The 117616-nt window shown below is 36.3% G+C and overlaps 11 protein-coding genes across 21 annotated transcripts in view; 5 read left to right on the forward strand and 6 right to left on the reverse strand.

The window, feature by feature from the left end:
• Positions 1 to 2898, forward strand: part of LOC18783108 — a 7346-nt gene extending 4448 nt beyond the window's left edge. The window contains exons 9-12 of the mRNA XM_020559046.1: positions 868 to 945; positions 1551 to 1638; positions 2156 to 2257; positions 2356 to 2898. Of these exons, the coding sequence (XP_020414635.1) occupies positions 868 to 945; positions 1551 to 1638; positions 2156 to 2257; positions 2356 to 2610 (523 nt within the window). The 3' untranslated portion in view covers positions 2611 to 2898. The remainder of the gene's footprint in view (positions 1 to 867; positions 946 to 1550; positions 1639 to 2155; positions 2258 to 2355) is intronic.
• On the reverse strand, positions 24590 to 28080 carry LOC18783235 (disease resistance RPP13-like protein 4). Its single transcript, XM_020560046.1, has 4 exons — positions 27975 to 28080; positions 27251 to 27842; positions 27001 to 27159; positions 24590 to 25283 (listed from the first exon to the last, which is right to left on the reverse strand). Exons 1-4 carry the CDS (start codon positions 28078 to 28080, stop codon positions 24590 to 24592), a joined length of 1551 nt encoding a protein of 516 aa, XP_020415635.1.
• Positions 29617 to 37431, forward strand: LOC18783014. Its single transcript, XM_007216091.2, has 12 exons — positions 29617 to 30887; positions 30993 to 31143; positions 31298 to 31441; positions 31572 to 31679; positions 32569 to 32645; positions 33015 to 33138; positions 33312 to 33360; positions 33716 to 33737; positions 35344 to 35421; positions 36119 to 36209; positions 36731 to 36832; positions 36929 to 37431. The coding sequence occupies exons 1-12, from the start codon at positions 29617 to 29619 to the stop codon at positions 37190 to 37192; spliced, it is 2481 nt and encodes an 826-aa protein (XP_007216153.2). The 3' UTR covers positions 37193 to 37431.
• LOC18782965 (disease resistance RPP13-like protein 4) lies at positions 46894 to 64286 on the reverse strand. The gene is made up of 3 exons (XM_007215180.2): positions 62369 to 64286; positions 47043 to 47133; positions 46894 to 46948 (listed from the first exon to the last, which is right to left on the reverse strand). Exons 1-3 carry the CDS (start codon positions 64284 to 64286, stop codon positions 46894 to 46896), a joined length of 2064 nt encoding a protein of 687 aa, XP_007215242.2.
• LOC18781952 (disease resistance RPP8-like protein 3) lies at positions 65438 to 75837 on the forward strand. Of its 9 annotated transcripts, none has more exons than XM_020559724.1 (13): positions 65450 to 67431; positions 67615 to 67759; positions 67881 to 68024; positions 68127 to 68288; positions 68841 to 68917; positions 69066 to 69128; positions 69729 to 69852; positions 69999 to 70047; positions 70717 to 70765; positions 73565 to 73642; positions 74514 to 74601; positions 75111 to 75212; positions 75306 to 75837. In XM_020559724.1, the coding sequence occupies exons 1-13, from the start codon at positions 66170 to 66172 to the stop codon at positions 75522 to 75524; spliced, it is 2562 nt and encodes an 853-aa protein (XP_020415313.1). In that variant the 5' UTR covers positions 65450 to 66169; the 3' UTR covers positions 75525 to 75837. The 9 variants fall into 9 exon arrangements, 7 of the variants coding, with proteins under 7 accessions (XP_020415316.1, XP_020415315.1, XP_020415313.1 ...); XM_020559721.1 differs by having other exon boundaries at positions 65452 to 67431; positions 67537 to 67759; XM_020559722.1 differs by lacking the exon at positions 70717 to 70765 and adding an exon at positions 70412 to 70430 and having other exon boundaries at positions 65454 to 67431; positions 67537 to 67759.
• On the reverse strand, positions 76179 to 78745 carry LOC18781585 (GDSL esterase/lipase At4g10955). Its single transcript, XM_007216811.2, has 2 exons — positions 78328 to 78745; positions 76179 to 77381 (listed from the first exon to the last, which is right to left on the reverse strand). The coding sequence occupies exons 1-2, from the start codon at positions 78543 to 78545 to the stop codon at positions 76361 to 76363; spliced, it is 1239 nt and encodes a 412-aa protein (XP_007216873.1). The 5' UTR covers positions 78546 to 78745; the 3' UTR covers positions 76179 to 76360.
• LOC18783517 lies at positions 81932 to 83164 on the forward strand. Its single transcript, XM_007217211.2, has 3 exons — positions 81932 to 82221; positions 82630 to 82704; positions 82803 to 83164. Exons 1-3 carry the CDS (start codon positions 82023 to 82025, stop codon positions 83096 to 83098), a joined length of 570 nt encoding a protein of 189 aa, XP_007217273.1. The 5' UTR covers positions 81932 to 82022; the 3' UTR covers positions 83099 to 83164.
• LOC18783906 (cytochrome b561 domain-containing protein At2g30890) lies at positions 83674 to 86468 on the reverse strand. 2 transcript variants are annotated; one of them, XM_007216653.2, is made up of 4 exons: positions 85531 to 86468; positions 85291 to 85455; positions 84610 to 84758; positions 83674 to 84325 (listed from the first exon to the last, which is right to left on the reverse strand). In XM_007216653.2, the coding sequence occupies exons 1-4, from the start codon at positions 85663 to 85665 to the stop codon at positions 84013 to 84015; spliced, it is 762 nt and encodes a 253-aa protein (XP_007216715.1). In that variant the 5' UTR covers positions 85666 to 86468; the 3' UTR covers positions 83674 to 84012. The 2 variants fall into 2 exon arrangements, with proteins under 2 accessions (XP_007216715.1, XP_020416662.1); XM_020561073.1 differs by having other exon boundaries at positions 85291 to 85452; positions 85531 to 86261.
• LOC18783359 (protein VACUOLELESS1) lies at positions 88825 to 95314 on the forward strand. Its single transcript, XM_007214871.2, has 15 exons — positions 88825 to 89725; positions 89981 to 90271; positions 90489 to 90628; positions 91381 to 91486; positions 91577 to 91669; positions 91981 to 92070; positions 92172 to 92285; positions 92479 to 92586; positions 92692 to 92765; positions 92898 to 92952; positions 93543 to 93724; positions 94046 to 94175; positions 94389 to 94491; positions 94666 to 94763; positions 94859 to 95314. The coding sequence occupies exons 1-15, from the start codon at positions 88940 to 88942 to the stop codon at positions 95021 to 95023; spliced, it is 2535 nt and encodes an 844-aa protein (XP_007214933.1). The 5' UTR covers positions 88825 to 88939; the 3' UTR covers positions 95024 to 95314.
• LOC18781659 (3-hydroxyisobutyryl-CoA hydrolase-like protein 5) lies at positions 95541 to 100134 on the reverse strand. Of its 2 annotated transcripts, XM_007215652.2 has the most exons (16): positions 98917 to 100134; positions 98636 to 98704; positions 98446 to 98529; positions 98288 to 98356; positions 98079 to 98142; positions 97925 to 97998; positions 97713 to 97796; positions 97508 to 97592; positions 97345 to 97430; positions 97016 to 97137; positions 96847 to 96907; positions 96633 to 96731; positions 96313 to 96414; positions 96153 to 96194; positions 95906 to 96012; positions 95541 to 95816 (listed from the first exon to the last, which is right to left on the reverse strand). In XM_007215652.2, the coding sequence occupies exons 2-16, from the start codon at positions 98663 to 98665 to the stop codon at positions 95762 to 95764; spliced, it is 1164 nt and encodes a 387-aa protein (XP_007215714.2). In that variant the 5' UTR covers positions 98666 to 98704; positions 98917 to 100134; the 3' UTR covers positions 95541 to 95761. The 2 variants fall into 2 exon arrangements, with proteins under 2 accessions (XP_007215714.2, XP_020414650.1); XM_020559061.1 differs by lacking the exon at positions 97713 to 97796.
• On the reverse strand, positions 104680 to 108105 carry LOC18782386 (3-hydroxyisobutyryl-CoA hydrolase-like protein 5). The gene is made up of 15 exons (XM_007215656.2): positions 107731 to 108105; positions 107557 to 107640; positions 107389 to 107457; positions 107190 to 107253; positions 107036 to 107109; positions 106824 to 106907; positions 106637 to 106721; positions 106474 to 106559; positions 106146 to 106267; positions 105977 to 106037; positions 105763 to 105861; positions 105476 to 105577; positions 105316 to 105357; positions 105059 to 105165; positions 104680 to 104969 (listed from the first exon to the last, which is right to left on the reverse strand). Exons 1-15 carry the CDS (start codon positions 107758 to 107760, stop codon positions 104915 to 104917), a joined length of 1164 nt encoding a protein of 387 aa, XP_007215718.2. The 5' UTR covers positions 107761 to 108105; the 3' UTR covers positions 104680 to 104914.

A 117616-nucleotide genomic window follows, 5' to 3' on the forward strand; every position in this document is an offset into this window, starting at 1 on the left:
ATAATTAAAGGGTATTTTAGAAATAATGGTGGGTGGAAAGATAGGATTGTGTTTTTTTTTAAAAGAATAATGCTACTGTTACCACATTTGTATACCACATTCCCATACCACTTATGTGACAGATGAGGTGGAGAACCACATCAATTAAAATTAATTTAGCATTTTCTTTTCTTTTACGATTTATTGACACTTTTTAATTGATGTGGCTGTCCACTTCATGTGCAACACAAGGTGGTATGAGAATGTGGTATACAAACCATAAAATTATTAAATTCTGAAACAGAGGATCAAGAACCATAGAAAGCAAAAACACATTCTTTCCCTTTGAACAAATTAATTTCAAACCATAAAATTATTAAATTCTGAAATTTTGATGTAAATAGAAGGAATTATCTTACCATTATCAATTCGAAATTTAAAACAATAATTGATCAAGTACTCAAATTGGAAAACATTCCAACAAGTACTAACAAGTATATCTCAAAACATGTCATTAAGTTTTAATTTTTTTTTTAAAGGAAAAAAAAAAGGCAGACTCATAAATGATTAAAAAATTTAAAAACTGACCAAAAAAAATCCCAAATCTATGTTTTATTGAATTTTTATTTTTTAAATATTTTCAAAATATTTTTTATTTAGATCCACATGGCATGCTATTATTGGACACATGGCTCCACATACATGCCATATAATCAATTTAACAGAATTTTTATGGAATCTCACAATAGGGACCAATTTTATATACGCGGGGTAATTTCGTTAAATATCAAATGGGATAATTTCGTAAACCTCAGAGAACATTTGTGAATATATAAGGCAACTACATATTCTTCTTCTAGTACTTTATACTTTTGTTTTCCCTAACAGACTCGACCTAACCTCAGTTGCAATAGTAAAGGTGTTGAATCATCTTGGTGAGTGGGAAATGCTTCACATTCCTGAAAGGTACATAATGATCGTAGAATTTACACTCAACTTCTTTTATTGCTCCCTTATAGATGATATCATTTTTCTGTTGTGTGTTTTTATTTCTTTATAATTTTTCATAAAAACTTGATTCTGTCAGTGTCAAATGCACCAAAAGGGTAATCCTCTCTGTACATCGGGAATTTATGTTGTTATCAAGTCATCACTTCTTATAATTAATTTTTTTTATATAAGCATTTGAACATGAGACCTCTACTAGTATGCAAGTTAAACATCTTTTTTTTTTTTTTTTCTTTAGTACAAGTGACATTCATGTTTTTCATATTTCTAGCAGAAAAAAGAAGAAGAGATAATGATCATCACTTTTGATTTTAGGTTTGATTATTATTTTTAGTACAACCTATTACACGTATTCATTGGGTGCTTGAGAATTTTGAACTTCTACCCGTATGAGTAGAAATGAAACGGCAAAACCACCTGAGTTATACACTTCACTGGCTATTTTTTTTTATTACTTTACATTTAAGCATATATATATATATATATACACCATTCACACACACATGCACGCGCGCAGACTTACACGTACTCTAATTTTATGTCTCCTTGGTATACATGTACAGAATAAATTCAATTTGTTGTCTTAACTTGCCTATCTTTGGTCCAAGAGAAGATCGTTGGGTGGCAAAAAATACGATGGAAGATGGAAAAGTGAGGTTCCTTTTTCTTTGTTTACACATGTTTTTGTTTTCGTGAGATATGCATGCATTGGTTAATGTTTTTACGATTGGCATTTGCAATCAGGTTTAATATTATTTGTACCATATTTATTCACTAGATCACCTCTTTAATAGGGATTCGGACCCTTTATATTAATTTTCTCTATTAGGATTAGCTTTGATTTTTCTTTACAAATGTTTTTCAAATCAGTGGATGCTGATTCCTATAATAGAGGTGACCCCACCAATGCATGTGCGACCTATTATATTAGAGAGGTTGTCAGTAATGTGATCAATAAATGTGGTCCAAATAACAAGACCCTGCATTTGTAAGACCACATTAATGATCATCTCTTTAAAAGAGGATCCCACATACCCCACCACCGTATGTGGGATCCATCCATATTAAAGAGGTGGTGAGTAATAATGTTGTCCAAATAGCAACACCCGATACATGTATACCCATTAATTACTTCAAATTTTCTATGTTAAAATTGAGTTAATTACAGACACCCACGAACCTATCTTTCATAGACAATGGACGCCTCGAAGTTATCGGTTCCGGACTTGGATTTTGGGACAAGAGCAGTAACTGGCCTCTCCTTGATCAGGTCATACATCATCTTGAATTGATATTTGTTCAGATTGCAGCATCCATTTCAAAGAGAGGATTACTAAACTTATATCTACTTTAAAAAAAAAAATTAAGGTACGAGGAATTTGCTTCGAGTTTACAAAGGGTGCAAGAGTGCTTGTGGGCATAAGTTTTGATGATGGAGCAAAAGAGTTTGAAATCCCTACTGATGAATTGGTTGAGATTGAAATCTCTTACCACGGTCAAGTCAACATTCTTGCCGGTCTAAATTGCGAAGCAAAGAGTATCCATCACTCCAAATTGCCGGTCCAAATTGAGATGGAAAAATTGCACAGCGTTCAGATACCTGAGGCCAATCTAGAGCACTGAACAAATGAAACAAATGTAACAGTGAAACTTTATTGATATTTTGTCAACAACTGGTGTATGTTTTATTTTTTATTTTTGTTTTTGTGTGTGTAACAGTGAAACCTAACCTCAGTTGCAATAGTAAAGGTCTGAATTTCAACAAGCTTGAAAACTGATTAATATATTAAAACAGCTGTAAAACTGATTAATTAACAACAGATTTAACTAAACTGATAACAGAACCAATATAAGTTTGACAACTCAATCTTATACCAAAAGACAATAATGCCCTTCGAATCCTATCGTTACTCCCTCCTATAGGCTATCCTATAGAAGATGAGCCTTGTCCTCAAGGATATATACGGTGTATCGCACCGAAGTCCATTCGTTGTCTTAGCATGCCAACCTTTGTTTTACCTTCATTTTTATCCTTGTAAAATGCATGGATCATGTTTCTGTTCCGTGATTGTAATATATGCAATATTATACACCCTTCGATTAAAGTTTTCTTGGTTGAAATCGACTTAACCTGGCCCCATCTTTCATAGATGACGGACGCCGTGAAATTATTGGTTTCAAGCATGTTTTTCTCAAGAGTGAACGTTGCAGTCGCCTTGATCAGGTCATATCTCTTCGACATATGTTTAAACTGCCCTTTTGCTTCTTCAGACTCATTACATGAATGTTGTTAATGTAAGAACTCTATTTCAGTTCACATCTATTTAGGAATCCAATTTGATCAGGGATACAAGGGAGAGATAAGCTGGGTATACACGGATAAGTTTGATAGAGTTGAAGCTCTATCTCACTTGTGGAATATCTATTATATTAGGCTATGGATTCATGAGGTGATAAGGATAAGCTTTAAGGATTCCTTTATGGGCTAGGAACCTCAAGGCTCTCACCTATAAAACTAAGGCTTTAGTCCCCACTCTCATGCACAGAAAACACTCATATTCCTACCCATATAGGAGAGATTTAGAGTGCATAGAGAGAGGAAGACCAAGGCCAGTTCGTGTGTTTTTGCTGCTGTTGCTGTGCTTGCTCTAATGGCTTCTCAAGGTTAGTGCTTATAGATTACATGTGAAATAGAACTTACAGTTAAGTGCCCTCCAAATGTGCTACCAAGGAATAAGTTTTACATCTTCTCTTACATTTGTATCAAAAGATGATTAATTTTGCTTTTTCCCCTTGAATTTAGGTAAGATGAATTCGCTTCGAGTTTATAGAGGGTGCAGCTGAAGTTGTGAACATCCGAGCACCATGGAAAAAAAAACCCACTTGATGGTTTGGTTGAGATTGAAATCTCATACTGTCAAGTCAACTTTCTTGCCCTTCCAAACTGCCCGGCAAAAAGTATCGGTGACTCGTCCCGATCTAGAGCTTCTGAAATTGGTGTTGATAACAATGCTAAGGATTACTCTCAACACTAGTAAAAAAAACCCCTTGCGCGACGAAAAACTATTCGTCGCTCAAAGTCACTTTGCGCGACGAAACTCGAAACTTCGTCGCTCAAAGTCTTGCGGGACCAAATTTTGAGCGACGAAAAATAATTCGTCGCGCAAAGTCACTTCGCGCGACAAACTTTTGTGCGACGACAATACATCGTCGCTCAAAGTCTTGCGTGACCAAATTTTGCATGACGAAAAATAATTTGTCGCTCAAAGTGACTTTGCGTGACGAAATAGTAAACTTCGTCGCGCAAAGTCCTTATAAAAATAAATAAAATAAAATAATTATTTTTTAAAATCTTTGCATGACGTAATCCAAACATTTCGTCTCCTAAACCAATTTATTTTTGTTTTTTTATTTTGTATGCATAACACTTAAGAAATTAAACGGTATATATATTTACTAAGTAACTTTAAATTTATTTTAGATCGGATCGGATTTTTGTTAGAAAAATATATTATTGTTGTTCGGACCAGGTTTTTGTTAGAAAATATATATTTTAAATTGACGATCGAATTAGTTCATTGTATTCATATAGGGTCAAGGAGTGTAGCTGTAAAAAATCATCAAAATCGAAGTTAAATTAACCGTTAAATCGTGATTTTTCATTATAACCATCGAAAATTTTTGTTCCATTACTTGATCTCTGAATGTTTATTTTTTTTCGATTTTTGGCGTATATGATCTCGAAGTATAAAAAAATAAGTTTGACGGTTGGATCATTGAAACTAGTTTTGTTGAATGCATATGCCATCAAAATAATATATTCACTAACAATTAAGAGTTTATTTATACTTTCGTTAAATATAACATAATATTTTGTGGTATCCACTAGTGTAAATATTTTAAATTGAAGATCAAATTCAGTCATTGTATTCATATAGGGTCAAGGAGTGTAGCTGTAAAAAATCATCAAAATCGGAGTTAAAATAACCATTAAATCATGATTTTTCATTTATAACCGTCGAAAAGTTTTGTCCCGTTACTTGATCTCTGAATATTTATTTTTTTCAATTTTTGGCGTATATGATCTCGAAGTATAAACAAACAAGTTTGACGGTTGGATCGTTGAAACTAGTTTCGTAGAGTGTGTATGCCATCAAAACAATATATTCACTAACAATTAAGAGTTTATTTATACTTTTGTTAAATATAACATAAGATTTTGTGGTATCCACTAGTGTAAATATTTTAAATTGAAGATTAATCTAGTCATTGTATTCATATAGGGTCAAGGAGTGTAGCTGTAAAAAATCATCAAAATCGGAGTTAAAATAACCGTTAAATCATGATTTTTCATTTATAACCGTCGAAAAGTTTTGTCCCGTTACTTGATCTATGAATGTTTCTTTTTTCCGATTTTTGGCCTATATGATCTCGAAGTATAAACAAACAAGTTTGACGGTTGGTGGATCGTTGAAACTAGTTTCGTAGAATGCGTATGCCACCAAAACAATATATTCACTAACAATTAAGAGTTTATTTATACTTTCGTTAAATATAACATAAGATTTTGTGGTATCCACTAGTGTAAATATTTTAAATTGAAGATCAAATTCAGTCATTGTATTCATATAGGGTCAAGGAGTGTAGCTGTAAAAAATCATCAAAATCAGAGTTAAAATAACCATTAAATCATGATTTTTCATTTATAACCATCGAAAAGTTTTGTCCCGTTACTTGATCTATGAATGTTTCTTTTTTTCGATTTTTGGCGTATATGATCTCGAAGTATAAACAAACAAGTTTGACGGTTGGATCGTTGAAACGAGTTTCGTAGAATGCATATGCCATCAAAACAATATATTCACTAACAATTAAGAGTTTATTTATACTTTCGTTAAATATAACATAAGATTTTGTGGTATCCACTAGTGTAAATATTTTAAATTGAAGATCAAATTCAGTCATTGTATTCATATAGGGTCAAGGAGTGTAGTTATAAAAAAATCATCAAAATCGGAGTTAAAATAACCGTTAAATCGTGATTTTTCATTTATAAGCATCGAAAAGTTTTGTCCCGTTACTAGATCTCTGAATATTTGTTTTTTACGATTTTTGGGGTATAGGATCTTGAAGTATATACAAACAAGTCTTACGGTTGGATCGTTGAATGGTGTGTGTGTGTATATATATATATTAAGTAGCTTTAAATTTATTTATTTTGTACGTATAACACTTAAGAAATTGAATAGTATATATATTTATTAAGTAGCTTTCACCTTAATTATATTTTAAATCATAAAATAAATTTTTTAAATTTTTTTATTGTTCATAACAATTATTTTTATAAATTTGTGCTACAAACCAATTTTTCGTCTCCCAAAAGTTTGCGCGACCAACAGTTCGTCGTGCAAAACTCAAAAAATTTGGGCGAGTACCAAAAATGGGATGCGGGTTTTTAAAATTAAAAAAAAAACTTTAGACTTTGCGCGACCAATATTTTTCGTCGCGCAAAAATTTGGGCGGGTACCAAAAATGGGACGCGGGAATTTTTTTATATAATTTTTTTAAACTTTGTGCGACCAATATGTATTTTTCGTCGCGCAAAAAATGGATGCGGGAATTTTTTTTTTTAAAATTTTTTTTAGACTTTGCGTGACCAATATTCCTATATTTGTCGCGCAAAACTTTGCACGATCAATATGTTTCGTCACGCAAAAGTTTGCGCGACCAATATTCCAATATTTTTTGTCGTGCAAAACTTTGTGCGACCAACAATATTTTTCGTCGCACAAAGTGATACGATTTTTAAAACCGAAATAACTCCTCCACCATTTTCTCAATGTCTTTCTCTACTCTTACCTCTCCTCTCTCTTTCCCTCTCCCCAAATTCCACCCTTTCTCTCACACTCACTCCTCTCACTTAATCTCTCATCTCCCTCTTCACTATCTCTCACTCTCACTCACTCTCTCATCTATCTTTTCACTATCTCTCACTCTCTCATCTCTCTATCACTATCTTATCTAATTCTCTCACACTCACTTCTCCCTCTCATTCTCACTCACTCTCAATCTTGCCAAAAGGTATATTCTCTCCAAATTTTAAAATTTTTCATTAATATGTGTTTTTGGAGTTAGTTTTGAGTTTGTGTGGGGTTTGGTGTTGAGTAAAGGGGAGAGATTGGAGTTTGGGTTGGATTTGTGGTATAACAATTTTAGGGGAGATTATGCCTTTTTTTTTTTTTTTGGTTGTTATTTGACCATATTTATTTTTTTGTAGGTAATCATCGAGACTTTGATGGCTAAAGTTGAGGATTAGGAAGCTATCAAAACATATCATCCGCCACTACCACCACAATACGCTTGTATTAGGATTTTATTATTATACTTTGTTAATTTATGTGTACATTTTGAATATTATATACATATTTATTGGATAATTTGATCACTATTTTTCATATGTAATTTTATTTTGGATATGTCAATTTAAATTAAAGTAAGTTAAAAAAATCTTACAATTAAATTAAATTTAAAAAGTAAAAATTCAAAAAAATTAATATAATTAAATTAATATCAATTTAAATTAAAGTGATTTAAAAAAATCATAAAATTAAATTAAATTTAAAAAGTTAAAATTTGAAAAAATTAATATTAAAGAAATAATAAAACAAAAAGTCAAAAACCTTGTGCGACAAAATATTTCGTAGCGCAAACTATTAAATTAGTTTATTTTAATTAAAAAAATTTTAAACACAAAAATATTTCGTTGCGCAAAACTCTAAAAATTTGGGTGGGTACCAAAAATGGGACGCGGGAATTTTTTATTTTTTATAAATTTTTTTAAGACTTTGAGCGACCAATGTTTTTTGTCGCGCAAAACTTTGCGCGACCAATGTGTTTCGTTACGCAAAACTTTGCGCGACAAATATTTTTCGTTGCGCAAACCTTTGTGCGACCAATGTTTTTCGTCGCGCAAAACTTTGCGCGACCAATATTTTTTCGTCATGCAAAGTAACTTTGCACGACCAATGAAAAAACTTGGTCGCGCAAAGTCTTTCTTCACGATCTTTGCGCGATGGATTCTGCGCGACAAAGTTTCTGTCGCGCTGAAATTTGTGCGACTACAATGTATTTTGCGCGACGAAATTCTCTTCATCGCGCAAAGTGTAAAATGTAGTAGTGCAAGGACATAATAATAATAATAAGAAGTTCGATGCAGCAAGCACGTTCAAAGTCCCCCATGATGTTAACACTTCTAAAGGAGATAATGAGTCTGAAGAAGCAAGTACTTCTGAAGATTACTCTGAAGCAGATTATGAGTCTCAAGAAGCAAGCACTTCCATAATCCCCTATGATGATGGTAACACTTCTGAAGATGACTCAGAGTCTGAAGGAGATAACACTAGTAAAAAAAAACCCTGGTGCGACCAAATTTTGCGCGACGAAAAACTATTCGTCGCACAAAGTCACTTTGCGCGATGAAACTCAAAACTTCGTCGCTCAAAGTCTTGCGTGACCAAATTTTGCACGACGAAAAACAATTCGTCGCGCAAGGTCACTTCGGGCGACAAACTTTTGTGCGACGACAATAAATCGTCGCTCAAAGTCTTGCGCGATGAAAAATAATTCGTCACTTTGCGGGACAAACTTTTGTGCGACGACAATACATCGTCGCTCAAAGTGACTTTGCGCGATGAGACAATAAACTTCGTCGCGCAAAGTCCTTATAAGAATAAATAAAATAAATAAAATTATTTTTAAAAATCTTTTCCATGACGTAATCCAAACATTTCGTTGCCTAAACCAATTTATTTTTGTTTTTTATTTTGTATGCATAACACTTAAGAAATTAAACGGTATATATATTTATTAAGTAGCTTTAAATTTATTATTTTAGATCGGATCGGATTTTTGTTAGAAAAATATATTATTGTTGTTCGGATTGGGTTTTTGTTAGAAAATATAGATTTTAAATTGACGATCAAATTAGTTCATTGTATTCATATAGGGTCAAGGAGTGTAGCTGTAAAAAATCATCAAATCGGAGTTAAAATAACCATTAAATCGTGATTTTTCATTATAACCATCGAAAAGTTTTGTCCCATTACTTGAACTCTGAATGTTTATTTTTTCCAATTTTTGGCGTATATGATCTCAAAGTATAAACAAACAAGTTTGACGGTTGGATCATTGAAACTAGTTTTGTTGAATGCATATGCCATCAAAACAATATATTCACTAACAATTAAGAGTTTATTTATACTTTCGTTAAATATAACATAAGATTTTGTGGTATCCACTAGTGTAAATATTTTAAATTGAAGATCAAATTCAGTCATTGTATTCATATAGGGTCAAGGAGTGTAGCTGTAAAAAATCATCAAAATCGGAGTTAAAATAACCATTAAATCATGATTTTTCATTTATAACTGTCGAAAAGTTTTGTCTTGTTACTTGATCTCTGAATGTTTATTTTTTCCGATTTTTGGCATATATGATCTCGAAGTATAAACAAAAAAGTTTACCGGTTGGATCGTTGAAACTAGTTTCGTAGAATGCGTATGCCATCAAAACAATATATTCACTAACAATTAAGAGTTTATTTATACTTTCGTTAAATATAACATAAGATTTTGTGGTATCCACTAGTGTAAATATTTTAAATTGAAGATCAAATTCAGTCATTGTATTCATATAGGGTCAAGGAGTGTAGCTGTAAAAAAATAATCAAAATCGGAGTTAAAATAACCATTAAATCAAGATTTTTCATTTGTAACCGTCGAAAAATTTTGTCCCGTTACTTGATCTCTGAATGTTTATTTTTTCCGATTTTTGGCGTATATGATCTCGAAGTATAAACAAACAAGTTTGATGGTTGGATCGTTGAAACTAGTTTCGTAGAATGCGTATGCCATCAAAACAATATATTCACTAACAATTAAGAGTTTATTTATATTTTCGTTAAATATAACATAAGATTTTGTGGTATCCACTAGTGTAAATATTTTAAATTGAAGATCAAATTCAGTCATTGTATTCAGATAGGGTCAAGGAGTGTAGTTGTAAAAAAAATCATCAAAATCGGAGTTAAAATAACTGTTAAATCGTGATTTTTCATTTATAACCATCGAAAAGTTTTCCCCCGTTACTAGATCTCTGAAGGTTTATTTTTTGCGATTTTTGGGTTATACGATGTTGAAGTATATACAAACAAGTCTGACGGTTGGATCGTTGAATGGTGTGTGTATATATATATATTTATTTATTAAATAGCTTTAAATTTATTTATTTTGTATGTATAACACTTAAGAAATTGAATAGTATATATATTTATTAAGTAGCTTTAACCTTATTTATATTTTAAATCGTAAAATAAAATTATTTTATTTTTTATTATTCATAACAATTATTTTTATAAATATTGTGCTACGAACCAATTTTTCGTCTTTCAAAAGTTTACGCGACCAACAGTTCGTCGCGCAAACCTCTAAAAATTTGGGTGGATACCAAAAATGGGACGCGGGATTTGAAAAAAAAAATATTTTTTAGACTTTGAGAGACCAATATTTTTTGTTGCTCAAAACTTTGCGTGATCAATATATATTTTTCGTCGCGCAAAAATTTGGGCAGGTACCAAAAATGGGATGCGAGAATTTTTCTAGACTTTGCGCGACCAATATGTTTCATCGCGCAAAAGTTTGCGTGACCGATATTCCAGTATTTTTCGTCGCGCAAAGTGATACAGTTTTTAAAACCGAAATAACTCCTCCACCATTTTCTCAATGTCTTTCTCTACTCTTACCTCTCCTCTCTCTCTTTCCCTCTCCCCAAATCCCACCATTTCTCTCACACTCACTCCTCTCACTTAATCTCTCATCTTTCTCTCCACTATCTCTCACTCTCACTCACTCTCTCATCTCTCTTTTCACTATCTCTCACTCTCACTCACTCTCTCATCTCTCTATCACTATCTTCTCTAGTTCTCTCACACTCACTTCTCCCTCTCATTCTCACTCACTCTCAATCTTGCCAAAAGGTATATTCTCTCCAAATTTTAAAAAAATTTCATTAATAAGTGTTTTTGGAGTTAGTTTTGAGTTTGTGTGGGGTTTGGGGTTGAGTAAAGGGGAGGGATTGGAGTTTGGGTTGGATTTGTGGTATAACAATTTTAGGGGAGATTATGCCTTCTTTATTTATTCATTTATTTTGTTATTTGACCATATTTGTTATTTTTTTTTTGTAGGGAATCATCGAGACTTTGATGGCTAAAGTTGAGGATTAGAAAGCTATCAAAACATATCATCCGCCACTACCACCACAATATGCTTGTATTAGGATTTTATTATTGTACTTTGTTAATTTATGTGTACATTTTGAATATTATATTTATATTTATTGAATAATTTGATCACTATTTTTCATATGTAATTTTATTTTCAATATGTCAATTTAAATTAAATTAATTAAAAAAAATCATACAATTAAATTAAATTTAAAAAGTAAAAATTCGGAAAAAATTAATATCAATTTAAATTAAAGTAATAAAAAAAATCATACAATTAAATTAAACTTAAAAAGTAAAAATTTGAAAAAATTAATATAATTAAATTAATATTAAAGAAATAATAAAACAAAAAGTCAAAAACCTTGCGCGACAAAATATTTTGTCGCGCAAACTATTAAATCAGTTTATTTTAATTAAAAAATTTAAAACACAAAAAATATTTCGTCGTGCAAAACTCTAAAAATTTGGGCGGGTACCAAAAATGGGACGCGGGAAATTTTATTTTATTTTATAATTTTTTTAAGACTTTGCGCAACCAATGTTTTTTGTCTCAAATCCTGCTTTCTCTCCGATATTTCTGAAGCTCATTGCTAGCGAAACAGAAGGCGGATTGAACAAATGAGTTTCCCAAACCCATACCAGGATTCCCAAACCCATACGAGAGCACAGAATGGACTCTCCTTGATCAGGTCATACATCATCTTGAATTGATATTTGTTCAGATTGCAGCATCCATTTCAACAACTGGTGTATTTTTTATTTTTTGTTTTTGTTTTTTGTGTGTGTGGTCTGAATTTCAACAATTGGTTTACAAGCTTGAAAACTGATTAATTAACAACAGATTTAACTAAACTGATAACAGAACCAATATAAGTTTGACAGCTCAATCTTATACAAAAAGACAATAATGCCCGTCGAATCCTATCGTTACTCCCTCCTATAGGCTATCCTATAGAAGATGAGCCTTGTCCTCAAGGATATATACGGTGTTTCTCGCCAAAGTCCATTCGTTGTCGTAGCTTGCCAACCTTTGTTTTACCTTCATTTTTATCCTTGTAAAATGCATGGATCATGTTTCTGTTCTGTGATTGTAATATATGCAATATTATACACCGCTCGATTAAAGTTTTCTTGGTTGAAATCGACTTACAGACAACCCGGCCCCATCTTTCATAGATGATGGACGCCATGAAATTATTGGCTTCAAACATGTTTTTCTTCAGAGTGAACGTTGCAGTCGCCTTGATCAGGTCATATCTCTTCAACATATGTTTAAACTGCTCTTTGCTTCTTCAGACTCATTATATGAATGTTGTCAAGTGCCCTCCAAATGGGCCAGAGCTAGCCTGGTTTTAGGAATTAAACTTGGAGGCACGATTGCAAACAAGAAAAATCAAAGCATCTTCAAAATACAGAATCAAGGAAAGTGATACCATTTAAAAAAAGAAGAAAAAGAAGAGAAAAGAATAAGCTTAATTCGTCATAGAATCAAGCAAAGTGACATGAATTTCTTACAAAATAAGGTCCCGCGAGGCGTAGTTAGAATATTGCTTTTATTGCAATGCCAAATCTTAGCAGCTTGAGACTACTAAAGAACAGAGATAGTTCTTTCTTACTTTTTCCAATTTACACTTGTTTATTATAAAGATAAAGGTGCATTTGTTTAAAACAAACATATAATGCATACTTGGCATACGTCGGTTAGACTAATTGGAAAAGGTAGTAAGCTCACTTACTTGTACCTAAGTTCAAATCATCTTCTTCATACATTAGATTGATTTAATGTAGATTAGCGTCTGCATAAAAAACAATTTTTTTTTTTAGCAGCCTCCTCCTAAGTCATTCACCCATATTTTCATTTTCTTCTTTAATATACCTTAAATTTAGTGAGTTATCAAATCCAATCCAATGCTAGTCACCAAATATGACCTTAAGCATGTTCAAAAGTGTACTAAATATAATATAACACATGGCTCAAGCCTTTTGAAAAAGTATAACACTTCATTTTGTTTATTAATTATCAGATTTTGAAAAGGCATCCATGTTTACATCCCCCAGAGCATACTTGGATCGGAGGTTTCAAATCTCGCCAACAATTAGAATCTGATACCGTATTAATAAAAAAGCTTCAATTTGTAACAGAATCAAGCAAAGTGACATGTTACAAAATAAGGTCCCGCAAGGCACAATTGGATTGCTTTCATTGTGATGCCAAACCATTGCACTTTGAGACGCTTGAAGAATATAATAAATAAAGCTTGAGAAGGACCCTACGTGCGGTATGAATTGTCTAACAATTATAAAATAGTATAGTAATATGATAATGTGATATATCTTGTACATGTGTTATAATGTGAGTGAACAATATGGTTTATTTTCCCCGATTTTAGGGAATATTATTAATATATATATATCCATTTATATTATAATACATGTACAAAATATATCACATGATTGTACTACCGTACTCTTCTATAATCATTTCTACTTTTGTATACATGAAGATAATGAAAAGCATATATAAAATGATGAGCACCGCTTTAACTTGATGAGAGGGAGAATATTTTGAAAATGGGTCATACTGAGGGAGACTACATATATAAATCATATTGTGTATTCTTTCTAATAGAGGTGAAGCCTACTAATACAATATCTCCTTAACATTTTCCTTACAAAATAAAGTTGTGCATATATGCATGATACTACCACTAGCTGCATGCGAATAATTGCACCTCCTTCATTAATTCATTATGCACATATAAAAATAAAAAAATAAAAACAATTTCACTTACAAACATTTTTTATTTAGCCCAAAGGAGTATGGTTGTCGGTGATTGTTAGTCTTAGGTTTTAACTTGTTTTCAGAAAACTCATTTACTTTAAAATCTTTTAAAAAAATAAATTTTTTTTTAAAAAAGTAGGATCTCCGCATAAGTCAAAGAAGGATCAATTGACGAGCAGGAAATGCACAAGTCACAAGAAGCTAAAGTTAATATTTAATGGTTTAAGCAAATAAGGTCTAGTCAAATAGGAAATGTCATTGATCTGTAGACCAGATGTTTCAGATTTAAAACTCTATGACATTTTGGTTATGTGTGTGTGATTAACCATTTTCCTATAATTTAGATTATCGCTTGTACTAAAAAAATAGTAATGGTTTAAAGCGTTGTTGGCCAAATCCAGAAATTATAATGTGCACTGGATCAACCAATAAAGCAGCCCCAGATTTCTAATCGAAAAGTCTCAAACTCAAATTTTATTGTTTGAAATACAATTTTATTAGGTTTTTACAAATAAACTCATTTTAGCATGACATATTATACAAAAACCCATATAGAGCCTATTTGGAGAGAAAAATCCAAAACTAGCTACTTGTCATTTTGTAATTGGTTTTTAGAAAATTTTAACATGCTAAGAAGCAATTAGAAATGACATTTGGCTAATTTTGGATTTTTCTATCAAAATATAGCATCTATAAGAGTTTTTGTATAATATGTGATGGATGTTAGAATGGGCCTATTTGTGAAAAGCCCTCTATTTATTTACTCACATCTTGAGACTGGAGCTATATATATAATGTGAACTCTCCAAAAATTAGAGCATCTCCAAGAGTCTCTTCAACAACTTTGAAATGATAAAATAGGTGAGCCACAACATCAAAACCCTCTCCAACAGACTTTTCAAACTTAGTCATCAAAACTGCAACCTCTTTCTCTCTCTTCAAGACTGGTAAGTTGGCCTTGGCTCGTCAAGATATTTAATTGTACTTTGAAAAAAATAAAATATACCTTGAAAATGTTAAAAACATGCTTTTTTTTCTTTTCAAATAATGTATACATAGACATTTTTCATGACAGGACCTACCCCGGAATTTCCCGAAAACCGAAGCGAATCTCGTCTTTGTTACCGACATCATCCCGATGTCGGGCCCACTTACTAAAAACCGACTCTCTACCAAAAATTTTGGCAAAATATCCCCTGTAAATTGAACAAACCCAACAAAAATTTAACCTGCATAGAATACATAATATAATCTCAACCAGCAGCATGCTTTCAACATACAACAGTTCACAGTAAATGGCCTCCGGCCTCAAGTAAAAACCTAACATGGGCAATAGCAGAGCGTCTAACAGATTTAGTTTACAACAACAGTTGAGTAGAAGGAAATTACTCGAAGCCTAATCTACTAATGTAAACGATTCGGCCTTCAAACACCGCTTGCAACCTTCCTGGAGCGACTACTGGCTAGGAGGCGCAAAACAGAAAATATGTGAGTGGACAAAAACAATGTTTGCATTTAAAACAACATAATAACCCCACCGTGTAAAAATAATGCCCAAAGCATGCAGATTCATATTTCATAATCAAATACTCAAAAACATTAATCTCAGAAACCCATTGAACCCAAAAATCTCAAACCACAAACTCCATTCCCAAACTTATACTGCTCTTGCCAGCCCACTACATATATTTTAATGGATTTACACTCACACCTATGTATATATATAAATATATAAATATAGATATATCATATACTTCTCTCATTACTTATGTACCGGGGAAACAATCCAACCGGGGGACTGTTTGGCTAGCCCGCAGAATTTTCAAGTGCTATCCTGCGACTAGGGATGAGCGGTCTAACCAGGGGACAAAACTCCATAACTCATATGCCGGAACTACCAACGCCACGTGTAGCTCACATACTCAAAACCAAGTCCTACACGCGCAGACTACATCATCACACACCAGAACTACCGACGCCATGTGTGATGATTACAAGCAATATAGATACTCTTCCCATACGCCAGAACTACCAACGCCACGTATGGGAAGTGTCTCACACGCCGGAACTACCAACACCACGTGTGGGAAGTCTAGTAACAAGGGGATGGTACTTACATAGTGCAATCATATATCTCTCAACAACCCCTCATACTCAATCTTTTCACAATCTCGCATCAACAACCCCTCATACTCAAATATATCCAAACCCAAAATATATTGCCAATGCTTATAAGAACATCAAATTCATCAACCAAATATATATTATATCACATATACCATTTAAAACATATGCATAAATCTTTCATCAATAAAACCATGCGTATGCTTGAAAACAAAGTCCACTCACAGATAGTCCCAAGCTGCACCCCGAGAGGGTCCTGCCTGCTGAGTACGTGCGGTCGGAGCACCTATTTCGAGATACGAACCCTTAATTAATATAAAACACTTCGAAACGGAAATCACAAAATTAAATATTTAAATCCCCAAGTTCCCAATGCGTGTACGTTGAATGAGGTATTCTAAGGTCCATCTACACGTTAGGAAATGTCTTGAAAGTTTGATCTGGAAAAGACGGTTATCGGAAATCACAACTCTGAATTGTTGAATCGGAATATGCGGGGCTCCCATTCACGATCCACGAACTCCTACACGTTTCTAAGAGTGCCTAGATTAACATATTTTAATTGGGAAACGATCCAACGGTTAGAACCTATCGAACCCGGATAACGCACAATATGCGAAATTCGTTCGATAGTCAAACGACGTCCGAATTGAGATCTGCAAAATCCTACGCACTTGTGACAACCTGAGGATCTCATCAGGATAAAATGTAGCTTCACTACCCTTGCCCACGCGCCGCCACACTTGCCGGCAGCGCGTGGGTGTATAGAGTAAATTCCAGTGACGGAAAAACTCCACACCACCGCTCACCCTTCCTATCCTAGATACTACTCGAAGCAAGGATCATTTCATTCAACTATGGGAAGGTCTAATTCAGACGGTAACTGGCAGGAATTTCACTTTGAAATTCGGCCAAAACCTAGGTTTCGAAATCGGTTTCCCAAACTAAAAATTGATTCAATCCTAACCCATAGACAGCTAGAACAGATAAAAAGAGAGAGAAACCCCACCTTTTTCACCTGAAATGGATGGCGGAGACGGCGGCACAACAACGGGAAAAGTACGGGTTGAACCAGTCGATACTGCCGATGATTCTCGAGTTTTCCGGCGGGGAAACTGGGTGGTTTGGGTTCGGGACTTCGAGCTGGAGCTAATGGGACCGGTGCCGTCGATCGAGGTGGCCGGAAATGGTGGCGGGGTGGTGGTTTTTGGTTCGGTGAACAGTAGCCCGGGGGGGGGGGGGGGGGGTGTTTTTCGCGGGCAGAGGGAGAATCGGGAGAGAGAGAGTGTGTGGGGTAGAAAGTGAAAAAAATCAGATTTTTACTCTAACTCTTTTCAAAATAATTACAGTTTTGCCACTGAATTACTTTTGATCACCAAATCTTCGTTACAACTCCGATTCAAGCATACCGCATGTCTACGGATTCATCTCAGTACGACCAACCCAAAAATACCAGTCACTGCTCCAAACTCTTTTTGGAAAATAAAATGACCAAATTACCCCTAACCCAAGGGTAATTTCATAAGTTCACTTAAATAAATTAAATAAGTAATTAAATTTGGAGTCGGGGTGTTACATTTCACATGTTTTCATATTTTTCATTCTTTTTCATAACACTGCATTAATTGAATTGAAGAGTCTCTTGGGGCAGAAATTATTAAGTATAGCAAACAAAGCTTTTAAATTGCCACGTAGGTCAACAAACTTCAATTTGAAGAGTTTGGTTTGATACTACTGTTGGAGGAGTCCAGACCTGCTGTCCCCAAAATTGGTGTCCCCTTTGGTGTTTCTTTAATATTTATTTGACACGTGTCCATCCACTAACAAAAAACTAACAGCGTTAAGTTTTATGTTTTTTCACTAAAAACTTAGCAAATACCTACCAAGCAACGTTTATGCAAATTGCAAAAGCCAGGCATTCTCCTCCATCTTACTAAATTCAACACAAAATTCATAAAACCCATAAATCATAAAATCCAATCAAGGGACTAACGAAATTTTGAGAAGAAAAAAAACCAGAAGCAAAGAAAATCTAAGAGAAAACAGCGATGACAACGTCAGTTTCACTTCGTCTTGTCTTTCTTCTCTATTGCACTTTGTAGGGAGGCTAGGTTTTGCAAGATGCACTGCCCAATATTTTGTGGTTTATATTTACTTATTTATATGGTAAAAAAAAATTGAAATTAACAAAGTTAAGTTTATGTTATGTGAGTGGACACGTGTCAGACAAATATGAGATGCTCTTGAAAAACAAAGTTTAACGGTGTTAAGTTTCCTGTGATTCAATTAGGGCTATTTTTTTCTTTTAAAATTAGGAGGAAATTGTTTTATGATTTAAAGATGATGTGTCAATTTAAAGTCCGTTAGATTAAATTTTAATGAGATGACATATTCAAAAAAGAAATCAAGCAGATTATGACAGAGAAAATTCAAACAGAGGATCCGGATTCTAGTTATTAAACATGGAGGCACGATTGCAAACAAGAAAAATGAATGAAAGCATGTTCAACTTTCAAGAATAGATAGTGTCTACAGAACATAAAATATAGCACAAGGCTCAAGATTTTCCATGAAATCAGTACTGTATCTACTGCAATGATGTTGCTCATCGCTTGGCTAAAGTTTCTCTTTCTGTTGATGGTATGGTTGACTGGAATGAGTGGCCCCATGCATCATCAGGATGCCCTCTTAAATGATTGTAATTTGCTCTAGTTTCTTTAATGAATTTCGTTCTTTAAAAAAAAAAGAAAAAAAAGAAAAACCTTCACTTTATGAAAAAAGACCATGACAATTCGGTAACACAACACAAAACCAACTATTATTCAATAAAAGACAAGTCCCCAGAGCACACGAGAATCGGAGGTTTTCAACTTGAAATCTCTGGAAATGACAACTTGATCAGATACTATATTAAGGAGAATATTAGCAACTTTCTCTCAAAAAAGAATGGTGCTTAAAGAATTATTATTTTAATAACTCTATCGCATTACCACGACACTAATTGTCGTTACAGAATTAATTCTTCACTATTAAACAATAACCGAACAAACGAATACAATTAACGTATTTGAAGCCAACTGAATGTGTGTTTCTTGGTCCCCGGCAAAGCACAGTTGGATTGCTTTTATTGTGATGCCAAATCATTGCACCTTGACTAAGCACAGTTGGATTGCTACATTTATCAGCGGCTGTAAAAAAGAGGGGGATTAGTAAAACTTTTATTTGCTTAAATTTCACAATAAAAATAAAATCCGCATATAAATTTAATTATTTAAGAAAAGGAGTGGGGTTGGAAAACTCCTCTGTTCTTACTGCAGAGGGATTACAACATGCTGCAGACATGAACTAGATACAGAGGACTAACTTTATCGTGGCGTTAACTTGCTTAATTTCTGACCTTAAGATTGCTAACATTATAGAAATTAGAGCGAAGAACAGAAGAATACTTGAGAGAAAAATCAGAGGAGTAAACTCAGAAATGTTACTAAGAAGAATTACAGAGTTGTAGCCACTCAGGCTTTTTATACATATACTCTGTAACTAACTCACATGAATATTACAGCTGTTACAGCTGTGAGCTATACGTGATAGACCCACTTGACTTAGCTAATAACAGATAGCTAACCAATCCTAGAAGCTAAGCTAACTAATTCTTATTTTGGTAAACATCCCCCCTCAATCTCAGCTGGGATACCCAGTCCGAGATTGATACAATGTTTAACAAACACAGGGCCATGTAAACCCTTGGTAAAAACGTCTGCAATTTGCTCTTCAGTGGGAATGTACTGCACCATGATATCCCTGCGTTGAAATCGTTCTCTAACAAAATGAAAGTCTATATCCAAATGTTTTATCCGAGAATGTTGCACAGGATTTGAACTGAGAGCTAAGTCAGAAAGGTTGTCACAGAACAATAATGGAGGCTCAGGAAGATACTCATGTAAATCAGCCAGGACTTGTCAAACCCAAGCAATATCGGCAGCTGTATTGGCAAGAGCCCTATACTCGGCTTCTGTAGAGCTCCGGGAAACCGACCCTTCATTCTTAGATTGCCAAGACATTGGATTTGAACCAATGAAAACTACAAAGCCAGTTGTAGATCTGCGTGTAGATGAATCTCCTGCCCAGTCTGCATCACTGTAAGCATGAAGGTGCATATCACCAGGAGAGAAGGTAATACCATACTCCATAGTACTTTGTATATACCTCAGGATGCGTTTAACCAACAAGAAATGAGTCTCAGAAGGATTTTTCATTTACTGGCAAACGGTATTCACAGAATATGCTAAGTCTGGCCTTGTAAAAGTCAGATACTGAAGAGCGCCAACAATGCTATGATATAAAGATGGATCTTTCAATGATTCACCTTCAGTCTAAAGAACTTGCGTATAAGGCTTACAAGGTGTGGAACAAGCTTTACAAGTTGTCATACCAGCCTTTGCTAGTAGTTCCTTTGCATACTTTTGCTGGCTAACAAAAATTGAACCTGTACTCAGATAAGAGATTTGTAAGCCCAAGAAATATGTTAACTGCCCCATGTCTTTCATTTCAAATACAGAACTTAACTCCTCAATTGTAGTTTGAACAAGGCTTGTACTGGAACCCGTAAGATAATATCATCCACGTATAACAAAAGAATAACTATTTCAGAACCTTCTTTCTTAACAAACAGGCTGGGATCAGACTGAGAAGCTTTGAAACTAATGGCAGGTAGGTATCCTGTGAATTTGGCATTCCATGCCCTAGGGGCTTGCTTTAAGCCATAACGAGATTTGCGTAACTTGCAAACATATTGAGGATGAGTGGAATCCTCGAATCCTTGAGGCTGCTTCATATAGACTTCTTCCTCAAGATCTCCATGTAAAAATGCGTTATGTACATCCAATTGTCTTAACTGCCAACCATGCATAGCAGCTAAACTAAGAATAAGCCGTACAGTCGTGTGTCTAACAACAGGGCTAAAGGTTTATGAATAATCGAATCCCTGTGTTTGACTAAAGCCTTGAGCCACTAGCCGAGCTTTGTACCCAGACACACTTCCATCTGAATTTCTTTTTACCTTGTAAATCCACTTGCTACCAACTATATTCACACCAGGAGGAGGAGGAACCAGTGTCCAAGTACCCTGGGTATTCAAAGCTGAGATTTCCTTTTGCATAGCAGTGACCCACTCAGTAGAATACCGAGCAACTCTGTAACTAGATGATTCATCCAATTCAGGCAGAGCAAGTAAACTAGTGTGATAACACTCATAATCTGTAAAAAATTTCTTTGAGTGACACCAGACTTTGACCTGGTTTGCATAGAATGGTGATTAATAGGAGAGATATCTGAAGCACTAGAGGAATCAAGACTAGGAAACAACACATCCAATTGTTGATTAGTAAGAACTGGCAGAATAGTGGCAATTGGATCTTGATCATGAACAGCAGATGGAGAAGAAGTGATGTGCTTGGGCCTGAGGGAGAAGACACAGAGGCAATAGGAACAAGAGGAGTGTCTGGAGGATCAGATAACAGAGGAGGAACATCTGCATGAGACAGTATAGGTAAAACAACAGAGATGGGTGCACTAGAGGTTGATGCAACCGAAGATGAAGATGAGCCTAAAACAGGGACACCTTGTTTAAAAGGAAACATGCTTTCATCATGAACAACATCCCGAGACACAAGCAACTTGGCAGTAGACATATTGAAACAAAGAATGCCTTTATATCCCATGAGGTAGCCTAGGAAAACACATAATGTAGTTTGAGCCTGAAGCTTGTTTTGATTGATGGATCTGAGACAGGGATACACAGCAGTACCAAAAATCCTTAAATGCCGAATATCTGGGTGTTGATGAAATAACCGAAAATAAGGAGACTTGTGATCAAGAACTTTGCTAGGCATGCGATTGATAAGATATATAGAGTGAGACATAGCATGAAACCAAAAATGTTGAGGAAGAGAAGCCTCTGATAATAAGGTAATTGCAGTCTCAACTAGATGTCTGTTTTTCCGCTCGGCTAAACCATTTTGTTGAGGCTTGTAAAGACAAGAAAACTGATGCACGATGCCTTTGGAGCTAAGAAACTCATGAAATTGATTGCTAACATATTCACCACCCTCATCACTCTGAAAGTACTTAATAACTGCTGAGAATTGATTCGCCACAAAAGCATAAAACTTCATAAAATGAGAGAACACCTCTGACTTTGCAAACATTGGATAGATCCAAGAGAAACCAGTAAACTCATCAATGAAAGTAACAATATATCGATATCCTTGAAAAGATTTACAAGGGGATGGTCCCCATACATCGCTATGAATTCGATGAAAGGGAGTTACAGCTTTATTATGATGAGTAGGAAAAGGTAAACTATGCATTTTACCACTCAAACAATATTGGCAAATGTGAGGGTGAGAATCTACTATGGGAGGTAAGCTAGCAGACTTAAGCATACTGTGAACCACTTCATTAGTAGGATGACCTAACCAACTGTGCCACAAGGAGAACTTGACCTGTTGTCCAAGATAAGCCACTTCATTAGTAGCAGCTTTATTAGGAGGTGAAGAGGAAGCAGCCACACCAGGAATCGGATAAAGGCCACTATGACTCCTCCCTGTGAGCAGCACCTGTTTGGTGACCTCGTCCTGTATAGAAAACCCAAGCTGATCAAATATCATAGAGCAATTGTTCTCCTTACAAAGCTGATGCACAAACATCAAATTAGCAGTGAGTTTAGGGACATGGAACACATTAGACATGTGTAAAATAGAAGAGGAACTAGAAACGGAGGCATGACCAATATGAGCAACAGGCAAACCTTCCTCATTGCCAACTGTTACTCTATTCTCAGAAGCACAAGGCTAAGCAGTCTCCAAAGTATTGACATTTGACACCATATGATGGCTAGCACCATTGTCTGCAATCCACATAGTCTTAGGAGCATAGGAGACTTGAGCAGTCATAACATTGAGTGTAGGTGGTGGATGAGAGCCTTGATAGACATAATTTGAGCGATGATAACAATCAAGAGCACCATGGCCACGTTTGCTACAAATCTGGCACTCCACCATAGAGGAGGAAGGAGATGATGTAGAGGAAGGGTTACGATAAAAGCAATTCACAACAGTGTGACCACGCTTAGAGCAGATTTGACATTCAGGTGTTATACCAGAGCTAGGAAAACCACTGGATGGCCTCAGAGCATAATAACCACTACGATTGGTAGGACGATTATTAGGAAACCTCCCACGACCAAAATTCTGAGAAGAAGACCCATAGGCTGGAGAAGAGGTAGCCTGAAAACCAGAGGGACCAGAAACGGAAGACGGTGTAGGAAGAATACCAGCCCCTGGAGTTGGAGACATCAATGAACTATGGCCAATCATTGCCGTCATAGGAGAAAAAGAGAGGAAGGGCGCGACTCAGCAGCAAGAAGCTACGTACGAAAATCCTTGAGAGAAATAGGTGTCTCACGAGCAACAAGCACGGTTCTAATCATATCATAATCGAAAGGTAAACCGTTCAAGACTAAAATCATAAGATCATCATCAGAAATGGACACACCAGCAAGTGCAAGCTGATCACGCACATGCTAAAGATGAAGCAAAAACTTTTCAATGGAATCCGCCCCTTTCTGTGCAGTCTGAAGCTCTGTTTTGAGAAAATTGAGACGAGCTCGAGAAACAGTAGCATATCGATCGGTATGACTGAGCCAAGCATTGCGAGCAGTTTTGCTTCCGATAATGTACTCGATCGCGTCATCAGACAGTTGCAATTAGGAGACTGAGAAGCGCTTTGTCAAGCTTAAGCCAGTTCTTGTAGGCAGCCGTAACCTCAGAAGATGCTGCGTCTTCATCCACAAAGGCAAATTTGGGAGGAGGAACAACGGAGCCATCGAAGTGACCAAAGAGCTCATGTATTTCAAGAACTGATTCAATTTGATACCGCCACTTCATGAAGTTATCATCATTGAGGCAAATCGTAATCAGACCAAGGAGAACATCAACCTTGAGAGAAGAAGCCATAGCTGAAAGTTTTAGGAAGAAACGAGGTTGGGAAGAGGTATAAGAGACGAAAATAGGTTTTGCAAATTTGCAATTGAAGAAATTAGGGTTGCAGAGGGTAGAATTGGGGAAAAACGAAGAAGAAGATTAGAAATTAAGTTTGGCAGAGATTATAAGTGGAGAAGATGAAGAAGAAGACCAGAGCAAGAAGGCGGAAGACAGAGAACTCAGGTAGATCGACACCAAGGGCGCTGATACTATGAAGGAAGTTAAGTTTCCACCCAAAATCAATTGGCAATGAGAGGAGTAGTCCAACTTCTTATAAGCTCTCAATTGGCAATGAGAGGAGTAGCCCAACTCCTTATAAGTTCTTGCTAGGTTTCTCAACTTTCCAATGTGGGACTCTTTATCTTCACATTCTCACAAAGATTTCCTCCAAAATATGCCTTCCTTATATCTGTTCTTTTTAATCTCCCAGTAGAACAGATGAGGAAATTGATCCCTCACCTTTATAAATTCTATTGTCATATTACTCAAGTACTTCAGACGTAAGATTTCCACCCTCAACTTACACTCAGTGACAGTCTCTTCCCATGCATGTTGCAAGCTATCAAGTTCCCCGCCTCTTATATAGAGCTTCTTTAAATTTTTCAGTTGCCTCGGGTTCAGCCATGATGGTATTTCTTTCAGAGGGATGCCTTGAAGATCCAATTTTTCTAAATCCGGTGGGAACGAGAAATGCCGGGACTGGAGGGAAATCTTTTCTTTCAACTCTGAAGAAACCACTGCCCATGATATTTTGAGGCGACGAAGAGATGAAATTTCCTTCAAATTTTCAAACTCCTTGTCCTGCATTACAGCCTCAATCCTTATGTATATACTTTGCCGCCTTAGTTTCTTCATCTTGGCAAGATCACCGAGTCTTAAGGGAGTATTTTTCAAATTCGCTATGAGAATAAGTACTTGGAGGGAAGAGAGTTTGCCAATCCCTTTTGGCATGCCTTCTAGCAAGTAACACTCTGATATATCCAAATGAGTGAGCTTCCTCAACGATGAGATATCCGAAGGCAATGTCTCTAAATTGTGGCATGCTCTCAGATCCAGAATTTCATGGCTGATGATGTTAAAGATACAAGAAGGAATCCGTGTTATTCCTGATATTCCTCGGAGACTAAGATATGTTGGCGAGTCCTTACTTAGTTAGGATTTTGGTTCCTTACTATGTTAGGATTTTGGTTACTTACCCATTTATCTAGTCCTATTATAATTGAGATTTATTTTTTATTGTAATTTAGATATATTTCCTATTTTATTTAGGGTTAACACCTCTTTGTACTTTTATAAATTCTTCCATATTGGAGAAGAATAATAATATGAGCGTATCTTAGCATAACTGAATTTTTACCCTACTTTATTTGACTGGTATCAGAGCCTGGTTCCTAACCTGTGATAACCTCTGACAAATTGAGAGTCGTTGGCATTCCTCATTCCTAACCCATCATGGGTCTTCACCTTGCTGTAAATCCCCGTTTCTCCTTTCCTTAATAATCAACATATATTTCTTCTGCCTTAGCCATAACCGCACCTTTCTGCAATTTTGCCCTTGTCTTTGTCCTTGCCGTGTTTATGTTGAGTCATTACCTTTCTTTTTCTCTACCTATGCCTGCTGCTGCCTTTTTTCTCTTACTTTTCATCTCTCTATGAGCTTGCTTTATGCTAAAATCAGATTAAGCCCATGTTAGTTTCAATCTCTTACGCTCACAGCCGGGCCTCTCTTTTAAATGTATACCGTATGGGCAACTGCCCCTTGGCCATTGATGGCCTGATCTCTTTCCTCCGTGAGCCTCGTCACCGCTCGCCGAGCCTTCTCCTAGCTAGCCTTTGTCTCTCTATTTATTTGGGTGTTAATTTCTCCAAATCTCGACTTCCATACATCGTCGAATTTGAGGGGGAGTGACACTGTTGCTCATCTATTCCATTGCAATTCACCTACCTATCTATCATGGCTGATTGTCCATGCCTGTTTCTCAAGTACCACTGATCATATGGCTCTATCGACCTCCTCTCTTCAGGGGGAGAGGGAGAGTGAAGAGAAGTTGTCTCTGTTGTTGCTGCTGCCACAGTTGTTTGCCTTGCCTTGTCTTGCTGGTGCCAGTGCCTTATATTGCTCTTGTTGGTGCCAGTGCCTTGTGTTGCTCTTGCTGCTGTCAGTTTTGTTGTCTCTTGTTGGGGACATTGTTGTTGTTGCTTCTATCTGTGTTCTGCCTTATCTACTGCCATGCTCACAGGACTTCTGTGTTCTGCCTTACCTACTGCCGTGCTCACAAGGTTTCTGTATTCTGCCTTGTCTACTGCAGTACTCACAGGGTTTCTGTGTTTTGCCTTACCTATTGCTGTGCTCACAGGGTTTCTGTGTTCTGCTATGTGCCCTATTTTTTAAGGTTTGCTCTTGTGTTTCCGCTGCGAACTTTGCTTTAGTTTGTCACTTGTTTCACTCGTGGTTGACGAAAGGACCTTCTCTACAATTGGTGCTTCTCAAGTATGGTGTTCTGTGACTCGCTTGTCAAGTTGGGAGTGCGAAATATCTTTGCCCAACTTGAGGGGGAGTGTTGGCGAGTCCTTACTTAGTTAGGATTTTGGTTACTTACCAATTTATCTAATCCTATTATGATTGAGATTTATTTCCTATTGTAATTTAAATATATTTCCTATTTTATTTAGGGTTAACACCTCTTTGTACTTGTATAAATACCTCCATATTGGAGAAGAATAATAATATGAGCGTATCTTAGCATAACTGAATTTTTACTCTACTTTATTTGACAAGATACTTGAAGCTCAAGTAGTGCTGAGCCCCAATACCTTTCAAAAATACTCCTTCATCATCCGCTTCAATGTGATGCGTGGGTGAGCTCTGCCACCGTCCCAGCTGAAGAACAACAACTTTCTTCAACTTCCTAAGCCATTCACGTTTGAAGCTAAGATAGTTGCTGTTCACATTGAATACTGTAAACAGATCTTCCTCACCCGGGGAAGTCGGGTTCTGATAAAAAAACTAAGCACGCGCGCCTGCAAATTGACGCTTTACAAGATGGCATCCACAGCCAGTCTGAATCAAAGTTGAAGAGTTGGGCGTCTCTGGCCAAGCCTATCAGCATACAACGAATCCAAGGGTGCAGCGTGCAACTAGTGGATAAATGAACATTTCCATGTGGTTGAATCAAGCCCTGTTTCATGAGTTTGCCAAAGATTTCTTCCCCTAACTCTTCGGCTGTCTTATCTTGGGTGGCCGTGATGAAGCCCTCCCCAATCCACCAGTAAATTAGAGGCCTTTTCTTTATCACCGACTCCTCAGGGAAGATTGAGAAAGAGAGGAAGCAGAGCCTCAACTCGGTGCCCTTAAGATGTTCGTAACTCCTCCTCAGATTAGCCATCGTACGGCTTTCGTAAATTCCTTTCTCCAAGCCCATTTGTGACAACTCTTCTGATAGCTTCTTAGCTGCTGTTAGACTCGACTCCGGCTGAGACTGATGCGTAAACTCTAAACTGCGTTCAGGGTAACTAGGTAACTTCACTAAAGAGATTGAGGCTTTTATTTGGTCGGTGATTGCCTCCAGGCTGTTGAAAGGATTGGTCTCATCATCTCCCAAGAACAACTTGTCAACTAGACGTTCTAAGACAGTGAATTTGCTGAACAGAGTGTTCTCTCAGAGCGCAACTCTAGGTAGCAATTTTAAGTCTTCCATTTGTTGAAGCTCATCTTCAATCTTTTTGAAGCGACTCAGAACCACCTCCTGATCATCACCTGGCTTTATGTGTGCAATGGCCTTGGCTTTGGCTTTTCCCAGACGATCCAATAACTTGGGCAGGAACTTCTCTGCATTTCTCGAGGTTGAGGTGACATTTCTCATTTCAGATGCAATTACACTGAAAAGGTGGTAGCCTGTTGCAGATAGATTGAGGGTAGCTGTGGAACTCAAGAGATTGATGCAATCAAACCTATCATGTCTGCCTCTTTATTATTCAAGTGATATCTGTTTACCTCAATCAAACTCATTCTCTATTTGTTGCAGATTAGCGTGTCCTCTAGAACTAACTTATCATTAATTTTTCTTTTAAAAAAACAAATAAGATAATAGAATTAACCGGTTAAAGCATTTAAAACAATCACCGTAAGACCGTAAGATCATCTTTTTAAAAGAAATAAGATAATATATATTATTCCACACTTAATCTTTTAAATAAGATAATATAGGACCGATGGGAAGGAACTCCTCCTCAGTTTTTTGGGAGGCAAGCTTTTTCCAACATAGTGTTGATTCATAATCTGGTGAAACGACATGCATGGTAAACCTAAACCTGCAAATTTTGGTAAACGATCGTGTAGCTTCAGAAATTGCTACCTCCATTGGAATCGCCAAAATTAATTAATAAAAAGAAACAAATTTTTTTTACTATTACTCTTGGAGATGCCCTTAGCTGACAATCATAGTTCAAAAGGCAAATAAAAGAAATAAAAAAAAGAAAAGGAGAAAAGAAAAAGTTCATTATACTCCCCGGTAGTCCTGGAAGCAAAGAACAATGGCAAAAGAAATATATATAATTCCCCACTCTTTTCAAACAATTATTCAATGTCAATTATTCATAATCTCAATGAGCATAAAGAAGATGGTGTGTGGATTCAAAGAAAAAGCACATTACATATATTCCTTGGTAGTCCTGGAAGCAAAGAACAATGATAAAAGAAAAATATATATGATTCCCCATTCTTTTCGATCAGCCTTAATCTCAGTGGCAAAAAATTAAAAAAAAACTAATTCAAATGGCACAGTGTAGATTCTGAATCAAAATTCGCACTTCTACTAGAGACACAAACTTTTTATTACCAATTAATATAAGTCCGATAATACACAAGCTTCGTCATCTTCGTATAATTTTAATACTAGTTAAACGTGCTTGTCAAAATCAGGTCCTTAAGTTTCATCCTATTTCGACCCTTTAATTATTAGTGTTTAACGGGTCATATATCAACTTCACAAACTTGCCAACATATGGTTGACCTCAAGACTTGAAGACCCTTTAATTATTTATCACATTCGTCGTGTAGCTTCACAAAGTGCTACCTGTAATTGGAATAACCGAAACTGATTAACATTAAACCGAACACTTAAAAAGGGAAAAAGAAAAGAAAAAGCTCATTATACTCATGCAAGCAAAGAACTATGGAATAACCGAAACTGATTCCCCTAGCGGCTCATTCTAATTTTTAAACAGTTATTTGATGCTGAGCATGAATCTTATAGCTAAAAATATGAAAATGATCGAACTAGAGACATAACCTTTTGTTCCAATAACAGATCCAGGTCCTTTGATCAAAGCGCTGAACAAAGGCCAAGTTTCTGATTAAAATTGCAGTAGATACATAAATATAGTGTTGAAGGGGAAGAATGGCAGGGGATGTTGCTCAATTTCTCCGGAATAAGTTCCTAGCATATCTTAGCGAGACGGAGTCCGAATTATCATCAGGTGCTGTTCTCATTTCTGATTTGGGAGCAATCAAAGATATTGTAATAGCTATAGATACTCGAAGACTTACGGAAGATTACTACTGTCGCTTTATCTCTGTGCTCCTGGACCTCACCGACGCATTGACCAAGTGCCAGGTCTTCTCACATGAGTGGAAGAAGCATAGTCATCACAAGACTCATTTAGTAGTCTTCAACCATTTGAGTTTGAGGAAGATTTGTTTCGTGTGGAAGATGAAGAAGCGGCTGGCTGCAATAAAACGCATCTTCGAGGCTGAGTTTATGAAAATGGAAGAAAGAATTTATAGCTTGAGGGAATCATCAAGTCACCCTGATCCTGAAGAGAATTTAGAGATCGAACTACCTGTAGAGATCGAACTACCTGTAGTCGAGGCTGAAGTTGTGGGATCTGATGAGCAATTACTGAAGATTGGGAACTTTCTTTTAAAATCATCTCCGTCATCAGGTGCTGGATTTGCGGCAGTTGGGATAGTGGGCATGGCAGGCGTGGGTAAGACCACTCTGGTTTGCAAGGTTTTGAGTTGGTGGATGGTGCTAGGTAAATTTTCTCCTATAATTTGGTTATGCTTGTCGAATATAATCAAAGAAAATAAACAAGTAGAAGAAGAAATTGAGGTCAGCATTGTGAAATGTATGCTTAGTAAGTTGGACGCCGTTGCCGATGGGGATGGCATCATCCAGGAGGAGGAGAAGACAATAATTAGTAATAATTCTGGTCATCTCCTTGCTGCGCTCTTGGAAAGGCTCAACCAACATTTATCAGGTAAAAGTTATTTGATTGTGTTGGATGATGTGTGGCACATGAACGATTTCTACTCGGATTTAGGACAACTACTTGAGGTTCAGGAAGGTGATAAGAAAGTTGGGAATCGCTTATCGCAGGGATTGCCTAAGGGTAGTGGTGGTGCCATCATCGTCACTAGTAGGATACCGGAAGTGGTTGAAGCTATGGTGGTACCGGCGCAGGGGTCAGATAAACATTATAAGAGCCTGATTATTTCTCTTGAGCCTTTGGACAGAGAAAGCTGCTGGAATATATATAAGGACACTGCTTTTGGTTATCAACAACATTTGGAAAAGGTTCAGAATGAAATTAAGGATCTATGTTATGGTCTACCATTGGCCGCTAGGACACTCGCAGAAATCATGTCCCAGAACTCCCAAAATTTTGAGTATTATTCTCAACTTAATTATACATACAGTACTTTATTACTTACTCCCGTATTTTGGAATCGTCTTTCAAATTATTTACGTACCAATATGAATGTCCCATGCAGGAGGACTTCTTCGCCCTACCGCAAATCTGAGGACTTACCTGATTCCTTCCATATGAAAAAATCCCCAGTGTTGGTGTTTATTGATATGTACGGTAGACAACAAGGAGAAGAACTCATTGGGAAATTTTGCGACCTCCTTACTAAAGAGCAGGTATTTTTCTCATTGAACACATGCACTTTGATCATATATTATGTGAACTAAAATTTTAACAGTTTATGTATAATTAAAGCTCTAATTAACATGCATGGATTTGATTAAAGTTTGTTGTAAATATAATATTGTATTGTTTTCCTTTATTTTCTAGGTTTTTGGTGTACTACAGAAAGGAGAAAAGACATATAATAATCCTGAGACGGTGTTAAAGGATGTTTATGGTACTTTAGAAAAGCTTAAGCAAAATGGTTATTATGGTTTTGCTTCTGAAATTCAAAAGAAGATGAGAATTATAGTGAGTAACATGTTAAATTAATATGGTTTGCTAAAGCGTAGTCTACACTTTCTAAATAACATTTTTAATATCTTTTTTTTAAATTTGACATTATATATATATATATATATATATATATCTTCTATCTCAGGTTGTTGGCGGAGATGATGTTATAAATTGGATTTTGGGAGTTATCTGTGATCTTAAATTGCCAGAGTCACCCTCCATTGCTCCGGTACCACCACCGACATTATTAAAAGTATGGCGCTTGTCCTACGACCACTACCAATATGGAATCGCTGCTTCGTTTGGATGGGTGGGGCGTTTAGCATTTATATTTAATTCTTTTTAATTGGCAACTATTTAATATTGAAACGTCTTTTTAATAACAATATTAAACAATGATAATATATACATGCAAAAAATAATTTACTAACATATTAGATAGATAATTCGAAGAATTTATAAATTTGTATTAGGTACATTATCATATTATTTTACTCATGGGATCGTATGGTATGGAGATTGAAAGCTTACTTTAGCATCTCCGTGCCAGACAAGTTTTTCTCATGTGCAAAACATTTTGAAATTTAAAATAATGGGTGGTTAGTCAAATTTGTAATAAATTCCAAATTTAGGAGGAAAGAAATCAACACAATGAATTGGGGAAACCAACATTTAATACAACAATATAATAGGGTAAATTCTAAATAGGGGAACTTTTAGAATATAAAAAGTACAATAAATCAAAATTTAAACTTAATTAAGTAACTTGCTGAGTTGAATCCTAATTATCGGATTTTACTTATAATAAATTAGGTTTTTTTCATAAAAAAATAAGACGGTCGGTTGTATATAAGAAAACATTAATTTGAAGGGGAAAATCCACATTTACTATTTTATTTTCTTCCGTTTTCATGACACACACATATTATATATATATATATATATATATGTATATATGTACCATCCCCCTGAACGTCTTTGTTTTTCATGTAAAGATGAGTATGAGTATATGCTTTTAAATTTCCATTTTAATTACAACATGTACATGTATGATTCTACTGTTACTTACTAGGTTAGGTTGGCAGGCAATTGATGCATCTCTCTATTTAATTTATGCATGTTGCCTGCTTGACTGCTTCCAGAAGGACATTTCAAATTTATCATCGCTGAGACCATTTCTTGTTGACGTAGCACTGGCAAAAACGTGTAGGACTGACAGGTATTCAATTGAGATGTCGTATGGCTAACTCTTTAATTATCTATATGTATTTTTTTTTTATTTTAAATACAAGCGATAGTCTAAATTACAACCAAAAAGAAAAAAAGTTTCTCACACACACATTACTAATTAAGTGTCATGAGAGTTTGAACCTAAAACCATCGGTATGCAAGTCAATATCATTTTTCTACTAAGACTAGACCTCATTGACAATTATATATATGTACTTAACTATATATGTTCATATTATTTCCTTTTAGTTTACATTGAAGTTAACTTTTCATAGTAAGGTAACAAGAATTTATGGGTAAATTAATCTGCAAATTTATTGTAGTTGTAATCTTATTTATTCTTTTATTGGATTTTCAGCTGGCATTGTTTCATTAGGATGAAACACACTCAATCTTCTACAAGTCAACAACAAAAACCACATTCTTCTTTTACGGACCGATTGCCACATTATTTGCATGAGGTTAGAGATGTGGGAAAAGCGGTAAGAATTGCTCCTTTTTTTCTTTTTTTTTTTTTTCTTTTATAATCTCCAATCTCCATTCTCAATGGACCTATCACTTAACTTTTATGATAACCACTTCTTATCTCTCCTTCCTTATTACCACTTCTTATCTTAAGATAATATTAATTCCTCAATTCTTATACATTTCTTAGGATATTCCAACATTATACGGACGATTTTGGTACTACTTCATGTTGACTGGTAAAGAATTTCATCCTTGTTTAAACGTTAATTTCTTTTCTTCGTTAGGTACCCAAATTCATTTGAATTTTTTTTTTAATACTCCTGTTATCATTTCATTTCCATATTTTTCATGCATTAATTAATGAGTCAGGATCGGAGGGACATATTTTTTGACACACGCTATAGAACGTTGGATTTTAGCACTTTGGATGGCTCAAATTGCATCTCACTTACATGTAGTTTTATAAACATGACTCAAAGTTTCATTCAAAGTTCCATAATTTTCTAACAATTTATATTTTTTTATTCATATTGTCGTCGGAATTTCTGCATTTGGGGACTACTAATATTTTCGAAATGGCCGATATTTAAGCGCACGACCCTTGGGGTGACAGGTATTTATTGGCAGAGCTTCATGCTTTCATCCAAGCTAAATTATTCATCATGTTGTTATAAATAACCCTGTATGCATATGAAATTACTAATTATTGGTATCCAATCCTAATAATTTGATATTAAATTATATAGGCTTATTTTCACAAAAGGTCTTTGACGTTCACGAAATTATCATATTTAGTGTTTTATATTTTTTGTGACATGATTAGTCCTTAAAGTTATTCACATACATTCATATCGTGAGATAAAAATTACTAATCATTCATATCGTCAAGTATTCTATTGATGATGTGGAACCCAAATCATAGAGAAGAAAATAAACAATCCTCCTGTACTATAAGAATTTTGTTGTTACATAAGTTCCTTATGCGATGGAGGTCCTACTTTTTAGGGATTTTTGGAAGTGGTATGTTATTTTTCCTTATCAGCAAAATAACAATGTGTATCTGATCCACCAGCTGTTTTATATTTATTTAATTTTAGCTAGATTGATTGCGATAAAAAAAAAAAAGGGAAATTAACCAAAACCCAAAAACAAAAGAGTAAAGCTACTCTTATCACATTTGTATACCACATTCTCATACAGCTTTATGTGTGGCACATGAAATGGACAACCAAACAATACATGGCAATCTAATTTTGTTGTCAATTCATAAAACCAGAGGATTTCCACTTTTTCATTTGCTGGTGAAAAAGGTCATCAATTCTGGGAACTTTTTCTTCTTTTAACATTAAGACATGTTTTTGTTTTGAGTAATGCTACTCTTACCACATTTGTATGCTACATTCTCATACAACCTTATATAGCACATGAAGTAGACAACCTCATCAATTAAAAAGTGTCAATAAATCATAAAAGAAAAGAAAATGTTAAATTAATTTTAATTGATGTGGATGTCTACCTCATCTGCCACATAAAGTGATATGAAAATGTGGTATACAAATGTGGTAAGAGTAGCATTACTCTAATTAGGGGCACTTTTTGAAAATGTAAAAGTACAATAAATCAGATTTTAAGTTTAATTAGGCAACTTGATGAGTTGGATCCGAGTCATCAAGTTTTACTTATAAAAATTAGGTTTTATTAGTGGAAAAATATAATGATGAGTTGTAGGTGAGAAATAATTAGTTTGAAGGGGAATAGACAAATTTACTGAAAAAAGAAATCATTGATACAAAAGATTTGATGACAAATCTGAGAGAGAGAGAGAGAGAGAGAGAGTGGGTGTCAGGGGAAGGGGGAGAAGGAATGCAAGATGGGACGAAGCACAGGGATAGAGAGTCATTAGTTTTTTTTTACAAGTTTTAAATTTAAGTTTTCTATGTTTTATTGAATTTTTATTTTTTAAATATTTTCAAAATAATTTTTTTATTTAGATCCATATGGCATGCTATTATTGGACACATGACTCCACATACATGCCATATCATCATTTTAACAGGATCTTTATGGAATCTCATGGTAGGAACCAATTTTATATATGCGGAGTAATTTCGTAAAATATCAAATGTGATAATTTCATAAACCACAGAGAACATTTGTGAAAATATAAGCCAACTACATATTCTTCTTTTAGTACTTTATACTTTTGTTTTCCCTAACAGCGATGACCTAACCTCAGTTGCAATAATAAAGGTGTTGAATCATCTTGGACAGTGGAAAGTGCTTCACATTCCTGGATGGTACGTAATGATTGTGGAATTTACACTCAACTTCTTTTATTGCTCCCTCATAGATGATATCATTTTTCTGTTGTGTGCTTTTATTTCTTGAAAATGTTTGATGAAAACCTTGCTTGCACTCTGTCTTGCATCTCACTATTTGTTGTATGATTAAATGGAAAGAAGAAGAGGAAAAAAAAAAAAAAGAAGGGGAAAATGGCACCTTTTTTTGGGCACATCTTTCTGTAATTTTTTCTCTCTCTTTAACCCTAGTTTGATAACTAATTTTTCATAAAAACTTGATTCTGTCGGTGTCAAATGCACCAAAAGGGCAATCCTCTCTGTACATCGGGAATTTCTGTTGTTATCAAGTCATCATTTCTTATTTTTTTTGTTTTTGTTTTTTTATATAAGCAAAGCGACAGTGTGAAAAGTGCCATAAAAATTTAAACTTAAGACCTCCATTAGTATGCAAGTTAAACTTTTTTTTTTTTGTTTCCTTGTACAAGTGACATTGATGTTTTTTATATGTGTCCCTAAGAATTTTGAACCTCTACCCATATGGATAAAAATGAAAGAGCAAAACCACCTGAGTTATCCCTTCATTGGCTACGTTTTGATTACTTTACATTTAAGTATATATATATTATTCACACTCGCGCACATGCGCAGACTTACGGGTACTCTAATTTTATGTATCTTTGGTATACATGTACAGCACCATCAATTCAATTTGTTGTCTTAACACCCCTATCTTTCGTCCAAGAGAAGATCGTTGGTTCACAAACAATACTTGGGATTATGGAAAAGTGAGGTTCCCTTTTCCTCCTTTAACATGTTTTTGTTTTTGTGAGAGATATGCATGCATTGGTTAATGTTTCTGTGATTGGCATTTGCAATCAGGTTTAATGTTATTGATACCATATTTATTCACCAAATCACTTCATTAATAGGAATCTGGACTTTTTATATTGATTTTTCTGTTAGGATTTGCTTCGATTTTCTTTTACAAATAATTTTTTTTTTTCAAATCAGTGGATGTGGATCCCTCTAATAAAGAGGTGAACCCACCAGTGTATGTAGGACCTATCATATTAAAGAGGTTGTCAGCAACGTAATCAGTAAATGTGGTCCAAATAACAACACCCTTCATTTGTACGACGACATTGCTGATCATCTCTCTAAAAGAGGATCCACCACTGTATGTGGAATTCATCCATATTAGAGAGGTGGTGAGTAATAATGTTTTGCAAATAGCAGCACCTTACAAGTTACATATATACCCATTAATTACTAAAACATTTCCGCGTTAAAATTGAGTTAATTACAGACACCTAAGAACCCATCTTTCATAGACGATGGACGCCTCGAAGTTATCGGTTCCGTATTTCAATTTATGGACAGGAGCAGAAAATGGACTCTCCTTGATCAGGTCATACATAATCTTGATTTGATATTTGTTCAGATTGCAGCATCCATTTCAAAGAGAGGATTACTAAACTTATATCTACCTTTTTTTTTAATTTAGGTACAAGGAATTCGCTTCGAGTTTATTAAGGGTGCAGAAGGGCATGCAAGGTGGTCTGTGGACATAAGTATTGATGGAGCACCAGAGTTTGATATCCCTGCTGTTGAATTGGTTGAGATTGAAATCTCTTACCAAGGTCAAGTCAACATTCTTGCCGGTCCAAATTGCGAAGCAAGAAGTATCCATCACTCCAAATTGCCGGTCCAAATTGAGATGGAAAAATTGCACAGCGTTCAGATACCTGAGGCCAATCTAGAGCACTGAACAAATTAAACAAATGTAACGGTGAAACTTTATTGATATTTTTCAACAACTGGTATTTTTTGTTTTTTTGTTTTTGTTTTGTTTTTGTGTGTGTGGTCTGAATTTCAACAACTGGTTTACAAGCTTGAAAACTGATTAATATACTAAAACAGCTGTAAAACTGATTAATTAACAGCAGATTTAACTAAACTGATAACAGAAACAATATAAATTTGACAACTCAATCTTATACCAAAAGATAGTCCAACCCAACATATTTTGGGGTGGTCAAAATTCACCCAATCCGCTGAGGAGGGATTCTTAGCGGCCGAGAATTCCTAGCGGCGGGATTCCCAGCGGTCGAGAATTCCTAACGGCTGAGGGATTCCTAGCGGCGGGATTCCTAGGCCAAGAATTCCTAGGTGCCGAGAGTTTCTACTGTCCGAGGGATTCCCAGCGGCGGGATTCCTAGCGGCCGAGATGCCTTCTCAAAAAGGTGGCAGAGGTGTTTTCCTCAAAGGCCATGGTTCCTTTTCAAAAATGTGGCCGGGATGGTTTCTTCAAAGGCCATGGTGCCTTCTCAAAAATATGGTTGGGCATTTCCCTTAGTAAAAGTGGCCGGGCATATCCTTGCAAAATTGGTCAAATGTTTCCTTTTGCAAAAGTGGTCGGGCACCTCTCAAAAAGGTGGGGCTTAAATACCTTGGTCGGCCACTCCTCTTGCAAAAAATTGGGTCGGGGTGGATTTTCTCCTTGCGCACCCTGGCGCCATCCTCGCAACACTTGGGCAAGCAAAGTTGGGCCGAGAGAGTTGAAGTTCAGTGGGAGGTATTTCTGCCAAGTTCCTAATATTCGAATATTTTGAGAACTCAAAGATAGTCCAATATGGGCAAGCCCAACATCCAAATATTTGGAGCTCCCATACAACCCACCTTGGTGGATGGTTAGCTAACTCTAGAATTCTAAAAATTCAAAGGGCACGAGGTTCCACCAAGATGAAATCTCGGAGGTCCAAGCCCAAGCCACAAATTCGCGCCCAAGATTTCTGGAGGTTAGTGTGCGCGTGATGGAGGGCTTACAAAGAAACAAATCAAGGAGATTGATGATAGTTCAACATATTCCAAAACATGAGAGAATCAAGCAATCAGAATATTTCCACTAATGCGATCCCACGAATTCAAGGGGCTTCAAAAGGAAAGAGTTTTAAAAGAGTTGACATTTGGCCATTCAATGGCCAGCCATGAGCTGACGAATGCACTTTTCTTTTCCTAGACTTAGAATTTTACTTTTCATGCACAACACATCCATCAACACACATCCATCAACTTACATTCCATTCAAGCCCAAATTCGGGGCTTGGTTGTTGCATGCCCCGCACTCAAAAAAAAGGACCAAAAGTTTCTTCCGTCGGCCGCCCCGGTCGAAAAGAGGGAAACACAAACACAATCAAAATGTACAAATTAGAGACTTACCTATAATTGGAATTTTAACTGACTAAAATGGAACTAACCTTCCATAAGTAATCTTGGAGCCGTATATCCACCAAAATGCAGCAACACTCCTAGATGCATTTCCCTAATTTATTAAATCTTTAATAAAAGCTCAAAACATAGAGTGAGAAAAACTCTACTCTATATAAAAATTCTTTATTAACTTTTTAATATTCTACACCAACCAATCAAAATCAAAATTAATCCTTTATATATAAAAATTCAAAGGGTCGGTTTCCATATATTCAAATTTGTAATAAAAACCATTATGAATTTCTGATAATGTTTTCGAGCAACAATTCAACACATTTCGCAGAATTTCTTAAAGACAGAGAAACCTCCTCTACCACTAAATCCTGTAAAAAAAGGAAATTCTCTAAAGAGCAATGCTTTTTAACATATTGGCCATTCACAGTAATACAAGAACAGAAGACAATGGGAGCAGCTTACAAAAATCATTAAACAAATTAAATGTGTACTGACCAACTAGAGTTTTCACTTGAGATGAAACTTATCAATCATTATGGACGAGTAGTTGCACTAGCATTATAGGAGCGTTTGGTATCCTATTCAAACAGGGAACTCAAAAACTTTGAGTTTTCTTTAAAACAAGGAGTTCTTAAATCTATTTTTAAGATTCAAAAACTTGTTTGGTATGTAACTTGAAAACTGTTTTCAAATCTTAAAAATTTGAGAACTTGAGGGTTGTTAGAAAAAAAAAAACTGAAAATGCAAATATTTTTTGTTTTTGTTTAAAAAAATAAAAGAAGTGATTTCATTGAAAGAGAACATAGAATTACATATTATCCTCCAGCAAAACATCATACACAGCAACAGGGGGATCCTGAAACCAAGATGATGTTTTTGATAAGGTGATAGCCAAACGAGCTAAGCGATGTGCTACCCGATTAGTCTCTTTAAAGACAAAATGAATGGAAGTATCTTCTAGCTGGGGAAAGGAAAATTCTACAGTTTGGGAACATGAAATTTAGAAGGGATCTGTCCTCCTACTTAGCTTGGACAATCCGTATCATGCCTTGCGCATCTCCTTCAATCAATTTAGGGCCTGGACCAAGTTCACAAGCGAAAAGGAGGGCCTCACGTAAAGTAACTTCAGCATGTTCGGGTGAAGAAGCATAATTGAATTTGCACCCACGAGCAGCCATAAAACTGTTGAGAGTTTGTCCCACATTGAAATGTTAAGGGACCTAGCCTGGGTTTATAAGGAGTTGGGCAACTCCCCCTATTGCCAATTAGTTTTGGGGTGGAACCTCAACTTCCTTTATGGTATCAGAGCAAGGCTTCACGTGTTGGGCCCAACGGCCACACGTGCTCCCACGTCACCCAATATGTGTTGTCCACGTGTTAGACTTGAAAGTTCGCCACACGTGCGGGAGCGTGTTGAGAGTGTTTGTCCTACATTGAAATGTTAAGGGACCTAGCCTGGGTTTATAAGGAGTTGGGCAACTCCCCCCATTGCCAATTGGTTTTGGGGTGGAACCTCAACTTCCTTCAAAAACACCCCCACAAAGTTTCGAGCGATAATTCCTCCACCACAAGCGCCAGTCTGCACATTGAAAACTCCATCTACATTGATCTTGATCGCACCAAGAGGAGGTTTCTGCCATTTCGCCTGAGCTCACGAGAGTGTCGAGTTCGAAGAAGTCTGGTGATCCTTGAATTTATGCAACAACCGAACTGCTCCATCAGCCACTTCACATGGACTCCAACGTTTTGCTGTCCAGACGACCATATTCCGCTCATTCCAAAGATTCCATAGCATCATAAAGAGGATTTCAATTTTTTGGCTTTCCCCATCTAACAGAATATGTTCTAGCCTTCAATTGAGGTCCCTTGTCTCCCGATCATGCCATTCAGTCCGCAAAGGGCTACTTAGCCAGATTAAAACTGTGAAAGAGCAAACCAGTAAAACATGATGTAATGTCTTTGCCCGGACACTGCACAACACACAACCACCTTCATCCCCTTGGACTCCCTTATTGAGCAGCCGTTCTCTAGTTGGGAGAATATTATGGGGCACCTGCCAGACAAAAACCTTAACCGTTGGTGCAACAAGTACTTGCCAAAATCGAGACCATGCCAGAGTAGTTGAAACGTCATAGAAGATATCACGATTTGATGTGCCTTCCCTAGCCTCCTCGAAAAGGAACTGGCGAGCTACTTCATAGGCACTGCCCACAGTCAATTCACCCTTCTTTTTAGAGTGCCATACAAGCCGATTAGCTAGACTTCTAAAGCTAAGTGGGAGACGTAGAATACAGGAGGCCTCTTGAGCACAAAAGCAAGCGTGGACTAGCTCATTACGCCACTGATGCAAAAGTGGATCAATAAGCCCATAACTAAAGCATTCTCATGACCTGCCACAGTCCCTGAGGTAATTTGAAAAGAGTTGGGCTTTGGGATCCAATTTCACGGTCATACCATCGCCAATCTGCCATCGAGATCCTCTGGCTAATACAACTCGTGAGCATGACCCTCATAAGCTTCCAAAATTGAGCAGTCTTTATGGTATCTTGCTTTCAAAACTCCAGCCAAAAAGGAGCTGGGCTAATGATGTATTCTCCAAACTTGCTTAGTGTAAGATCCCACATCAACCAACGGAGAGGGGGTGACGTGCCTTATATGTGCATACCGGCATCCATCTAGCACGAGGCCTTTTGGGAGCTCACTGGCTTCGGAGTCATGTGAACTCCGAAGTTAAGCGAGTTGGGGGCCAGAGCAATCCCAGGATGGGTGACCCACTGGGAAGTTGCTCGTGAGTTCCCAGAAACAAAACCGTGAGGGCAGAGAGGGGGCCCAAAGCGGACAATATCGTGTTACGGCGGAGCCGTTCCCGGGGTGTGACAATTTGGTATCAGAGCCACTCTGCCGTGTGGTGCTAGTGTGCCGACGAGGACGTCGGACCCTTAAGGGGGGGTGGATTGTAAGATCCCACATCAACCAACGGAGAGGGGGTGACGTACCTTATATGTGCACACCCGCATCCATCTAGCACGAGACCTTTTGGGAGCTCACTGGCTTCAGAGTCATGGGAACTCCGAAGTTAAGCGAGTTGGGGGCCAGAGCAATCCCAGGATGGATGACCCATTGAGAAGTTGCTCGTGAGTTCCCAGAAACAAAACCGTGAGAGCAGAGAGGGGGGCCTAAAGCGGACAATATTGTGCTACGGCGGAACCGATCTCAGGGTGTGACACTTAGCTAGCAGAGCCATGTTGAAGGCATAAAGACTTCGAAATCCCATTCCACCCTTACGTTTAGGCTTGCATAAGCATTTTCAACTCACCCAATGGATTTTCCACTTATCTTCATTCTCACCTAATTAGGGTATTTTTTTTTAGTTGTTCTTGAGTTTGAGTTTTTAAATATAGGACTACCAAACAAGTTTATTTTTTTGTTTTGGACTCAAATTATGTTTTTGAGTTTAAAAAATTGGATTCAAGTTGAATACCAAATAGGCCCTTAGTATTTCGTTCTAACTTTATGTCTCTTTGGTATACAGCCTGAACTCAATTCATTGTAGTAACTTGCCTAGCTCTCGTGATGGTTTGGGTCGTTCGGGAGTAGTATATCGAGATGTGAGATTCTTTTTTCTTCAATTATAAGTTTTTGTTTTCTTGCGATATGCATGGCTATATACTACTAGTGTTTCTGTGATTGGCATTTGCAATCAGGTTTGCATCATTAATTATCAATTATATACCCATTAATTACTTGAAGTTTTCTTGGTTAAAAATTGACTTACAGTCGGCCATTGAACCATATTTTATAGACGATCGACGGACTAGTTGAAGTTATTGGTTCATTTTCTTCGAGCAAAAGATGGAGTGTCCTTGATCAGGTGATACATCATCACATTGCCATGCATGCATCCATATCAAAGAAAGCACTACTTATATGTTTTTACTGCTACTCTTAGGTACGAGGAATTCGCTTCGATTTTATACATGAAGATCGATGATGGAGCACCACGGAAGTATATTTCCCAACTGATGGTTTGGTTGAGATTGAATTCTCTTACCACAGTCAAGTCAACACTCTGGCCCGTTCATTCTGCCCAGCAAAATGTATCCATGACTGGACATTTAAAAATCGAGGGTTAGAGGGTGACATAACATACGGCACTACGATACGGTAAATTTGCAAAAACTGTTGGGTTTGAAAGCAGTGGAACACTAGTAATGAAATTATAAAACTGTTGGGTTTAAACACGCATTAACATAGCAAGACTTTTGTAGAAATTATAAAACTAGTAATGAAATTTTCAAAATTAATCTCAACCCTCCCCCTTAATTTTGAAAATCACGAGCCGCGGTGCTTTCCTTTTTCGCTGAAATTAATGTCTTGCCACAAATTTTCATTGGTGTTGATAAGCTCCTCTGCCACAAATGCATGGATTTGATTAAAGTTTGTTGTAAATATAATATTGTATTGTTTTCCTTTAATTTCTAGATTTTTGGTGTACTACTGGAAGAAGCAAAAACATATAATAATCCTGAGACGGTGTTAAGGATGTTTATAGTCATCTAGAAAAGCTTAAGCGTCAAGATTATTATGATTTTGCTTCTGAAATTCAAAAAAAAAATAAGAATTATAGTGAATAATATGTTAAATTAATACGTATTGTCTACACTTTTTTAAATAACATTCTTAATCTCTTTTTTTAATTTGACATAATATATATATTTCTTCTATCGGGCCCATTCAATACATGTAAACGACAAAAGGGCTTTTAATTTTGCAATCGGGCCACATCTTAGTTTAAATACAAAGCCCATTTCTTGTTTATCATATTATCTTTATTTAATGAATACTAAGAGCATCAGTCCCCTTCTATTGAGGGATCCCTCAAATAATTTTATTTGAGGGACGCCCTTTAGGGTACCCTACAATTTTTTTCCCAATGATCCAAACCATCTATTTTTTAGGTCTTCATTTATAGATCATCCTTACAAAAAATTAGATAAATCGGAAACCGTTTCGACATCTAATTGTGTCTTACAAAATCAATGAACACGGTGCTTCAAGAAAATGCTAAAATTTCAATAACTCAATTGAGTGGTCAAATTATATCGGATTCAAGTGATTTTTTGTAGAGATGATCTTTGAATGAGTATCTATAAAATAGACGGTTTGGATTAGTGAAACACAATCCGGAGTGGGGCCTACAAGGGTGTCCCTCAAATAAGTTTATTTGAGGAATCCCTCAATGGAAGCTCTCTGCTAAGAGCATATATTAAATGATTGCTATAGTTAAAGGTTTTAGATGTTACTATGTGAGTGTTCTTACGAATTTGCAAAGTCTATCACTCATGACCTCGTCCATTTCGAGCACAAAACTGCAAGTACATAAATTATATTCACCAAATGTGTCGCCAATTCATGAACTTAATTCGTTTTATTTTATTTTATTTTGTCGTATGCAGCACCATAATATATATATATATATTTTTTTTTTTTGTACATGCACACACCAAACGATTAGGAACGGGCTCAAATTTTATTATTAAACAATGCTTTGGACTCTCGAATATTTTTGTATTTATTCTTCAATCAACCAGGTAACGAAAGCAATATCAAGACAACACAACCGAGTTTTAAAAAAATTCCTTCTTTGAAGCATTCAAAACATGTGATCGAAAATAAACCGGTGAGGAGGTTTCATGGAAGGAACCACATCAATATAATAACATAATCATCATTTACACTAGTTTTTCTGCACGCGCTTCTGTCTGCGAGAGATTTTATTTTTAAAATTTTAAATTTATTTTGAAATAAAAAAATAATGGGTGGTTGTGTTCCATAAAAGTAGGACATATTATCTAATTAATATGAAAAGAAAATGTGAATTTACCATGTTATCCTCATTTAATTAATAATTTCAATTCTTAATGTTTGAATTAACAAAAGGTATTTTTTTGTATTTGGAATGTTTCACCATTATCTGCCTTTTGCTTTATATAGATATAGAAGCAAGACGACAGGGCCTCTCTCCCCACATCTCCATGTATTTTGGCCTTAGCCCACACCAAAGCAAGGAAGTTAATAGGCTTTTTTAAATAATACGCGTGGATAGGTGAAAAGGTTGAAATGAAACAATTAGGGCAGGATTTGCAGCTTAAACAATTGATAAAATCATGAAACACCTATGTTTAACTCAGCACATGTTTACGTATTAGTAATGGGTATGAGAGGAAAAGGAATGATTTCTATTCTTTACTTCTCCTGCATTTACTTGCAATCAGGAATTAAAAAATAAGTGGGTTCCACCTCAAAATCCGTAATCACATCCCCTCAAAACTAGGTATCAGATCAACTAGGGAGGAGTAGCCGATACGATTCTCATTCCTGTTTTCTCTTATTAACTTCAAAAAAAATACCCTTACTTTACCATAATTCCAAAACACCGCAAACCCTAAATAAATAAATAAATAAACTCATGCCAAGAAGTTCCGAGACACTCCAACTTCTTTTTCACGTTAGCGTTGCAGACACAACCTCCCAGAAGCAGTAGCAACTCCTTGTGCTATGTAAGTCATTTTATCTATATATATATATATCTATCTATCTATCTATCTATCTTCTTCTTCTTCTTCTTCTATCTTCTGTCTTCACATTCATCACAAAACAAAGTACGGTCATGGATAAAGACTTTTGTGGAGATTATATATCTCTTTTTTGGAAGTATGAAGATTATGTATTTAATCGTATGAAGATTATGCAGGTTATTATTATTGGATTGTTTACTAGTTACGTAGGTGAAAGAAATGTATTTATTGGAGTTTATTTTTTCATTTGAAATTGGCTCTGACAAAGGTGTTATTAACATTATCATTGAACTGGGCTGTTGATGTTCATCTTTTCAGCATATTGATTCCTCATGTTTACACTGCCTTACTGGGTTGCTGCATGATTAGTTTGGTCTCCTGAGCCAATTTGAGAATTATATATGTGTTGTGGTGAAAATGTGCAAGGCATTTTAGTAATCAAATTAATTTGGATTCTGATTCATGAAAATTAGTAAACAATAACAATGGGAATCAACCCCATTCCTTTGCTAATTCTATATGTTTAGTAAACAGCTTAATTGGAATGATTCTTCCCATACCGATTCAGTAGTTCCCCGATTCCTAAATTATCTGATTCCTTATTTTCTTCATTACTGATACGTAAACATGCCCTCAAAGAAGAGACATTGGGAAAACTTCCAAACATGCTATCACCCAGACAAAAGGGTGAAGACTCAAACAAAGGACCATATGGCAACTTCGACAACTGGAAAACTTCAGATGTTCAAGCAACCGCATTAAATGTGATTTGGACCGCAGAGTCGCCCAACAGCCACCATTAAGCCGTCCCCGAGTAACCCAAGGATTGAAGCTCTCGAGGGCCTATCAAAATTCATTTGATCCCATGCCGGTTAGAAGACTCAAGAAGCCTATAAATAGAAGGAGAAATCATCAGCTCCAGGACTCTCTCTCCAAATTCATATGCAACGTCTCACCTTCGAGATTTTAAAAAGCCTTCTTGCCTCCAAGATAACCAGTTGACAAATCCTGCGATTATTTTTTATTGCTCTGCCATTATCTTGGTATGATTTTGTTAAAAACTTAGGCTAGCTCCCTTTCAAACAACTAAAACACATGTAACAAACTGGATAGAGAAATCTCGAGTCTTCTTTGTTATTCCGATATGTTCATTAATGGCTAAATTGAGAAATCTTTAGCCATTTTGTTTAAATATACGTATCTATCCAGATTAGATAGAGAAATCTCTATCTTGAGAGTTTTATTTCAATGTCATTTACATTTCAATAATCTACTTTATTTGTCATTTACTTTACAAGTATTATAGGACAGGCTCGAATAGGATTTTAGGTCCAATCCAGGGCGTTTACATGGGCCTGATTGGGTTCCCATAGGCCTGAATCATAATCTTAGGCCTGATTTCATTAAATATTAAATCAATCTAGGGTTATCTTGGGCTCGATTTAGGTTTTTGAGCCCAATCAAGGGAGCAATAACTATAACATTGGTTTTTTCTATTTTGGCTAGGTACCATTCGTATATTTCAAGCCACAAATGCACAATTGAAAGAATAGTAAAGTCCTCTTAACTGAGGCATAAAAAAGAATCTATCTAAGTCAGTACACCCCTCGAAGCGCAATGCTTGATAAGGAGTCAAGAGCAGTGCAAAGCCATATCACAAGGTATTCTACACCACATACATCAGTTCAATTGAGCTGGTCTCAATTCCAATAATAGCACACCTACACAAATAACCAGTTGGGCTAAGTAATCTCACGGGAGTCAATCCTCTTTCGTTTGTCTACCAAGCCCAACTCAACTTTCAATTTAACCCACAGTTGAACAGTTCCCTCATCGCCAGAGATACGAGCAGTGCCATCATCACACATCCGGGGCATTGGTGTTGAACAGTTTGCGCTTTCCATTCCTGTGCCACAACCAATAAAAACGTAAAGTTCTAACAAAGTAAGGTCCCGCAAGGCACATTTGGATTGCTCTTATGGTGATGCCAATATCACATCCCTTCAAATAATTGCAGCTTGACAGGATCAAAGAACATGATAAAGCTTGAGAAAGACCCGACGTGCTTATCATCTTTCAACTTTTTTTGTATACATGAAAAGAATAAAAAGCATTTACAATTATATCACTAGATTTTGAGGAGATAATATTAAAAAACAGAGCTCTCCCATTCCTGCAAGATGAACAATTATTGGGCTTCTCATGGTCCCAATATGACGAATGACTCCCCTGCTTTCTATTTGCATGTCGAATAAAGCAAGGAAAACACAAAAGTAGAAACAAAAGTAGAAGAAAGGGAATCTGACTATGATAAAGACAGTTGTCACCTTTTCCTCTTTACACTTCCTCAAAGTTAAACACTATCTATTTTCTAAACAAATAAAAAATATTTTGACAAAATTAAAACAAAAACAAAAACAAAACAAAAACTGTAGAACAATATATTATCTTCAAGAACAGCACTAAGGAGATAGTATCCTAGTGGGAATTGTGGACTTGAAAATCAGTATGCTGTTGTAAAAGTTTGAAGGTGGAGCCTACAGAGGAAGTTTCTTTGCATCTTTCAGGAACTTTCCTTCCCTGTATTTATCAATTCAGGAAGTTTCCTTACATCTTCCAAGAACCTTCCCTTCCCTGTATTTTACCAAAACCTTAGCCTATAAATAGGCATATCACTTGCAATGAAATGTGTGACCAACGGAGAAAAGAAAGAAAAGAGAGAAGAGAAAAAGAAGAGAGAAGAAGAAGAGAAAAGAAGAGGGTAAGTAAGCAGAGAGAAAATTCAGTGAGTCACACATATTGTAAACACTATTGTAGTCATATTATTATATAGTGAAAGGTTACTGTTGCTGCTCTCCGAGGACGTAGGCATAGCTGAACCTCGTTAAATACTATGTCTCATCTACTTTACGTGCAGCTCAAAATTCGCACATATCCCAGGTTATTTTATAACACGTTATCAGCACGATAGTCTCTCCTTTTATTTTTGAAATTTTTCCAACTCAACACTATATAATATACTATATCTATCTGCTTCTCTATTACTAACCATTAACAAAAATGGACCATTGGTAATACTAAACATATTATCAGTGGGAGACCGTTACTAATACTAACTTTTTCTTATTTTATTCGGTTGTGGTTTTTAACCCCACATTTAATTTTATTTACTGTATGGTGTATGTTTATTACCCATACATGCACCTTTACTTTATCGCAAATTTATTTTATCGCATATTTATTTTATTTACTGTATGGTGTAGGTTTATTACCCATACAACAGTATTTATTTAAAAGGGTGGTGCGGGTTTATCGTCCACGCCTTTGCTTTTATTTAAATGTATGGAGCAGAATTAGTGCCCATACAAGCACAATTTACTTTACCGCACATTTAATTTTATTTAAAGTATGGTGCGGGATTAACTTCCATACAGCAAGCAATTTAATTTATGAATTTAATTTACCGTACATTTACATTTATTTAAAAGGGTGGTGCGGGTTTATCGTCCACGCCTTTACCTTTATTTAAATGTATGGAGCAGAATTAATGCCCATACAAGCACCTTAACTTTATGAATTTAATTTACCGCACATTTACATTTATTTAAAGTGTGGTGCGGGTTTATCGTCCATACCAGCAAATTCATAACACTTTACTTTTATCATCAATTAATATACCTGAATAATGAGGACCTGAAATTCCTATTAATAAGTGGCTTAATATTCCAGATCTCGAGCCTAAAGTTTTGGATGGCAAATTTGGCAAAACTAGAGTTTGCTGCCTTGGACCTTTCCGGGGACAACTATTTATCATGGGTCCTGGATGCCAAAATTCATCTACGAGCCAATGGCCTCGGACAAACAATTGTAGATGAGAATGATGCTTCGCCTGAAGAGAATGCGAAGGCCATGATCTTTCTTCGCCGCCACATCCATGAAGCGCTGAAGAGCGAATATGTGGTGGTTGATGAACCGTTGGTTCTGTGGAAAGCTCTAGGTGAAAGATACGATCACCAGAAGACGATGACTCTCCCAAGAGCTAGATACGAATGGACCCACTTGAGATTTCAAGATTTCAAGTCAGTGTCCGAGTATAACTCTGCTATGCACAGAATTACCTCATTAATGAGGCTATGTGGGGAAAATATATCTGATGAGGATATGCTCGAAAAAACTCTGAGCACTTTTCATGCTTCAAATGTCCTCCTTCAGCAGCAATACAGACATAGCGGTTTCAAGAAGTACTCGGAACTTGTATCTTGCCTCTTGTTAGCTGAGCAGAATAATGAGCTCTTATTAAAGAATCACCAATCTCGCCCAACGGGCTCAGCACCACTTCCTGAAATAAATGCTGCATCTCAGGAAGTGAATGCCACTTCATCTCGTGGCAGTATCCACAAACGTGGGCGAGGGGGCAAGCGTGGCCACTGGCAAGGAAGTAGAAAAAATCGTGGTGCTCATTCAGAGGGCTTAGGTCCAAGGAGCGGTCCATCCACGAATGGCAAAAATGCATCCCGTAATAAGGGAAAGGCACAGATGAGCCATGTGCCTAGAAATGTTGAAAGCCCTTGTCACAGATGTGGTGCAAAGGGACATTGGGTGCGCGCATGTCGTACGCCCAGGCATTTGGCGGATCTCTATCAAGCTTCACTTAAGAACAGGAAAGTGGAGATAAATTACATTGATCATGCTCCGCCAGCCACAGATGGCTCATCAGAAATATCACGTCAGCTAAACACGACGCATCTAGATGTTTCTGATTTTGTTACGGAAAGAGGGAATGAAGGTTATGTGTCCGAAAAAGATTAAATTCCTTAATATACTACTTGTATTAGCTGAAGTGTTGTTTAAATTTCAATCCAATAAAAGTGGTAATGTTTTCTTCTTTATTAATCCAGCTTATTTTACTTATTTGGTAGCATGGATGCAAATTATGGATGCCCTCAAAACAAAGGCTATGACAGAGATATTTGTCTCGTAGACAGCGCAACTACTCATACGATCCTTCAAGATCGAAAGTATTTCTCAAAATTAATGCTTACAAAAGCAAAGGTAACAACCATATCAGGTCCTGCAGATCTGATTGAAGGTTCAGGAATAGCCCAAATTATGTTACCGAATGGAACAATACTGTCCATTTCAGATGCTTTGTATTCACCTAACTCCAGAAGGAATCTGTTGAGTTTCAAAGATATACGTTTGAATGGCTACCATGTTGAAACAAAGAAAGAGGAAAACATGGAATATCTTTGTATTACCTCCAGTGATACTCAAAAGCATATACTGGAAAAGCTTTGTGAGCTCTCATCAGGGTTGTATTACACAACTATACGGACAATTGAGGCACATAGTGTCATGGACCAAGAGTCCACTGACTCAAATGCTTTTAAGCTTTGGCATGACAGGTTGGGTCATCCTGGATCCACCATGATGCGCAGGATCATCACCAACTCTAAAGGACATCCCTTGTTGACTAAACACATTATGTTATCAAGCGACATCTTTTGCCAAGCTTGTTCACAAGGGAAGTTGGTGATCAGACCATCACAACCAAAGGTTGATGTTGAGTCTCCATCATTTTGGCAGAGAATTCAAGGGGACATTTGTGGACCCATTCATCCCCCATGTGGACCATTTCGATACTTTATGGTCTTGGTAGACGCATCTACCCGATGGTCACATGTTTGTCTTTTATCTACTCGGAATATGGCATTTGCTAGGCTTTTGGCTCAGATAATTAAATTACGAGCCCAATTCCCAGATTATCCCATTAAGTCAATCAGACTCGATAATGCTGGTGAATTTACATCTCAGACTTTTGATGACTACTGCATGTCACTAGGCATTGATATTGAACATCCTGTTCCCCATGTGCATACTCAAAATGGCTTGGCAGAAGCTTTAATTAAACGCCTTCAATTGATAGCACGCACTTTGCTAATGAAAACAAAGTTGCCAGTTTCTGCTTGGGGATATGCCATTTTACATGCAGCATCGCTTGTGCGATTGAGGCCCGTCACCAACAATCAATGTTCTCCAATACAACTCGTATTGGGAAATCAACCAAACATTTCACATTTAAGAATTTTTGGGTGTGCGGTATATGTGCCCATTGCACCACCGCAACGTACTAAGATGGGCCCTCAACGCAGATTGGGAATTTATGTTGGTTTTGATTCACCATCTATCATCAGATACTTGGCACCCCTGACGGGTGATATTTTTACCGCACGATTTGCGGATTGTGATTTTGATGAGACAATCTTCCCACCATTAGGGGGAGAAAAATCTGTGTCTAAAGAACAAGGCAAACTCATTCCTGAAAAACGACATGAATTATCCTGGAATGTATCCACATTGTCTCATCTCGATCCTCATACTGCTCAATACGAAAACGAAGTGAGAAGGATCGTTCACCTCTAAAGTATTGCCAATCAGATGCCAGATGCATTTAATGATGCAGCAAAGGTGACGAAATCTCATATCCCAGCTGCAAATGCACCCGCACGGATTGATGTCCATAATGGACAAAGCAATGTCCCAGCAAATGGTTCATCTGCTGCACGCCTAAAACGTGGCAGACCACTAGGCTCAAAGGATTCAATTCCTCGAAAGAGGAAGTTGATGGACAAAATGAATCCAAATGAAATAAATAGAGAGCCCACAATTCATAATTCAAATGCCCCCAAAGAGGGACAGGTACTTCTTGACAAGGAAAACGTCATTGGTGAGACAAGTGCTCCTGGAGTGGCAACCGTACCTGAAAGTCAAGAAATCTCCATAAATTATACGTCCACTGATGAATTGTGGAGTAGAAATGAGATGATCATCGATGATATATTTGCATTCTCAGTGGCTGCTGAGATCATAAAAGATGATGATATTGAGTCGTGCTCTATTAATGAATGTACACAGAGGCAAGATTGGCCCAAGTGGAAAGATGCAATCCAGGCAGAATTAAATTCTTTGAAAAAAAGGAGTGTTTTTGGACATATTAGTCCAACTCCACCCAATGTGAACCCTGTAGGTTACAAGTGGGTATTTACAAGAAAGCGCAATGAGAAAAATGAGATCTCAAGGTATAAAGCGCGACTCGTTGCGCAAGGTTTTTCACAAAGGCCTGGAATTGATTATGTGGAAACGTACTCTCCAGTAATGGACACAATTACATTCCGTTACCTAATAAGTTTGGCGGTTTCAGAAAAACTTGAAATGAGACTCATGGATGTCATTACCGCATATTTGTATGGAGAATTGGATACAGATATATACATGAAAGTTCCAGAAGGATTCAGGTTGCCTGAAGCAGCCAGAAACAAACCACGGGACATGTTCTCAGTTAAATTGAGAAAATCATTATATGGGCTAAAACAATCTGGACGAATGTGGTACAATCGTCTCAGTAAGTATTTACTGAAGGAAGGATACACAAATGATCCTATTTGCCCATGTGTGTTTATTAAGAAATCAGAGTCTGGATTTGCGATAGTGGCAGTATATGTCGACGACATGAATCTCATTGGAACTTCTGAAGAGCTTCAAAAGACTGCTGATTATCTCAAACGTGAGTTTGAGATGAAGGACCTTGGAAAGACAAAATATTGTCTTGGCTTGCAGATTGAGCACAGTGCTAATGGAATTTTGGTGCATCAATCAACTTATACTGAGAAAGTATTGGAACGGTTTGGCATGGATAAAGCCCATCCACTTAGCACTCCAATGGTCGTTCGATCGCTTGACACTAAGAAAGACCCATATCGTCCAAAAGAGAATGATGAAATGGTCCTTGGTCCAGAAGTACCATATCTTAGTGCAATAGGTGCTTTATTGTACCTAGCACAATGTACCAGACCAGACATATCATTCTCAGTAAATCTGTTAGCAAGGTACAGTTCTGCTCCAACAAGGCGACACTGGACCGGCATCAAACATGTTCTACGATACCTTCGTGGGACAACAGACATGGGGTTATTCTATTCCAGTGAATCGACCAATGCCCAGAGTATTATTGGTTATGCTGATGCAGGATATCTCTCTGATCCACATCAAGGACGATCACAGACTGGGTATGTATTTACATGTGGAGGAACTGCGATCTCATGGCGCTCAACAAAACAAACATTAGTGGCCACATCTTCTAATCACTCAGAAATACTTGCCCTCCATGAAGCCAGTCGTGAATGCGTTTGGTTAAGGTCGGTAATCCATCACATCCGAAGCACATGTGCCCTACCCTCAACAACAGACACTCCAACAATTCTGAATGAGGACAATGCAGCTTGTATTGCTCAGATCACAGGAGGATATATCAAGGGTGACAGGACCAAGCACATATCACCAAAGTTTTTCTATACACATGAGCTCCAGAAGAGTAAAGAAATCAAAGTCAGACAAATCCGTTCAAGTGATAACCTGGCAGATCTCTTCACTAAATCATTGCCGAAATGTACATTCCAAAAGTTAGTGCATGGCATCGGATTACGACAACTCTGCAAGCAATCAAGTTGGAGCATGCAAAATCAGGGGGAGCATTCAAAAGTCCTCTAACATAGGACATATGCACGTTGTACTCTTTTTCCTTCGCTTAGGTTTTTTCCCACTGGGTTTTTCCGAGCAAGGTTTTAATGAGGCAACCAATCTAGGGACATGTGGTCTCCAAGGGGGAGTGTTGTAAAAGTTTGAAGGTGGAGCCCACAGAGGAAGTTTCCTTGCATCTTCCAGGAACTTTCCTTCCCCGTATTTATCAATTCAGGAAGTTTCCTTGCATCTTCCAGGAACCTTCCCTTCCCTGTATTTTACCAAAACCTTAGCCTATAAATAGCATATCACTTGCAATGAAATGTGTGACCAACGGAGAAAAGAAAGAAAAGGGAGAAGAGAAAAAGAAGAGAGAAGAAGAAGAGAAAAGAAGAGGGTAAGTAAGCAGAGAGAAAATTCAGTGAGTCACACATATTGTAAACACTATTGTAGTCATATTATTATATAGTGAAAGGTTACTGTTGCTGCTCTCCGAGGACGTAGGCATAGCCGAACCTCGTTAAATACTGTGTCTCATCTACTTTACGTGCAGCTCAAAATTCGCACATATCCCAGGTTATTTTATAATATATGCGAGAATATACAATATAGCATAATTAAGGCTAAAGCTTTTTCATGCATATCAAGTGACAGTCAGAGAAATCAAACTCACGATCTCCGGAACCATAACTCTCCTACTAATACTATGTTAGGTAATATTGCTACATGCAGGATATGTACGATGGTATATTTTTATGTCATATAATATGTTTTGTCTTAGCAGAATATGAAAAACATTGCGTCTCGGTTTGTTCAAGATTTCATTGATGCCAATGTTATAGTTCCTTCACTTGGGAGTAATTCTTCATGCTTTCTTTCAATCATCAACAAGGCATATATACAACCCTAATAGTATAATTACACGAAGATAAATAAGGTAAGCTAGAATGTGTCCTATTTTTCTACTAATTACATAATTATCGCAAATTTCCCTTCAAGTTGGTGCATAGATGTCACACATGCCTAAATTGTCAACAAATTTAGAAAACATAACTCATATATTCTCCCCCATTATCACGGCGAAGGACTTAAACATGTGCTTTGCATTGAGTAAGAATCATTGCATGTAATTTATGAAATAGAAAGTTCACTTCTCCTTTGGACTTCATCAGTCATACCCAGGTCATCCTGGTACAGTCATCAATAAATGTAACAAATTAACGTGCTCCATCCAATGTAGGAACTAGAGAGGGATTCGAAACAACCAAATGAATGGTCATAAAAGGAACTGAACTTTTTCCGACACTTGACGGAAAAGAAGTACAATGACTTTCAATGAGTTCACAAATGTCATAATGAAAACTGGGAATATCAATTCTGGAAAACAATGAAGGAAATGGTTTTCTGCAGGTAGTCAAAGGAAGTATGCCCCTAACGTGGATGCCATAGCCATATATCAGACTTCTTCTTCTTCTTCCCCCTTAGAACCGTCCACAGTCAAAACCTAACGCAACTTATTTGAACTCTTTGACACCAAATATAAGTAATACAACTTACTTTGCCTAACACCAGAACCAATCGTTTGTCTCATTTAGATGTCCTTAAACACATAAAAGTCTGGCCAAAAAATCACAATAGAGTATAAATCAGTAGTTATTTGAGCAACCGATAAGAGATTATAATTCAAAGAGGGGAGAACCAATACAAAATCTAATTTCAAATCAGTAAGAGACATGGATCCCTATCCAACAACTGGGGCTGAAGTACCATTGGGAGTGTGTTGTATCGATGACGACGTAAAATTAATTCACTAACTATCTAATTAAAAATACTCGCAAGTGTATGAATCTATTGGAGTACGAATTTGTACATACGAAATCATTTCCTCAAGGACTTGATAGTTTATATGCAAATCTAGTTTGAATATGTTAAGAGCACTTAATTTAACACAATCGTAATGATATTATATAAACTGGACAAGGAATGAAAGAAGAAAAATGAAAAATGACAAAGCAAGGGAAAAGTGACCAATCTTTTCTAACTAGGCGACCGGTCGTTTTTCACAATGAGCTTAAGTCTCGGAAGAAAACCAAAGTGACCGGTTGTTTCTCACTAGGGGTGGGCACCGGGACCGGAAAACCGGAACACCGAACCGAACCGGTGAAAAAAAACCGGAAAAAAAACCGGTTGACCAAAAAAGTCAACAAACCGGACCGGAACCGGACCGAACCGGTTCCAACCGGTTCCGGTTCCGGTTTTACATCTCTCCGCACCGGACCGGACCGAACCGGACCGGTCATATATTTTATATTTATATTTTTACAAAATTTTAAAATCTAATGCCATATTTTAACTTTTATAATCACTAATTTTCCAAGTTCAACTTCAAAAAAATTCTAAATGTATGAATTGGATTATTTGTTCATTTTTAAGCTAAAAAAATAAGTTATTTATTATAATTTTTTTTATAAAAAAAATTAAAAAAAATTATTTTTTTAAAAAAAAATTAAAAAATTAAAAAATAATAATCCGGTTCAAAACCGGAACCGGTCAGAACCGGTTAGAACCGAACCGGCCGGTTTTTGAAATTTTTTTTGCCTAAACCGGACCGAACCGGACCGGTTAAATAATACCGGTTTCGGTTCCGATTTGAGGTGAGAACCGGACCGAACCGGACCGCGCCCACCCCTATTTCTCACCAGGCCACCAGTCGTTTTATACAGACACGAGATTCACTTTATTCATGTAGATATATTATTATATATTCTTGTAGATATATTATCATATTGTGTAGGTATATTGTCCTATTGCCTATTACATAGTAGGGGTGGACATTGGAACCGAAGAACCGATCAACCGAACCAAACCGGACCAGAAAAAATTGAAAAAAAAACCTTGTTGACCAATTCTATACCCCCAACAAACTGAACCAGCTAAATTAAAAAATATATAATTTTAATATTTATTTATATTCAATGTTGTATTTTTAATCTCATAACTAATATTTACCCAAGTTCAATTTCAAAACATCTCTCTTTTCTAGCCTTAATATTTCTTTTTGTATGAAATTGAATAATTTGTTAATTTTCAAGCCAAAAAAAATAAAATTTAAGTTGAAATTTGTATAAAAAAATAATTGGAAAAGATAATAATAATAATTCGGTTCAAAATCGAAACTGGTTCAACCCAAACCAAATGGTTTTATAAATTTTTTTGTTAAATTTGGACCAAGCCGAACCAGATAAATAGTATCGGATTCGATTCCAATTTGAGGCAAAAACCGTTCCAAACCGAACCGTGCACACCCCTATTACATAGGTATATATGTCTTTTTTCAAATTTTCAACAATGTGTAATAGTATTTTATGTACCTTTTTTTATGTAGGTTACAAATAAAATTGTCTATTTTTGTATCTGACTTATAGGTAGTCTTCTAATTAATGTTTTTAACTGATAGGTAACACGATTTATTACTAAGTTTTTTTGTTGCTAATCATAACACTATTTATTTGTATGTCACGTACATAATTTCATGTGGGTGCTTACTTATCATTGATTAAATTAGGTCAATATTATAAAGGAAAGAATTCAAAATTTAAATTCTGAAATTAAATTACAAGGAAATAATGCATTTACCTCAAAGGATAAAATCGACACAAAAAAAAAAAATAAATGTCAAAGGACCTACGTCTAAAACAAAAAATGCGTGGACTAAACCCAATGACAACTAATCATTTTGGACATAGATCTAAGAAGTCCAATTTTTTGTTATTTATATTTTGTGAGAGGTCCCCTCACACATGAAATCCTGGCTCCACCACTGCAACATAGCAATGCCAAGCTGGCCCTTAAGCTTATTAGGATTATAACATGAACCAACATGATACTATGTTAGGTAAGATAATCACTAAACCTAAAAAAACTTAAGCCTACTATGTTAGGTATATGATGCTAATGACAGGAGTTTCTCACATAATAAGGTTCCTCAAGGCAGTGGGTTGCTTTCATTGATGCAAAGATCACTACCTTCCATGTTTCAATTGATTGCAGCTTGACACAACTAAAGATTAAAGAAACATGACAAAGCTTGAGAAAAGACCGGATAAAAAGTAAAGTAGGCATGACCTTTAAAACTTCTGTACACTTACCATAAGAAAAGGCATAAATTCAAGCACCACTTTAACTTTATTTATCAGACTATACTTTCAAGTGGGGTATACCGATAGACAAGAAAATCAATTGTGGACGACAGGACATGAGAGGAAAATAGACAAATTGCAAGAAGAATCAAGAAATGGGACCAACATGCAACATCAATCTTTCAATTTTCCAACATCCACTGAAAAAAGCTCCACCAATCCTGCCCTGCATGATTATCAACAATGTGCTTCTCATGATCATCAACAATGTGCTAACTTTTTCTTTTACTAAAGTTTCTCTCCCACAAACTATTTTCTCTCTCTTTCTTTTCTCTGAGCAACTTCCCTTACTTATGCATGTGCGGAGGTTTCTAGTTTGTATAAAAATAATGTATAGTACGCACTTTTTTCAAAAGTAAATTTGGAGTTTCCCCTTAAAATTATATTTTTCTTATATACAATCCATCACTTTATTTTTCTCTGAGTAAAATTCAATTTTTATAAGTAAAATTCAACTATTAGAATTCAACTGAGCAACTTACCTAATCAAATTTAAAATATTATTTATTATAAATTTAGACTCCAAAAGTACCCCTAATCAACACTTTAGAAGTGGTAAAGGCCCAATTGATTTTCTTTCAACTTTCCTTATGTTGTCCCTTTTTTTTTTGAGAAAAAAAAAATTATTTATTTTTGCTGAAGAGAAGGGATTCTTTTTTGTTGATGAAATAAGAAAAAGGATTTTAATCAACAAGACAAGAACATTACAACAAAAGACTCCCCTTCCCCTAAACTTTTGCTCATTAAAAAAAAAAAAAAAAAAGAACATTACAAAAGGTCCTCTTATAAAACCTGTTGGATGAGCACAGTGGTTCCTGCACCCATGAAGGCATATTAACTAAAGATATAGCTAGGCTAGCCAACCTATGTACCTATTATTTTTATATAAATAATGTACCTATTATTTTTATAGCTAGGCTAGTCGGTTTTCAAACCTCAATTGAAGGGATAATGTACCTATTATTTTTAATAGATAATGTTTCTATCTTTTCTAATAAATAATGTTCCTCTTTTTCATATATAAATTATGCACCTATTTTGTAAATATAAATAATGTACCTACTTCGAATCTATTTAGACTATTGTGAATATAATTTACCTATGTCCCATATAAAAAGGGATAGGTAAATTATTTTCATTTGAGAATAAAATATTAGTAGAAATACTACATAAATTTGTATAGGCGAAAAGTACCGGGAGCATTTTTGTTCATCACTTTAATCCAAGGTGTATGCTTGTTACTCTTCTCAACACTTGACACGCATCCATAAACATAACCACTCTTATGCAATGGGAGATGCTTTTAAAGTGCTTTTGTCACTTATTGCTCGGATTATGGTAACACTCTTTGTAGCTTTGGTGGCTTGTCCACCACCATTTTCTATTCACAGCTTTGGTTACTGGTTCCTCTTCGGTGGGTGTGGTCGTGCGTTGATGGCGATGCTGTTCAGTTATGGGTGGTGTGGCATCTCCCTGTTCATTTTCCTAGGTTTCATTTTGTTTATGTTGTGTTGTTTGGGTTCTTTCCCTCTTGTGTCTTGTGTTTATTGCTTTGTAGGAACTCTTCTTTGTCTGGGTGAGAAGCTTGGTTCTAGCCTTGTGCCTTTGAGGTCTAGCTGCTTCTACCTAGTTTTTGTGTCTTGCTTTTGAGCTTTTGGCTTTGTTTGTATTCTGTTTTCTCTGGGTTTCTTTAATGAGATCAGACTTCGACCAAAAAAAAAAACCATGATTACATAAATCAAAGTAAAAAGTTAACCATAGTTATGCCTATGAACACATGTTAAATATTAAGAAAGGTGGTAAGCATACAACTTGGGTTAAAGTGGTGAGCAAAAATATTTTCAAAAGTACCACCCCGTATATATTTCCCTATAAATGCATTAATGTATATGGATTGAGATTGTAGATGTGGTAATGAAAAAGAGTTATTTACACTAACACTCCTTGAGGTTGTTTGTGTATATGCAAATGAAAAAATTAACCTCAATGAATGTATATGCAATCTAATCTTAAAGGCAAACTTTGTCATTTGTAGAATTTTTATTTTTTTTATTGGTATAAAATCATCAATCTTTGGACGAAAAATCAATGAACAGGGGTTTACTTTAGGAGGTTTTGTGAAAAAGTTGAAAACTTTAGGAGGTGCTAGTGTAAATAACTCAACTAAAATTTTAGACACAGTTGACTCAAATACACGGTTTGACAAATTTTGAATGCTAAAGGAAATAGGAGAAAAACTGAAACCATTAAATGTCCAGAAAACATGAGGTTGATGGCATGGTTTGTAAATTAATGATAATAGATGGATAACAGTGAATTACTTTAGTTAAAGGTTGAAAAGTAGGTGGGTTATTGTATAGAGTTTCAATTATAAAGAGAGAAACTGGTCGTTCCAAATTATGGTTTTCTCTTTTCTGCACTGATTGAGAAAGCTCAAAGGAACCTGAAAAGAAAGGCCCGAACCGAAGGGGGTAAACTAATACCACACTCGCAAGACCAGCATAACAGAAGGTGAACTCTTTGGTGTGACAGTCTAACCACGTAATGTTATTAATCAAAGTGTTATAATATGATTAAATTATATGACTGATATAACTTGAGGATATAAAAAATACTTACGTGTGATGGTCACATCGAAGAATTTCTTTTACTTATGAAAAATTTCTTTTACATGTGATGGAAATAAAATCTTTAGGCCAAAAGAAAATCGTGAAATGGATTGTTATCACTAGAACAATCTGCATAACTAATAATTCGACTTAACGAAGCAGCACCACTTTAATCTATGAATTATCAGATTCTGAAAGGGCACCCATGTTCACATTCCCAAACCTAAGACAATTCGGGGGAGTTAAAACAAAACAAATTATTAAATAAAGGACAACTCTCCAAACCTAAGATTATATGTAACTTATTTTTTATAAATGCATGTTTAGAAATGATAAGTTAAAATATTCAAGTTACAATCCGGTTGTACGGTGAATTAGTTTTCGATCGGGAAACCCTAGCCCCTTTCTCCCAAAAAATATTCTTAGAGCCTTTTTCACTTTGAGGGGGGAAGAAGCCATTGTTCTTCCCCCCTCTCCTCTCTTCTCTTCCTCTCTTCCTCCTTTCACCTTTTCCCCCATTTTCAAAGACAAAGGGTTTTCCCTATTTGTCTTAGTTTTGTTATGATTTTCATCCAACCATTATTGGCGGTTGCGGCTCAGCGTCGGATCTTCACCTGCATTTCAGCGTCGGATCTCCACCACCATCTTTTTTGCAATTTCTTTGTGTTTGGAATAAGTTGCAGAGACTCTTTGGGTTCTCTGTGTAGTTTTCACCTCTCCTTTTGTGAGAGTTTTTCATCTCTCCTTGGTGAGAGTTTTATTTGTATTATTATAGCTTGGTTTTTTCAAGCTTTATCTCTTTTTTTATTATTCTAAGTTTGCAATCTTAGTTGGGATGCCTATGCCAGAGTTTCTTCGATCTTGCCTGATCGTTGGTGGAGACATACCTGATTTTCTTAATTTTGATATTAGACCGCTCCGTTATTGTAATGGCCCTTTTGTGGCTAGTTTGTATTGGCCCTTTGTGGCTAGTGGCTTTTTTGGCTGAATTATAAATGTAATCATAGAATTTCTCAAAAAAATAAAAATAAATAAATAAAGGAAAACTCCCCAGAGCACATGAGGATTGGAGGTTTCGAACTTAAAATCTCCGAAAATTACAACTCTGATACCATTAAAGAAGAAATGAATAAAAAGCTTAATTTCTGTCACGGAAACAACCAAACCAATACAATATGCATTATATATATAAAGCAAAAGGTAGAGAATGGTAAAATTTTCAAAATACTAGAAAATGCCCTTAGTTAATGCAAACATTAAGAATTGAAATTATTAACTAAATGAGGATAATATGGTAAATTCACACTTTTTCATATTTAAAAAAATTTAAAAAAAATCAGATAATAGATCATATTTTTATGGAACACAACTATCCATTATCTTTTTTAATTCTAAAATAAATTTAATTATTTTTTTTTAAAAAGCCTCTCGCAGGTACGGAAATACGTACGGAGAGGCTAGTGTATATGTAGCCAAATGACATGACTTTCTTACAAAATAAGGTCCCCCAAGGCAATGTTGGATTGCTTTTATTGTGATGCCAAATCACTGCAGCTTGACACTACTAAAGAAAATGATAAGTCCTGCTACATTTATCAACAGCTGTGAAAAGAGGAGGAGTAGTAAAACTTTTGTTTGCTTAATTATTTAAGAAAAGGAGTGGGGTTGGAAAACTCCTCTGTTCTTGCATATTGTAGAGGGATTGATGTATGCATACAATAACAATAGGGCATGCAGTTAATTATAACATGCTGCAGACATGAACTAGATACCGAGGACTAACTTTATCGTGGCGTTAACATACTTAATTTCTGACCTTGAGATTTGCTCCAAAATATGTTTTTCTCATATTTGTCCTTTTCAATCTCATGGCATTTGACTTTCTCCAAGTACAGCAGATGAGGAAACTGATCCTCCACCTCTGTAAGTTCTATTTTCATATTACTCAAGTACTTGAGACGCAAGATTTCCACCCTCCACTTACACTCGGTGACAGTCTCCTCCCCTGCATGGTCTAAGCTACAAAGTTCCCCTCCTCTTATGTAGAGCTTCTTCATATTTGTCAGTTGCCTCGGATTCAGCCATGGAGGTACTTCTTTTAGAGGGATGCCTTGCAGATCCAATTTTTCTAAATCCGGTGGGAATGAGAAATCCAGGGACTGGCGGGCAATTTTTCCTCTTAACTCTGGAGAAACCACTGCCCATGATATTTTGAGGCGGCGAAGAGATGAAATTTCCTTCAAATTTTCGAACTCCTTGTCCTGCATTACAGCCTCAATCCCTATGTATATACTTAGCCGCCTTAGTTTCTTCAACTTGACAAGATCACCGAGTCTTGAGGGAGTATTTTTCAAATTGGCTATGAGAAAACCTTTAAGTACTTCGAGGGAAGAGAGTTTGCCAATCCCTTTCGGCATGCCTTCTAGGAAGTAACACTCTGATATATCCAAATGAGTGAGCTTCCTCAACGATGAGATATCTGAAGGCAATGTCTCTAAATTGTGGCATGCTCTCAGATCCAGAATTTCAAGGCTGATGATGTTAAAGATACAAGAAGGAATCCGTGTTATTCCTGACATTCCTCGGAGACTAAGATACTTGAAGCTCAAGTAGTGCTGAGCCCCAATACCTTTCAAAAATAATCCTTCATCATCCACTTCAATGTGATGCGTGGGTGAGCTCTGCCACCGTCCCAGCTGAAGAACAACAACGTTCTTCAACTTGCTAAGCCATTCACGTTTGAAACTAAGATAGTTTCTGTTCACATTGAATACTGTCAACGGATCTTCCTCACCCGGAGAAGTCGGGTTCTGATCAAAAACTAAGCACTGGCGCCTGCAAACTGACGCTTGACATGATGGCATCCACGGCCATGATGAATCAAAGTGGAAGAGCAGAGCGTCCCTGGCCAAGCCTATCAGCATATAACGAATCCAAGGGTGCAGCGTGCAACTAGTGGAAATACTGGATGCATTAACAGCATTTCCATGTGGTTGAATCAAGCCCTGTTTCATGAGTTTGCCAAAGATTTCATCCCCTACCTCTTCGGCTGTCTTGTCTTGGGTGGCCGTGATGAAGCCCTCCCCAATCCACCAGTAAATTAGAGGCCTTTTCTTTATCACAGACTCCGCCGGGAAGATTGAGAAAGAGAGGAAGCAGAGCCTCAACTCGGTGCCCTCGAGATGCTCGTAACTCCTCCTCATATTAGCCATGGCACGACTTTCGTAAATTCCATTCTCCACGCCCATTTGTGACAACTCTTGTGATAGCGTCTTAATTGCTGTTAGACCCAACTCCGGCAGAGACCAATGCGTAAACTCTAAACTGCGCTTAGGGTAACTCGGCATTAACTTCACTACAGGAATTGAGGCTTTTATTTGGTCGACATTTTCAATCATGCTAGTCAGGAAGCTGGTGATTGCCTCCAGGCCGATGAAAGCATTGCTCTCATCATCTCCCAAGAAAAACTTGTCAACTCGACGTTCTAAGACAGTGAATTGGTTGAACAGAGTGTGCTCCCAGAGCGTAACTCTAGGTAGCAATTTTAAGTCTTCCATTTGTTGAAGCCCATCTTCAATCTTTTGAAAGCGACTCAGAACCACTTCCTGATCATCACCTGGATTTATGTTGGCAATGACCTTGGCTTTGGCTTTTCCCAGACGATCCAATAACTTGGGCAGGAACTTCTCTGCATTTCTTGAGGTTGAGGCTGAGGTTGAGGTGACATTTCTCATTTCAGATGCAATTACACTGAAAAGGAGGTAGTCTGTTGCAGATAGAGGGTAGCTGTGGAACTCGAGAGATTGATGCAATCAAACCTATCATGTCTATTTGTTGCAGATTAGTGAGTCCTCTAGAACTAACCCACCATTCATTTTTCTTGCAAAAAAAAAACAAATAAGATAATAGAATTAACAGAAAGTAGTAGAGGAAATTGACAATCACCGTAAGCAGAGGCGGATCCATTAAGGCGTAAGGAGGTGCAGCTGCACCTCCCTTCGCCGAAAAAACCATTGTAGGTGCTTCAAACTGCCCCTTTGCTCAACTGATGTACAGATTACCTTATTTTCATTTTCAATATTTAAGTAAATGTATAAAAATAAATTAAAGTAAAAGGACAAAGACATTTACTTAAGTTTACAATGTAAATAAGGAAGTACCCCCCATTTGGATTCAAATAAAAATACTAGAAAATCAAATTCCTACCAAATCAAAATATGAAAAATCAGTTTTAGTGCAAAATACGATTTAGGCTAAAAATGATGGCTCATTAAGTCAATATATGCTTCATACTAAAATTCCATAAAATCAAGTTTTCTTATTTGATGTGTAAGGAATAAAAGCCGCCAAAAATTATCTTGAGAAAATGATTATTCCGAAAAACTATCCGCTAAAAAATTTCTGAGTCCGCCACTGACCGTAAGATCATCTTTTTAAAGAAATACAATAATTACATTTAAAATATTCCAGACTTCTTTTAAACAATTATTTGATGTTGGTCAATCTTAACCTGCTAATTGAGCATAAAGAAGATGGGTGGTGCAGGGTAACATGCCAAAAGAAATGTTTTATTTAAGAATGGTAATTTTTCAGTCAGTTCGATTAAATTGCCGGTAGGAGATTAGTGCGGTTTATAGCTAAAATGTCAAACAAAAAAGAAAAACAGAAGAGGAGCTTCTTCTCACAACAATAGAGATTTTAACACTTGTCATTTAAATAGATAATGCTTCCCTCCTTGCCATAAGGAAGGGTACTCCTCCTTGCCGTAAGGAGGGGTACTCCTCCTTTCCGTAAGGAGGGGTACTCCTCCTTTCCGTAAGGAGGGGTACTCCTCCTTTCCGTAAGGGGGGGTACTCCTCCTTGCCGTAAGGGGGGGTACTCCTCCTTGCCGTAAGGAGGTACTCCTCCTTGCCGTAAGGAGGTACTCCTCCTTGCCGTAAGGAGGTACTCCTCCTTACCTACTAATGTGACTCAAGCACAAATTAACACTCATCTTTTCTTTTTCTTTTTTTATTCTCAAATGTACATTTATTTTTCACTTTAATTATTCTTAACAAAAGGGACATGTGTCAGATTGTGGCTGAGCCACATCAGTAGGTAAGGAGAGTTCCTACTTATGGGCAATGAGGGAAGCATTATCCCAAAAAATTGAAGAAATTTGACAAGGGTCAAAACCCCATTTGTTTGGAGGAGGAACTCCTACTCAGTTTTAAGAAGCCAAGCTTTTTCCAACGTTGTGTTAATTGGTGAAACGACATGGTAAACCCAAACCTGCAAATTTTGGTAAACGATCATGTAGCTTCAGAAATTGCTACCTCTATTGGAAACAAAATTAACTAATAAAAAGAAACAAACTTTTTTACTATTACTCTTCGAGGATGCTCTTAGCTGACAATCACAGTTCAAAAGGCAAATAAAAAGAAAAGGGGAAAAGGAGAAAAGAAAAAGCTCATCATACTCCTTGGTAGTCCTAGAAGCAAAGAACAATGGCAAAAGAAATATATATAATTCCCCACTCTTTTCGAACAATTATTCAGTGTCAATTAGTCTTAATATTAAAATTGTTAAACGTGGGTTGGTGAATAATGATAGAACTAGAGATCAAAGCACTGAAAGAATGGCAGGGGATGTTGCTCAATTTCTCCAGAAAAAGTTCCTGGCATCTCTTAGCGAGACAGAGTCTGAATTATCAGGTGCTGTTCTCATTTCTGATTTGGGAGCAATCAAAGATATTGTAATATCTATAGATACTCGAAGACTTACCGGAGATTACTACTGTCGATTTATCTCTGTGCTCCTGGACCTCACCGAAGCTTTGACCAAGTGCCAGGTCTTCTCACATGAGTGGAAGATGCATAGTCATCGCAAGACTCATTTAGCAGTCTTCAACCATTTGAGTTTGAGGAAGATTTGTTTCGTGTGGAAGATGAAGAAGCGTCTGGCTGCAATAAAACGTATCTTCGAGGCTGAGTTTATGAAAAAGGAAGAAAGAATTTATAACTTGAGGGAATCATCAAGTCGTCCTTATCCTGAAGAGAATTTAGAGAGCGAACTACCTGTAGTGGAGGGTGAAGTTGTGGGATTTGATGAGCAATTATGGAAGATTAGGAACTTTCTTTTAAAACCATCGCCGTCGTCAGGTGCTGGATTTGCGGCAGTTGGGATACTGGGCATTGCAGGCGCAGGTAAGACCACTCTGGTGCGCGAGTTTTTGAGTTGGTGGATAGTGCGAGGTGAATTTTCTCCTATAATTTGGTTATGCTTGTCGAATATAATCAAAGAAAATAAACAAGGAGAAGAAGAAATTGAGGTCAGCATTGTGAAATGTATGCTTAGTAAGCTGGACCATGATGCCGTTGTCGATGGAGATGACATCATCCAGGAGGAGGAGAAGACAATAAGAAGTAATAATTCTGGTCATCTCCTTGCTGCGCTCTTGGAAAGGCTCAACCAAGGTTTATCAGATAAAAGGTATTTGATTGTGTTGGATGATGTGTGGCACATGAACGATTTCTACTCAGATTTAGGACATCTACTTGAGGTTCAGGAAGTTGGGGATCGCTTGTCGCACGGATTGCCTAAGGGTAGTGGTGGTGCGGTCATCGTCACTAGTAGGATACCGGAAGTGGTTGAAGCTATGGTGGTACCGGCGGAGGGGTCAGATCAACATTATAACAGCTTGATTATTCGTCTTGAGCCTTTGGACAGACAAAGCTGCTGGGGTATATTTAAGGACACTGTTTATGGTTATCTTCCTGATTTTGAATATCAACAACATTTGGAAAAGGTTGAGATTGAAATTAAGGATCTATGTGATGGTCTACCATTGGCCGCTAGGACACTCGCAGAAATCATGTCCCATAAGTCCCATAGTTTACGGTATTATTCTCAACTTAATTATACATACAGTAGTACTTTACTTACTCCCTTATTTTGGTATCGTCTTTCAAATTATTTGAGTACCAATATGAATATCCCGCGCAGGTGGACTTCTCCGCCCTACCGCAAATCTGAGGAGTTGCTTCAATTACCTGATTTCTTCTTCGGTATCCCAATTGGCAGGAGGACTTATCCGCCCTACCGCAAATCTGAGGAGTTGCTTCAATTACCTGATTTCTCCTTCGGTATCCCAATGTTGGTGTTTATTGATATGCGACGAGAAGAAGAACTGATTTATAAATTTGGCAACCACCTTTATAGCGACCAGGTATTATGTGAAATAAAATTTTAACATAGTTTATGCATAATTAAAGCTCTAATTAACATGCATGGATTTGATTAAAGTTTGTTGTAAATATAATATTGTATTGTTTTCCTTTATTTTCTAGGTTTTTGGTGTACTACTGGAAGAACCAAATATGTATAATAATCCTGAGACGGTGTTAAAGGATGTTTATGGTACTCTAGAAAAGCTTAAGCAAAATGGTTATTATGGTTTTGCTTCTGAAATTCAAAAGAAGATGAGGATTATAGTGAGTAACATGTTAATTTAATACGGTTTGCAAAAGCGTAGTCTACACTTTTCTAAATAACATTTTTATTATCTTTTTTTAATTTGACATTATATATCTCAGGTTGTTGGCGAAGATTATGTTGTAAATTGGATTTTGGGAGTTATCTGTGATCTTAAATTGCCAGAGTCACCCTCCATTGCTCCGGTACCACCACCGACTTCAAAATGGGGCTCGAACTGGTACAATGAGCACCAATATGGAATCGCTGCTTCGTTTGGATGGGTTGGGCGTTTAGCATTTATATTTAATTCTTTTTAATTGGCAACTATTTAATATTGAAACGTTTTGTTAAAAATAAATCAATGAATACATAAATAACAACGTAACACAAACCATACACGAATAACAATATTAAGCAATATTGATTAGGCAATTGTAATTTTTTGGCTGAATTATGAATGCAATCATAGAATTTCTCAAAAAAAAAAAAAAAAAAAAGGTAAATAGATAAATACATACTTCTGTTTAAAAAAATACGTTACAATAATTTACCTACATATTAGATAGATAATTCGAAGAATTTATAAATTTGTATTGGGTACATTATTCTATTATTTCATAATAGGTACAATTTTTTTCATTAAATAAAAAAAAAGAAAAAAAAAAGAAGGATGATAATTAGATTATAAATAAATAATTTGTGTAAGGCACATGAGAATTTTTGTGTGGTGTGCATTACTTACCCAAAAATATATATTTGAGTGTGCATTAATATATAGGCACTAACGTTTAATACTCTATTTAATTTATGCATGTTGCCTTGACTACTTCCAGAAGAAAATTTCAAATATATCACCGCTGCGATCGTACCTTGTTGACGTAGCACTGGCAAAACCGATGAGAATTGACAGGTATTCTGTTGAGATGTTATATGGCTAACTCTTTAACTATATATATATATATGTATGTATTTTTAAATATAAGCGATAGTATAATTTTTTTTTTTTACAAAAAAAAAAAAGAAAAAAGAAGGTTTCTCATACATACATTACTAATTAGGTGCCATGAGAGTTTGAACCTAAAACCATCCAGTATACAAGTCAATGTCATTTTTCCACTAAGGTTAGACCTCATTGACAATTATATATGTTCATATTATTTCTTTTTAGTTTACATTGAAGTTAACTTTTAATAGTAAGATAACAAGAATTAATGGGTAAATTAATCTGCATTAATTTATTGTAGTTGTAATCTTATTTATTTTTTGGGTAAATTACTAAAATGGTCCTCAAATTTATACCCGATTTACATTTTGGTCCCTCAATTAAATTATTCGTTCAAATGGTCCATCAACTCTATATTAATCGCTCCATTGATCCTACCGTTACATTATGTTAATGTTGCTGTCAAATGTAAGGGTAAAACTGTCCATAACCGTCCTATGTTCCCCAAATAGGTGATAAAGTGGTGATAGATAGGTGATAAAGTGGTGATAAAGGGGTGATACATAGGTCAAAAGTCTTATTTACCCCCACAAATGTAGCATGTGCTATTCACATGACTAAATTTAACAGAAAATGTAATGGTAGGATCAAAGCGCCGATTAATAAAGAGTTGGTGGACCATTTGTACGAATTTAATTTAGGGACCAAAATATAAATTATGTACAAATTTGATGACTATTTGAGTAATTTACCCTTATTTCTTTTATTGGATTTTCAGCTGGCATTGTCTCATTAGGATGAAACACACTCAATCTTCTACAAGTCAACAAGAAAAACCATATTCTTCTTTTATGGACCAATTACCACATTATTTGCATGAGGTTGGAGATGTTGGAAAAGCGGTAAGAATTGCTCCTCTTTTTTTTTTGGTTTCATAATCTCAATGGACCTTACAATTAGTGTCTTCATAAATTCTTATCTCTCCTTTCTTATTACCACTTCTTATCTTAAGATAATATTAATTCCTCAGTTCTTATATATTTATTAGGATAATCCAATATTACACGGACGATTTTGGTACTACTTAATGTTGGCTGGTAAAGAATTTCATCCTTATTTAAACTTTAATTTCTTTTCTTCGTTACGTGCCCAAATTCACTTGATTTTTTTTTATATACTCTTGTTATCATTTCATTTTTATATTTTTCATGCATTAATTAATGGATCAGAATCGAAGGGACACATTTTTGACACTTTTCGACACAAGCTATAGAATGTTGGATTTTAGTACTTTGGATGGCTCAAATTGCATCTCACTTACATTTAGTTTTATAAACATTACTCAAAGTTTCATTCAAAGTTCCATGATTTTCTAACAATTTATATTTTTTTTATTCATATTTTCCTCGGAATTTCTACATTTGGGGACTACTAATATTTTCGAAATGGCCGATATTTAAGTCCACGATTGGAGTTCAAGGTATTTATTGGCAGAGCTTCGTGCTTTCATCCAAGCTAAATTATTCATCATGTTGTTATAAATAACCCTGTATGCATATGAAATTACTAATTATTGGTATCCAATCCTGGAAATTTGATATTAAATTATGTAGGCTTATTTTCATAAAAGGTCTTTGAGGTTCACAAAATTATCATCTTTAGTCTTTTATATTTTTTGTGACATGGTTAGTCCTTAAAGTTACTCGCATACATAAAGAAGAAAATAACAATAATCCTCCTGTACTATAAGAATTTTGTTGTTACAGAAGTTCCTTATGCGATGGAGATCCTACTTTTTAGGGATTTCTGGAACTGGTATGTTATTTATCCTTATACAAGAATTTTGTATCTGATCCACCAGCTATTTTATATTTAGTTAATTTTAGCTAGATTGATTCCGATAAAAAAAAAAAAGAAGAAATTAACCAAAACTCACAGATAAATGAAAACAAAAACAAAAACACACCTTAATGTTAAAAGAAGAACACGTGCCCAGAATTGATGACCTTTTTCACCAGCAGATGAAAAAGTGGAAATCCTCTGCTTTTATGAATTGACAACAAAATTAAATCCTCTGCATTTATGTATCAAAATTCATCAATTAAAATTAATTTAACATTTTGTTTTTTTTTATGATTTATTGACACTTTTTAATTGATGTGGCTGTCCACTTCATGTGCAACATAATATAGTATAAGAATGTGGTATACAAACCATTAAATTATTAAATGATGAAATAGAGGATCAAGAACTATAGAAAGCAAAAACACATTCTTTCCCTTTGAACAAATTAATTTCAAACCATAAAATTGTTAAATTCTGACAATAAATGATCAAGTACTCAAATTGGAAACATTCCAACTAGTAAATACTAACGAGTATATCTCAAAACATGTAATTAAGTTTTAATTTTTTTAAAAGAGAAAAAAAACAGGCGGACTCATAAATGATTAAAAAAGTTAAAAACTGACACACACAAAATTCTAAATCTATACTAAATTGACACACCATTGTGCATAACGGTAAACTCTAATTAGGGTAACTTTTTGAATATGTAAAAGTATAATAAATCATATTTTAAATTTAATTAGATAACTTGATGAGTTGGATTCTAGTTATCGAGTTTTACTTATAAAAATTAAGAGTATTTTTGCTTACCACTTTAACCCAATGTTTACTCTTATCATCCTTCTAAAAAATTGACATTTGTTCATATAAAATAAAGTAAATTTAGACAGGTCTATAAATAACCATATTTAATTGGTAATTATGTTGCGGATAATCTTCTTGGGAAGAATTGAATGAGCTCATGAGCATTTACTTCTTGATCTTTCAGCTGGGTAGCTCTAGTAAGCTACTTTGTTCAAGAACTTGGGCTGAGTGTTAGAGTTCAGAGGGGAAGAGACGGGGAGAGAGAGAGATGGGGAGGGGTGAAAAACCAGGAGGAGTTTCTGGGTTTCTGGTTGTTGGGTTTGTTGGGGAGGGTGGTAGGGGTAAGGAGTGGTCCACAACCACATTCGAAGTAGCATCTGCAAACTGAGTTGTTGTTATTCAAAATGAAGCCAGCCTTTGGTTGATCAATATGCCTACATGGAATGAGTTGATGAAGCTTCTCAGGATTTTCTTTTTCTTTAGTGTCTTTTTCTTCTTATTTTTTGGGTCAAAATTTTGAAATTTTTTTATTAAAAAAAAAAATTAAACTGAAAATTGGATGAAATGTTGAGGATTTAGACGGTAGAGAGAAATTGGAGGAAAAAAAAAAGGTTCATATCCTTAATTTTCTTTAAAAAAAAGGATAGAGGGTGAAAGGTAGGTACAAGTTTAGGGAGCAAATCACTAGTATACCCCAAAAGATGTGATGAAAAATCTCAAAGAGAGTAGAAAGAGAGGGAGAGAGAGCGAGAGCCGAAAGAGGAAAGAGAGAGAGAGATAGGGAGAGAAATCAAAAAGAAAGAGAGACAGAGACAGAGACAGAGAGAGAGCAAAGAGCAGAGTGGGTGTCAGGGGAACGGGGAGGAGGGAGGGGTTAGGGCAGTGGCAGATCCAGGATTGTTACCCTATGAGGACATAAAATTAAAGTTTCGTTTTTCTTTTTAAAATGAAACAATGCAAAAAAATAATAATTTAAAAACACACCAAACTTATTCCAACTAACAAAAACATCATTCAATAAATCAAGCTCATATATGTATTATGTAAGCCAAAAATTTCATCAAAATAATAACATAAACCCAAATAATAAATAAACTCACCCAAAAATAACCCAAATAATAAAATACCTTGAATATTAATAAATAATAATAATAATAAAGAACACAATGAGTGTTGAACTATTGACCTTAAGGTCTATTTCAATTTAAAGACCACTATGGTAAATGATATCTTTATGCTATTGATGCGTACTTCTAGTATTTATAGGTCTACTCAACTAATATTTTAAAAACCTTAACAAATATCTTCCTTTTAAAAAAAATTTATGTCATCACATCTTGTTTTTCTTCCTCCCCCTCCTATCTCTTCTTCTCCCTCAGTCTTCTTCTTCTTCTTCTTCTTCTTCTTCTCTCTCTCTCTCTCTCTCTCTCTCTCTCTCTCTCTTTCTTCTTCCTCCCTATTTCTTCTCCCTAGCAGCTTGCATCTTCTTCTCCATGGGGTCGTCTCCCATGGCTACCAAGAGAAACCAAGAACCTCCAAGCCATTTTCAGGGCTGCCATGGGGTCGTCTGACCCCATTGAACCCATGGTGGATCCGCCACTAGGAGATGGGGAATGCAGAATGGGAGGCACAGGGAGAGGGAGTCAGCAGTTTTTTTTAAAATTTTTATACAAGTTTTCTATGTTTTATTGAATTTTTATTTTTTAAAATATTTTCAAAATAATTTTTTATTTAGATTCATGTGGCATGCTATTAGTGGACACATGGCTCCACATATATGCCATATCATCAATTTAACATAATTTTTATGGAACTCACGGTAGAGACCAATTTTATGTACGCGGAGTAATTTCGTGAAGTATCAAACGTGATAATTTCGTAAACCTCAGAGAACATTTGTGAAAATATAAGCCAACTACATATTCTTCTTTTAGTACTTTATACTTTTGTTTTCCCTAATAGGGACGACCTAACCTCAGTTGCAATAGTAAAGGTGTTGAATCATCTTGGCCAGTGGGAAATACTTCACATTCCTGGAAGGTACGTAATAATCATGGAATTTACACTCAACTTCTTTTATTGCTCCCTCATAGATGATATCATTTTTCTATTGTATGTTTTTATTTCTTTAAAATGTTTGATGAAATCGTTGCTTGCACTCTCTCTTGTATGATTAAATGGAAAGAAAGAAGAGAAAAAAAAAGAAAAAAAAAGAGGAAAATGGCACTTTCATTTTGGCACATCTTTCTGTAATTCTCTCTCTCTCTCTCTCTCTCTCTCTCTCTCTCTCTCTCTCTCTCTCTCTCTCTCTCTCTCTCTCTCTCTCTCTCTCTCTCTCTCTCTCTCTCTCCCTAGAAACCCTAGATTGATAACTAACTTTTCGTAAAAACTTGATTCTGTCATTGTCAAATGCACCAAAAGGCAATCCTCTCTGTACATCGGGAATTTATGTTGTTATCAAGTCATCACTTCTTATTATTTAATTTTTTTTTATATAAGCAAAGCGACAAGTGAAGGTGCAATAAAAATTTGAACATAAAACCTTCACTAGTATGCAAGTTAAACTTTTTTTTTTGTTTCCTTAGTACAAGTGACATTGATGTTTTTCATATTTCTAGCAGGAAAAAAAAAGGGATAATGATCATCATTTTTTATTTTAGGTTTAATTATTTTTTTTAGTACAACCTATTTGGGAGGAGATTTACACGTATTTATTGGGTGTCTGAGAGTTTTGAACTTCTACTCATATGAGTAGAAATGAAATAGCAAAACCACCTGAGTTATACCCTTCACTGGCTATGTTTTGATTACTTTACATTTAAGCTTATATATATACACCATTCACAGATACATGTACGCGTGCAGACTTACGCGTACTCTAATTTTATGTCTCCTTGGTATACATGTACAGAATGAATTCAATTTGTTGTCTTAACTTACCTATCTTTGGTCCAAGAGATGATCGTTGGGTGACAATAAATACGATGGAAGATGGAAAAGTGAGGTTCCTTTTGCTTCGTTTACACGTGTTTTTGTTTTCGTGAGATATGCATGCATTGGTTAATATTTCTGCGATTGGCATTTGCAATCAGGTTTAATATTATTTGTATCATATTTATTCACTAGATCACCTCTTTAATAGGGATTCGGACCCTTTATATTAATTTTCGCTGTTAGAATTAGCTTTGATTTTTCTTTACAAATGTTTTTTCAAATGAGTGGATGCTGATCCCTGTAATAGAGGTGACCCCACCAATGTATGTGGGACCTATCATATTAGAGAGGTTGTCAGTAATATGATCAGTAAATGTGGTCCAAATAACAAGATTCTTCATTTGTACGACCATATTAATGATCATCTCTCTAAAAGAGGATCCATCACCGTATGTAGGATACATCCATATTAGAGAGGTAGTGAGTAATAATGTTGTCCAAATAGAAACACCCGATACATATAATACCCATTAATTACTTTAAATTTTCTATGTTAAAATTGAGTTAATTACAGACACCCACGAACCTATCTTTCATAGACGATAGATGCCTCAAAGTTATCGGTTCCATAAAGCGATATTCGGACGATGGCAGAGACCGGACTCTCCTTGATCAGGTCATACATCATCTTGAATTGATATTTGTTCAGATTGCAGCATCCATTTCAAAGAGAGGATTACTAAACTTATATCTATTTTTTTTAATTAAGGTACGAGGAATTCGCTTCGAGTTTATTAAGGGTGCAGAAGGGTATGCGAGAATAACTATTGATGGAGCACCAGAGTTTGATATCCCTACTGATGAATTGGCTGAGATTGAAATCTCTTACCACGGTCAAGTCAACATTCTTGCCGGTCCAAATTGCCCAGCAAAAAGTATCCATCTCTCCTCACAATCCAGTGTTTCCCAAGCTAACGCTAAGGATTAGTCTGAAAGACGTAAGAAATTTAATGCAACAGCAGCAAGTCTAGGCTTGAGTTTGCTTGATTGATTGATGCTCGCTGCTTTAACTCATCAGTTTGAGATTATTCAGTTTTTAGCGCACACTTTCAAAATCCCCTGCTTTAACTCATCCTATATATCTTTCTTTATATTTTAGTTTCTCCAACTCTCCTTGAAGTTGTGGATGTGAAGAAACAGACTAGTGAAGTATTTACGTTGTGTTGTGACTTTGGCATATATGATATATCCTGCCAAGCTTAGCCAAGCAGAGCATAACATGAATATATTTTATTTATTTATTTTATACCTCATTCATGCTCATGTCACATATATGATATCAGTCCCGATCTCTTGGATCACAGGAGTCCAAGAGATCTGTGGTCACTCACCGTTGGATGTAAATTCAACGGTTCACTCAATCTTGAACTCCTTTTAAGAAACTTTTTTGAACCATTAGATTAATATCTAACGGTGAGTGACCACAATCTCTTGGACTCTTGTGGTCCAAGAGATCAGGACTGTATATGATATATCCTGCCAGTATCTGATACAAGACAACATGATTTATTCTACACCTATTCATGCTTATTTCACATTGAGGTACTGTAGGAAGAAAAATTGTAAAGCTTTTTCAGATATCTTAGGAAAATTTAGAGCACTTGAACAAATGAAAATGACAATAAACACAGGTGACAAACAACGATGAGCAAAGGCAATAGCTATTATGAACTGATGGACAAAGTATAAAAACATGACAGTATGGAAGGCCCAAGTCGAAAACGAGTTATTTAAGAAAGAAAGAAAACAAGAAGAGGGCCTTTGTTATCTAGCAAGTGTTTGTTGTGGAGCTGGAAGGCTATACAAGGATTTCAGCTGCCTGCTAATGAGCTTACTGTTATGCATAGCCAGTTGAAGTTCCAAATCATCAGACCACCATTGCTCTAAACCGTGAGCCTCCGAAAACTTCTGGTTTCCCTTTGACATCACAAACAGCTTTGCTGCCACTTGACCATTTGTTGGACGCACATTCTCCTTGTTAGCATTGTTTACTTCTCCTCCATCATGCTCAGTATAAGAACAGCAGATGTAGTCACTGTTATTTACATACAAATGAGGAACCCATTTTCCCAAACCCATACCAGGATTCTTCAAACCCGAAAAATTTGGCATCCAATTCTTCAATCCAAAACCAGAAGTCCTATCCCCTTCTTCACTGCTGACCTGAGCTCCACTTCTCAAAGGGAGCATTGACTTAAATCTTTTCCAAGCAAATCCTGCTTTCTCTCCGATATTTCTGAAGCTCATTGCTAGCGAAACAGAAGGCGGATTGAACAAATGAGTTTCCACATACATCCCTTCTTTGGCTAATGCTTTTCCCACTTGGAGAGCAAATCCAGCCCCCAATGAGTGTCCCGCAATACAAACATTACTACTTCCATACCTTTCAGCAACTGATTTCAAAGCCTCCATAGCTGCTTTAAACCTAACAGAGCCCTTCAAGCTCTCCCAAGCAAGAAAACGAAGGTCGTCTTCAATATCCCTTCGCATAGTTGGGCCTTTGAGCAATGTTCCTCTAAGTGCTAGAACCGCCTTTGGTGCACCGCTTGGTCTGATGAGTACAAAGTCAGCAAGTGCTGCAGATCGATCCCATTCCAAAATTGCCCCAAATATGGATCCATCTCTTTCATCGATTAAGGTTTCGGATAGTTTATACTTAAAGGGTATCCACCACTTAGGAGCTAGAGCATTTGCTTCATCTCTATTCTCTTGTCTGTCGAGTTCAAGCAAATATATTGCTTGTATGAAGCATGCGATTACAGTTCGTTTATAATTCCCGTCCTTCCTGTATGAAAAGAAAAGCTAGTCATTTACCAAAATTAGTGGCGCATAGGGTTTTTCATCCCCCATACTACATGAGAGTTGTGCCATGTCATATGAGGGAGGCAAGCATAAGTATACCCCAGAACCAAGTCTGCCTAAATTTGAAACAAAGCTAGCATTTGATTCAATGATTCTAAATCCAGATCACTAAATTAACAATGTCAACAGCATTCTTTGCACATTTGTGTCTGTAATTTATGCTCAATTAATTCTAGATAGCATGGTATGCCAAAAAAACCAAGCAAACACAATCAAAATGAAAAAAAAAAAAAAAAACAATCAAAATGGAACTATAATTGGAGACTTAACTATAATTGGAATTTGAGCTGACTAAAATGGAACTAACTTTACATAAGTATTCCATATCATCATAGAATAATAACCTTCTATATCAAAATTCCTGAATCTAGGAGACCATAATTTAAGGAAAGTCCCACCAAAATGCAGCAAAATTTGCTACAAGTTTCTCGGCTGATCCTGATTGAAATGATCTGAGATCCAAGATGCATTTCCCTAATTTATTAACTCTTTAATAAAAGCTCAAAACATAGAGTGACAAAAACTCTGCTATCTTCTCTGTTTCAAAGGTAGTTCCCTTCTATATTCTACACCAACCAACCAATAAAACTCAAAATAATCCTTTATATCCAAAAAAAAATCCAAGCATGGGTTTCCAAATTTTCAAATTTGTAATGAAACCCATTCTGATAATGTGTTTTAAGCAACAATTCAACACATTTCACAGAATTTCTTAAAGACAGAGAAACCTCCTCTGCCACCAGGCCCTGCAAAAATGTGAAACTCTCTAAAGAGCAAAGCTTTGTAACATATTGGCCATTCACTGTAATCCAAGAACGAAGACAATGAAACCTTACAAAAATCATAAAAGAAATGAAATGGGTACTGACCAACTAGAGTTTATAAGGTCCCTCCAATTCGGAGCAGTCAAATTTCGAGGTCCAGATACATGAAAAGCGTACGGATGAGGAGCCTCCTCTGCTGCCACAATCTCCTTGGCTATCTCCTCTGCACTGCCTTCGGCCATTAATAATGCACCGACACCACCAGCACCGCCACCGCCTCTTTCTTCAGTTTCTTCCTCCCTTTGTTTTGGGTTTCTTTCCATGAGAGAGAGAGAGAGAGCGAGAGAGAGAGGGTTGAGTGGGGTTATGGAAAAGGAAAGGTTTTGGGTTTTCAACTTGTGAAGTCTTCTGCTTGGTATCTGATTCGCTGAAGTCCTTGAGATATCTCTCCTTCCCGATTTAATTTAATTTAATTTAATGCTTCGAAACGCCTGGTTTTTTGTAGGGCTCCAACGGTCATATTACTGGCTATGTCGACGGGTTCGATCTGAAATGACCATAACGCCCTTGCTCCAATTAATTTTTTGCTGACATTTGTTTTCAATTTCAAAGAAAATGCTCAAAACTATTGCTGATGACATTTCTCAAATGGAGAACAAAACAAACATACATCATGGCCATTATTTTAATTTTAAAAACTTTATATAATTTAGATATAAGTAGAACACAAAATTAATTATTGGCGTGATTCTTAAAAAGCATTTCTTAGAGGGCAATGAATCGTGAGGTTATTTTGGTAATTTAGTGGGATTTAGCATCAGATTTGCAAGTTGGATTATGTTATGTTGGTAGGGACCGTGGGATTAACGAAAGTCAGAGGTTTTACATAGGATATCCTTAGGATCCTTCCTTAGCGGTGATCCTTTGTTAGATTGTGGGGGCCTTGCACTGTTTGTGGGGACCACAGAGATATTAGTGGTTTGCTTAATCTGGAAATTCCAACTTCAAATATTTAGGATGTAACAACAAACATTGACCTGAGTTTGGTTAATTGGAAATTCAAATAATTAGTAGAATCCAAATTTGTGTGATTCAAATAAATTGATAGAAATTCATTTAATTTAATCTCCTTTTCAATAAGTTAGGGTGGGAAAAAAAATTGAAAAAACGATTCAAACTGGCTACTTAATTCGGTAGTCACAATTTACTATTAAAATTAGTTTGGTTTTTTACACTAAAAAAAGTATAATCTTAGGCTGAATTAACGAAATTGGAATTTACAGTCCAGCCTCTGCTAATTGATATAGTCTCTTTGCATAAACTAAGAGCATCTAGCCAGAGTTGCTATACCCAGCTCCTTACCCATTTTGGCGACAAGAAGGGAAAACCGCAGCTCCTCCAACAAGTTCCTACTTGGCTCTCCATTGAAAAAACACATTTTTAGAAAATAGAGAACATTGTAGGAGGAAACATTTTTTAAGTAATTTGCTGTAATAACTTTTTTGCTATTTTAGCTCAATTTTGACTAAATTTTAGACACTCTTGGAAATACTCTCAAATTTTTTATTTTATTTTTTTAATCAAAGGTGGTCACCGTTTCTTATCATCCCACACCTATAACATCCCTTTAATACAACAAATTAAAATTCATTACTCATTCTAATTCAAGGATGCAGTCTTTCTCTACTTTTCTAGCATTAAGTTCTCCAAACTATTTTGTTATTTGCATTATATAAATTGCTTTGATAGCCATTTTATTTTTGAAATATTTAGTCATATACCCATTCTTAGGACTAAAACTATATATAAACCCTACACCATTTAATTTCTATAAACATATCCAAAAAAAACCCCAAAAAATGACAGTTGGCCCTATTGAATATAGTTTTAATTATTAAATTACTTTGATGCTCCATTGAGTGTTTTGAGCTTTTTTATGAGCTCCACTTCTCAAAGGCAATGTTTTTTCTTTTATAATTTGGACTACTATATTGGGTATTATAGTGAATCTCTCTTTATTTTTTAACTAGCCTCTCTGCACGCGCTTCCGCGCTTGCGAGAGGTTTTTTAAAAAAAATAAGTAAATTTATTTTAGAATTAAAAAAGATAATGGGTAGTTGTGTTCCATAAAAATAGGATCCATTATCTGCTTTTTCTTTTTCTTTTAATTTTTTTAAATATAAAAAAGTGTGAATTTACCATATTATCCTCATTTAATTAATAATTTGAATTCTTAATGTTTGCATTAACCAATGGCATTTTCTGGTATTTTGAATGTTTCACCATTCTCTGCCTTTTGCTTTATATATACTAGCCTATCTGCACGCGCTTCTGCGCCTGCGAGAGGCTTTTTTAAAAAAAATTTAAATTTATTTTAGAATTAAAAAAGATAATGGATATTTGTGTTCCATAAAAATAGGATCCATTATCTGAATTTTCTTTTAATTTTAATTTTTTTAATACGAAAAATTATGAATTTACCATATTATCCTCATTTAATTAATAATTTCAATTCTTAATGTTTGCATTAACCAAGGGCATTTTTTGGTATTTTAAATGTTTCACCATTCTCTGCCTTTTGCTTTATATATACTAGCCCCTTGACACATGCTCACGCATGTGCCAATTGGTTTTCTTTTTCTTTTTTATTTTATTTTTAGAATTAATAAAGATAACAGGGTAGTTATCTATATATATAAAGCAAAAGGCAGAGAATGGTAAAACATTCAAAATACCAGAAAATGCCCTTGGTTAATGCAAACATTAAGAATTCAAATTATTAATTAAATGAGGATAATATGGTAAATTCACACTTTTTCATATTTAAAAAAATTAAAAGAAAAAGAAAAAGCAGATAATGGATCCTATTTTTATGGAACACAACTACCCATTATCTTTTTTAATTCTAAAATAAATTTACTTATTTTTTTTTTAAAAACCTCTCGCAAGCGCGGAAGCACGTGCAGAGAGGCTAATGTCAATTAAATTAGATTAATGTCATGGCTGATGTATGATGAATTTATAAATATTAGGATTAAATTTATTAAAGTGGAAAATACTCCACATATTGTGTTTTGGAAATCTCATCTAGAGTAGTGTGATTCATAAGAGCTGGCTTGGATTCAATTACTGTCCAGCCCAAATCGAGCCACCAAACGAAGCATAATAATTATGGGTAGAATAGTAATTGCGTAGAATCTCACTTTTTTGTTTGATAGAGGTAGAATCTCACTTTATTGGTTCCAATTTTTACTCTCATTTTACTTTTTCAACCAATCCACTCATTTCACATATCTCACTTTAAAAAAAAAAAAAAATTTTATTTATTTTTATTTTTTAACACTTTAACTTATGATACGTGCATGCATCACATGTGCATCATTCTAGTGTTCCATAAAAGTAGGACCTATTATCTTATTTTGTTTTTAATTTTAATTTTTTAATATTAAAAAATGTGAATTTATCATATTATCCTCATTTAATTAATAGTTTTAATTCTTAATGTTTGAATTAACAAAGGGCATTTTCTGGTATTTTGAATGTTTCACCATTATCTGCCTTTTGCTTTATATATATAGATATATGCAAAAGCAATATTTTTTTTTTCCCTTAGGAGAGAAAAAAAAAACAGAGGCATGTTTAAGTGGAATATATGTGGAGGAGCTTTTTCCCGCATTTCTTTTAGCCCACATAAGTTGAGGTCGGCGTAATGCAACAGAAATTCGAAGGCCAACTGAATTATAGCCTCAAAGAAAGGCCATGGAAAAGGAACCTTCTAAACTCACAAATTTCATAAAAATATGGCCCTGAATGTAACTGCTGCTTCTCTCTACCCGAACCCTTCTCCATTTCCTCCTTCTTCAATTCCTCCTCATCCTCCATTTCTAAACCCAAAACGCAAACCCCACTTCAGGTCCAATACTACTTTTAGAACTTCTGCTCAGTCAGACAGAATTGAGAGTTGGGTTAAAGACGAAGACCCTCCTGCTTCTCTCTCCGGTCAGTATACTATGAATGTTCTTTTACCCTTTTGTTATCATCAGTAGACCTAATTGAGTGTCCAATTTAATCAGTTTAGTTTGCTTAAAGTGATAAGATTAACTACCTCTGAGGCCCTTCGAAACAATCTAATCTAAGAGCTTTCACTGTCTGCTATATAACGATGCGATTCGACATAGCAAGCAATTAGAGAAAAGCAAGGACTTTAGAGTGACACTAAGACTCTTTGCAGTGTTTCTTATGTCACGGTCTTAACCATCTTTTGTAGTTCTGGTTTCCATGACCTTTTGTTCTCTTCCCTTTTGAAAAGCAGTAGATTCTGTTTTGGATTTGTTTACTTGAAATTCAGTGATGCAAAAGTATATTGGCTTCACTTTAAACACTTCTCATATGCATTTTTCTTTACAGGATCTTCGTCATCTGCTCGCACACAGCTGAATCTTCTGGAGCAACTTACCTCTACTAGCTCATCAGTTGATGGTGGTATGTGATTTCTGTCCACATTTTCAAACAGACATATCGTATGTTGCTCACTGAAAATGAAGAAAGAGAATGCTAAGAATTACATGTTTGATTGCTAGGTTATGAGAGTGATGGTAGCTCCCGGAAACTTACAATTCGTGACCAGCTAGCGCAGTTGGTTGGGGACAGAGACGGCAATTTCAGCATTCCACTTGGTAAAAATTTTAAAAAGGTGATTGCCAAAGAATTAACCATCTCGCAGAAGAGAAATATCAAAAGACAGGCTTACTTAAACGAAGTATCTAAGAGGAATGATTCAGTTTTCTTTGCCACCATTGGAGCATTTGTACTTGTTCCACCTCTTGTAATATTAGGAATTGCTATATTAACAGGTTATGTACAGCTTTTCCCTTGACATTTATACCACTAAAATAGAATACAGAAATTAAGTTATATGAATTTGGAGATGCAGTGCTTCAAATACTTCATTTTTTTCTTTTTGTTTAATTTTCATAAATTTTGTGAAGATCAAGTATTTTCTGCATCAGTCTGCCAATTGCATGCTTTTTACTTGATGTTAAGGTGTCTTGACCCCTTGCCATAATTGGAAATATCCGTAATGCATCCTTTTTTTATACAAGCTATATTGGGGGAGGGGAAATCGAACCTAGTATCTCGGGTGCAGGGGTAAATATTCTTAACCCCTTGAGCTACAAGCCCCTTGTTGTAATGCATCCTTCTTAAGAGCTCAGAATGTCATCTGCTGTAGTCATTGCATCTACAAATTGTACTTCAGCAACTGCCCATGAAAACGAAACCCATTTTGACATTCAAACAGGCTTGAGGCAGACTTTATACTTGGGTTGGGTGTGAAAGCTATTTAGAGATTTCTTAATTAAGGCTTAAGTTTCTTAATGAATAGGTCAACAATTGTCCTGCAGTTCAAGAAATGACACCAACTTCTTGAAATTGCCTCCTTCACTCACTTTGTAAACATTTACAATCTGCTTAATTGTTACTCATAGAAGCCTCAAAATCTCAGAGTCCAACTTACAAACTTCAAATGACAATTTTTGTTTCAAAATAACTTTAGAAATATATTAACAAAAACCATCACTATTTTATATGAAGAAATCCACATCCCAACATCCAGTGCTTCACCAGCTATAAACACCAACTGTTCCTAGTGAAAAAGTTTAAGAAGAAAAAGCTTAAAACCAAAGCTTTTGGTGATTTTCCATATAGTAAAGGAGAAAAAGAAAAAAAAAAAGAAAAGAGGAATTCCATGTTAGTTAAAACTTAAAACCAGCCATTTGGTGATTTGCCTTCTTAACAAGACTCTGTCACTAATTCCTTTTGCTTTTCTGGTGGCAAAACCACTTGATCTATTGTGGGCCTTACTGGCTCACTACCCAAAATCACTCCTTGTTTTCGTATATACACCCATTTGTCTTGGAACAGGTAGAAGAAGGCAATGAAACAGAACTCAGCAGTGAAAATTATGGTCCAAAACTTTATGCCTTTTGATGTCTTCTCATGGTAGGCTTGTAAACCTGTATAAATGTTGAGGATCCCAAGCAGGGAAACTGCAGTTCCAAGTATCCAATGCACAGAAAACCATACGCTTCTTCCCTTGGATCCCCTGCAGAGCATTAAAAAAAGATGTAGTCTGCTCATAATTGAAATCATTTTCACCTTTTCTTCTCCCCCCTAAACCCTCTACCCTACAAAAGTTCAATAAAAAGAAACATATTGAAAGAGAAAACAATACAAGTATTGAACCATTCTATATAATATCTTAACTTAGGCTTCATTTACAGTACAATATTCTGTACTTTTGCTCTTTTAAACAACCACAAGTTCATACTGAAAAAAAAAACAAAAAAGAAAAACAAATTGATTTGGTGAAGACTTTTGGTAGTTTACCTCTGTGGCCTCACAAACCCAATCAGGGCTTGCAACCATATTAGACCATACAGGCCTACCCCAACCCTTTGGTGTTTATTGTTGAAGGAGTTGTTGAAGTTTCTGAAGGACATTACTGCTCCTGCTGTTGCAAGAAGTACAGAGAACAGCTGTTGAACATAATAAACTAATCAGACATGAAACTCGTGGTAATTAATTGAATCAAAAGCCAGTACATATATTTAGTTTGTGTTGTGTGTATGATGTGATTTGAGATTAGGTATATGCAGCACCTAACACTATAATTATGTTCCACGCACACACATGTGCCAAGTCTCAAATAAAATAATCAGAAAGCTATGAATCTCCCATGGACCAGAAATCTATGATCATACTCTTCTCTTGCCCTCTAAGCATTCATGATAATCCTCTTTAAAAGAAAAAGAAAATTTTGATTGGTTGTGCTACTTAAACAATTTGCCAATCAGAAATCATTTTGCTTTAATTTCCCTTCACCATCTTTGGAAGTAAGAGTGGGGCATCTGATCCTGATAAACAAACTTTATAGCATAAACAATGTTTTTTTTAATATACACTGTAGTTAGTCTTTTTTCAAAACCATGAAGAAAAAAAATACCTCTCTCTTTGTGAATCTAGATTATGGAAGAGCATGATAATATAACAGAACATAGAAGAACTTGCCTCTGATAAGCCATGAACATAGAAGAGAATTCTGAGCCTTCTTCCACATTCCTCTCTGTGTGACATTCTAATGGCAAGTATTCCTAGAGGCATCAAGAACCCCATTGAAGCCCAAAGAAGAAACCCATGGAGTGTGATTTCAAACAATAGTTTGTGGCTCATCTGCTGTAAAATCATGCACCAAAATCTAGTTAGCACTTAGCATCATCAATATAATACAGAAAGTTTTGAACGAAATACCTCATGAATATTGTTGTCCTTGTGACTGCTTGCACCTTTTGTGTGTTCTTGAGATGAGCTGACGAGTGGTGAAACAAGAAGAAGAAGAACACTTGCATGAATGCAGAAGAAACCCAATTTCTGAAGAAACTGCATCTTGCTTTGTCTATGAAAATGAAGCACAAACCAACTTAATGAGATGTTGAAAAGCTTTGTATGCTGGTGAAGCCTCAGTTGCAGACAATAAGGTTTAGTGCATCACAGCACTTGATTGCCTTGCCACTCTCTCCCCCACACACACACTACAGAATTGGCAGCTTATGTGCTTCTCTCTCTCTCTGCCACAGGCAAATTACCCGACTTAAAAAAAAAAAACCACTGATATGTCAAAATGGAAGTGAGCAAGTTGAAGAAAGAAGCTTAAAAGCTGTAGGATTAATTCCTCCCTTCTGTTTCTTTCGGTTGAAAGAAGGCAAAGTGGGATTCTTTAATGTAATAAGGATGGGAATTGCATGGATGTTGATGGTCTCAGTGAGAAAACATGAGTAAGAAAAGAAAGTGGAGGATAATTGGATAATTGGCATGAAGTGATATTTCAACCTTGTGGGGTTCACTTTGACAGGCTTTTTGGTTGATGGAAAAGAAGAATGTGGAATTTCAGAGCAAAAAGAATGTCAGGTTTTCAATGTTCAAAGAAAATTGCATTGTGGGTTCACTACTTAAACATTATCTTCTGCTTCCCACTAACCATTGTGCAGTATTGTATGCTTGAACAGAAAATATTGCACCCACCCATTGTAGAAAAACCCACAATCTTACACATAAAACATCAAAAAGTTTGAATTTCTGTTGTTTTAGGATTAATATAACCTTGGTTGACAATAGAAATCTCAAGGAAGAGAGAGAGTCTTGGAACAAGAGAGAATTTTATTTTGACCATCTTCTTTATGGGGTTTTTTCCCCCTATAATATCACCACTGCAGACCAATCCAAGCTGTTAAAATTATACATGGCACAATGGATCATATCTCGTCTCAGTATAGCTGGTGGACCAAAGACAGAGTAGCTCATGCAACCTTTTTGTTGTTGTGGGAAATCTGATCTTGATTGCATAAAAAAAGCTAAATGTGGTCCTCTCCTTTTCAAATACTGCACTTGATTGATTCCTTTGAATTTCATCATTAACATTTGTAACTTATACTTGTTGTTACATGTTTGACAAAGAGAGCTTATCTTTTCTCCTTCTTTTTTTTTTTTTTTTGAACCATTAATTTTCGGTGCAAAAAGAGAAAAGAACCTTAATCTGTTCTGCTTGTGATCCACACACCTAATTAGAATCAATCTAAACCAGAAAAGAGTTTCTGCTTTATGTTTCCGTGGGCTGGAAACTACAGTATAATATAAAATTATATTATTATTTATCTTTTTAGAACTCCTATGCAGTTCTGGATGAAGCTGATGATAGCATGACAATAGTAGAAACTTGACTTATGATATTAGTCTCTCCTAGTGGTCAAATATGCTAGTAATAGCAAATAAAACTAGCTGTAATTATAAGAAACTTTGGGCTTTATCAAGCCAAGAGCTTTGTTTATGAATGACTTTTGAATAAAAGAATTTCAAGTTGGATGATTCATCATATGATTATTATGTACACCCCCAATGAGTAAATCAATGAAGAGACTAGAAGAGGTTAAGTTCTATATTATAAAATTATCCTTTAAGAAATGAAGTAGCGACCGTCCCTCAAGAAATTTGTGGATTTAAGATATTGAGACTAAATATGATATTATCCGTTGTCGAATTTAGTGTGATAATAAAGTTAACAATAGCGCTACAGGCACCAACTACAATTCATAAGCTCTGAATTAAGGTTGTTATGCGATAGACTTCTTAATGAGTTGAACTCTGTCAGATTACCATCTATAAATGACAAGTCCCATTGAAAGACCTTGAGTAAAGTCGTCTAGAGTAGAACATCTAACCTCGTGACTTTCATGGTTAGTTATTTTGTTTACATATGTATAGCATCTTAAGAGTGTGTATGTTTCTTCACAATTCAGTTTACACGTCACGCTCTAGAATTTATTGCACATCCGGATCTTTTATTGCTAGGATGTCAAAATCCTTAAACAGGCTATCGGTAAGAAGCACCATGATGAGAAATATGCTGTTCTATTATTACCCACATACTGAAAGAAGTCTTATGTCTTTTGGATTCATCACAATATCACATGAACCACTCATAAAAGTTCCTTATGTTGTTGACATGTCACATTTGATTTTAACAGCCTTGTCATCTTACAATCATGTCATGACCTTAAAAGAGAGAATGCTAATTAATATTTTAAGCAATAATTAATAGCTTATTTAGTTAAAAAGTAGCATCAAAGATGAGACCTCCTTAGAATCTATATGAGGAATGTGCCAAAGATCATTAATGAAATGGAATAACCAATCCATTCTCAGCTAAGCATTGTGTTTGAAGCATAATCGAGTAGTCTCTTAAGAAGCTACCCAAAAAATAATAATAATAAAGTAGTCGCTTAGGAAGATTCCTTGATTGGAGCTCTTAACAACCTCCAACTTTTAGTAAATTCTGAACGTGATGGTAGCGCTGTTATATGGTATTACTAATTTATATGATATAATATGGACCGATGACATATTGTTTTAATATTAAATTGATAAAAGATATGTTATAATATAAGTAGATTTCTAACATCATGTGATAGTGTTACAATAGGAAAATACTAGGCTTACCACATTTTTCTAACATCACGTAATAGAGAATGCTCTATTAGAGAGGTGGCTCCATTGTATTAGTGGGCTCTACTTCTGTTAGAGAGGTGGTACACAATGTAGTATAAAAATATGGTAAGCCTAGCATTACTCGTTACGATAATATCAAAATACCACCATTTTTTTTTTTTGGTGAACAAAAGTTTAGGGAGAGATTGGCTACTCTTACCACTAGCGCTAGGACAAATCTACAACCTCAAGCCGGAAGAATTTACGTGTGACACCCAATTGCCAGTTGTCATCGATATAGATTTATGTAAAAAATTACAGATCGTTCACCAACGAGGACTGCTGACAACAAGACTCGAACACTCAGTATAGGGACCTTACTAACCGAACCAATCATCGTTAGCACCCATTTTCGGTTTTTGAATCAAGAATTCATCCACAGTGTGTTTTTTGGGCTGTAGAGATACGGCCCATTAGAGTAACTAACTTGTTCCCTCCAAAATTCATTGGGCTTTTCAGAGTGTTTTTTGGTCGAATTGTTTTAATTTATCATATTTCGCTCAATTTCCAGTCCCGCTTGTCAATTTCACAGATTGAGCTCGGAAACTCATCTCAGACGAGAATCTAGTGATTATATGCTCATAAGTTAGCAAGGATTGTAACTTTTGATTAATCAGAAATGGCCAATGTCTCGGTTGCCGCGGAGTGGCAGCTCCTCTACAACCGGTACTACCGGAAGCCCGAAATCTACCGAATGAGCTGGAAGCACGTGGAGCTCAACCGCAACAAGGTCGCCTGCGCTCCCTTCGGCGGCCCCATCGCCGTCATCCGAGACGATTCAAAGATCGTCCAACTCGGCGGAGAATCGGCGCAACGCAAGCTCCGAATCTTCAGTTCCTCGGGCCATCTCCTCGGCGAGACCATCTGGAAACACCCGGGCGGCCGATTAATCGGCATGGCCTGGACCGACGACCAAACCTTAGTCTGCCTCGTCCAGGACGGCACCGTTTTCCGCTACACCATCCACACCGAGCTCCTCGAGCCGAGCATCTCCATGGGCCAAGAGTGCTTCGAGCGAAACGTCGTGGACTGCGTCTTCTGGGGAAACGGCCTCGTTTGCATCACCGAAACGAATCAGCTGTTTTGCATTTCCGATTTCAAGAACCCGAACCCGGTTAAATTGGCCGACCCGGAGATCGAGGACCCGCCGCTTTGTATGGCGGTGATCGAGCCTCAGTACACAATGTCCGGGAATGTAGAGGTTCTGCTTGGGATTGGAGACGCTTGCGTCTTGGCTGTGGAAGAAGATGGCGTTCAGCAGCTAGGGCTTGAGGTGTTGCGTGGACCAATTCAGAAGATGGCGGTTTCGAGAGATGGACAGTGGCTTGCTTCGTTCACGCACGATGGTCGATTGTTGGTCATGACTTCGAATTTGAACGAAATCCTAATTGAGCAGGAATGTGAGGTCAGATTATTCAGTTTTCAATTAGCTTCTATGTGTGATTTTAATTGGTTGTATGTCTATTATTCAATTTGAATTTCACGGCATGAATTTGATGTGTGTCATTAAGAATGAACAACTCGCATTTTGAAGCACCCTTACACTTTACACCCTTACAGTTTATGTATGTTTCTCAATAAAGATTGCTCATTTATTTTTATGTCCGTTATGGCAGTACATCATATTGTAATGTGCATATTTGTATTGTGTGTGTCACAGTCAGCTCTTCCTCCGGAACAGTTAGCGTGGTGTGGAATGGACACAGTGTTGCTCTATTGGGATGATATTCTTTTGATGATGGGTCCTAGAGGAGATCCCGTGCGCTACTTTTATGATGAACCGATAATTCTTATTCCTGAGTGCGACGGAGTAAGGATATTATCTAACTCAAGCATGGAGTTTCTACAACGGGTGCCTGATTCCACTGAATCCATCTTCAAGATTGGAAGTACGTCACCTGCGGCATTGTTGTATGATGCTTTGGATCATTTTGACAGACAAAGTGCCAAGGTAGGTTACTCTTTTTTTGTTTCTTAATCAAACAGAAATAGATAACCTCCACTAGATTATCGAAACGAAGTGCAAACTTGAATTACCTATGGGCATCTGTAGGTAATCCCTGCAACATAACAACAAAAAGTCAAGAAGAAATTATTGAAACACCCCAGCTTTTTATACCTGCAAAACTCATGAATTAAACGACAAAGTTAATTTCATGTTTCACCAGGCAGATGAGAATTTGCGACTAATACGCCCATCCTTGCCGGAGGCTGTTGAAGCATGTATTGATGCTGCTGGCCATGAATTTGATGTTCTACGTCAACGGACGCTCCTAAGAGCTGCAAGCTATGGCCAAGCCTTTTGCAGGTTTGTCTGGCTTGATATTGCTGTAGAATTTGAACTCACCAGTGTTAAGTTGTTAGCATTTTTCGTTATCAATTCTTTAACCTCTTTACCCTTCCTTTATCTGCCCCTGCCATGAGTGGTTTGGGGAAAGTAGGGTTTCCAAGTTTGAGTCAGGTGACGGTGCTGATATTTTAGTTAGCATTCCATGCCTGAATAATGTTGAGCTCTTGCTGATAATTGCTTTGTTGTGGATATTGTGCTTCCTTGTTATCTGGTTGTATTAAAACCTGAAACCTAGTTACAATAACTGAAAGGGACTTTTGCTACCGTTTTTTATCTTGGTGCATACGAAAATGCATACAATTTGGGAGATCCAACTTTTATGTGAATATGAGTGGAGAAACATATATAAGTTATTCCTACATTTTCCCTTTTGTATTCCAGAGTATTACAAGTAGTTTGGATTTATGGCTTTGTTGAGTTTGTGTTTGTTAAATATGAAGTCCATTTGGCACAAGAAGATTTCTATAATCTTCTTTTCCCCATACTTCAATCTCGTTTGTTGTCCCCAGAGGTAAGAGTTGTTAACCATTTTGAACATTTCATCGACTGGACTTTGATATATATTTTTGTTGCAGTATCTTTAATTCGTATTAATTGTCCAAATTCTCGTTCAGTGCATACTAACTACATAGTTCTTAGTTTCCATGGTCTTGAAAGAACATTCTTTCTGATTTCTGCTCTCGGTAATGATATCCAGTTGGCTTTGGCAGCAATTTTCAACGGGATCATATTCAAGAGATGTGTAAAACTTTGCGAGTTTTAAATGCTGTGCGGCATCCTGACGTTGGAATGCCTCTTAGTATTCAACAATACAAGGTTTTTGAAGCTGACTTTTCTCATTTTCCAACTTGCTAATTATGCATGCTATTTTCGTTACATAATACTGAATAAGGTTATTGCTTTCAGTTGCTTACGCCATCTGTTCTGATTGGTCGTTTGATCAATTCCTACAAGCACTTTCTTGCACTACGGGTATCAGAGTACCTTGGAATGAACCAAGTAAGTCTATTTATTGCTAGTGTTTACATCATTGGTGATTGTTTTGCTTCTTTTTTACTGGGTTCTTGCAACTGTGCCTTTGATCCACAAATCAGACTACCTTAACTGAATTTGATAGGAGGATGCCATTGAGGCGGGAAAAATGAATTTTTTTTTTAAAGTGATACTGTCTGCACTATGCATGCTAGTTCTTAGACTAAATACTAGCTTACTTAAGAAGATCTATATAGTTTCTGCTTTCCATTTTGAATGTAGAATTAATCCACTTATAGATATCTGAACTTATCTCTTCTCTTATTGGCTTTGTGTAGGAGATGGTGATTATGCACTGGGCATGTTCGAAGATTTCAGCTTCCTTAGCAATTTCTGATGCCACTCTTCTTGAGATCTTACTTGATAAGGTTGATTGGTTATCTTCATTTGTTACTGTGTTGTGTTTTCTCATTCTATTTCGTGCAACCAACCCATTTTTAGGATTTTTCTTATTTATATATATTTTCAGTTGAAACTATGCAAAGGAATATCCTATGCAGCAGTTGCTGCACATGCAGATAAGAATGGCCGCCGGAAGTTAGCTGCTATGCTTGTTGAACATGAACCACGCTCCTCCAAACAGGTTCTTTTTTATAAAATTATAAAATTGTAAAATAAAGAAGAATACAAAGACATTATTACCTTTTTTCCTTATCTTTTAGCCACACAAAAAAAACAAAAAAAACAAAAAAAACCAAAAACAAAAAAATGACATCACATTATGAAAAAAAGCGAAATAAGTCACATTATATTTCATTCTGATTCTTTTACTTCAGGTTCCTCTCTTGTTGAGCATAGGAGAAGAAGATACAGCTTTAATGAAGGCAATTGAAAGTGGTGATACAGACCTTGTTTATCTTGTTCTCTTTCATATCTGGCGAAAGGTAATGCATCTAGAAAACTCAACATGTATTCCAGTGTGTCTGTTACAAGTTTCCACATAGCTATAATATTCATCTTTAACAATCAAAAATCTCCATTTGATGCAGAGACAACCATTGGAGTTCTTTGGAATGATACAAGCTAGAGCACTGGCACGTGATTTGTTTATAATTTATGCACGGTAGGCATAGACACACTAGTCTGAAATATTTTCATCTTTCCATTTCATGAGGTGGGCATCCTGAGGAAAGTAAGCCACAGGAAAGTGATCTATATATTGCATGCATAACAAGCTGTTTGGTGTCTGTTTCAGGTGCTATAAGCATGAATTCTTGAAGGACTTTTTCCTATCAACTGGACAACTTCAAGTAGGTTTCAGTTGGCTTTTGGTTGTACATGCATACATATGATATAGACAATAGACATGCATTTTTCTAGAGGAAGACAAAAGACATACATAATGCACATTAGATACATACTTACTTTGAAACTTACATAGTGTGCTTTATAAAGAAAGAAACCATAAGTTGGTCACATACGTTCCATTATCTAGATGTAGAAAATTTTAGTCTTCATAAGTAAAGCTTTAAGTATCAGATTTGCGCCAGTCATCCCATGATAAAATTTTAAAGTATGGCGAGGAGTGTAAGGTAAAGTCAAGTCTTTTTGTCCTTGGAGCAACCATTCCCTTGTGCTTCCTCTCTTATGTCATGACTTTTGTTTCGCACTGTGTTGACCTAATAGAAATGCCTGTTCTTTTAAATCTTCCAGAAATTTGGAGGGATAAGTAATTTGGTATTCAAATTGTTTTACTATCAAGCTGTAATCCCATGTTCGAGTTGCTACCCTTTGAACAAAATGTGTTGTAACCAATTGTCCAATTTCTGATGTAACACTTCATGAATATTAACATCTCTTATGGAGCATTCACTATAAATATAAAATTTGTATTTTGTAGGAGGTGGCTTTCCTTTTGTGGAAAGAATCTTGGGAGCTTGGAAAAAATCCAATGGCAAGCAGAGGATCTCCCCTTCATGGTCCACGCATAAAAATAATTGAGAAGGCCCAAAATCTTTTCTTAGAAACGAAGGAATATACCTTTGAGGCGAAGGCTGCTGAAGAGCATGCAAAGTTGTTGAGGTTAGATTTGAGTTTATCTGCGCTATTAGTTGGGTGAACTATTGAATTTCTAGTGCATGCCATTCATTGCATTCACTAGCCTGCAAGGGATAGCATGTTATTGTAGTTTACACAAGTATATTGTAATAATTAACTCCAAGTTACAACTACCTATTAATGGTAGATTAGTGTTTGACGCTATTGTATATGCAAGACTAGATGTCTTCTTTTTTCTTTAGTCATTGATTTGTGTGTATAAGATTTAAAATCTCATAACTTGATTTTTGTTTTGTTTTGTTTTTTAAAATCTACTGTTTTTCTGATTACATTGTATTTCTACAGAATGCAGCATGACTTAGAAGTGTCAACAAAGCAGGCCATTTTTGTTGATTCCAGTATCAGTGATACAATTCGAACATGTATTGTTCTGGGAAATCATCGAGCTGCAATGAAAGTGAAAACAGAATTCAAGGTTTGTGAGACTGAAGCTTGTGCCTCCTTCCAAGTCTTTTTCCTCGTCCCTCATTCCTTTTCTGTTTTTTAACGAAGTAAAAACTTTGAGTTTATTTTCACGTTTGATGCAAAAATAAAACAGTTGGCATGTTCTTTGATTGTTTACAAGCTCTTATTTTTTCGCATTGACTGCAGTATAGACCTTGACTGCTTTATTGTGAAATTGTCTCAGGTTTCTGAGAAGAGATGGTATTGGCTAAAAGTTTTTGCTTTGGCTACAATCAGAGATTGGGATGCCTTGGAGAAGTTCTCAAAGGAAAAGAGACCACCAATTGGTAAGACGTTCATTTAATTAAAGCATTCACATTTTTGTTGCTGAGAGAAGGGAGGAGGAATAATAAGCAACATTCTAAATCTACTTTTGCCTTATTTTCCTCCCTTTTTAGGGACATTCCATAGAAGGCTGCCAGCCATGCTAACTTGATACCCTTTTATCTTTCGTATGATAGGTTACAGACCATTTGTGGAGGCATGCATCGAAGCAGATGAAAAAGGAGAAGCGTTGAAATATATCCCAAAACTCACAGATCCTCGAGAAAGAGCAGAGGTAATGTAAACCTTAGCCCTGCAATTTAGCATTCGCTCGAATCTTCATACTGTGCTACATCTCTTTGATTAAGCCCATCTTTAATATTTGTACAGTCCTACGCTCGGATTGGCATGGCCAAGGAAGCTGCTGATGCTGCCTCCCAGGCAAAGGATGGTGAATTGCTTGGTCGACTAAAATTGACTTTTTCACAAAATGCTGCGGCTTCATCAATTTTTGATACTCTTAGGGACCGGTTATCTTTTCAAGGCGTTTCATAGTTTTCCTGCCTCCATCCTATCCCTTTTTTTGTTTAATCTTTTTTTTCAACTCTGTGTATCGTGTTCATTTTTCTTTACATTGTACATGGCATGGCAGGATGAATGTAAAGGCAGATGAGTTTTTTTTTTTTTTTTTTTCATATTTGATGTATTGTGAGCGTTGTTGAAGTTCATGTATGTATGAGCATAGTTTAGTTTGCTGCTGTGTAAATCATTCTGCAAAACGAAGGTATCTTGGTGGTTGCTGCTTAAATTATTCTGAAAAATAAGAATAATGCTTGTGATTTTGTACTTGTTTGGGCAATAGCACCATGCCACTGCTCATCTGATTTTTTTATTTTTTGGGTGTGTGTGTGGGTCTTTTTGGTCGTTTCTGCTGATATTTCCCCCTCTATTTCTGGTCTCTCAGGACACACATAATTTGTGACCAAATTGAATGAAATTCAACCAGTTAGCTAACCATTGTGAGTAATTTCAATTATCCAATAGTTAAGCTTTTGTACGTTTAGGCTCCACTTAGATGGAAGAACGTGAAAGAAAGGCTTGAGATGGGACAATTAAGCTAAATTTGGTACAAAACTAGAAAACATTAGGCAGTACTTGAAGCAAATAATTGCATACAATGAGAGCTTATTCATCGAACCAAATAACTAACGAAAATCGGCTAGAAGAGATACATAGGAGAACAATACTTTACTTCAAGGAACAAGCCCACAGCTGACCAGAAATGCATCTTGTTTAGTCAGTCACCTTGAAAGATGCATAAGGCGAATTCTCATATTTGCCATCCCACCTGCAATTTTGATTAAACAAAAAGCATGTTCATGATTCTATCCTGAGCCATAACATTGCCCAGATTATAAATTATGAAGCCACACTTACCTGTGTTCTTCCTTTTCAGGAATTTGGAGCTCCAAATCTTCTTCAAACGGCTGAAACACTTGGTCTATCTTCTCATCACCCACATGGTCAAGAGATGGTGGGTTCCACTACAATCAACAGGTGTTCCTTAGATTTGCTTATCTTTAGAGATGACTGTAATCTTTAGAGATATGTACTGAAACTAATTTGATCGTAAATCGTAAGACGTAGAATTCGAAACATTTTAATAGAAAGAGGAGATTAGTACCTTAGGTGCATTATCCTTGTCAATAGTGAGAGCTCTAATACCCTTTATATCAAAATAGAAGATTAGTACACTTCAAAAGCAGGGAGCAAGAGGGTGTTTCCAATATGGGATTGTTTATTCTTATATGTTCTCGTCAGTAATAGTGGTATACAACAATTACCTCATATACATCCGCAGATATTATGGCTCTTAGTATATTGATTGTGAGTCTAAATTCCTTCTTTAGACTTTCAGGCAATGTTTGCTTCCTGCCTTCACGAATCTGGAGAATACAAGGCCAGAGGCAGCTTAAGCATGAAAAGGGCAGAAGGAATTATCTACAGGTTGCATTTCCATGGATGTTCAAATCAGAGAGACACAGACCAAAACAGATGATGGCATCTTTACTAACAAGCAATACCATGGCTACTGCCTTTTGAAAAGGTATTCACTAGGACTTAAAACCTAATGTGCAACTGATCAAACTGTGAGAAACCGTACCGATCTTAGTGTTATTCTCAATCCTGTAGGGGATGATCTTTTTAAGCCCTTAAGAACTGGACTTATCCATCCATTTCCTTCTTTGGTTGCCTCTACTTCCTGAAAAACACACACATTTGTAGAATTTACGCCTGAGCAAATACCTGAATCTCCATTTTTACGAAGAAATCGTTCATTATTCTGTTACATCAGAAATGAGCAAAAGGTAACTTACAAATGATTTTATAATCTCAGCCACTGTATCTTTGGAGAAGCATTCATCAATTATTGACTGCCTGAAAGGTAAGGAAAGGTTATTGAGATCGAGATATGGAGCTTTGCATGTTAATGTTAAGGATTGAAGTGGAATTAACAATTAAACACCAGCAACTAAGATTTATTACTTGTTTAAAACACTTTCTTCATCAGGCTGGACTTCCACTGCAAATTCTTCAATAGCAGCTTTGACTGCGTTCTCATCTCCAGAGTTTAAGCTTATCAAACGCTTCTCTAGATCAGATAATTTCTGATGAACAAAAACAGTTCACTAGCAAATTTTAGTTTGACATAGTAACTATGAAGAAGAATTATATCAAAGAATCTAATAATGATGGATGTGTATAATGCAGTCTCTTAGCTTTTCAGATCACTTGAGTAGCAAATCTTGTGAGCTAATACTTCCGAGACTTGGTTTCAGAGGAAGAAAATTATAGTGAAGGAATGAGAAAATCACCTCAAGAGGGACAAAATGGGTTGCCAATCCAGCTGCAACCAATTCCTTACCATTCAGTCTTGCTCCTGTTAAGGCAAAGAACTCCCCTGTGTTCCCCACACGATACCAATCACTTTCAGTAAAATCCAGGAAAAACTATTTTCCTCTATTTTTGCATGCTTACCGAGATGCCCAGGAAGATGGGATAGTATATATGAGAAACCACAATCAGTATGAAAGCCAATACTAGCTTCCGGAGTTGCAAATACCTATCATGAAATACACCACAGAAAATTTTGATGTCATTATGCAGAGATAGATATCAAGCCAGTATACACTAAAGATAGAGATGTTTCTATAAACATCTCACTAGGATCATATTCACACACAGTTTTTTCTGTGACTACTGAGAACTTCATTGGGACCATTAAAGATGCACCTCCACCCATTGAAATTCCATGGACCAGAGCCACCTATTGATAACATGAATTCTTCAGTGATACCCTTAAGTAGTGGCATAAACTTGGAATCATACAGTCTACAGGGAACCCATTTTCGAATGGAAACGCAGGCGATAGGATTACTTTATTTCAAGCATTACCTGGGTTTTCTTATAAGTATGAATGTGATAGCCAAGCCAATACATTCTGTAAGCCACTTCAAGGCAGGAATCCTCTGCCAAAGAAGGTTCATAAGCAACTTCACTTTCTGTATATATTAGGAACTTAAATATCTTCACAAGAGAAAGCATTTACTTGAGTTCCTGCCATCATAGAACATCTTCAAGTCCCCACCGGCTGAAAAAGCTCGACCCGATCCCTATACAAGAACACCAAAGCATATCAAGTGGCTAATATCTAAATGGCTCTATATGGAATTGAAAACTTCATCAAAGTTGTGCATTGATCTATTAAACCACGACCACCAATGCTAATTCAAGATTTCAGGAAAAATTGGAAGTAACCTTGATAATTACAAGCTCAGCTTTATCATCTTTTTCCCACTTTTCCAAGTATTCTGCTAGCAAAGAAACCTGATTGCAGTGAAAAAAAAGTGAACTAAGAACAAACAAACAAAAAAAACCAACAACTTAAACAAAACTAGTTGGCTTTGTGAGCATACCACTTTTGATGAGATGACATTCAAATGACGAGGCCTGTTCAAGGTGATCAACCTCACATGCTCTATTTCTTCTCCAAGAACAACCTAAAAGATTACATAAACACCCATATGGACTATTTGCAAGAAGAAAACTAAAAATAGAACCATCAAAAGAAAGGTTGGTGCAATTATAAATGCCCAAGGAGATTACCTCATCTGAATTTACAACTTCTTGTGTCATTTAAATGATCAATTAACTAGTGGATTAGAAGCCAACAAGCTGCACAAACAAATTAACAACAAGGGGCAATGAGGGAAACATGAATTTTTTGAGCAGTGAACATCCAGATAATTAGTTCCAGAATTGGGGGCCAACCGCCCATAAACTTGCTCATTTCATTCAATCTTTCAAAGTAGAATTAGAAGCATTGCAGTTCAAGTTTTTTGAGCTGACTCGACAGCAAATCGATCAAAGAAGCAATGAGAACTTACGTGAACCGTGGAGCTCTTGTACAAAAAATGCAGCGAGCAAAGTGGGTTGGTGAAGAGGGTGATGATGGTGCAGTATTTAATGTTCGCTATGGACTGTTAGATAGCTACTTAAGTAGCTCGTTTGTGAGAGAGGGATTGAGAGAGAGAGAGAGAGAGAGCATCCAACGACACCCTGGTTTTGATGCATTGACGCTAGCTACGGCCTACGGGTGTGGTTGCCAATTTGCCACCACACCACCCATCATTTCCTCCTCGCCTTTTTCATTTTTCATTTTTGGGCTTATGGGAAAGGTAGATGGGGAAGTTTTATCAAAACCAGATTTTTCCTTTTGGTTTCTTACTACTTTTCTCTTTTAAATGTAGTTTCTTAGATTATTGAGAGTAACCGAAGTTATGGAAGCTTTCACCTTCATAAAATAAAACCCGCAAGACAGGACTATGCTAAATAAGCCTTGAAACCTATGTTTGGTAAAATGGGGGACTAAGTTAAATGGGATTGTGGAGTCCAATAGTTAAAAAACCTCCTCACTCGCTCTCCTTATACAGAGAGGCTGAAATGCAGTTCGCAAAATAGCGAGCGTGCTATTTTGACGCGCAAGTCCGACTAATCCAATCGCAAGACCAAATCCATATCCAAGCTTCAAGAATCAATTTCTTCTTCTTCTTCACCTAGAATTATCACCACCATAAATCCAGTCACACCAACCAACCACCACCAATTCAAACTCAACCACTTGAATCAACCACCACCAAATCAAACCCAGTGGAACCACAACCCAATTGAACCTTTCGAAAAATTACCAACCATTGATCGTGGCTCAGTGAAACCAAATGGAGATTTGTGACTTCGAAGAAGATGAGGATCTGTGACTTCAAAGGGAACAAGAGACCTTGGTTGCCAATCACAAGTTTAATCATGGCCTCGATGTTTTTGAAGAAACTCCTGCCTTCCTTAGAGCCATTTTAGATGTTGATGCTCAAGGTCCTGCCAGACCTCCCCTTGTCATATTTAATTGTTTTTGTTTTGGGGCGTTTACCCCCTCTGTAACGACAACAACAACAAAAAAAGGAAGGGGGGCGGGGGGAAGAAGGGGGAAGAATAGAGAGAAAATGAGAGGGAAGCAGAGAAAGGTTTGGGAGGGGAATATAAAAAATAAAAAAAAAGGGATACCAATGTTGTGTCAGTATTGGAGAAAAAAAGAGAGAGAACCAGAGAGAGATCGGGAGGGAGAAAGAAAAGAGAAAAAAGAAACAGGGCTGGGAAGGAAGAAGAAAAGAGAAGGAGAGAAAAGGAAGAAAGAAAGAAAAATAGAAAAAAGATAAAAGATAAAGATAGTTTGTCTTTAAAAAATATTTTAATTTTTTTTTATATAATAAATTATACATATCTCATTGGTTTCTTTGTAGTATTTATTTAGTTTTAGGTCAAAATCCCAAATTAATTTTAAATATTTAAATAATTTTTTTAGTCCAACACAGTACCAAACATGGGTTTTCACTATTTTTACAATCCAGCTTCTTAGTCCGACGCATCACCAAACGCAGGCCAGTACTTAATCCAGCTTAGGCCAATCCGAGCTAATCCAAGACAGTCCCAGGATTTAGTCCAGTCCATGACAGTCCGCCGTACCAAACGACCCCGCAAGGAACAAAAGCCTCTGTTTACCATTTAACATGGGACAAAGAAAAGCTGCCACTTAGCTCGCTTTATATAAAAAATTTGGGATTTTCAAAACCTGTAAAAAGTCGCTTCATTAATTCCTCCACTTAAAAGCATCTGCAATTATTGTTCAATAATTGCATATTTTGACATCTACTAAATTGAACTGTAGTTTTATTTACAGTAGTACAGTTTAATAGTTTCAAATCAATAGTTATATTTTCTTACATGTTTTTTCATATACTCATATAAAATAAAATAAATAAACTTAATAACCCTAAAAATTATACCATTGAAATATTATCAAAAAGATCTTTAAAAATGTACCAATTTATCTGAAGAAAAATAATAATAATTTCGTGCCAAACTTGTATATTTGGATTTCTTCAAAAATATAGGCAAAGAAAGGTTCGAGTAGGCATACTACACATGCATTAATTGATATTTTACATTAATGATATAATGCATTAATTGTGTATTTTTTTTATTATTATTATTGACATATGGGTCCTATAATTAGCCTATTACAATCCAATAAAAAAAAGGTTCATTACATGGCACTCTGTATTACAATGAACTAAATTACACCATTGCAAGTGAGATTTTACTGTTTTAATTCAATTTTATGCAATAAATTTGCATTCATCCTAATCCTTGCATATGCTCTTACCACCTTTCTTTTTATTGTAATTCTTACGTTTTGATGTACCCACTTGAATTGGTGATCTCTCATTTCTTAGATTATTGACTGTAACCGAAGCCAAGGGTGCTTCCACATTGATACTTAAAAGAAAACTCATAAAGAAGCTTTGGTTATAGTACATGTTTTTCTCATTTGATCAAAGTCTCGTTTATCATTTTGAGATAGGACATAAAAAAAAAGTTGACACTTCTCTCACCAGATACAAAATATCGTTGTAAAGAATTGATGGAGCCCACATAAAGAAAAGAAGAAAATAATGATGAAGTTTGTATGCCATCTTCCCTTGAGAGCCAACCACACATTCACGAGAAGCTATCAACTTTGCCTATAAAAAGGCTTCATCCTTCTTTGCCTATAAAAAGGCTTCATCCTTCCCTTGCGTTGGATACACCATATGAGAAGAAATGAGAGCCCAGGTAGAGAGGAAAGAAGAAAAGGAAGAAAGAGGGAGAGTGAGAGGAGAGAAAAAGAGAGCCAAGAGAAATTCTTTAAGAGAGAAAAATCAGTGAGCCACATATATTGTAAACACTATAGTTGTAGCCCTATTATTTTACATGGTGGAAAAGTTACTAATGCTGCTTTCGGAGAACGTAGGCATGGCCGAACCTCATTAAATATTGTGTCTCATTTACTTTACGTGCGGCTCAATATTCCCGTATATACAGTTCATTTTGCAACACGTTATCAGAACAAATTTGCTTTAAAAATACCAGCTAAATTCTCTGATGAAACCCACATCTCTTTTTCTTTTTCTTCTTCCTCATCATCATCATAGACTGATCTTGGCTTCCAAACCTCTTCAACTTGTTGGTCCTTTATTCTCTCTCTCTCTTCTAATGAAGATGGTTTTCGGGTTCTCCCCAAGGCAAGGCAGTGGCCAATATGACCTCGGCTACCAGTACACGCACGTGCTCTTCCAAATCACCACCACTCTCTGTAGGCTGAGAGTTATTGTTCTTGGAGTTAGACCTGTTGTAATAAATAAAAAAGTGGCGTAGGCATCCACCATCAAAGTCACAATGGCAGCAACCAAGCCCAGTGAAGAAAAAAAAAAAGATAAACATGATAAGCTCTGTCTCTTTATCTTCTTCTTTTATTTTGTTAATACTCTACACTATTTAATATCACTTTCTATATATGTTGACTATACAAAGAGTTTGAGTTGTGCTAATGGCAGGTGAGAAAGCAACAAGATTAAAGACATGCGCATATACACAATGATCACTTCAATATCATTGTCGGCCATGATTCATTTTTTATTTATAGTTACTTTATATATTATTTAATTTTATGGTTCACTAAAGTACTTTAATGGATGGTTTCATCTCCTATTTATTTTTAATGGTGGTTTTATCTTCATATTTACTTTATTTATTGTTTGGTGCATCAAGAGTATAATGGTTATGATTTTGTTTAATGTTGAGTTAATATTATGGCTTATAAATAGGCGTTGTATTCACTCCATGTTAGGGTGTATCAAGAGTATCAAGTGTGTGTTGTAGTAGAGTATTTGAAGTATCAATCTTATCAGTGGCGAAGTTAGGATTTCATGTGTGTGGGGGCCTCTTACAAATTATAAAAAATACAAAATACAAACTCACAATATATACGAAAAATAATATATATCACATATGTCAAGAATTATATTGATTATTAGTTGCAATCATAATTGTCCTTGACAAAGGGATAGACAAATATATTCTGAGCAAGAAAAATTGCAAGAGATAGATAAAGATTAGCGATTTAGCATATATCTTTAAAGCTTTTCCCCCCATTAAACCCAATAGAAAGAAAAAAAAATCAAAATTTCACAAACTAAAAAAAACCTTAAATCCCTTTATGCATTCATATCAGACATGGAAAATTGTTTTGTGTAAAAATATTGACTAGGTATGAAAAATGGTTTTTCGGAATAATCATTTTCTCAAGATAATTTTTGGCGGCTTTTATTCCTTACACATCAAATAAGAAAACTTGATTTTATGGGATTTTAGTATAAAGTATATATTGACTTAATGAGCCATCATTTTTAGCCTAAATCGTATTTTGCACTAAAACCGAATTTTCATATTTTGATTTGGTGGGAATTTTATTTTCTAGTATTTTTATTTGAATCCAAATAAAGGGTACTTTCTTATTTATATTATAAACTTAAGTAAATGGAGTAATATAAAAATAAATGAAAGTAAAAGGACTTAAATGTTGAAAATGGAAATAAAGTAATCTGTACACTTGGAGTGCACCACTGCCAGCTGAGCAAAGTGGCAATTTCAAGCACCTTCTTGTGCCTTCATAGGTCCATCACAACACATGTGGGTACATATCAAAACATAAAGTATTTGAAACAATATACATATAGAAATACATAATAGTATATTACTTTTAAAATATAAAAAAATTTGAGTAGGGGCCCGGAACCACACTGGTCCCAGTGTGGCTCCGCCCCTGAATCCAATTGAAGTTTGTCTCAAGTAAGTTTGTGTAAGAGATCTGTGTAGCCTTCAGACTTCACATCTCCAAAAATATATTATTTATTTAGTCCGTTATATTGTATTTTGCCCTTCATATTTAGAGTGTATGAGCACAAAGCTAAATCCACCAATATTCCTTGTACATGTGGTGATAACCGGTTCGGCTCTTATATCGCAGCCAAATTCCGTAGTTCTTGTTCTTGATCGTTGCTGGACTTTTCTCAAATATCTGCAATAAGAAAATGTCATATTCTTCTTCTCAACCCAAATACTGTGAATACTATAGTCAGTAAAAAAAACACTAGCAAACAACTCTTGCCAGTAAGACTAGAAAGAGAGAAAGAAAAAAGTTATTGCTAGTGACGATGTGTTCACCTGATACTGTATACACTACAATAGAAAATTCACATCATCTAATCTATACATAAAAATCTCAAATCATACATGAAAGAGAACCTTAAATCTAAAATGTAAAATCTACCCCCGAAGTTGCTTCCACCTATAAGTGCCAATCTTTGAGGTACAGAAAACCTCAAGCATTTATCATAAGAATATAAGTAAACATTATTACAAAGTGAGTAAACATTCAATTTCGCTCTTGGTTAAGCATGAACAATCAAACTAGACCTTATTTTAATTATTCTGAAAGATAAGAATAATGCTTGTGATTTTCTATTTGTCTGAGCACTAGCACCATGCCACTGCTCATCTGAATTTTATCTTTTGTGTGGGTCTTTTTGGTCGTTTCTACTGATATTTCCCCCTCTATTTCTGGTGGTCTCTCAAGACACGGATAATTTGTGACCAAATTGAGATGAATTCAACCAATTAGCTAGCCATTGTGAGCAATTTCAATTAGCAAATCGTTAAGGTTTTGTACGTTTAGGCTCCATTTAGATGGAAGAACGTGAGAAAGGATTTAGATGTGACAAAATTAGAAAACATTAGGCAGTACTTGAAAACCAAACCCGCCTACTTTATTACATCATTAAGTTTTCAGATTGACACACATGATCATAAGGCACTACTTGAATTAAATAATTGCATACATTGAGTACCGAAACTCTGAACAACAAACGAAAATCGGCTTGGAGAGATACGAAATAGGAGAACAATACTTTACTTCAAGGAACAAGCTCACAGCTGATCAGAAATGCATCTTGTTTAGTCAGTCACCTTCAAAGATGCATAAGGTGAATTCTCATATTTGCCATCCCACCTGCAATTTTGATTAAACGAAAAGCATGTTCATGATTCTATCCTGAGCCATAACATTGCCCAGATTATAAATTATGAAGCCACACTTACCTGTGTTCTTCCTTTTCAGGAATCTGGAGCTCCCAATCTTCTTCAAACGGCTGAAACACTTGGTCTATCTTCTCATCACCCGCATTGTCAAGAGATGGTGGGTTCCACTACAACCAAATACAACAGGAGTTCCTTAGATTTTTGCTTGTCTTGAGAGATGACTAAGTAATCTTTAGAGATATGTACTCAAAACTAATTTGATCGTAAACCGTAACACAAAGAATTGGAACCATTTTAATAGAAAGAGAAGACAGTACCTTAGGGGCATTATCCTTGTCAATAGTGAGAGCTCTAATTCCCTTCATATCAAAATAGAAGATTAGTACACTTCAGAAGCATGGAGCAAGAGGGTGTTTTCAACAGGGGATTGTTTATTCTTATATGTTCTCGTTAGTAATTCTGTTATACAACATTTACCTCATATACATCCTCAGATATTATGGCTCTTAGTATATTGATTGTGAGTCTAAATTCCTTCTTCAGACTTTCAGGCAATGTTTGCTTCCTTCCTTCACGAATCTGGAGAAGAAAAGGTCAGAGGCAGCTTAAGCATGAAAAGGACAGAAGGAATAATCTATGGGTCGGATTTCCATAGATGTTCAACAGATGATAACAAGCAATACCATGGCCACCAGCCTTTTGAATAGGTATTCACTAGGACTTAAAACCTAATGTGCAACTGATCAAACTGCGAGAAACCATACCGATCTTAGTGTTATTCTCAATCCTGTAGGGGATGATCTTTTTAAGCCCTTCAGAACTGGACTTATCCATCCATTTCCTTCTTTGGTTGCCTCTACTTCCTGAAAAACACACACATTTGTAGAATTTACGCCAGAGCAAATACCTGAATCTCCATTTTTACGAAGAAATTGTTCATTATTCTGTTACATCAGAAATGAGCAAAAGGTAACTTACAAATGATTTTATAATCTCAGCCACTGTATCTTTGGAGAAGCACTCATCAATTATTGACTGCCTGAAAGGTAAGGAAAGGTTATTGAGATCGAGATATGGAGCTTTGCATGTTAATGTTAAGGATTGAAGTGGAATTAACAATTAAACACCAGCAACTAAGATTTATTACTTGTTTAAAACACTTTCTTCATCAGGCTGGACTTCCACCGCAAATTCTTCAATCGCAGCTTTGACTGCATTCTCATCTCCAGAGTTTAAGCTTATCAAACGCTTCTCTAGATCAGATAATTTCTGATGAACAAAAACAGTTCAATAGCAAATTTTAGTTTGACATAGTAACTATGAAGAAGAATTATATCAAGAATATAATAATGATGGATGTGTATAATGCAGTCTTTTAGCTTTTCAGATCACTTGAGGGGCAAATCTTGTGAGCCAATACTTCCGAGACTGGGTTTCAGAGGAAGAAAACTATAGTGAAGGAATGAGAAAATCACCTCAAGAGGGACAAAATGGGTTGCCAATCCAGCTGCAACCAATTCCTTACCATTCAGTCTTGCTCCTGTTAAGGCAAAGAACTCCCCTGCGTTTCCCACTCGATACCAATCAATTTCAGTAAAATCCAGGAAAAACTATTTTCCCCTAGGTTTGCATGCTTACCGAGATGCCCAGGAAGATGGGATAGTATATATGAGAAACCACAATCAGTATGAAAGCCAATACTAGCTTCCGGAGTTGCAAATACCTATCATGAAATACGCCACAGAAAATTTTGATGTCATTATGCAGAGATAGATATCAAGCCAGTAAACACAAAAGATAGAGATGTTTCTATATTCATACTCACAGTTTTTTCTGTGACTACCGAGAATTTCATTGGGACCATTAAAGATGCGCCTCCGCCCATTGAAATTCCATGGACCAGAGCCACCTATTGATAACATGAATTCTTCAGTGATACCCTTAAGTAGTGGCATAAACTTGGAATCATGCAGTCTACAGGGAACCCATTTTCGAATGGAAACGCAGGCGATAGGATTACTTTATTTCAAGCATTACCTGGGTTTTCTTGTAAGTATGAATGTGATAGCCAAGCCAATACATTCTGTAAGCCACTTCAAGGCAGGAATCCTCTGCCAAAGAAGGTTCACGAGCAACTTCACTTTCTGTATATATTAGCAACTTAAATATTTTCACAAGAGAGAGCATTTACTTGAGTTCCTGCCATCATAGAACATCTTCAAGTCCCCACCGGCTGAAAAAGCTCGACCCGATCCCTATACAAAAACACCAAAGCATATCAAGTGGCTAATATCTAAATGGAATTGAAAACTTCATCAAAGTTGTGCATTGATCTATTAAACCACGACCACCAATGCTAGTTCAAGATTTCAAGAAAAATTGGAAGTAACCTTGATAATTACAAGCTCAGCTTTATCATCTTTTTCCCACTTTTCCAAGTATTCTGCTAGCAAAGAAACCTGATTGCAGTTTTAAAAAAAGTGAATTAAGAACAAACCAAAAAAAAAAAAAAAAAAACCCAAGAACTTAAACAAAACTAGTTGACTTTGTGAGCATACCACTTTTGATGAGATGACATTCAAATGACGAGGCCTGTTCAAGGTGATCAACCTCACATGCTCTATTTCTTCTCCAAGAACAACCTAAAAGATTACATAAACACCCATATGGACTATTTGCAAGAAGAAAACTAAAAATAGAACCATCAAAAGAAAGGTTGGTGCAATTATTACCTCATCTGAATTTACAACTTCTTGTGCCATTTAAATGATCAATTAACTAGTGGATTAGAAGCCAACAAGCTGCACAAACAAATTAACAACAAGGGGCAATGAGGAAAACATGAAATTTTCTGAGCAGTGAAGAGGGTGATGATGGTGCAGTATTTAACAAGCAAAGTGGGTTGGTGAAGAGGGTGATGATGGTGCAGTATTTAACGTTCTCTATTGACTGTCTGATAGCTACTTAAGTAGCTCGTTTGTGAGAGAGAGAGAGAGAGAGAGAGAGAGAGAGCATCCATGTCCAAATCTTCGTTTTCTTGCTGTATTTGTTTAATCTACCAACCACCTCCACTACACCATGGTTTTGATCCACTGAGGTTAGCTACGGTGTGATTGCCAGATTTTTCATTTTTGGTTTCATACTACTTTTCTCTTTTAAATGTAGTTTCTTAGATTACTGAGAGTAACCGAAGTTATGGAAGCTTCCACATTCATAAAACCCACAAGGGACATAAGCCAGGACAAAGAAAAGTTGCCATTTAACTCGCTAATATTCAAAATTTGGGATTTTCAAAACCTATAGAAAGTCGCTTCATTAATTCCTTCACTTGCAATCATGGTTTAATAGTTAAATACATGTTTTGAAATCTATTGAATTGAACTGTTATTTTACGTATAATGGTACAGTTTAATAATTTCAAATCAATAGTTATATCTTCTTACATGGTTTTTTACATACTCAAATAAATAAAATTAATAAACGTAATAACACTAAAAATTATACCATTTTGAAATATTATCAAAGAGATCTTTAAAAATATACCAATTTTGAATATATCTAAAGAAAAAAAATTAATTTCGTGCCAAACTTGTATATTTGGATTTTCTTCAAAAAAAAATATAGGCAAAGAAAGATTCAACTATCCATGCTACACATGCAAATGGGTCCATGCTACTGTTATTAAAATTGTGGTTTTTTCCTCTTTTATAAAATTCTTATTCAAACCTTTGGATATAATTAATAAATAAAACAAAGCTTAAACAGTAAATAAAAAAGAAAGAGACAAATAAATAAATAAATAAATAGAAGTTAAGATTAAGAAAGCAAGCTTGGTATAGTGAAAGCATGTCAAAGACGCTGTCCTAAAGCCTTTGTAGCCTCCCTACGTGCAGGTAATGATAGTCTACAAGACTCCAAGATACGACCCCAATACACAGGCTTAAGGTTCGCTATGAGCATGTTCACAGTCGAATAGAAATCTCCAAGCCACAGAACCATTGCCCAAAAATAATATAGAAAGTATGAGAATAGAGAAATCTGATTGTAGTAGTCTATTGAAATGTGAAGGAGTGGCCTTTTATGGGCATCCAATACTCGTAACCTCCAGACACATTTAACCAGAAAACTTGGTGCAATAAACAGAAATTAAAAATTAAAAATTAAACAATTTGTAACTCCCATAATAAATAAAAGAAAACACCAAAAAATTAAAACAGAAACGTTAAAATTTAAAATCCTTTCAAATAATAACTGCTACACATGTATATTTGGATTTTCTTCCCTTTAACCCATGGAAGCACCAAGATCTCTAATCATTGCAACTGGATCCATGTTCAAACAAAGAGGCTTTAATCATTATCAAATTGAAATACTAATTTACTAAGACATTTTGAATGAACATTGAGTAATGGAAAGATAGAGAGGGAGGGCCGTCGGATGATGGTGTTAGTGCGATGGTAGGGGTTGTTTTCATTTTCTCTATTTTTCTAACAATTTTTTTAATTTTGTTGTGAAGGGTAAAATTGGAGTTGCAAATCCAACTGGAACAATAGTTTAATTTCTTATAAAAATAATACACATTACAAATTTTGAATGAAAGTACTACCAGCTGGCGTGGTGATACCGTATTATTCTATAATTTCTCCATTAATGGCATAATGCATTAATTACTGTTTTTTTTATTGGCATGTGAGTCCCATGATTACCCTATTGTGATTCAATAGAAGGTTCATCACATAGCACCCTATATTGCAATTTAAATTACACCATTGCAAGTGAGATTTTACTGTTTTTGTTCAATTTTATGCAATAAATTTGCATTCATCATAATCATTGCATATGCTCTTAGATCATCCACAATCATGCTCTCTATTTTTTAGTTAAAATTTAGCTACAAACACTATAAAGCTATTTTAGGAGCTCTCTATAAAATTTCTACTCCAACCATACTCCCTAGTTTAAAGAGTCATAAATGTTTTTAATGTTTTTAAATTCAATTTTTGAATAAAGTGTAGACACAAAAGCAACAATAAAAAATAATTTGCTTGAAATAAATGCTTAAAATAATATTAAATAAAGAAGCATTTAATTATAGGGAGTCACTAGAAGTCCTTTCTCTCTCTTCAGATTTAGGAGCTCTCCCTATTTTAGGAGCTGAATAGGAAGCATGATTGGAGGTTGATTTTTTCAATTTCTCCCTAAATTGTAGCTAAGAAGGTGATTTAGAGAGCCCATTGTGGATGCTCTTACCACCTCTCTTTTTATTGTAATTAGGCTTATTTACTATAGCACACCCTGAAACTTCGGTCAAATCTCACTTTATCCCCCCAAAGTTAAAATGGTTCACTTTACCCCCTTGACCGTGGTTTTGTGTTCCACTTCCCCCCTCCCACCATTAACGCCATCCAAAATACTGTCAAAAAGGCTGACGTGTCAGGGGCATAATGGTAATAGCATCCACGTGGGCCAATTGCTGACCTTAGTCAGCTACCTACGTGGCATATTGGACCCCACAGGGCATTGAAAATCCTAATCTAAGCGACTGAGTTCATAAAATCAGGCCAAAGACCCCCTTCTTAGCCGATAAGATTTGGGGAGATTAGGGTTTGGATGTGTCGAAGAGAGAGATTCGAACATTTGAGAAGAACCGAAAATTGCGGAAGAGTGAAAACAGTTTGAGAATCATTGCGCGAATATTGGACAGATTGGACAATGACGGTACCAAGAGAGAAATGAGGTTCCCAACCCGAGTACGGTAAGTGCCCCTTTGTTTTTGCCTGCTTGCTTTGTTGGGTTGGGTCCAAAGGTGTTGTGGTCCCTTATGTGTTGCTGTTATGTTTTCTTGTTTACTAGTTGTTTAAAGGTCGTTTTAGTGCTTTACTAGTTGTTTTCTTGTTTACTAGTTCTTGTTTGCTAGTTGTTTAAGGGTCGTTTTAGTGTTGACTGGTAGTTTGGTGTTTGTGTTGCTATACATATGACTAGGCAATAGTTAAATTATACATATGACTAGGCAGTGGTTGAAGTGTGTGTTTTTATGTTTTGTTGTGCAGATGACAAAGGAATAGTCACCTTTGAAGTATACCATGGAGGTAAAATGGTAAAATCCTCAAACCTCAATGAGTGGTTGTATTATGTGGGGTTTCTGATGATTATTTGGACTGGTGTCTTTTGGACTACATAAATTTGTTACAGATATATGCTTATGCAAAAAAGCTTGGGCATCATGACCAAGTGGTTGTGACAGGGATACAAAATGGTAAAAAAGTGTGTATAGATAGTGATGCTCAGCTACTTGATTGGTGTAATTTGGTGCCTCCTAGCTTTCAAAGAGTGATTGTCATTTACTTGGAACACCCCACTGTCATTTGTGTGGATGAATCTCCAGTGGCTTGGAGTGAGAGGGCCTATTGCAAGAAACCTATCTGCTGAATTTGAACAATCTGGTTATGAGGATATGTATGAGGAAGATGAAAAGGATGAAGAGGATTGCATTGCTGTTGATGAGGAGGACGAGGCTGATGAAGGTACTGTTCATGAGCCTATACATGTAGAGGAAGCTAGTGATGAAGGCATTATTCCTGAGGGTACAAATGTGGCTGAGGATAGGCATGAAGGAACTGTTCCTAAGGGTATAACTGTGGATGAGGAAGATGATGAAGGAACTGTTTCGGATGGTATAAATGTGGAGGATGAGACTATATATGAAGAGGGAGAGAATGACAAAAGGGCTGAAAATGATTGTGAAGACAATGAAGACAGTGAAGACCCTGAATTTTATGATAGTGCTTATGACCAAAGTGAAGATGAACAATGCTTGCTGGAGAAGGATGATAGAGCATTTGACAACTATGTTGACCACAATGCTCCAGATTTTGATCCAGCTGCAGATGAAGGAGAGAAATCAGAAGATATGGCTGTAAGTGATGTTAATAGCTTGGATAGTAGCTCATGTGATAAGGGTGCATTGGCTATGAGAAAAAAGAAGAGGAAACTGCTCAAGTTTGAAGATTTTAGGCCTGAAACAGATTTGAATAACCCAATCTTTAAGCTTGGTCTAAGATTTTCAAGTGTCTATGTTTTTAGGAAAGCAGTGAGAAACTACTCAGTATTCAACAGAAGGAAGATTAAGTTCTCCAAGAATAATAAAGATAAAGTTAGAACAGTTTGTGATGAGATCAAGAATGGAAAATGTCCATGGTTTGTTTATGTTTCAGCTGTAAATGGAAGTAGCATGGTTCAAATTAAGAGTTATGAAGAGGAGCACACCTGTGGGACTGTTGAACGCAATGTACATGCTACTCATCATGGTTAGCAGAGAGATATGCTACACAGCTGTCTAGAATAATATATTGGGATGTAAGAGCTTTTAAGGAAAGGGTGAATGAAGATCTATGTGTCAGAGCTTCAAGATCACAGATCTACATAGCAAGGCAAAAGGCAACTGCTGTAAGTGAGGGAACTTACACAAAATAGTTTGAGACTCTTTGGGATTATGTTGAGGAGCTAAAAAAGACAAATGTGGGAACTATTGTAATAATTAAGTCCAATTTGGAGGGTGACAAATCTAGATTTCAAAGGATTTATATATGCTTGGCAGCTACAAAGAAAGGATTTATTGATGCTTTGAGGCCAGTTATTGGTTTGGATGCTTGTCACATCAAAGGGCAACACCCTGGCCAATTACTATCTGCTGTTGGTGTTGATCCTAACAACGGCATGTATCCAATAACTTATGCAGTGGCAGAGGCTGAGAATTGTGCACCTTGGACTTGGTTTTTGGAACTCTTAGCTGTTGATCTTGGCATTGAAAATAGCAATGGTTATGTGTTCATTACAGATAGACAAAAGTGCTTAATTGATGCAGTGGGTGACATGTTTCCAAACTCTAAGCATAGGCATTGCCTTAAACATCTACATGCCAATTTTATACTTGCTGGCCTTAAAGGATAGTTCTGAAACAACATATGGAGGCTGCTGCAAGAAGTACAACTATACCTTGGTTTCAAGCAGAGATGAAGAAGCTCCAAGATTTGTCAGGACCAGCTTTTGATTGGTTGTCAAGGCTTGATCCAATGCAGTGGTGTATATCTCACTTCAGAACACACTCAAAATGTGACATTCTTTTGAATAACATGTGTGAGGCATTCAACAAGTCTATCCTTGATGCTAGAGACAAGCCTATCATAACATTGCTTGAGAGGATCAGGTATTACATCATGTTGTTGATGGCAACTAGAAGAGAAGCTATGGAGAAATGGGCTCATAATATGGGGCCAAGAGTTTTTTCAATTCTTGAGAAGCTTAAGAAGCAATCAGCCTAGTGCATTCCAAGGCTTGCAGGGGAAAGCAAATATGAGGTTAAGTGTTTTGGAGGCACTCAGGTGGTAGTTGATTTGAGAAACAGAAGTTGTTCATGTAGGCAATGGGATCTAACTGGGATACCATGTAAGCATGCTTGTGCTGCCATTGGACAATTAAATGGCAATCACATCAGCTATGTCCATGATTATTACAAAAAAAAAAAAAAAAAAAGAGGCCTTCATCAAAGTTTACACACCGATGGTGCATCCAATGGCAAGTCAAGACTTGTGGGCTAAAACAAATTTGACACCTTTGCTGCCACCTAAGTTTCATAAGCAACCAGGGAGGCCAAAGAAAACCAGGAAAGCTTCAGCCGGTGAACCATCTCCAAGCTCCAATCCTAAAGCTAAACACTTGCCAATGTATAATTTGGAAATCAAGTGTTACATATGTAAGCAACCAGGCCATAATAAGAGGAAATGTCTCAGGGTAAATGAAGCAGGGAGTAGCAGCCAGGTATATTCAAAGCATGTGATTTTAAAAATTCTATATGTTTGGCATTCTGATATGGATTTCCCAGTGATGTTTGTTGGTCAGGTACCATCACAAAGGCAAAAGAAGACAGCACATGAAGCCAACACATCCACTCAGAGAATTACAAGACAATCAAGGCAAAAATAACCAGTAAGTTGGGTTTCTTTTATTTAAGTAACAGTTTGAGACTCTTTATTTGTAAATCATAATTTTCATAATTTTCATAATATAACTATGAGCAGACATTTAACATAACTCTTTCATAATTTTCAGATCATATCAAAGGCTAAAAAAAGGACCAATCATCACCAAGCTTCTTCTCAGTCTGGCCAAGCTCCTCAACTATCTCACCAAGCAGCTCAACCATTTCACCAACTAGCTCAACCATCTCACCAATCAGCTTAACCATCTCACCAACCAGCTACAGCATATCAATTTGAACAATCCTCTAAAGCTTCTCAGTTTGAATAAGCATCTCAAGTTGCTCAGTTTGAACAAGCCTCTCAAGCTCCTCAGTTTGAACAAGCCTCTGAAGCTGCTCTGTTTGAACAAGTCTCCCAATCTTAAGCACCAAATTCGTCTCAGCCTTTACAAGCTTCCCCACAAAGGAAAGTTAAGTTTAAGTATCCAACTAAGAAGAAAGCCTTTTTGGCAAAGTTTAAGCCATAGAGATATTGAAAATCTCTCCTTTGTTTTTGCTGTGTCTTGGGGAACACATGTGAATTTGGAGGGTAGAAACTGTCTATTTGATTGTCTACTTTGTTTTTGGGTACAAGATTGTACAGCATTGCCATGGATGTTGCATATTCAGTGAACATATGAGATCTTTTGTATTTCGTTTTGGCATTACCATGGTTTAAACATGTGCTTAGGAAGTCTTTTGAGTTATGGTTTAAATTGTACAATTTATGTACAAGACTATATACAGTTTATGTAAAGTTATGAATCAATGGCAATTGTAAAGCTCTTAAAGGTTTCAACAATTACTGTTGCTTACATAAGTCTTTAGTCTTAATTATTACAAAAGGGGCTTTCAAACCATTACATTTGCAAAATGCTAGAGCCATTGCATTGCATAAAGACTCTCATCTAAATTGTCATTCAACTAGATACATTACATAACATTACCTAACTTTCAAACATACTGTGGGAGCATATATTTTCGTCTCCAATCAGGACACGCCACGTGGAAAAGAAGATTATCTCTTAAATTAATTAATTAAACCAGTTTATCTGGCTAATTAATTAATTGGGATAAATATTTTAATTAATATGATATTATCTTTATTTAAAGAGATAATATCATTAATTAAGATATTATCCTAATAAAGAGAAGATAATATCATTTAATTCAGATATTATCTTCTTAAGAGATAATATATTTAATTCGGATATTATCAAAGCCGACTCGATCCCTACGAAACCCTAGCCCCGAGGCTCCTATAAATAGACGACCTCATTCATCATTCAAGGAACTTCAGAAAACATACTCCTTATACCCGAGAAAAATACCCGAAGCACTCTCTCCCTCTCCATTCTCCCTATTTTCTCCACACGGCTCCGGCCACCCGGTTTACACCATACATACAACTCCATACCCTTTGCTTAGCTATTGTTTTTGTACAAACACTCGAACTAACTTAGGCATCGAAGGGCCTTTGGCCAACACCCTCCGGGTGTGGTCTATTTACTCTAGTCTTTTTTACAAGAATCGAGGAAGAGAGAGAAGGAAGATCGAAGGTTGAAGGATCTAGAAGCGAATATTCTCCTGTGAGATTATTTGCACAAACATTTTGTGCTTTCATTGAGAGCACGAGTTATACTCAACGCGTGCTCGAGGAATCCGTTCCTCTTATTTTCCAATCCACCGAAGCCTTCCAAACAATCATGGTTGGAAGCAAGCGCACGAGGAGCAAAACCGCCGCTATGGCTCAATCCGTGACAGCCCAAAGCTACTCCTCCCACGATCCCACGATCAGCATGGCGGCCTCACCACTTCTTGCAGCCATGAACCCTCAGCAGCCACCCCGTGTGACTGGAACCATCGTGCCACCTGTCGGACTCGCAGTGAGGACCACCGCACCCGCCTCCGCCGCCATCATACCATCTCAAGGCCCCATGGCCGGACCTAGCCACCTTCATAGCACCACCGTTGAGCATGGTGGAACCTCACATCTAGTTGGGCTCACTACCACCGCCGACTTTGGCCCAATCTTGGAGCAACTTCAACCATTCCCTTCATTGCCTTCACGCTCGACGCATGCTCCCACGTACACATCCAATGAAACCCTAGCCCGTATGCAATTGGGATCCACACATTTCTCTCCTCCTGATCCACGAAGTCAAGTAGACCTTAATCTGAGAGTTGACCAGCTAACTCAGAGAATGGACGACCAAAACAATTTGATGAGGCAACTCCTAAACCAAATAAACTTGGCTCAAAATCTTGGCCTTGGACAACAGGGCAAAGAGAGAAGGATAAACGAACGCGCTAATAGGCAGTTCGGCGGGAACCAAGCAGGCCGAGCACGAGTAAGCAAACAAGGAAATGTGCAACAACGAGATCAGCTCGCGGACATGTCACAAGCATCCGCAAGCCACACTCAGAGCAGACGAAGTTTTCCTTCCAGATTGAATTTAAGGACCAACGTGCGCGATAGGCTGGGCCCAAGACCTGACATCCACGCTCGCCTGGGCCTGCAGGAAGACGTTCATGAAAGGCTAGGCTCCTAGAGAGGTCAACTTGACGGCTATCGAGACGAGGATTGAGAAGAAAGGCGCTCCGCTACCCGCTCACAGAGAAATATTCACGAAAGGATAGGCCCCCAAGGAGGTCAACTCAACAATCATCACAATGAGGACCATGAAGAAAGGCGCTCCGCTACTCGCTCTCGAAGAACCAATTCTCGTCGCCAAACTACTGGAAATCCCTCCCAAGCACAGTCCACCAACACGCCTCCCAGACAGCACAACCGAGAAGGTCGACCCTCGCAAGCCAATGAGGAAGTCAATTAGCATCGTCTAAATCGCGAAGGTCATCAACGTGACCGACTAGCCATGCGTGCAGAAGACGTTGAGAAGCTTGTGAATAACCGACTTTGAAACTTAAAGATTGGCGAAAATTTCGAAGATGCACTACGCATTGAGGTAGACCGAGCAAACTCCTCACCTTTCACCGTCAAAATTGAGCAGGCTGCTCCCCCGAAACGATTCTCAATGCCCACTTTCGCATGCTTCAAAGGTGATTCCGACCCCGAAAGTCATCTGAAGCATTTCAAGAGCCTTATGATCCTCTACAAAGCCGAAGACGCGCTAAGATGCAAGGTGTTTGCAATGACTTTGCGAGGAGCAGCTCAGGATTGGTTCCATACCCTGCCATCTGGGTCGATCAACAGCTTCAAGGAGCTTACTTACGTATTCACTAAAGAATACACTTCTTATCGGACGATCAAGAAGAACCCTGACCATCTGTTCTACTTGCGCAAGAAGCACGAGGAATCCCTTCGAGATTACATCAAAAGGTTCAAAGCAGAAAAGACCAACATCGTAAGGTGCGATGACCAAATCGCATCCTCTACATTCAAGAAAGGTCTTCCAGCAGAACATGACTTATACAGCTAGCTGAGTATCACTCCCAGCCAGACTCTGGTAGAGGTCTTCGTGACCGCAGAACCCTACGCGACCGGCCAAACGAGCAGAACAAAGAGGCGACAGGCTTGGCAGCAGGGACAAAGACAAAGGCAGGTCACGCCCACAAAGAGAGGCTACGACGAAAGAGAACTA

Source organism: Prunus persica, chromosome G3, assembly GCF_000346465.2.
Source record: "Prunus persica cultivar Lovell chromosome G3, Prunus_persica_NCBIv2, whole genome shotgun sequence".
NCBI lineage: Eukaryota > Viridiplantae > Streptophyta > Magnoliopsida > Rosales > Rosaceae > Prunus > Prunus persica.

What these genes read in the sequence shown, in the direction of transcription:
- LOC18783235 (XM_020560046.1), bottom strand. Translation starts at nt 28,080, where the DNA reads ATGAGAAATGTCACCTCAACCTCGAGAAATGCAGAGAAGTTCCTGCCC. An exon ending in TGGATGCCATCTTGTAAAGC is followed by an intron (nt 27,160 to 27,250) that starts GTCAATTTGCAG and finishes CAATGTGAACAG; the next exon opens with CAACTATCTTAGCTTCAAAC. An exon ending in CAGCACTACTTGAGCTTCAA is followed by an intron (nt 25,284 to 27,000) that starts GTATCTTGTCAA and finishes TAACATCATCAG; the next exon opens with CCATGAAATTCTGGATCTGA.
- LOC18783014 (XM_007216091.2), top strand. Translation starts at nt 29,617, where the DNA reads ATGGCAGGGGATGTTGCTCAATTTCTCCGGAATAAGTTCCTAGCATAT. An exon ending in AAAACGTGTAGGACTGACAG is followed by an intron (nt 32,646 to 33,014) that starts GTATTCAATTGA and finishes TTGGATTTTCAG; the next exon opens with CTGGCATTGTTTCATTAGGA. An exon ending in TTAGAGATGTGGGAAAAGCG is followed by an intron (nt 33,139 to 33,311) that starts GTAAGAATTGCT and finishes TACATTTCTTAG; the next exon opens with GATATTCCAACATTATACGG.
- LOC18782965 (XM_007215180.2), bottom strand. Translation starts at nt 64,286, where the DNA reads ATGAGAAATGTCACCTCAACCTCAGCCTCAACCTCAAGAAATGCAGAG. An exon ending in ATTTTGGAGCAAATCTCAAG is followed by an intron (nt 47,134 to 62,368) that starts GTCAGAAATTAA and finishes GTTGTGGCACAG; the next exon opens with GAATGGAAAGCGCAAACTGT. An exon ending in GATGAGGGAACTGTTCAACT is followed by an intron (nt 46,949 to 47,042) that starts GTGGGTTAAATT and finishes TTATTTGTGTAG; the next exon opens with GTGTGCTATTATTGGAATTG.
- LOC18781952 (XM_020559721.1), top strand. Translation starts at nt 66,170, where the DNA reads ATGGCAGGGGATGTTGCTCAATTTCTCCAGAAAAAGTTCCTGGCATCT. An exon ending in GTACTACTTAATGTTGGCTG is followed by an intron (nt 70,048 to 70,716) that starts GTAAAGAATTTC and finishes TTGTTGTTACAG; the next exon opens with AAGTTCCTTATGCGATGGAG. An exon ending in TTTAGGGATTTCTGGAACTG is followed by an intron (nt 70,766 to 73,564) that starts GTATGTTATTTA and finishes TTTCCCTAATAG; the next exon opens with GGACGACCTAACCTCAGTTG.
- LOC18781585 (XM_007216811.2), bottom strand. Translation starts at nt 78,545, where the DNA reads ATGGAAAGAAACCCAAAACAAAGGGAGGAAGAAACTGAAGAAAGAGGC. An exon ending in GACCTTATAAACTCTAGTTG is followed by an intron (nt 77,382 to 78,327) that starts GTCAGTACCCAT and finishes CTTTTCATACAG; the next exon opens with GAAGGACGGGAATTATAAAC.
- LOC18783517 (XM_007217211.2), top strand. Translation starts at nt 82,023, where the DNA reads ATGGCCCTGAATGTAACTGCTGCTTCTCTCTACCCGAACCCTTCTCCA. An exon ending in CCCTCCTGCTTCTCTCTCCG is followed by an intron (nt 82,222 to 82,629) that starts GTCAGTATACTA and finishes TTTTCTTTACAG; the next exon opens with GATCTTCGTCATCTGCTCGC. An exon ending in TAGCTCATCAGTTGATGGTG is followed by an intron (nt 82,705 to 82,802) that starts GTATGTGATTTC and finishes TTTGATTGCTAG; the next exon opens with GTTATGAGAGTGATGGTAGC.
- LOC18783906 (XM_007216653.2), bottom strand. Translation starts at nt 85,665, where the DNA reads ATGCAGTTTCTTCAGAAATTGGGTTTCTTCTGCATTCATGCAAGTGTT. An exon ending in AGGACAACAATATTCATGAG is followed by an intron (nt 85,456 to 85,530) that starts GTATTTCGTTCA and finishes ATGATTTTACAG; the next exon opens with CAGATGAGCCACAAACTATT. An exon ending in GGGTTTGTGAGGCCACAGAG is followed by an intron (nt 84,326 to 84,609) that starts GTAAACTACCAA and finishes AATGCTCTGCAG; the next exon opens with GGGATCCAAGGGAAGAAGCG.
- LOC18783359 (XM_007214871.2), top strand. Translation starts at nt 88,940, where the DNA reads ATGGCCAATGTCTCGGTTGCCGCGGAGTGGCAGCTCCTCTACAACCGG. An exon ending in TAATTGAGCAGGAATGTGAG is followed by an intron (nt 89,726 to 89,980) that starts GTCAGATTATTC and finishes TGTGTGTCACAG; the next exon opens with TCAGCTCTTCCTCCGGAACA. An exon ending in AACCACGCTCCTCCAAACAG is followed by an intron (nt 92,286 to 92,478) that starts GTTCTTTTTTAT and finishes CTTTTACTTCAG; the next exon opens with GTTCCTCTCTTGTTGAGCAT.
- LOC18781659 (XM_007215652.2), bottom strand. Translation starts at nt 98,665, where the DNA reads ATGACACAAGAAGTTGTAAATTCAGATGAG. An exon ending in TATCTGCGGATGTATATGAG is followed by an intron (nt 96,195 to 96,312) that starts GTAATTGTTGTA and finishes TTTGATATAAAG; the next exon opens with GGTATTAGAGCTCTCACTAT. An exon ending in ACAAGGATAATGCACCTAAG is followed by an intron (nt 96,013 to 96,152) that starts GTACTAATCTCC and finishes TGTTGATTGTAG; the next exon opens with TGGAACCCACCATCTCTTGA.
- LOC18782386 (XM_007215656.2), bottom strand. Translation starts at nt 107,760, where the DNA reads ATGGCACAAGAAGTTGTAAATTCAGATGAG. An exon ending in ATGTCATCTCATCAAAAGTG is followed by an intron (nt 107,458 to 107,556) that starts GTATGCTCACAA and finishes AACTGCAATCAG; the next exon opens with GTTTCTTTGCTAGCAGAATA. An exon ending in CTGAGCTTGTAATTATCAAG is followed by an intron (nt 107,254 to 107,388) that starts GTTACTTCCAAT and finishes GTTTTTGTATAG; the next exon opens with GGATCGGGTCGAGCTTTTTC.